Source organism: Rattus rattus, chromosome 2, assembly GCF_011064425.1.
Source record: "Rattus rattus isolate New Zealand chromosome 2, Rrattus_CSIRO_v1, whole genome shotgun sequence".
NCBI lineage: Eukaryota > Metazoa > Chordata > Mammalia > Rodentia > Muridae > Rattus > Rattus rattus.
In genome coordinates this window covers 29,595,770-29,711,297 of record NC_046155.1, presented here as the reverse complement: position 1 = coordinate 29,711,297, position 115,528 = coordinate 29,595,770, and the positions used below count along the sequence as shown (strand labels likewise).

The following is a 115,528-nucleotide window of genomic DNA, read 5'->3' as shown; positions in this document are numbered from 1 at the left end:
TACACATTATGTATTTTATCAGTCAAACCCAGCCCGATTCTACCCGAGAAGGGTCACCAGTGACAACCCAGAGCATCATACTTATTGATAAAAGACTTCCTTCAGACAGGAGGAAGGCAAAATATCAAACTGCCACTCCTATTGATATCACTCTGGTGGCTCCAGCCAGGACAACTTGCATGCAAAGACAAAACATCCAGATCTGAAAGTGCAGTTAAAATTCTACCTGGTTGCAGATGACATCATCATCCACATGGAAAATCACAGAATGCAGAGATGAAATGAAGCATTCCACGTAGAAGAATACCACGAAGAATGACAGAATAAAGGCAAGGAAGTTCAAGACATTGCTGAATGGAATCAGAGGGCTAAAATGAAGGAGACATCCATGGTCTGTGAAGCATGATACGAAGAAGGGCTGCCTTCTCCAAACAGACTTGTTTACACATTGCACACCATCTCTACAGAGCCCCATCTGGAGTGTATGCACACTGAAAAGTTGATCTGAAATCCACATGGAACCACAGGAGTCCTACAACAGCCACAGCAGCCTTGGGGTAAAGGGAGTACTTGTACCTCCAAAGCTTCCTAGGGAGCAAGAATCACCCAGGAAAAAGACCTCACATTTATAGTGTGTCTATTAAAAACAAAAAACGCATTATAGTGTTTTTGACAGTTCAGTTGGGAAAAAAAATCTTCATAAATTGTACTTAGAACATTTAATTCCATATGTAATAGAGTTAGTCCTTCAAATATACAAAAATTAACTCAAAAATGTGTCTAAATGTTTAAGCTACAAAACTCTCAAGCAGAGGTATAAATATTACAGCCTTGGGTTAAATAGTCGTTTCCTAACTGTGGCACAAAAGCACAGGCAACAAGGAGAATAAACTGAACTCCCATCACCATGAGAAGTGCTGCAGCCAGCACAGACGCACGCCTTTAACCCCAGCACTCGGGAGGCAGAGGCAGGTGCATCTTTGTGAGTTTGAGGCCAGCCTGGTCTACAGAGCTAGTGCCAGGACACCCAGGTTATTACGAAGAGAAACCCTGTCTTGAAAAACAAAACACAACAAACAACAAAACAAACAGAAAAGAAAAGCCGTCTATCAAAATTCCAAAAGATAGTATCGTGGAAGGGAAATCATAATGCTAATCATAAACTTGGATAAAGCTTAGCATCCAAAAAATAGATAAAATCACTGGCCAACCAAAGATAAAAAGATCTTTTAGTTTGGTCTAAAAACCAAAAAAAGATACACGTAAGCCACCTACATTAAGTGCAGGTATCAGAAGCTGGCCTTCATTTACAGCTAATGGAAACTAATGAAGGCACTCTAGCATGTAGAACTTGTTAGCTCCTCCAGGACAGTCCAGCCACTGGACTTCTAGAGAGAACTGAAAACATCCACACAGAAAAGTCTCATCCTTGAATCCCCTCCCTTATCCACAAGGACATGGTTTTCCTTGGATTGTGTGGTACATACACCTTTTAACCTATATATACACCTGAGCTAAGAGTTAGGAATCAGGCACAGTAAGAAACATGTGTAACAGTGTGCTGTAATAAATGCTGTTTAAAACTAAGAAACTGTTAATGTTTACATTTTATATTTGGTTCTTTTTGGATCTTATTTGACTGAGTAACTGAAATCATAGAAGGCAAGACGGGGTGAGGGAGAATTATTATGTGAATGTTTAGAGTTACAACCCTAAGGAAAAAACCCAAACTCTAACCTTTAAATGGACAGTAAACATACTCACAAAACAGCATTATTCTAAAGTAAATATATGAAAAATGTTCAAAACATGATGCCAAGTAATAAACATCCATATTCTAGGTGATCCACAAAGCATATAACGGACATGGGGAACTGTGCAAATAATTCTTAATTCTACCTACTAAAGATGACACCCAGTTTTCTTTACACTTCTGTTTGCATGGTGTCATGCTGTGCATAATTTTCTATCATTTCTTCACTATATTTCGAGCATGTACGTCTATGTGATGAATGGTCCCAATATTCTGTCATTAGGCACTTGGATATTTCCACTCTGTAGCTAAATATTTTAAATAAATTTGTTTGAGCTTCTAAGTATTTCATTGAGGAGAATATAAGAGGTAGGAATTATTTTGTGGCGTTTAATACATACCCATTTTTTGCTGTCAACCTGAGATAAGTAAACAAAAGTTTACTTTGTTTGTGTAATAGTTTTATTACCCTTTACCAAGGGGTGGGAATACACATTACAGAAGCAGCAGCAACTTTAATTACAAGCAAAAGTTGTTTGTATCTCCAAATGATCTGTTTTGGTATCAGCAAAAAATTTAACCATATATATTAGCTTTCAAATAGTTATGCTGAATATTTAAGTTCATTAAAGATATGGCTTTACAGGTGATATGTTTTAAACCAAACAATGCAGCAAAACACAATTTTTTAAAAAGTATACAACAACCAAAGAATAATTTTTATTAAGCTTGCCAAATTTCTTGCTTTGGTGTTTCCTAGTTCTACTCAGTACACACTATGTATTTTATCTGAGTCATTCCCAGCTCAAACCACAGGAGTCACATTAGCTAATCCAGACCCTGCTTTTAAGATTGTGAGGTGATAGTCCTATGACTGGGTATGGCAGCACACGGCTGTAAAAACCAGTTATGGGGGCAGCTAAGGAAGAGTTACAAATTGGTGTCCAGCTTGGGCAAGGCTCTGCCTCAAAAAAAAAAAAAAAAAGGGTGGGGGCTTGTGGAACACTTGGTTAGCATGAGAGGCCGTATGCTCGTCCTTATACTGCCCCCACCACCAGAGTTAGATGAACTCAGCAGCACCCATGTAAGACATCTGAAAACACCACTGCTGCTTATTATGGTAACACTGCTTTAATAACTGAATAGTCACACTAGAAATTGACTAGATACAGAAGAATTGCTGGCTCTTGTCCCTAATGGAATGGGACAGAAGAAATTTCAGCTTAGTTTTTGTTTTTTTTGCTGCACGGCATCTACTTACATAGGAAACTTTATTCTCTATTTTAAAATTCAGAACAAGGTGGTGATTTGATACAATGACTTAAATAAAAGTAGCACCAGAAGGACCAGGTACCAATAGCAACATATTTCACCCATTCAGGGATTTTATTATATAAAATTATTGCACTTCTAATGTAGAAAGGAAATAACAGTAATTACTAAATTCAATAATTTTAACTAGGTGGTGAAATTTGAAATAATTTCAAAATAATTCTGAGGTTTCCTCTAAAGGTACTGCCTAAGAGGATGCAGTCTATCTCTTTAGTTTAGAAGGCAGGAACAAAGGGCTGAATTCCATTTCTAAGCAACATCTGCATTATAAGAGAGGCTGTTTTACACGGTGGTACGAATTTGGTCCACTTCAAATACATTGTTGTTATAAAAATAAACAAGATTTTATAAAAAATAACATTGCATTCCTTGTTCAAATTGCACAGTACAAATAAGCTATCTAAATTAATACTGTTATTAATAATTAGAATTACATGTGGTAGGTATGTGTTTAGTCTGAAGCAACTGAATATGTAGTTCTGCTTTCATAATGTATGAAAACTAAAATTTAAGTCACATCTAGAAATACATAAAATATTTTTAAACTTTATAATAAAGAATTTACAAACTAATTTTTAGTAGCTGATAATACAGGATCCCACAGTCTATTTACATAAAAGCCCATTTTATTCAATTTACAAAAGCAATAAATAAGAAACTACATTAATTTGCACAAAACCTGTTCCCCTCATGATCAGTGGGATGACTACTACTTTACAGCTGGGCCAACAAACCTGTCTTCCTCTATGATGACTGCTCATTTTGGAAAGAAGAAAATCTTGTCTTTATTCCAAGAGTGAGTATAGTCATGCAGAATCCAGCGTAAACCTCACAGATTATAATACACACCTTAAAAATATGGACAGTGCCTTTGAGTATATGTACATGAATATTCACAAAAAGATACAGTTCTTTGATACAAAAATTTAGTGGTGTCAGCATAATTGATAAGAACCCCTCCCCCTCTGCCCACACTGATCTAGAAGGAATTAAGCTTGCTAAAACAGGCACATTAAGTCACAGGTAACTGGCTTCCATCAACCCAGGACTGCTGGTGAACAACGTACCAAAGTCACAAGGTGTCTGTCCACTGAGCCTTCCTTACAAGCGCAGGATTCGAAGGACCAAGTAAGGGTCCGGCTGACTCCACACCACACGGAAGCAGACAGTCGCTCAGGCACCTGACGAGCTGCAGCAAGCGCCTTAGCACTCATTTAAAGAAAGGTAACCCACCCACAGGACAAAACCAGTCAGACACGCTGAACCAGAAAATACATAAGCCATATAAGTGAAAAAATAAGCTCACTTGGGGCAAAGTAATCCCTACACTAACGATCCGTTATGAATAATTCCTACAATTACAAACTGAAGAAAATCAAATATTACATGTGCATGTGCGTCTATATACTGCTTATTACTTTCTACTGCAGCTTAAAAAGAGGCTTTGATACCACACTTCTTTTTTTAAATGGAGTCAAAGAGATTTAGAGGAAGAATTCATTAAATTATAACACTTTATGACAGAGTTCCGACCCAAGCTCTTTTACCTGTTCCACCACTCAGCAGGTCACACGTGCTCTGGTGCACGCCGCTGTGACTAATACTGCCTGCTCTGAAGTTGCTCACAGCTGTCAGGACACACAACAGTCATAAGCCCCATCCTGAAATGGCTCCTCTTCATCTGCTTGTGTCGTGTCCTCTTCTTTCCGGCTGACCATGCTGTTGTTACTCCCAGTCTCACTCTGAGGGATGCTCCCATGGCTGGAAGAGCCCCTGCTCTCCTCTGCCCGGGGGCTGGTCTGTTCAGGAGTCTTACCCACTGTTATTGGCTGGAAGGTGTCAGGCTGGACCAACTCTTCTGTTATCTCACTGAGCTTCTGCAGTTGTGGCTTAATGATGTTTAAAAATGGCTTATATCCAGGGCTGAGTAAAGGGGAAAAATCAGCTGTCATCTGCTGTAATTCAACACTTGAGAGAGGGGCTCGGGAGATACTGTTAGTCAATAAAGGGTCTGCTGTGCAGGTGTGTGGCCTTGAGCTCAATCCCTAGGACCCACATAAGAAGCCAGTGTGTGGTGCTGACAAGGCACAGAGAGGATTCTGGAGGCATGCAGGACAGGCAGTCAGCCTAGCCAAACCCGTGAGCCCCAGGTCCCAGTGAGAGACCCTGTCTTAACAACCAGGTGAATTCCACTCCTGTGGAATGACACCCGAAGCCAACTTTGGTCTTTTGAACATGTGCACAAGACAAATGCAAAGTATCCACATGCACAACTTGATTACTGTACAATAAGAAACAAGGAGCAATACTCTAAGGGATCATTGGAAAGTATCTCACTTAAATACATTTGGCAATTAAGGAAAACTGGATCTAAGGGAGGTAAAGAGCTTTAAATCCATACATGACTGCTGACAAAGACAGACCTCTCAACTCCCACCCACTACTTCTAATTTGTAAATGCTAGTAATTGTCATGGAGTCTTGAGATTGACATAGACTACATAACCTGTCGTTCACATAGACTTAACTACCAATTTAAGTTCCAGCCTCATGATCACTTGCACGGCATAAATCTTAGGCCAGCATTACGCCCTCACATTATAAAGTAACCCACACTATAAGCTATTCCAGGGCCCATTCACTGACTGGTTAAAGGAAAACTACTTTAAAACATAAAAATGAAAGCATGTTTTAGTTCCACAAATTTAAAAATGTCCAAAATGAGTGAATTTTGCTTTTTTGGGAAAGGCGTCATAGATAGCTCAGGAGGACCTTAGCTGCTGTTTAGATTAGGCTTACCTCAAACTAACAGAGACCTGCCTGCTTCTGCCAAGGGCTGGGGTTTAAGGGATGTGCTAGCATACCTTATAGTTATAATGTGAAAAGGCCGTCTTTCACCAAAGGATACCATGCTTATGGAAGCCAGCACTCACCAGTCTGTAGAGGCCCATCGGTCTACAGCGTGCAACCCTGCTTTTATGTTCTGTAACATCTCTCCATCCATCTCTGAAGACTGAGCAATCCCAAGAATCTGACTGACCACTGAGGATTCTCTGAGGATCAGGCCGATGACAACACACCAGTCCAGACAGCCTGCCTCCATGAAAATGTGCAGCAGATAACTAGACATAGAGAGCAACACAGTGATCTGTAGGAACCACGGCTGCTGACGGGCAAAAGGGCAGCATACTCAGAAGGGACCTACTGCTCTGTGTTTTCAAACTCGGGGACACTCACCGCAGCTGAACTTGAGATTTGTGGGGCCCTTTGCTTGCCAGCTCCATGGAGATGTGCTCCAGCTCAGACTGAGTCAAGCTGAGAGTGGAGAAGTTTTCGTCCACCATTGTCCAGTCTCCATCCACCATGGAGCTGCTTTCAGTCAAGTCTGTAGCTGAGCCGATGCTGCACTCATCCCCTGATGGAGAAGTGCAGAAGTTACGAGAAAGCTTCTCATTGCACAGATAAGCAGTTTCCCCTTCATTATAAATATTAATTATTTTTAAAACACTAGCTTCTTTTTAAGATTTCAAAGTAAAAAATTCACTCTACTGCTAAAATATCCACTACATGAATAACAGATTTTAAGAGCTAGCAGACCATTAAAAAAATGATGTGCCTTAAAATGGGAAAAATTCTAATTTTACAATTAAAAGTAACAGCAGTTAGAAGCCTTCCACGTGACAGAAGCTTCACCCAGCAGTGATGATGAAATGACAGCCCAATATTAAGTAAAGGCCTGGCCAATAAGAAAGCTGGAAGAAAGATATTCATCTGGACTTGTAATGCAAATCTGTAGTCTCAACCACTTGTGGCTGGACCAGGAGGACCTCAAGTCCCAGGCCAGCCTGGGAAATGGAGGGCACGCTTGCTTAGCATTCAGGAGGGCCTGGGTTCAAGCCCCAGTATTGGCTCCCCATCCTCCAGCAAAACAAAAACAGTAACAACCCCAACCCCAAATGCAGCCCAACCACTGTCAGAGACTTAGTGTTTTATAGCCCGAGAGCAACACAAATGGCTTTAAAACCTCTTTCATTTGTAGTTTAACCGTAACAGCAGAATTAGTATACTGTTCTTATAAATGGTCACATAAATATTCCAGGTTTTGAAAGCCAAGAGGTAAAATGAAGGGCATTATATATAACATAGAATTCTTTCATAAACTTTATTAATGAAATAAAAACTAGTGATAGAAACATGATAAATAAGATATGACAAAAGTCTACTTACTCTAAAATTAGAATTCCTTATAACATTTTAATGTTAGCTGGATTTCAAAGATAGTATTTCCTTATCAAAATTGATTGCAAAGGGCCAGCAAACAGCTCAGAGAGTAAAGGCGCTGCTGCCAAGCCTGACAGACAACCAGAGTTTGATCTTGGAAACTCACAAAAAGATGGGAGGTGAGCCCTAATCACACTAAGTCGTCCTCTGACTTTCACATGTGTATTCTTCCGCACACATCACAGACACACAGACATAGTAAATAAACATTTTAAAACTTGATTGCAAAGATTTATTTAGTGTTTACCTGTATTTCAAATATCTAAAATAAATAAAATAAATATGACTGGGCTTACCAGTCAAAGCCAATCTGTCCTTATTTACCTATGGAGGCAGATATTTAATGGCTAATTATTGAGGAAAGAGTGATGCTGTACTATGCTATGGGACATAATCATTTCCCAAAACAAAAGTCAAGAAGAGCCACAACGTGTCCCTTTACTAGGTATGTACCTCTATTAGATAATGGTGAGAGGAAAGCATCTTGCATCTGGGGTCCAGGAGGTGAGGCTATGTCTGCGTCACGATGGGTGGGGCCAATGCTGCTGAGCCAGCTCTGACTGCGTTGGATGGTAGAGATGCCGGCATCCATCTCAGGGGTAAGGAAAGGGTCAGCTGACTGAGGCTTCAACAGCTGCTCTCCCACTGCAGGTAAGTCCAGAGGTAAACCAGGTGGTTCATGGTGCTCTCGCTTATTCTCAGCACTATCTGCTCAAAGCCAACTGTCGCTCTACACTGTTTCTTTTATCCAAAACTAGGGATGTGAAATTCCAGAAGAGACTCTCAGAGCCTCCCCTAGTCTCTTACTGTAACCAGGCCACACTATTCTCTTGATCTGAGTAACTTGCTTTGACTCTTAAGATGACCTAAAGTTCCCAAACACCATAATAAAAAGGTTTTGTTTAAACAACTGGAAATCTTTATTAAAATATCTGAATTTTTTTCTCAGTTTGACTCTGTCTTCCCTGAGTTTAGTGTCAAGTGTCAAGTGATTGTTATCACCCTGGGTGAATTCTGTCAGGTAAGTCATAGCTTATTTAAGACGCCTGACTAACTCATTCTAAATTCTTGGCCACAGTAAGGGAAATGTGGGAGCTTCTACACTCAGTTCTCAACCTGTGTATAATTTCATAATAATTAGATTTCTAAGTTAAACTTAGAGCCCAAAAGACTTAATAGTTTCTACTTCATTTATACGTTTGGCCAAATGGGAGATACTCTAACTGATGTACAAAAAGTTGGCTTTCATCTGCTTAAATTTGTAATGAAAAGAGTTCCTTGAATGTCAACCAGTGATAACATGTCTAAATATCTAAATAAATAATTTTTGTAAAAACGTCTGAAGTCCACATTACCTGCTCGACATTTCCCATTTTTGAAAGGGGAACTAATGGAAGAGGCTGGGATAATGGGAAGAGGCCACAGGAAATCCTTGTGCAGTCTCTTCAGGGCTACTACAAAGTTGTCCACACGGGCGGCTCGAGTGCGTTCTTTGCAAAGCCAACTGATGAGTTCAAAGCCTAGCTGGGCTGCAAAGCAGCCCAGGTCCTTCAGGCGCACGTCTTCTAGGAGACGCCGAGCGTGTCGCCACAGCATCATGTCGATGTACATGTTCTCCGCACAGTCGCTGTCTTTGCTCCACCTGCAGGAACAAGAAGCCAGAGGTGACCGCAGCAAAGTGACCGCACGGAGAGCTGTACCTTCAGGCAGCATGGATGAAGCTGAGAAGGAGGCAAGACATTTGTTATCTAATTGTGTTTGACTTGGAAGAAAAGGCGTCAGGGCTTTTCCTTATCACAATCTCTTACACCTGCGGGACACCTAACTCCACCCACACCCCTTTAACTCTTGAAACAGGGTCTCTCTATGTAGTCCTGGAGTTCACTACATAGACCAGGCTAGCCTCAAACTCAGATACCCTTCTGCTCTGCCTCCCAGGTGCTGGATTAAAGGAATACACCACCATGCCAGGCACACAGGTAATCTCTTAAGACCAATTTGTAGAATTGAATATGGACGACATAAGAATCAGTAGGAGACAAAAGAAGCCAGAGAGGAAGAAGTGGTGTGTACCTGAAGTGGGAAGAAGAGAGAACAAACAAATGCATTTGTGACACCAATGAAAGAGGGCAAGATGAGATCCTCTCTACTTGCACTTTATAGATCTATGAAAAAAAACTTCATAAAATCAATGACGAGTACATACAGTCTATCATCTCTAATCGATATGAGCAAACGTGTAACCAGTAGGAACCGAGTAGCGGCTCTAAGTGAGAAGCAGGCCACCATGGAACAGGAGAGCCTGGCATCAGAAGCAGGACTTCTCAGATCTGGTCTCACTCCGCCTTCCATCGGCTGTGTGAACAAAATCAGTGTTTTTCCGAGCCTGTTTCTCACTTCCACAATGAGGAATGACCCTACAGAGTTGTCAGGATTAAGACCTAGAAATGCAAATTCTCCACAGAGTGGGTAGCACACAGTGAGCTCTTGGTAGGGTATTGACCACTATTTAACTTCAGACTGTGGCTCGAAATTGTTGATACTTCTCCTATGGCTATATTTTATTGGTGATTTTTGTTTGTGTGTTTGTGTATTTGTATCGAGGAAGAGTGTTAATGACTGTGACAGGAGAAAAAAGAAAATACAATAAAACATGTTAACTCTTGGTATGCTATATATTGCAGTAAAAATACAAATACATAAAAACAACAAACAAACAGGAAACAAACAAAACCAAATCAAAATAACCCAAAACACTTAGGGAAGAGAAAATACAAGAGCCAAGAACAGGTAACAGCAGAAGCAATACAGGAGTTTCCTCGCAAACCAGAGGCAATTCCAATGGTCTGTCGAGACCACTGAGTTTGCGTGTCACACGCCAGAGACAATTTCCATTTATGGCAGAAGTAGTCCTTGGTCTTCAAAACGTACCTTCCATTCAGCTCCCCCATTATCTAAGGTTTTATTTGAGTCCCCGGTTGTACTGGCTGGTTTTGTGTGTCATCTTGACGTAAGCTGGAGTTATCACAGAGAAAGGAGCCTCCCTTGAGATCCAGCTCTAAGGCATTTTCTCAACTAGTGATCAAGGGTGGGCGGGCCCAGCCCATTGTGGAAGCAAGCCAGTGAGTAATCTCTCTCCATGGCCTCTCCACCAGCTCCTGCTTCAGTTCCAGTCCTGACTTCCTTTGGTGGTGAACAGCAATGTGGAAGTGTAAGCTGAATAAACCCTTTCCTCCCTAACTTGCTTCTTGGTCATGATGTTTGTGCAGGAATAGAAACCCTAAGACACCTGTCACTGGAAGTAATTTACATTAATTACATTTAGAACAAGTGTACCCAAATCTACTTTAGTACAAAGATATAAAAACTACAGAGAACAGAAGTGAACTTAACAAGAAAGAAAAAGAAAAAAGAAACACAGAAGCCTTCTCTAAGCCTTTGACAAATGAAAAGATTTTGCAACTGAATTAAGTATTTTAAGACTCGCTTTATAAATGCCTTGAAATGTATGTAGTGTAACAAATGCTCTGAAAACAGTAATTGCTCTTCATCCTTTTACCTTTTCCCAGAAGGACCAGTTGGCATACTTAGAGTTTTCTGTAAGCCGAATTTACCAGGAGGAACATTTTCAGCTGACTGGGATAAACTGATGCTCCGATTCCTGAAGAACTCAAAGCCACCACTTGAACTGGGCTCCTGTGGTTACACAGCAGACAGTAGTTTTAGTCACAGATGCTCTGGCGGTGTATGCCCTAGAGAAGCTGTATAATTTTGTACTAACCTGAGATGTAGGTGTGGATGGAGGGGTCTCAGATTCTCCAGAACCAATGGCTTTAAGAAATCGAATCATGTGTCGACACAGGTCCCATTTGCCCTGTTCCAGTGCTGTGTTGAACAGGAGGGTGGCATGCTGCCTACTTACTGCGGGGACTTCCATATTCTAGAAAAACAACCAAACCAGATAGCATTCCATTTATATGATATAATCTTGGATGACAGAGCAATCCTTCTCTTGACACTTCTCTCAGTCTGAGGAATAAGCTGGCTGGGCAATTTAATAATAAAATTAAAAGGAGCATTTAAAAGTTCCAGATGTGCAAAAGTGAAACAGCTGCTCTGTTTGTATAGTTCACACTACAATTCACTGCACTCCGCTGCACGTTAGCTAACAATACACACGGACATTATTATTATTGCCGTTCTCTCTCTTTGACTGTAAAGTTACACCATTCCCATTACAGGATAAGGAAACGGAGTTATCTAAATTGTTGAAGATCGATAGAAAGCAAGATAAATCTAGGTTTTCCCTACGCCAAAAAAATTAGGTCTGTCTCCTCTAGCACTCTCTGCAAGTCTGACTGAAGTTGTTGCTTCAGGCAGGACCAAGCCCCATAGTTGCACATGGAGCATCCCCAGCTCCTTTACAACCTAGCACCTTGCCTGTTTTTGTGGAGAGCTCCTGATAGGCTGAGCATAGCCCCAGCTAGAGGAAAATCCCGCTCCACAGCCAGTGAGAGCTCCCAGGGCTTGAGGGCAGCAGACACTCTGCTGCGCTGACTTTGACTGCTTGTGACGACAATGTTTTCTCCCACTAGGAGCCAAGCGAGTCCCACCCTGAGGCCCACTTGCCTTGCTTAGACATCTCCTCTGCTCTCAGTTACTTGTCATGGAGCAAATGTGTTGACAAGAGATCTGCTTCAGTCTGAGATTTCAACTGGGCTTTTTGTATAAATGAAAACTATTGTGTGGTATTATTTAAGAACTTTTGGGTAGCCTTTCAGATTTGCAATAGTACCAAACTTTTGAGCCCCTTTATCAAATAATGAAACAAGTTTCCCAAGGTCTTATTAGAATCCTTTCAGGAATCTTACATTGTATGGAAATAGACCTATTATTGTAGGTAACTCAGACCCTTCTGTAATGCCCAGAGTACCATTCTTCTCACTGTTAATGTTTCTCACATTTCATTAGTCTGGTGTAGTATTTCTAATGGAACATACGCATCATATATAATATATATGAGAACATTTCAGCTGCTGGGATGGCTCAAGAGTTAGGTTCTTGCTATGCAGGCCAGATGACCTGGATTTAGAATCCATGTAAAACCTCTGTAGTCTCCACACTAAGGTGGGGGTGGAGACAGGAGAACCCGCAGAAGCATGAAACCCAGCTCTCCTGACTTCGGCAGTCGGGAAAAGCTGGAGAGACACTGTCTCAAAGGTCGAAGGCAAGAGTCAACACCTGAGAGTCCTGTGCCTTCCACAGGCTAAGGGCTGTGCTTATCTGAACTTATGTACACATACATCCCTATACCGTCAATCTTATTTAAAATTATATTCTGAAATCATTAATCTGTTTTAGGCCCTTTTAGGGACAAAAAACTAAAATATTTAGGAATGTCACTTTTAAAAAGGAAATCTCTGGTCACTTGGCAAGCCTGAGTTTTTCAGAATGAAAGACATACACGATAAGCTATGATCATTCCAAAATGGTCTAATTCCATAAACCTGATCATAAGGACACACCTTCTCCCTCCTACAGTTAAGACCACGAATTCTTATCCCCTCACAAGGACAAGCGTTACCTGTAGGATAATAAGGTAAGAGGCAGCTGTGTCCAAATCCTGAGCCATCAAACATTCCTCGAATAAGTCCTTGGGGTTCCCAACAGCTGCAAAAAGGTAATTCCACAGCGCATACTCAGTCTTCCGGGCGCAGTGCACGACTGTCTGAAGGAAAAGGGGGAACTCGGTGATAAACTTCGCCACGGTGGGAAGCAGTGGGTCGGGAATGGGCTCCCGTGAGGTAGCTTCTTCTTCCAGCACTTCATGGAGCATGAGCTCCAACACATGAGGGAAGTAAGGTAACGCAGCGCACGACTGAGCCAGAAGGAGGGCTTGCTCGCCAAGGTTCCTGACCAGGAGCTGGCGGAGGATATGGTGGAGGTAGATCTGAGAGGTTCTCTCCACAACGCAGAAGGGGAAGAGCACCTCCAGCTGCTCCCTAGCACTGTTCCGTGTATACAGAGAATCATAGAGCAGAGTGTCATTGACAGCACCAAGGACCAACGCGTCTTCAAACAGAACGGCGAGGGGGTAAATGTTGATGTGGAAAGGCAGCATGATCCGCTGGGACAAGAAGGAGTGGGGCTTGCGGTGATCCCTGGGGAAGAGAGGCAGCCAAACCTTCATCCCCGCACCACCACAGCTCAGCCAGAGGGCCTCCAGAAGGTGCCGCTTCTGTTTGTTTGCTCGACAGGTGGTCCAGACATTTTCCACTGACTGAGCTAGTACAACGGGAGGGCAGAACGGCAGCTGAGGGAGACACAGAATACAGGGATTTGGGTTCTCCGGTTAAATATGGAAGTTCTTAAGTACATAGGTACTGGCTTCACAGATGTTCAAAATAAATGTCTTTTTTATTTAAAGGGACATTTATTTAGAATTAGAGAGAGAATAGTAATCTTTCAAACTATATGCACTGAAATCTAAAATAAAAAAAAAAACCAAAAACCCCTATGATTACTAACCTCTATGTTTTTTTCCCAATAAATAAATGAAATTTACAAAACTGTACCTAAGCAGTAATAGTTAGAAAATGAGAAATTTTCTTATTTCAGGTTTTATCCTTCTTTCTTCTTAAACCCAGTTGTAAGATGAATTTTATGTATATTCTTAGTGTCTAAGTCACAACACACCACTTTCCCCTTAAATTCCTCTGTTCATAAGCCCTGACCTGGTAATCACGCCTCAGGGCCTGAAATGCCTTACAGCGTTACTCACGAGTTTCCTTTGGCTAGGGTTACTGTCCTTCTCCCGGATCTGAGGACCTGACCGGTCCCTCTGCATCATGATGAGCTGTCCTGCAAGGTTCAGCATTATGCTCTCTGCATCACGAGCCTGAAATTCCCGAAAGAAACTCATCAATACTAATTTATAGGCATGTTCTTGGCATTCCTCACCACCTGGTAAACTTATAGGTTAACAACCAACAGCATTTACTGGGGTTGCACTAAATATAGCCATCTTGCTAGGCTCTATGGGAAAACAAGTTTCCTGACAAGACAAAGTAACACACACACGCGCTCACACACACACACACGCACGCACACATTGGAGCTGACCTCAGTGATCCAGCTGCTGTCACTAGAGAAGGGTTAAAAGGAGGAGACAGCATGGAGGCTTGGAGGTCAGAAGTAGGAAAAGGTTGTACTTTAACCTAGGCATGAAATGTAAGCAAATACATGCAGCTATGACGGAGCGGCCCCGCTGGGAACCGTGAGAATCACCTGCCAGCTGGGCAGCAGCAGACCTTTGGGGAGAAAACTGTGACACAGAAACCATCTTGCACATCTCTCAAAGGACAGAGTCATTTTAAAAATCCATTTAGTCAGGATAAATTACTGTATTTTACTATGGAGATCTTAATCAGATGCCAGAGTAAAGAGCCTGTGATTGTCATTGTTAACCCACCACCCACTTGAACAAGGACATAGCAGGAGTTTGAGAAACACTGCTATCAGGTAAGTAATGGAGTTTCATCTGTACAGGGGAAGAGTATGTTGACTTAAAAAAAGCAAACAGAACTTACTGCCTACCTAGGCATGACAAAACAGGAAAAGCATGTTTGAATCAGAGGGCTTCATGGTACAAAATCTAAGTGAGGTATTGGAGAAACAGGGTCTGTTGCTGGAGTGGTGCCTCAGTGGTTAAGGGCATTTACTGCTTTTGCAGGGGACCTGAGTTCCGTTCCTAGCTGACTTCTAATTCAGCTCCAAGAGATCCAATTCCCTCTCTCTATTTCCCTCCTATTACATTTCAACTGTTTCACTGGTCCTTCACTAAGGGAAATACCTCTGTGTGAAGCCCTCTTAAACTGCTGCACTCCTTACTAACGATGCTACTGATCACCACTGGATCCAGCTTACACCAAGATTTTTCCTCTCTAAATCTGCCAAGGTAGACGTTATGCTATCTATTCTCTGATATCTAATCCAATCCTAAAATTTGTAGGCATTTTCCTTGAACTACAATGTTAATGAAACAATTTTTTATTTTTCTCTCAGTTCATATTTAATGTTAATATTACAATGGTGCTTTTTAATAGCTGATTTTAATGAGTGTACAAATAGGCTCAATGGCTTGTTCATGTAGCATAGCATATGGTGGTTCACATACGCACCGCTCACTTCTGTATTTGAACGTTTGGTCCCCGATTGGGTGCGCTGCTGGGTAAAGATTAGGAGATTTGGTCTTTAGATGAGGTGTGTCCCTGGGGTGGGAGGCGTGTCCCTGGGGTGGGAGGTGTGTCTCTGGGGTGGGAGGTGTGTCCCTGGGGTGGGAGGTGTGTCCCTGGGGTGGGAGGTGTGTCCCTGGGGTGGCTTTTAAGGTTTCAAATGGACAAGCCATTCTCAGTGTGCTCACTTGCTGCTTCACTTAGGTGCTTATCCAATCAATCTCTCTCTCTCTCTCTCTCTCTCTCTCTCTCTCTCTCTCTCTCTCTCTCTCTGCCTCCACTTATAGATCGAGATGTGAGCTCTCAGCAGCTGCTCCCGTGGCCTTTTGCTTTCGCTCCTCCACCATCACAGACTCAAGTCCTCCGGAACTGTCAGTTCACTTAAACCTTCTTTTATAAGTTGCCTTGGTCATGGTGCCTTATCATAGCAATAAAAAGGAAACCAAGACAAGCAGTAGCCACACTTTTCATACTGCAGCTTACCAACACTGCACTGGGTGATTCATACAGGTAACCTATGAGCTTCTTTCTTGTGGTATAATTAGACTAATTCTCCATCTCTATAATTTCTGAGAATGGAAGATGATTTCAGACATAATTCCATTTAGGCTCTATGTTTTTGGTAAGAAATCTTCATATGAACTTCCTACTATCGCACCTTGGGAAGAACACAACATTTGTTTCATACAACATTGATACTCTGATGACTACGGCTTCACTGTGATGTAAAGTTTCACGTTATAACAATCATGGCTGAATCAGTTATTTTCTTGGGACATAAAATGGTGATTCTGTAATTTTCACTTTTCTTTAAAATCTTGTAGCAGGAATTGTGTGAAACAGAACTTTATTTTACCAACCAAGGTGGCCGGTTACCATGACAGAGCTTACGGATGGAATGAATGGGAGCTGCGCTGTAAGGAAGAAAGCAAGTGATCAAGTTCAAAGAGGAGCCCGGAGCAGCGAAGGAGCTCACGAGCACGGCAGACGTGACGACGAGCACGGCAGACGCGACGTGGGGCTGCTGGCGTGCAGATGGCAATGTTACAGTGTAGGAGCCAAGAGAACCACAGTGATTTACAGAGTGGCTCTTATTGTTTATTTTCCCAATTAATAGGGAAAGGGGCAAGCTGTTCCCAGTCAGGATCCTTGTAATAACAGCTGATAACAATTTTAACTGCAGTGTAAAATGCAGTTTTCTATAATCTTATGAAAATGCTCAAGTTTAATGAAGTACCTAAATTATAAGAAAGCTGGGTAGAGCATGACAAATCTACATATTATAGACTTCCTCTTTCGCAATAGATCCCCAGTTACATATGGTTTGCAGCCTGCCCGGGAGCTGAAGCAGCAGCCTTGGAATAGGAAGAGACGGCAACCCAGGTGGTCCCAGTGCCATTGTACACCCAGTTACTACCCATCAACTGTGGGGTTATGCTCTCCCTAACTGCCAGGCGTCCTCTACACCCTACGTTCATTTTCCTTCCTTCCAGCCCTCTCCTCCTATGCTCAGGCCTCATACACCAGTGACAAAGTCAGTACGGCATCCTCTGTGGTGCCTCCCTTCATCAAGTTAGAATAAACACTGGTTTGAAATAAACGTCTAAAGCTACCAATATTGTCCACAAGACTTCTCTTTTCTTACAGCCTTAGCTCTAGACACGAAAAATTTTCAACCCTCTGATTGCATCATGTTGTCTCTTGTCTGAAAACCTTTGCATGACTGCCTGAATTTCTTTCTCTTTGTTGAGAACTCTCCTACTTCTGCTCCAGGCTTCAAATCAATTACTATAGAAAAGCTTTCTGATTGATTAAACAGACTACACCAGGTTCCTGGCCTATGCCCTAGGTCTATGTGTGCACTTCCTTGTTTAATGCTGACCAGCGCTGGTCTCCTTGGCCTGCCACTAAAGCTCAGCACCTTCATGCAAGGCACACTACAGACACTTAGCACGGATTGGTTGAACAAGTGAATGACACAAAGACTCATGAAGACATTAAGGACTGAGATGTAAATTACCACGAGCTCTGAAAATGCATCAGTACCTGTTGTGGCATTTTCAAGGTGATGCCATTCTCTGTACTCACTGACGTCAGTGTGACAGACACCACCAGGAAGGGATGAGGAATGTACCTCGACATGGAGACCTCCTGAAGAACCTGAACACTCGCTGTCGTATTCGAACTGTGGAAATAAACAAAAAAGTTCATAACTCAACGATGTTCAGATTTGTTTTTCCTTTGCAGTTGCTATATTACAGCACATTTATGTCTACACAGCAGACCCAAATGTCTTCTCCCCATTGTCCTCTTCTCCCTAATATCCTCCCATTAAGATTACTAATGTTGGGGCTGGAGAGAGGGCTCAAAGGTTAAGAAAAACCTGGGGAACGGGGGGTTGGAGACAACTGTGTGGTTGTGAGATGACAAAAGTTTAACTACTGAAGTAGTAATGTTTTATAAATTTATTTTTTTTAAGATTTTATTTTATTGTATGAGTACACTGTAGCTGCCTTCAGACACACCAGAAGAGGGCATCAGATCTCATTACAGATGGTTGTGAGCCACCATGTGGTTGCTGGGATTTGAACTCAGGACCTCAGGAAGAGCAGTCAGTGCTCTTAACCACTGAGCCATCTCTCCAGCCCAGTAGTAATGTTTTAATTTTTTATCTTTGCATTACTAATCCACCACAGCACTTCAGCACATACCTAATTCAGGTACTTATTAAAAAACATATACTTGAGCTGGAGGGATGGCTCAGCAGTTAAGAGCACTGACTGCTCTTCCAGAGGTCCTGAGTTCAAATCCCAGCAACCACATGGTGGCTCACAACCATCTGAAATGAGATCTGATGCCCTCTTCTGGTGTGTCTGAAGACAGCTACAGTGTACTCATACAAATAAACAAATCTTAAAATACACAAACACACACACACACACACACACACACACACACACACACACACTTTTAAGAACAAAGGACAACTCTTTGTGTGGCCTACATGCTGCAAGTTGACTGATGTCAATAGTAGGAGGTTTTGGTGCTGCAGACTACACTGTCCACTGTAGCAAGGAAGAGGTGGGCTTTCTGAGGGTAGTTCTCAGCTTCTCACAAGTACCTGAAGAGCAGACCAGTCATCAGCCACCAACTCGTAAGCTGTGGGAAAAGTATCTAAGACTCATCTCACCTAAAATCAGAGCTCTGCTCCCCTCAGCACAGGGAGGAAAGCTCAGACAGCCATGCAGGTCCGTGTGCTTTCCTTCAGAGCCACTACATCAACATCCCCAAAACTCCTTATAATGAAACGAAATATGCAGCAGACGGAAAAGGCTTTAGAAAACCTGAGACAGGAGTGAGAGAGACTCACCCATGTGATAACTTACCCATCAGATTTTCTTTCAATACTGTAGAGGCATATTGAACAGTCTGCTCTAAACACTACCACCATGTCCCGGAAGACACTAAGCAGTAATGTTTCTATTGGTGCTTTGGTGACATGAGCGAAGGCATTGTCCAGGTTTGATGTTCGTAGGTAGATTCTGAGCTGAAGAAGAAAATAAAGAACATAAAACTCAGACGGTCACCGTCACCGAGGGTGTTAAGTTCTCGGCCAGCCTATCTTCATCTGCAGACTCCTCCCCCATTCACTTTAAAGTAACAGGAGTCAAAAGAATTAACAACATTTTAGCACAATAATGAATGTTTATATTTTGGGAAGCTAACTCTTCATAAATAATCGAAGATAACTTGATCAAGATTGAATATAATATTATTAGACCATGGTTCAGATCTGTGTACACAAACCTGATTACTGAGACAACCACATCCTCAAAACCACCATATAAATCAATAAATAAAGCTATCCTTAAGAACATATCCTTAAGAAGTCATTCTTATGTATTCTTTACTTGTAATGTTTTATTATCAACCTTTAGATATTCTTTTCCACCTAAAAGGTTATTCTTTTTAGGTTTATTTGCTTCTGGGACAGGGTTAATATTTAGCTCAGAATGGAGCTGAATTCACAATCCTCCTGTCTCAGCTTTTTGGGGTGCTATAATGGTATCTTACAATTCAATTTGTCATTTTGAAAAAGAACAGGAAGAACCCAAACAGTAAGTGTACTATTGAAATATGCTAAATTATTGGAACAAAATGCTTTGTTCAGTTTTTAATGGCTTATTGTCTATTAAAATTAAATCATGCCTAGCTCTAAAATTAACTATTATTTCTGAGAAAAAAAAGTTACCTCTTCTTGGCGGTCACTTAAGTTGTAACAGGCAAGGACCATAAAGTCATTCCACCAGGCTAGGCCACCAGTCACAATCATATTTTGCTCCTTAAAAGAAATATGTAAGATGCACTAACCTTAATTATGTTACTCAAATTTTCAACAAATACAGTACTCTTAGAAAGCTCATATTATTTCTGCTTCATTCTCTCTCACCTAAACTATTTCTCCAGGACTTCTATTAACAATGTACCATATCCTGTTTAAAAAAAAAAATATTCCTAAAAGAAACAGCTGTGTCATTCAAAATATCGCAATACTATACACCATCACTAATCTCACACCTAAAACAACTTGATTTAAATTGTGGCTTTATTCCTCAGCAGATGAGTGCATGGATCCCAATCTTTTGGCAAATGATAGAACTAGTGTCCTAACTGGGTTGATAACACCAATGCATTTAAAAGTGCGTGCCTGGTACACAAAAGACACCTACTTTAATTTTTTTCATTCCTTCCCGTTTGACTCTCATAAAATCTAATTCATCTCCCTCTGACCCTCATCTCCTCCCCACCTCCTCCTGCTATCTGGATGCACATATCACACACAGAATGACCTCTTAATTTTGTGGACATTTAGTCTCCCCACATTAGATAACTCAGTCCTAAAGGTAATATTAAGCCCTAGGCTAAATAATTATTGCTACTAATCTTTTTTCCCAGGGTCTGAGGTCTGGAATCTTCTCTGATGGCTCTTCTACCTCATTCTTTGGGTGGCATCTCTCTGTCAAAGCTACTGGCTGACCAGCCTGGCTTCTCCACTCGATGCCTCATCTCCCTTCCAAGGACGGCAGTACAGTGACTTGCCATTTCCATCGCGCATCTACATGGCCTCTGGGGATCTGAGCTCAGGATCCCTGGCTTTTACATAAAACACTCTAATGGCTGACTCACCTCCTAACACCTATCAATGATCTTAACAAGAATGAAAAGCCAATTATCTCAATGCAAAATCCTTTATCAAATATCAACTATTTTATCAAAAGGGACTTATTATCAAATATCAGTTTCTCTTCCTACTTCTCTTTTCCTCCAAGAACCTGTAAATACAGCAAGTGCTTTATAGTTGAGCTCTCTCTCCAGCCTCAGTATAATTTTCTTTCTTTTTCTTTTTCATGCTTTGTATCTTGAAATTTATTTTTCTTAAAAAAAGAAAAAAAAAAAAGACTAACCTGAGTAATGTTTCCAAAAAGTTTCCATTTCTTGGTAAGTAAAGAATAATGCGCGAATCCAAACTTGCCAGCCACAGCGATATTTTGTCCAAGTTTATCAATAGCTGAAAACTGTTTAAAAAAAAATTAAAACCTCTTTCCTGCATATGATATAAAGTACTTAATAAAATATAAGGCAAAGAAACTACTAATACATATTTGCTAAGTGATTTAAATATAAGATGCTATACTAAAAGCCCCAATATTGATAGTCATATTTGACAAAAATAGAGGAGAATCCACTACTGTGTACTACACAGTAGATCAAGTATTGAAATTTCTGTTATGAATCCACAATGGCTCATCTCCCGGAGTGACTGACTATTACAACACCAACAAAAACAACAACTCACCCGTATAGGCCAATTGCTTTCTAGATAGGTGCTGGAAATCTATAGAAAATAACATATCAGTTTGGTAAGACTTATGGAGTGTATTTCAAATTAAAGCATAAACAGCACACAAGATGAGACCCTGCTCCCTGCATACGGTTCGGGCACTGTGCAGTACCTTTAGTGACAGCCCTTGGAACTGGCATCTGATTAGGAACCAACATTTCCATGTCCTATCTTAATCCTTCCACACTTCCCCACACAGCACTGCTTGTTTCTAATATCAAATCCAATATAAACTGACTAAGAAGCATGTGATGGTAAGCACAGACTGCAGCCAACAGCCTCTGTCTGCTGATGTAGACCATTCCCAAAGAAATGGCAGCTCAGCAAGCGCTTTGGTTTGTAATGGAAATCTTTATTATTTACTGTTGTGATAAAAAAAAAGCAATGCATATAAAATTAATCAATGTAAATACAAACAAAAATTTTGTTGCTTGAGACTAGCAACTGGCTTATTTTTTTACCCTATTTCTTAGAAGCACCCATGCACCTGTATGAATATGCTTAAACTACTATTTTTCTATTTGGCTGCTCAACTTTCCTGATCCACAAGAACCCTTAACATACTACAGATATTAGGCCTCCATCCTAAGCACCAATGTAAACACAGTCCCCGTGGTGTCTAGCTTACACCTTTGTTCATGCTATCATTTTACCAGCGCTACCATACACTCAATAACTGTAGGTTATTAATGTGGAGTAAGTTTTAGCTCTATACACTCCTGGTCTATTAATTAGCTTCCAGGAGCAGTTGGAAGTGGAATGTGAATTAACAGAAAAACAGAGCAACTGAAGAGTCTTCTGTTCCTGGAATAAGAAAAGCTTCAAATTTATTCATTTGACTCGAGAAAACTGGATATATGCAGAAAAGAAACCCAAATCAGAAAACCATATAAAGTATAATCAAATCTAATAAGTATAATCAAATCTAATAAAGCTGCATAAAGACAAAAAGAGAATCAGGTGAAAGCAATAAACCCAGAGCACTTGCATTACTCTCAATAAAATTTACTCCTAAAGGGTAAACCGCAGTTATCCCTTCAGTCAGCTTAAGAGTACAAGTGAATTAATAGCTCTCCATTACTTAGAAAAGAATGTAACGAGTGTACCAGAGTAAGCAGCATGCTGCCACTAGGTAAAATAATAAAACCCAAAGAATCCTGCCCTCCCCAAACTTTGATGATTCACTAAATTCTATGAAATGTGATGTGTGAGCGAGCATGTCCCTGCAAAACTGATTCCAACATAGACTCAGCAAGAGCTTATCAAATCTTCACACTCTGATGTACATCCCTTCCAAAACAAAACAAAACAACCCCCTCAAACCCAACCTATTGTTTAACCTTCAAAGTCAATGAAATACTATAAATTATAAATAATGTATCTTCAGGACCCAAACATGAGTTAAAATAATAGGCTTTTTAATTTTGTCTGAATATTTTATTACTAGAACAAAATATCCATTTTTCTCTAGGGTCACCTTCTTTGATCTATGTGTCATCTGAACTTTGTACTATACACTTAATGCTGTGTGTGCCAAGGAAGAGGGAGCTAGTGAGGAATGGAGAAAGGAGGCCATAAAGGTATGCATGAGCAGGGCCCAGGCACGAGCAGGGCCCAGGCATCAGGCACATCCCTGGGGTACTGAGCTGGGGTATAGGAAGGTCTTGCCCTTCACAGAAGGCTTCGCCAACCTCTCTTTCCTCAACGGGAACTAACTGCTTTCCTTCTTTTTTGTTCTCCTGTTAAACGCTGTCTCCAGACTAGACTAGTTTTCTCTAACTTGTGAGACTAAAGGACTTGCCCCAGCAGATTTGATCTTTGACAAATACCACATCTCCCATACCTGATAAAATTAGAGAGATGTGAGCAAATCACTTACAAGCAAAATAGCCTTGAAAATTGACTACTGGGCTTCCTAATGAAGTACCTGGTATTTACCTCTGGCATTTTGTAACAACTATTCTTTCCAGGTTAAGTATAAAGTCAATATCCTTAGAATACTAAATAAAGACCTTGTAGAAACCTATGTTTACATTATACAAAACACTGAGCTCAACAAAGAAAACAGCCACAAACTAAAAAGCTTTTCACCTTGTGTTCCAATGTGTTACTTTCTAAACTTGTAATTAAGAAAACTAAATTTGAAAAATAAACTGAGAAAGGTATCATCTCTATAACTAGCTACTCTTTAGTTTAGCTACAGACATGTAAGTAACAAAATCTTCTAATCCAGAAGGTAAGTTGTATAAAACAGAAGGGTTGAGCAAACTAAAGAAACAAACTGCAGTGGTCCAGATGATGGGCAGAAAGCACAGCAGAATCAGTGAGGCTCATTAGATGACCTCCATATAACGCAGTGAGCACACAAGACAGAAACCACACAACCAAACCAACTTTAATGGAGAATGTGGTCTTGCCCTACATAAGAGGGTAAGAGGGAAGGGGAACAAAACCATGCCCCCCATGCTTTTCCAGGGAGTCCTCGGGAAGGATGAAGGAAGCTTACAAGGTAAAGCTTCTGCACTATATAGCCAGTCCCCAGAAAGACCACTACCACTCTGCATTCAGTCGCCAGGCTCCAGTGTTAGCCAGCAAAAAGCAGGGCAACTAGTTAAAACAAAACAAAACAAAAGAAAACGAAACAAAACAAAAAAAACAAAAAAGCCACACGGGCAAATTCTAAGTTTTAGTACAAGGTCAATAGTAAATTATATGATTCAACATTAATAATCAGACTTTAAAGTACACTGGATTCTTTACTTCAGTGTAGACTGTTTTGAGGCTATGTAAGCTAGTACCCTGTGTGATGCTGGAAGAGTCATAGGAACTTCCTCACACACGAGCCTGTTGGAATTCTATGAAATTCGAAATTAAAATTCTATTTCAATGTAAATGTCTTAGGCACACAGCTGTGGCATTTTTAGCTTATATCTTTATTAGTTTTTAAGTGTTTATTTCTCATTTGGGTTTAAAAGGGTTCCAAAGCAGAATGAAGTTTTGGCATTTTTACTTTATTTTTGTGAACTACTTGTTTAACCTAATGGTAAATAAGTTAACCTCTTAACAAATATTTTACCCAAACAATTTTATCTTTATTTAAAAGTAAAAGAACAGAGATGAATAAAGAATTGAAGAGACCTAGGTAAATGCACACTTAAAACTTCATCTGGGAACATGACTCCTGCTGCTGCCTATCCTAACATCAGTTCCATGTGCTTGTTTAGTGGAAAGCTTCATAGACGGCTAAGGGGCACTGAATTACTGAGCTGGAAGGAAATTCAATTGTGTTATGCCTGAGGGATGTTTTAGTTCCAGACCTACCTTCTTCGATCCTCTGTTCTACTTGGCTCTCTGGTAACACAGACCTGGCTAGGCAGAACTGGCATTGATTCTAGGTCAGTGTAGAATGAATAGTATGGGGAAATGAAAATAGCAGAGAAATGGCTACAGGAGAGAAGGGAGCAGTGGAAAATTTTAGTCAAGGAAGTAGCTGATGCAGTTTTATCTTTAAAAATGTTACTAATTATAAAATGGAATGTACATAGTTTGATTCCACAAGGTTATTAATGTATGTTTAATACATTTTTCAGTGCATACTACGAGTCAATGTAGGAGCTATTCCTCCTTTAACCCTCACAGAATGACCAGTTTTCCATCTTTCATTTTCTTTACTCAAAATCAACTGAAAATAACATGAGAGCTGCAGCAAACTAGTAAGATATAAGCAGAGAGAAGGCAAGGAATTATGGAAATAGAACTGATTAAAAGAAGTTAGTGTGGTAGTGTACATGTATGGTCCCACCATTCAGGACCAAATACATAGCAAGACTCTCAAAAGAAAGGAAAGGAAAGGAATCAAAAGGAAAAAGACAATAAAAATAAATTGACTAAAAGAAACTAATCTAATAGCAGGCTCTGCCATTTTGGTATTAGGAGAAAGAAAATATTTAGAACTTTGAAACTAGGCATACAAATTTCTTAAAGAAATTTTGATTTACTTACTGTACCAAATTAATCTTAATTGGCATGCAAATTCAGAATTAATCCATCTCAAATGTCAAATCTGTCAAAGTTGCTAATTGAACCTGCTAATTTAAACGTGGTATCAGGATGAATCCATAATTTGGAAAAACATTAAATCATAATAAAATTATGAGCAATAGATTTCTCAAGTGTTCGGAGGTTTGCAATCTGGGTCAGGTGTAAGTGATTAACTGCTGAAGCTCTAAGTCAGCTGTGGTAGGTGCCAGTCAAGTCATCTCTTGCCATGCAGTGGATACACTTTGGACTGTCCAAGTCCACTGTGCTAGATTAAGTGAAACAGAGGTTCAACGTAAAGTTATCTTCACTGAGGGAAAAAGAAATAAACTTCTAGGATATACTCTATCAAGGAGAGAAAAAAAAGGCAAGGAAAAAACACCAAAGCATTGAGAGCTATAACGATGAAAATAATTAAAGACTGGTTCCAAGTGACTCATTCCTGATAAGTGAGTCAGTGGTAGTCAGTAAATGAACACTTACCTGTACAACATGCCAATGTCGATGTCCAAGTAAAGTGCTTAATCCTGGAGCCTCTAGACCTCCATCTGCAAATGGGCTCTTCCCGTGTCTGGGCATATGCTCAGTGCGTGCTGAGGAGTACTTCAGATTTTGGGTCTGTGAGGCTTCTCCACAGTTCAAGTATAAGCGATCTTCTCCCTGAAGTAACACCTGTTCTTGGTTACTCTTGATGGAGAAAGAAGGGCAAAGGGGAAAACAAAGAAAAACACTCAGTATTAGGTAGGGACCATGGAGTAACATGCCATTTTAGTTTTATTACTGAACGAGTACCATCAATCAATATTGATCACAGAAGATTCTCAAGATGTTCTCAAGATGAGAAGATTCTTACATTCAAATCAGACAGTGGTAGCCTATCCCTTTCCCATTTAGTCCAAAATAAATCAAGGGTGGTTTATATATATCTTTATGTATACGTGTGAGTGTGTGTGGTGCATGTATGTGTGTTTGTAGGTGTGCACGTGATGATCCAAGGTTGATGTCAGGTCTCTTCCTTAACAGTTCTTCTCTACCTTATGCACTGAAGCAAGATCTCTTGTTGAATCTGGACATTGTTACTCTGGCTAGGTAGACTAATTAGCTTGTTCTGGAATCCCCCACCCCTACCTCCTTCCTGCTGAAACTACAGATGGCTGCAATACCCACCTGGCTTTTACATGGGTTCTGGGAATTCCAAAATCCAGTCCTCACTTACCCACTCACTGAGCCATCTTCCTAGCCACAGAAGGAGGCTTTAAAATTATCTGGAATTGGGGCTGGCTGACATGGCTCAGTTGTTAAGAGCACCAGCTGCTCTTCCAAAGGTCCCAGCAACCACATGGTGGCTCACAACCATCTATAGGGAAATCTGATGCCCTCTTCAGGCAAGTGGATGTGTGTGTGTGTGTGTGTGTGTGTGTATGTATGTATGTATGTATGTATGTGTGTGTGTGTGTGTATATATATGTATATATATGTATCAGAACACTCATACATTAAATAAATAAAATAAAAATTTAAAAAATTATCTGGAACGAGGAAGGGCAGGAATATACTCTCTTTTTCTTTTTCTGTGGATCCATACTATAGTATAGACTTCTGAGATCTGAAGTATTTTCACATTAATTTTCAATGTATTCTAAAATGTAAATAACCTGTTACACCACTTATTGTTAAAAAGTCATTGATGATGGTACTGAGATATGTACCCATAGCATATATCTGTAGCATATTAGAATACATAATCACTGTGATCCTCTTCAGCCTTCCAAGTGTGTGGTATTACAAGTGTGTGCCATTATACTCTGGCCTCAGAGTTTTTGTTATTTGTGTGTGTGTGTGTGTGTGTGGGGGGTCCTTCCTCAATCACAGGGTCCAGAGCTTGTTGACTCTTGTTTGCACCTTCCCAGAGCCGAGATCACAGGCTCGCCCTAACATCATCAATCTTACCCTCAGGTTCTCAAGCTTGGTAAGCAAGCACTTTATTTACTACGCCCCAACCACCTAGAACATTATTTTTTAAGGTTTATTTTACTTTATATATGTAAGTACACTGTCACTGCCTTCAGACGCACCAGCAGAGGGCATCAGATCTCATTACAGATGATTGTGAGCCACCATGTGGTTGCTGGGAATTGAACTCAGGACCTCTGGAAGAGCAATCAGTGCTCTTAACTGCTGAACCATTTCTCTAGTCCCCACCTAGAATATTTTTAAGAAGTATCAAAGTAGAACATACTTTGGGAAAATCTAAATTAGTCAAGTTGTCTTACATATAAATATGGCTTCTTTCAAATTGCTTGTAGCATTATCTTTTATAAAAGAATAAAACACTAAACACAAATAAACCCTGCCCCTCCCCGCAAAAAAAAAAAACCCAAACCAAGTATAAAACATGTTCAGAAATAAGACTTTGTCATAAATTTATAGAAATATTTGAATCATAGAAAATACACAAAGAATAAAGTTAACAATTTAAAAAATATATTAAATCTGTGAGACATGGAAAATGGTCTAAAATTCTGCCATAATCAGCATTAAAAACAAAACAACATCCCCCACCCCCAGGTTTTAATTACTTACCATACAAGGGTTTACAGTGAGTACACTCTTGATAAACTGAAATAACAAAATGCTGGGCTCTTTAACTGCACTCCCGAGGTCAGTGTCAGTTTGAGTGTGCTGAGAACCAAATCCACTGATTACCCATAGGTGATAGCCTTCTGCACCCCAGCTCTTGAAGAGAGAGAAAAAAAGTCAAAGTAACACAAAGTTATTTTGATTTCTTTCCTAACCTCAGTGAATTACTGAAAAGAGTCAATATATGCAATAACCCACAGCACAGTTCTTGTCTTCTGAGTGCTGGAGCAACCATGACAGATGACAGAGACAAGAGCCACAACCAGGGAAGACAGCTGGCTCAGCAGGTCAAGGCGCCTGGGGTCAAAGTGCACACATTGCGGTCTGATCCCCAGAATCCATGGAGTGGTGGAGAGAACCAACTCCATAAAGTTGTCCTCTGGCATCTGCATGGAGGCCTGCTCACATATACACATATCATCCACACAGACACACAAAATAATTATTTAAACAAACAGAATCAATGATTCTTGTCATCTAGTACATCTTAACTATCTCCAGAGGGAACCACCATCACTGCCCTCCGCGTAGAATGGTAAAACACTATATAATTTCTCAGCTTCAAATTCAGGATCACAACCCTAAAATCCTTTTGTAACATCTCAATTTTATTTACCTGCTTCTTAGCTCAGTGAGAAAATGTCTACAACAGAGGCGACCTTTGTATACAGCAAAGAGCCCTGGGTTGTCAGCTGTGACACAAGTGTTTTCACTCCAGCTTGACCCTGTTACTGTGTTGGCCAAGGTACCTAGTTTCTCTAGATAGAGGTTTCTTCAGTTGAGAAATTTACAGTAAAAGATTGAAATATATTTTGCTAAGCCCAGTCAATATTAGCATTCTGTAACTAGATTCCACTGTGCAATTTCTGAAGCCAGCGACTTTGAGTCTGTAAGCCAGGGTCATGCACTGTTGAAGCTAAATCTCTGTGGAGGGTGGGGGCACAGGCCTGTAGTCCCAGCCCTGGGAGACAGAGGCAGAGGCAGTGAGGCCAGCCTGCTCTACAGAGTGAGTTCCAGGACAGCAGGACTACAGAGAAACCCTGTCTTGAAAAACCAAAAAGGGGGGAAAAAGCTAAATAATAGTTGTTTCGTGTGTATGTTTGTGTGCACAGGTATACATGGAAGCACTGCCCTCTCTTGAGTTCTTTGAGGTAGAGCCTCTCTGAACCTGGAACTAACTAACTGTTTGAATCTTTAGTTGGTGTCTGAAATACCAACTTAGCGGACCTGATAATAATGGTTAATACATGCAATTTAAAGGCACCGTCTAGTAGTTACAGAAATGTTATTAAACTAAAAACTTGTGTTTGTGTGTGTGTATGTATATGAGGTATGTGGGGGTCAAATGCGTGTGTGCATGAGCGTGTGTGTGTGTGTGTGTGTGTGTGTGTGTGTGTGTGTGTGTAAGCCAGAAGGCAGAAGGGGTCATTCCTCAGAAGCATATTTTTTTAAGACAGTCATTTCAAAGGCAAAGGCAAGAGGATTACTAGGGCGAGCCTGGCCTATCTACTTGAGGCCAGCCTTGGTTACAGTGCAAAGCCCCCCATCTTACATACCCAAGTAAATAAATCTCACCAAAATAAAGTACACGGGAAATATCTACCGAGACAAAACTGCTCTCTGATTTTGTGAGATCAATGTGAGAAACAGAAGAGGCCCTGAGGTTTGTAACTTGTAGAGGTTTACAAGCTGCACCTGTGTTTAAACAGAAAGTACTCACCATGGAGTTGATCTTAAGGGGATCTTTTTTGGTACCATCTGACCTGTAACTAAAACAGAACAGAAACTTGATGTCTTCCAACAGCGTATAATATACATACCACTTACCTTCAGCTAAAAAAAAAAAAAAAGCAAATTGATTTTGTGCTTTTAAAGCAAAAAAAATACAACACTAGTACATGAAATGGAAACACTTATGTATCAATATTTTATTTTATTTAAAGATTTATTTATTGTATTTATATGAGTACACTGTAGCTGTCTTCAGACACATCAGAACAGTACATTGAATCCCTGTTACAGATGGTTGTGAGACACCATGTGGTTGCTGGGATTTGAACTCAGGACCTCTGGAAGAACAGTCAGTGCTCTTAACCACTGAGCCATCTCTCCAGCCCACTATTTTTATTTTATTTTTATTTTTTTTTGGTTCTTTTTTTTCGGAGCTGGGGACCGAACCCAGGGCCTTGCGCTTCCTAGGCAAGCGCTCTACCACTGAGCTAAATCCCCAACCCCCCACTATTTTTATTTTAAAGCAGCAGTTTAGTTTAGTTTTTCATAGTACTATTTATGTAGCCCAAGCTGGTCTTAACATGAGGTCATATACATAACTGGGCTCACAAAAAGAAATTTATTTCCCCTAGTGTTTGGGATCAGTTATATAGTAAATGTCAGTTTTAGGAGGGTAAATGTTTGGAGAATCAATATATTCTCAATAAGGTAAATCTGAGCTTTCCAAAGTGTTTTGGTGTAAGAGTAAAATAAGGGTGGATGGGACTAGAGGTCATATTAAGTGAGATATACTAAACTCAGGCAGACAGAGAGAATATCCCATTGTCTCACCTATACAGAATCTATACATAGGCATGGCAGTGAGAGGGAACCATGAGCAAAGTGTGTCCTGAGGAAAACATGAGGAATCAGAGAGGGTATTGGGCTGAGGAATGACAGATAAAACACTGCATGTTCTCTACCATGTATGCAGTCTAGATTTACATACAAATGAAATGCAGCATGAAGACAGAGGAAGCTATTTGGTGAGAAGAAGGGAAAATCTGGGCAAAGTGCATTGATGTGCATGTGAAGTAATCCTAAGCTCTAATGCTTGCTACTATCTTGTACATTATTAAAAATTTTTAAGAGTAAAATAGGTTTTTTTTTTTAAATTTTAGATAAAGGTAGCTCTGTAACCTGCATTTCTGAATATATGGACTATCAGGGAAACAATGGGTTATTTATCTAAAGTCTCTCTCTTTTTTTCACTCACGCAAAGTCTCCTCCAAGTGTACAAATCAGCTGGGCTCCAAACACACTCCATAGAGAAAGACCTCCATATTCCCAGGTTACTATTACAGCACTGTTGTCAGGAGACCATCTAATCAATTTAACAGCTCCTGTTTTGTTCCAGATGTCTGTGAAAAGACAATGAGAAGGGTTAAAAAGATTGTTCAGAAATACTTCATACGTTTTTTTTATAAGCAGTATGTCCAAATCTGAACAAGTACAACAGCACACACTACTTGAATTCTAACTAGGATGAACCCTGTCTGTGGAGGTTCCTGAAAAATAAGGCCACCAGCAGCCTTGACCTGAACAACTTGGGAAACAGGTGAATTATGGGAAGTGAAGGCTGGCTTGTCCTGATTAGCTTGAATAACTACCACTGTGTAATCCTCAAAGCCTTCTGTTTTGTATGAACCAGCTTCTGTAACATGGGGTAAGGCTGCAGCAAACACTTTATGTAACGAGCATGATAAAAGTGAATGCGGGAAGCAGATATCTGTCTTTGTAGTCCATCAGATGATACCAACATAAATTTTCATATTAAAACCATTATGTTGAATGTCTCAAAATTCTGAGGGAAAGTACTTTTTCTCCGAATTTATTGTCAAACTCTGAGAATCTTTATCATTACTGGTGATTCCCACAGCATGTGACGGTCAGGAGGTAAAGGTCAGCTCACTCACCCACACCTGGAAATCTAGTAAGGACACCAGGTAACGCCAAGATTATAAAGGCTGCATTCATGATTCATCCAATATACAGAACAGAACAGAAACAAAAGCTCCGTGACAGTCCCCAACCACATGTGATTTGTAATTTGTAAAATTAATATAGTTTAAAAACAAAACAAAACAAAACAGAAATACCATTTGTACAGAGAATACAATGTAGAGACCTAGTAGTAACTCAAGTGATCTTATAATGCAACGCAAGTCCTGAAGCACCCACAAACCTCACTGTCAAGAAGCAGCGGCTCTTAGACTCAAAGTCTCTGGATATTAGGTTAGTGTAGACGCGGCATAAAACAACCACTCTTCCTATAGCTAAAAAATGCTTCTTATGCCAAGTCCAAGGACCTGAGCTTGATCCCTAGAACCCACGGTGGAGAGAACCAGCTCTCCAAAGTTGTCCTCTGCCCTGATAAGCATGCTGTGACATGTGTCTTCTCTCCTTCCTCAATAATAAATGAAATAAGAGAAAGGCTGGGTGATGGCTTAGATTATAAATTTGGTTCACAGAGCCCACATAAATGCCAGGGATGGTGCCATGTGCCTTCCATTCCAGTAATGGGAGCCAGAGGCAAGATCATCTCTGGGGTTTGTAGTTGAGCTGACGTGGGCCAGTTCCAGATTCTGTGAGGAATCCTGTCTCAAAGACCAAGCTAGAAAGTATCTGAGGAAGAACGTGATGCCAACCTCTGGCCTGCACACACAAACACACATATAACACACACATGAGAAGACTGTGATGTGGAGCAGAATGTACACAGGCCAGATAAAGTGAACAGGCTTTACACATACAAACAAAGGCCCAGCCAGAGACCGGTGTGCCTTCCGGTTTCCACCTGTGCCAGGAGCAGAAAGCCACATAGTCCACACCCCAGTTGCAGCTCGACTCCCCAGGTATTCTGACACATCCAGGACCACAGGTGAGACCCCAAATCTCGTCCCAATACTTGGCAGAACGGGGACCCCTGCAACCCCGGGACACAGATACCCTGCCCAGCCAGAGACGATTGCCTTCCAGTTTGCACCTGTGCCTGGAGCAGAGCCTCAGCTCTGGATCCCCACCCACTCAGCCCACATCCCAGCTGCAGCTCAAACCCTCAGGGGTTCTGACACATCAAGGATCACAGGATCAAGGGCTCACAGGAAGGACAGACTCAAGGCAGAGACAGAGAGGCCAGATAAGACCTCAGATAACCAGATGTCGAGAGGCAAGCGCAAGAACCTAAGCAACAGAAACCAATTTGACTTGGCAACATCAGAACCCAGTTCTCCCACCACAGCAAGTCCTGGATACCCCAACACACCAGAAAAGCAAGATTCAGATCTAAACTCTCATTTCATGAAGATAATAGAGAACTGTAAGAAGGATATAAACAACTCCCTTAAAGAAACACAGGAGAACACAAGTAAACAAGTAGAGGAAACACATAAATCCTTAAAGAAATACCGGAGAACACAATCAAACAGGTGAAGGAATTGAACAAAACCACCCAGGATCTAAAAATGGAAAAAGAAACATTAAAGAAAGTTCAAAGGGAGACAGCCCTGGAGATGGAAAACTTAGCAAAGAGATCAGGAGTCACAGATGCAATCACCGCCAACAGAATACAAGTGACAGAAGAGAGAATCTCAGAGGCAGAAGATACCATAGAAAACATCGACACAACAGTCGAGGAAAAGACAAAACGCAAAAAACTCCTATCTCAAACATTCCAGAAACCCAGGACACAGTGAGAAGATGGAACTAAGAGTAACAGGTATAAAAAAGAGTGAAGACTCCCAGCTCAAAGGGCCAGCAAACATCTTCAACAAAATCATAGAAGAAAACTTCCCCAACATAAGAAAGAGATGCCCATAGACATACAAAAAGGCTACAGAACACGAAACAGATGGGACCAGAAAAGAAATTCCTCTGTCACATAATAATCAAAACACCAAATGCACAGAACAAAGAAATAATATTAAGGGAAAAAGGTCAAGTAACATATAAAGATAGACCTATCACAATTACACCAGACTTCTCAGCAGCGACTATGAAAGCCATGGGCAGATCCTGGGCAGATGTCATTCAGACCCTAAGAGAACTAAAATGCCAGCCAGACTACTATACCCAGTAAAACTCCCAATTACCATAGATGGAGAAACCATGATATTCCAAGACAAAACCGAATTTAAACAATATCTTTCCACTAGTCAAGCCCTACAGAGGATAGCAGATGAAAATGTCCAAGACAAGGAGGGAAACTACACCCAAGAAAAAGCAAATTAGTCTTTGCTTTTTTTTTTTTTTTTCTTTTTTTGGTTCTTTTTTTTTAGCACAAGCATAGCCTCCATCAACAAAATAACAGGAAGCAACACTCATTGGTCCCTAATATCTCTCAACATTAATGGACTCAATTCTTCAATAAAAAGACATAGGTTAGCAGAATGGATATGTAAACAGGATCCAGCATTTTGCTGCATATAGGAACCTCAGTGACAAAGACAGACATTACCTCAAAATCTACTTTCAACCAAAAGTTATCAAAAAAAGATTGGGAAGGACACTATATACTCATTAAAAAAAAATCAAGATGAACTCTCAATTCTCAACAAATATGCCCCAAATGCAAGGGTACCTACATGTGTAAAAGAAATATTACTGAAGCTCAAAGCACACATTGAGCCTCACACAATAATATTAGGAAATTTCAGCACCCCACTCTCACCAATGGACAGATCATGGAAACAGAAACTAAATGGAGACATAGTTAAACTAACAGAAGTTATGAACCAAATGGATTTAACAGATATTTACAGAACATTTCACCCTAAAACAAAAGAATATACCTTCTTCTCAGTACCTCATGGTACCCTCTCAAAAATCGACCATATACTTGGACACAAAACCAAGCTCAACATATACAAGAATATTGAATTAATCCCATATATTCTATCGGACCACCATAGACTAAGGCTGGTCTTCAATAGCAACAGAAACAACAGAAAGCCCATCTACATGTGGAAGCTGAACAACGCTCTACTCAATGATAACTTGGTCAGGGAAGAAATAAAGAAAGAAATTAAAGACATTTTAGAATTCAATGAAAATAAAGGGACAACATATCCAAACTTATGGGACACAATGAAAGCAGTGCTAAGAGCAAAACTCATAGCCCTGGGTGCCCCCATACTGAAATTGGAGAGATCATACATTAGCAGCTTAACAGCTCATCTGAAAGCTCTAGAACAAAAAGAAGCAAATACACCCGAGAGGAGTGGAAAGCAGGAAATAATCAAACTCAGAGCTGAAATCAACCAAGTAGAAACAAAAAGGACTATACAAAAAAATCAACAAAACCAGGAGCTGGTTCTTTGAGAAAATCAACAAGATAGATAAACCCTTAGCTAAACTAACCAGAGGGCACAGAGAGTGTGTCCAAATTAACAAAATCAGGAATGAAAAGGGAGACATAATTACAGAAACTGAGGAAATTAGAAAGAAAAAAATCACCAGATCCTACTACAAAAACCTATACTCAAGAAAACTGGAAAATCTGGATGAAATGGATGATTTTCTGGACACAGACCAGGTACCAAAGTTAAATCAGAATCAGTTAAACCATCTGATAAAGATAAAAATGGCCATCTTGCCAAAAGCAATTTATGGACTCAATGCAATCCCCATCAAAATTCCAACTCGATTCTTCAAAGAGTTAGAAAGTGCAATTCTCAAATTCATTTGAATAACAAAAAACCCAAGATAGTGAAAACTATGCTCAACAATAAATGAACTTCTGAGGGAATCACCATCCCTGACCTCAAGCAGTATTACAGAGGAATAGTGATAAAACCCGTATGGTATTGGTACAGAGACAGGCAAGTACATCAGTGGAATAGAATTGAAGACCCAGAAATGAACCCACACACCTATGGTCACTTGATCTTTGACAAAGGAGCTAAAACTATCCAGTGGAAAAAAGATAGCATTTTAACAGATGGTGCTGGTTCAACTAGATGTCAGCATGTAGAAGAATGCAAATTGATCCATTCTTATCTCCTTGTACAAAGCTCAAGTTCAAGTGGATCAAAGGCCTCCACATCATCAAACCAGATACACTCAAACTAATAGGAAAGAAAATGGGGAAGAGCCTGGAATCCTTGGGCACGGGGGGGGGGTAACTTCCTAAACAGAACACACCAATGGCTTATGCTTTAAGATCAACAAATGGAACCTCATAAAATTGAAAAGATTCTATAAGGCAAAGGGTACTGTTAATAGGACAAAATGACAACCCACAGATTGGGAAAAGATATGTACTAACCCTACATCCATCTGATAGAGGGCAAATATCCAAAATATACAAAGAACTCAAGAAGGCAGACTGCAGAGAGCCACACGATCCTAGTAAAAAGTGGGGTACATTTTGGTCATCCTTCTTCTTGAGCTTCATGTGGTCTGTAGACTGCATCTTGGGTAATTCGAGCTTTTGGGCTAATATCAGTGAGTGCAAAATGCAGATGCTTCACTCCTTCTTAAAAGGGGGAACAAAAATATCTGTAGGAGGGGATATGGAGACAAAGTTTAGCAGAGACTGAAGGAACGGCCATTCAGAGCCTGCCCCACATGTGGCCCATACATATACAGCCACCAAAACTAGATAAGATTGATGAAGCTAAAAAATGCATGAGGAAAGGGACTGGATATACATGTCTCCTGAGAGACACAGCCAGAGCATGTCTAATACAGAGGCGAATGCTAGCAGCAAACCACTGAACTGAGAACGGGACCCCCTTGGGGGAAATTAGAGAAAGGATTGAAAGAGCTGAAGGGGCTTGCAACCCCATAGGAACAACAATGCCAAGCAACCAGAGCTTCCAGGGACTAAGCCACTACCCAAAGACCCAAGGACTGACCCAGAGCTCCAACTGCATGTGTAGCAGAGGATGGCCTTGTTGGGCACCAGTGGAAAGAGAAGCCTTTGGTCCTGCCAAAGTTAAACCCCCAGCACAGGGAAATGTCGGGGAGGGGGTGGTAAGAGGGGGTGGATGAGGGAGAACACACTTACGGGGGAGAGGGAGGGAATAGGGGACTTATGGACAGGAAACTGAGAAAGGGAATAACATTTGAAATATAAATAAAGAAATATATCCAAAAAAAAAAAAAAATGGAATACAGAGCTAAATAAAGAATTCTCAACTGAGGAATTTCAAATGGCTGAGAAACACTTAAAGAAATGTCCAACATCTGTAGTCATGAGGGAAATGCAAATACAAACAACCCCGAGATTCCATCTCACACCAGTGAGAATGGCTAAGATCAAAACCATAGGTGACAGCAGATGCTGGCAAGGATGTGGAGAAAGAGGAACACTCCTCTATTGTTGGTGGGATTGCAAGCTGGTACAACCACTCTGGAAATCAATCTGGAGGTTCCTCAGAAAATTGGAAACAGTTCTACCTGAAGACCCAGCTATACCACTCCTGGGCATATACCCAAAAAAATATTCCAACATGTAACAAGGACATATGCTCCACTATGTTCATAGTAGCCATATTTATAATAGCCAGAAGTTGGGAAGAACCCAGATGTCCCTCAAAGGAGGGATGGATACAGAAAATGTGGTACATCTACACAATGGAGTACTACTCAGCTATTAAAAACAATGACTTCATGAAATTTGCAGGCAAATGGATGGAACTAGAAAATATCATCCTGAGTGAGGTAACCCCAATACAGAAAAACACACTTGGTATGCACTCACTGGTAAGTGGGTATTAGCCTAAAAGCTCACAATGCCCAGGATACAACCCACAAACAATATGAAGGTTGGAAAGAAGGAAGACCAGGGTGTGGATGCTTCAGTCCTGCATTGCAGTGATGCAGGGAGGAGGTGGGGAGGAGGATCTGGGAGGAAGAGAGGGGAGGAGATAAGGGGGCAGCATCAGGAACTGGAGGGGACATGAGAGAGGTACAGAGGGTCAGGAAATCGAACAAAAAGAATACGTGGCAGGGAGGATGAGGAACTGGGGTTAGCCACTGAAGAGTCCCAGGCTCCAAGGACCCAACGGGAATGGCTTTAGTCAAAATGCGCAGAGAAGGGGGAGACAGAACCTTAGAGACCACCTAAAGTAGATAGGCACAGCCACTGGTTGAGGGATGGGGCCACCCACCTGTCTCAAAGTTTTTAACTCAGAAATGTTCCTGTCCAAAGGAAGAACAGGGACAGAAAACGGAACAGAGACTGAAGGAAGGGCTATCCATGGCTGCCCTACCCGAGGATCCCTCATGTCTGCAGACACCAAACCTGACTCTTGCTGTGGTCAAGAGATGCTTGCTGACAGGAACCTGGTGTGGCTATTCCTTGGGAGATCTGGCCAGCAACTGACCAGTGCAGATGTGGATGCTTGGAGCCAGCCATCAGATGAAGCCCAGGGAACCTGGTGAGGGAGCTAGTGGAAGGACTGGGGTAGAGAAGGGGGATTGCAACCCCATTGGAAGAACAATGTCAGCTGGCTGGACCACCCAGAGCTCCTAGACACTAGAACACCGACCAAGGAGTGTACCTGGAGGGATCTATGGCTCCAGATACCAATGTAGCAGAGGATGGCCTTGCCTGACATCAATGGGAGGGGGGACCCTTGGGCCCAGGGAGGTTTGATGCCCCAGCACAGGGAGATGCTAGAGTAGTGGTGCGGGAGAGGGTGGGTGGGTGAACACCCTCATACAGGCAAAGGGGAGTGGGAAGGAGGGAGGGCAGATGTGGGATGGGGGGTTTGGTGGGGGACTAACCAGGAAGTGGGATATCATTTGAGATGTAAATGAATGGAATGATTAATTAAAAAAAAGAAAAAGAAATAAAAACACAATAACTGAAGAAAAAAATTAGTAAATCTAGAGTCAGAAAAATAAATAAACAAGTAAACAAATAAATAAGTTATAGAATTCAGTCTAGAGAAATTTTTAAAATTTGAAGCCAGGATAAGAAATGCAACAAAAAAAAAAAAATTCAAGTATCTAAAAAAAAAGCATTGAGAAAGACAATACCCAGAAACAATGACTAGAGAGAAATTTCCAGTGTCATCTTCACATCCTGCAGGTCTCACTCTCCAGCAGTACTGAGAAACAACAAAAGCCATGATAGGCAAGCAGTCTTCCAACTGAGCAGTACCCTCAACCAGGCAATACTGAGGAAAGTAATGAATACATAGGGTATCTATCTCTTCTCATGCATAATTTATAAATACCATATCACTACAGGCCTTTAAGTGTAGGGAGAAACAGTACACAGAGCTGGAGAGGTGGCCGTACTGGAACTGAAGCTCACAGACCGAGAGATGTTACAGGTACTCACCAGGATACTGCTTTGCTGTAAGCTCTAGTTTATGAGACAGCAGCATGGCTCCAGTAGTGTTGTCTATTGTATAGACTTGCACAGAACCACTGTGAAAATAACGACAATCTTAGTGAAAAATGACCAAAATAAACAGAAAAGGCACTATCATAGGAATCTATGTTCCCATTGTTCTGTGAGTAATTCGTCATCTCATCAGTCTAAACAAATGCATGGGCTCAAGTCTGGCCATTACCTTTCTAAATATTCTAGAAATTCCTCACACTTCCCAGATAACACATACATTGTCCATTCTACTATATCCATTACAAAACAATCTGAACACATAGCAACAAGAAGGAAAACATGGTATATCCATACAGTATCATAGCTATAACACTGAAAGAAAACTTTAGCAATACGCATTAAGCTGGGTGGCAAAAGTGTGTGTCCACACATAGGCACCCTCCTCTTCTGCTTGTTTAGAAGACAAACATAATAGGGAACACAGGAAAAATATACTCATGACCACACATTTTTAAATAAAATATGAACAAATCAAATCATGAACATAAAACTTCCCCTCCCCCACCATTTTTTTTTTTTTTTTCCCTCCTACATTTCTTTTTAAAGGGATTTACTAGACTGGTCTAGACTTCACTATGTAGCCCAGGCTATAATCCTCAAATTCACAATCTTATTGCCTCAGCCTCACGAAGCTAGGACTATAGACATGTGTCATAATGTTCATGCTTCAATTTTATTTCAAAACTCTCCATCACATGAGTTATAGCAACCAACCCTCCAAACCCCAAACAAAACAAACATAGAACAAACCAACCAAACAGAAAAACCCAACTGATTTTACGTGTAAGCTTTATGAATATTCACTAATTAAAATTACATACTCATGTAAGGTCCTTGCCACACAAGCATACGGACCTACCTGAGTTCAATTCCCAGAACCCATATGAAAAGGTAGGTTCAATGCTGCACACTGTAATCACATGCTGGGGAGCTGGGGACAGGCGGATCTCTGGGGCTAGCCAGTCTCCTCTAACTAGTGAATGCCAGACAAGTGGGAGACACTGTTTCAAAGGGAAGATGGTGTTTCTGAAGAAGGTGTCCTTCTCAGATATATTAAGGAATTAACAATAACTACTGATGCCTTAAGGATTAACAGTAAAGACCCTAAGTTTTAATGTATTTACTCTTTATTATTGGTATCTCAACTTTCTGCATCTCACTTTTACAAATTCAAATGTTCAGTGTCTGAAATCTGTTCTTTACTTAAGATGAATGATAATTATGACAGGCATACTCAAGCCCCTAAGTATGTTAAGATATCTTAAGTTTAAGTTAGAATGAGTTACCAATTACCTTGCACAACCAAAGGCCATCAGTCGGTATTTGTTATTTACTGCAACACAAGTCCCATCAACAACATCTTGTGGCCAAACTCCATGAAGCTGCTACATTAAGAAAAAGAGTTAAAGCTTAAAAAGTGTTTCCCCTAAACTTATTGAGGATTCAATAATTATCATTCAAAAAAAAAAAGATTCAGTTTAACAAGGTATCATTTGGTTTTACCTGTATAAGAAATCTCTCACAAAGCCTATCATCTAAATGGTTTCCCTCAAGAAGCATAAAACAGTAAAGACAAAGGAGAAATGGAAAACATTCGCATTAGAAGCTGAGAAATAGTAAAGAAAGCTTAGAAATAGCTCACTCTCCACTGTTGGGCATACAAAACACCTGGGAATTTGGAGTCTCTCAAAGAATGGTAGAGCTGTGCCAAAGTCTGGTTCCTTGCTGAGCACATGCCCAGTGTGAGCAGCAGAGACCAATGTCCACTCCAATGGAAAGCTAAACATTTTCCCTCTGTGTGAACAGTAAAGAAATGAACCTTCTAGTTTTTAAGTCTTCCAAAGCTCAAATATCAGAATACTGGGGTAGTCAGGACTATGTACCCTCTGGAAAGGACTACAGGACTCTTTATAAGGAACACTGGAGACAGAAAGGGGAGAGAAAGGAGAAGAGTAAGAGAAGTGAGGAGGGAAGGAACCAAAGAATGGACAGGAACCCTTAAATAAATTATCAGTCAACAAACACTGTGGTGAACTTCATATAACAAAATCTACCAAAACAGAAAATAATAATTTTTATTTTGGGCCTCTGTACAATACAAAAGCAACAGCTATTAAAGGATATACAATTAAGAGATGAAATAGAAGAAAGGCACTCCTTTGGATGATGAAAATGATTACGATGAAGAAGAAAACCCAGGAAATACATCTTAGTTAAAGGCCTATCATAAGCCACCAATCTGGAGAAGTCTGTCTGGAGCAGGCTAGAAAGCTCTAACAGAAAATTCTTAAAGACTGAACACCTAATGATTTAAAGAATGGAGAGAATAAGGCACCTGTCAGTCAGTTTGGGGTTACAAGGTAAGTACATGAAGAATACACTAACGCAGGGCTAGGTGATAGCTCACTGGGTAAAGTGCTTGCTCTGCAAGCATCAGGACCTGAGTCTGATCCCCAGAACCTAAGTAAAGGCCAAGTTTGGTTTTATGTACTTGTAATTCCAGTAATGAAGGTGAGGACAGGTGGGTCTCTAAGTCTAGATGGTCAGCTAGTTAGTCTACTTCAAGCTCTAAGCCAATGAGATATCCTGTTTCTAAAATCAAGGTTGACAATGACTGAGGAATGGTAGCCTAGGCTGTCCTCTGGTCTACACACACACCCCTGCACATACACCCCCCCCCACATACACACCACACATACAAACACACACACACACACACACACACACACACCCTGCACATACACATGTATGCATAAGCAAAGGCACACATGCATACACACAGAGTAACTAAACACAAAGAGCCAAACAATTATTAACTCCCAGTGGAAATAAAAATCTACAGAAAAGGAAAAACTAGTCATTAGCACATTACATAGTTTCATATTAAGAGAATTTGCAAGCTGACTAATATATAAACAATGGATAGTAATCTCATTAAAATAGTAACATTATTGAAAAGTTATGAACATGTTGTAGTTGGAGAAGATTGAAGCAAATGGTCATTTTCCACAGGATAAAGTCAATAACCTTACAACTGCCTATAAAGTTTGAATAACTATATTTGAACTAAGAAAACATGAGAGTTAAAAATAAAGCAAAATTAATGTATGTAAAATAAAATAACTCAAAATGTACAATCCATACCTCTGCAGTAAATCTACTCGATACTGGTGTAATAAATCCAACTTTACCATCATTAAACACAACAGCAAATCCATCAAGTGTGGCACAATATTCCATATCTTTAATGTGCACATCTGCAAAGCCGAGGAATGAACCTACTGATGAAAAACACATGAATAGAATAGGGTTATAATAAGCTATTATTTCACATGTCTGGGTAGTACTACCATATTCCCAATATTAAACAACTGGGTCTACCTCATGTACAAAGTATAACTACCTCTAGATGACTGAAGGTCTACTGAAAAGGGTACTGTAGAGAGATTGATGGCTTTTCTTCCATTTGTCATTCCTTCCCAATGAATAAGATGAAGAAGTCCATCAGAAGTTGCAACAAGGAGATCTTCCAGCACAGACTGCAAACTGGAGGGAAGCAAGCACCTCAAGTCGATTACCTTGCAGGACAGCATACTGGGATAGCAATGAGTATAAATAAAACAGCTCTCAAAAACTGCTTCTGCAAGCCAGGTATTGGGGTGCACACCTTTAATTCTAGCAGTCAGGAGGCGGAGGCAGGTGGACACACACACACACACACACACACACACACACACAGAGGTGGGGGGGGAGGGAGGGAGGGAGGGGAGGAGGGAGGAGGGAGAGAGAGAGAGAGAGAGAGAGAGAGAGAGAGAGAGAGAGAGAGAGAAGGAGAGAAACTTCTGTAATCAATGCTGAACATCAGTAAGGTAGGAGGACTTAAAACTCTTTAAGTCAGCCACACTCTAAGTTCCAGGCTGGTCAGGAATTTGAAAATGAGACTGTGTCCCCTAAAACAAGACAAAACAGACAGAAGGAAAATGCTTTAGCAAATCAGATCATCATATCCTTACAGAACACTACCTTTCTATAACTCTAGTATAATCTCTAATCTGTTAGAAAGTAGAACTATTGCGGTAACAAATTAAAGAGAGACGGAGTGTGGGTGTGGTGTGACTGAGGAAGAATGAGAGGAAAGAGTAGATGTGCCGACCAGAAGACGGCAAGCTGAAAGCACAGACGTAGTAGAACCATCCTCTACCACTGTCTGAAAGGTCTCAAAAAGAGAAATTCTTACCTGTACAATCTCAGAGCCACATGTAGTGACTATATACCTGAAAATCAATACGCTCATAACCTCTACATTATGACAACAAAGCTGTAACAACTGACCAGACAGACAGATGGAAAAATGGGAACCAGAAGAAAAAGACAAGCCCATCAATACAAACAGACTATTACACAATCCCAATGTTGGATTAGCAGATAATCACTTAAAATAATCGTGATATAAATGAAAAAAATCTATATGAAGGCTAAGAAGACAGATGAGTTGGTGATTCCTGCCTCTCCCGGGTGTGGAAGAACAACCTGAGTAAAGTCAGGGTTGTGCAGGTGCCAGTCTGTTCCTCTGCCAGGCTCTCTCCCTGGGAAAGGTCAGATTCTGTTCCCAGTACCCACATAAAAAGTGGTAGCATGTATCCGTGGTCCTGGTGCTGGAGGGCTGGGGAGCACGCATAGGCGTCCCTCCCAAGTCTGCTGACCAGCCAGTCTAAGCAAACGCTGGCCACCAGGCTTAGTGAGTGATCCATCTCAAATCATCTGATGGAGCCAGGTGGTGGTGATGCACACCTTTGATCCCAGCACTTGGGGGGTAGAGGCAGGCGAATCTCTCTGAATTTGAGGCCACCCTGAGCTACAGAGTAAGTTCCAGATCAGCCAAGGCTACACAGAGAAATCCTCTCGTGAGAAACCATTAAAAACAGAAAGAATACGGCGAAGAGCATCAGATGTCACCCACACCTCCCCGCCCCAGGAGAATCTACACAAGATACTCCAGCTACCCCAACTAAGACTAAGAAACGTGTTGAACAATGGCTGGTGTCCATTGTTAAATGAATATTTCTTCATTATTCAAAATGTTCAAAAATGGGCCTTGTCCCAAGCTACCCAACTGCCATTCTCAATTAATTTTAGTACAAATGTCAAGCCCAAAAAGTTAGGTCTTTTCACGCTGCACTGATTCCTACAATATTCTGAATATCCTTAGTTTTAAGTACATATAAAAGCTACATGAACACATTTTAGGTATGTTGTAAATTAACTACTCCATCATTGGCCCCACAGATTATATAACAGGTTTCACATTTCTCAAACAGGTATTTTTCAGTTTAGGATGCTGACTGAGCTCTGAAGGATTTATTACTATGGTAAGGAAGGGATATCATGCATGCATCACATCCTGCCACACACCACTTGAAGTAGACAGTGTTTCTGATTAACCAATTATTAAAACTCGTAATTACAAATGTTTATCTTTCAAATATGCTCTGTATTCAAGCAATAAAAAAGATGGGTACTTAGCAATAATCTTTACTTTTTATTTGATTGAAAATAAAAGGTGACAGTACTTTTGCTCCTATAAGCAACATGATAATCATTATTCCTAATGTTAATTCATTACATTGGATAGTAGAAATAACTGATTATATAGTCTTTCAGAGTCTTCTCTCTCATTTACAAGTGTATTTCCAAGAAGTGTGTATTTGATGAGCTAACAGTGTTATTTAAATGAATTCTTCCTTTGCAGGTCTGAGAGGAACTGACTGCTGACCTAAGTCTGCGCAGGCAGGCAGACAGGGGAAAGCCACTGTCTCGGGTCCTATTGCTTCTGTGAATGTCACGGCCAAAGAGCACGCTGTGGGGGAAAGGGTTGATTTGGCTCACACGTCCACATCACTGTTCATCATCAAAAGGACAGGACAGGACAGGACAGGAACTCAAACTGGGCAGGAACCTGGAGGCAGGAGTTCGTGCAGAGGTCATAGTGGGGGCCCCTAACCGGCTTCTCCTTATGGCTTGTTCATAGAACCAGGGCAACCAGCCCGAGGGTAGCACCACCCACAATGAGCTGGACCCCACCCCATCAATCACTAAGAAAAATGCCTTACAGACTGTCTACAACCCAATCTTATGGAAGCAGCTTCTTAATTACAGTCTCCCTTCTCACATGGCTTTACCTTGTGTCAGGTTGACACAACTATCCAGCAAAGTCACACGAGTTGAAGCAATTCATCCCTTCCCTTTGGTGGTGCTAGAATCTGAACACTGGGTCATGAGCATGGTGAAGACATGCTCCACTACTGAGCACACTTCCAGTACCAGAAATCCTTTTTGTAAAGGCTCTCTCTCTCTCTCTCTCTCTCTCTCTCTCTCTCTCTCTCTCTCTCGCTCTCGCTCTCGCTCTCTCTCTCGCTCTTGCTCTCTCTCTCTCCATGTGTTACATGGCTCTACCACCAGGTGGGGCATTAAACCAAGTTGTAGTGTTCTACCTTGTTCTGTGCCCACATACATTCAAAATTCCTTCTGCATCAAATAAGTCTTTTAAAGTTTTACTTTAATAGTATGTGTGTGTGTGTGTGTGTGTGTGTGTGTGTGTGTGTGTGTGTGTGTGTGTGCGTGCGTGCGTACCCTGGTACATGTTTGAAAGTCAGAGGCCAACCTTGGGAATCAATCTCTATTCCCACTAAGTCATTAGGCGTGGAAGCAAGCACTTTTGCCTAGAGCCACTTTGCCGGCCTATGGTTCAGTATGTTTGAAAGGTACCTAATAGAAAACAATCTTTCCCCAAATCTGTCCCACTAGCTTATGCATTCTAGAACAACAAACCTCTAATACCTCTTAAGACCAAGCATTCTTATTATGTACACCTTGCTTTTTAACCAATAGTGTGTCTGGGAAGTCTCTTAAGGATGGAGCCTCAGTGTTTTCATAGCTGTACAGTGTCACCAAAACACGCATGCAGAGGACAGGACGGTAATAGCTAACAGGTCAACCACCACGAAGCAACTTAGATAATGAAGTTAAACTGAAAGGATCTTTGAGTATAAATAGATTTCTGTGTGTTAGTATTTCTTACCGCCTTGTCATGTAACCTGTATTCACACTGGCATCAGAAAGCTTAGTATTCTTTCAAGTGTACATGTACTTCCAAGAAACATATGGAGGCCATACAAAGAGACAGCTCCCGCTTTTCCTCTACATACATGATTTTATTGAATCTCTTTAGTATGTTATCATACCATAAAATCAAGCAACTAATTTATAAATTTTGAAATACAAAAAATTATCTTGTTTGTCATGTGATTTAAACAACTACATGGTCTTTTGTGGTCAGAAAATCTCAAACATAACTAATATACTGTACCTCATGATGGGTGCTTGCAAATCCAGTATTTTCTTCATTTCTAAATTCAATGCTGGGGCACAATGTTCTTCCTTAAAATGAGGTATCCCCTTCATTTGTGGACTTCCTCTAAGAGAAATAACACAAGGTTAAGACAAAGATATCTAATCTTTCCCCAATTTGTACCTAATATGCACTCAAACAAACATAACCAAGCTTACAGACTAGGTGCTCATTCTACAGATTCAAAATTGAAAATCAAACTTGAATTCTATCACAGTAGATTCATTTATACACCAACAAGATATATGTAAGCTTGACTAATTTAACTTGTGTTGGGGGCTGAGAGTAAAACGCAGAGGAAGGGAGGGAGAGGGAGGGAGAGGGAGGAGAGAAGGGAATTATGTTGGCCTTTCAGGAGAACTGACTCGAGTGCTTCCCTAGCAAGGAAATTACAGAAGCAATGTGCTGTTCCGTAAGTGGTGGTATATGGTCCAAAGTGTTCTTTCACTTCACCTACTCCACGCTTTATCCTTGATTCCTCTTCTATGGGTATTTATCAGGTCTAATGTCAGATTCAGGGATGTACTTGGTTATTTCATAACTGACTTGGTACTGATAACAAAATGGCATATGTACTTAAATCCATGGTGATTAATGGCTGCACAAGAATAGGCAGGCCAATGTCAGGAAAGTGAGCACACACCTCCTAAAAAAGTCTACAGAACTGTCTTGAATTCCTCACCTCTGCATAGCATGGGTATATGCCATCACCAGACTACTATTCTTCCTCATTGCCTGTGTTGGGATTTAATAGTTATGTATCTGTCTCAGGGTTCTATTGCTATGATAAAGACCATGGCCTACAGCAACTTGCTTATACTTCCACATCACAATCTATCACTGAAGAAAGACAGGGCAAGAACCCAGGACAAGAACTAAGGCAGAGGCCATGGAGGAAATGCTGCTTATTGGCTTTCTCATGCCTTCCTCAGCCTACTTCCTTATGTACCAGGCACAACAGGCTGAACTCTTTCACATCAATCATTAAGCAAGAAAGCACTCTATACAGATTTGCCTAGAGGCCGTCTTTGGAGGCATTTTTTCAACCGAGAGCCCCCTTCCAAGCTGACTCTAGGCTGTGTCAAACTGACATAAGCCTAACCAATGTGTGCCTTTTATGGCGGCTCTCAATCTTGTCAACAACTGTCCTACTGACATCATTTCTCTTTCTAATCATCTACAATCCTGCAACTCAATTTCTTAATACTTTTACTATAGTTAAGTGTGTAGAGTTAAAGGGACCAATAGTTTTTGAGGTTTCTAGTGTTTGTGAAAATCACTTTGCTGCTCAGAAACCTGTTTTGCTTACTTTCTGTTTGTGGGTTTCTTTTCTTTTCTCCCCCAGCCCCAAAATAAGCATAATGGTAGCTAACTGTCATCTTGTTACTGCAGTAACCAGGAGTATTTGAGTCTCTCTCTGTCTGACAGGCTAAGCTCAATTGATACTCAACCATTAAGGTTGTTTGGTTAATGTCCCAACAATTTTTAAAAAGAAAACGAGAATCTAGTTTACCAGAGTCCCATTTGAAGTGGTACTCATGCACTCTGTGGTCACTGTCCGAGTTCAAGTCTCCAAGTCTAAGTGCTTTTAAAGCTAATTTTACTTTTCAAAGTAGTACTTAAAATTCAAATAGTGTTGAAAGACTCATGAAAAAGGAAAAAAGAATGTAGCCTCTGGAGATTCGGATAACAAACAAGCCAACCTTGCAGAAAGTCCTGAGTTAAATAAAATGAAAACACCTGAAAGGATGGTCACTTTAAAGCTACGCACTTCAGGGAGGGAGATGGCGGTAACCTGAGTGAGGGCTGAATGCTCTATTTGTCTCTTGTATGTAAGGAAAACCATGTCAAATATGCTGAAAGCAATTATTTACCTTTGTATCTTAAAGGCTTTGCCCTTCCCCTGAGTGAGTGACTGAGTGAGTGGGCGAGAAAATGAGTGAGAGAGAGAGAGAGAGAGAGAGAGAGAGAGAGAGAAAGAGAGAGAGAGAGAGAGGGAGAAAGAGAGAGAGAGAGAGGTGTGCTCGGGTGACTCACTATGTAACCCAGGACAGCTTCAAATCCGTGATTGTTCTGTCTCTACCTCTCAAAATGCTGATATTACAATTTTATGTTACTGTGACTGTGTATATAAATTAAAATTTGGTCATTTTTTAACCATTAACAGTTTCTATGTCCTTTCTTCTGATGATATAATATTCTGAAAATATCTCTAACATTCTAGAAGACTAGGATTTCTCCTGGACCTCACAGTCAAAGTTAACAATATATCTTGACGTCACTAAGAGTGCTAGCCTATTGTTTACTCGGCCTGTTTATTTACCGTGCTGTTAAAAGAACAGCTGAACAACCAACCTTACTCATCTTGGATTTCCTGTGTATAACGTGTATAAGTTAAACGACTGCACAGCTACATTCTTACACTGGGCACTGCTCCATGCCCTTGACCCAGATGCTGCAGGTGTATCTTTGCTGAAAGCAACTTCTTAAAACTTACCATAAAGGTTGAAAGCAACCATTTATGGTTACTGGCTGATAAACAATGATGTTTGCTATCTGGTCAGTAGGGATCAGTTGGAGTCAGCGACTTAATGCTTTTAAAACTCTGTTAAAGATTTCCGTAAAGTATCCCATTCCTTTCTCCATGTGATATTTTCTATGCTATTCAATAAACAGAGAGCAAAGTCCTTTATTATGGACAGGCACACCACCCACAGACAGACAGATACCACACACTCATACACACAGCTCACACATCAGACAGGCACACACTGGGACACATACCCACAGACATAGGGACAAACAGGTTTAAAAGAGATTCCCAAGACAGCCTTCAAGCAGGCATAGTCTCAGGCTCATAAAATGATCAGACAGCGGAAGATGAAGTAGAAAATTCAACTCTGGACTTGCTCTTGTTACATGACTCCAAGGAGAAGTGCTTTTTATTTCTTTCCTTAATGCAGTACTGATTCATTATTGGATTCAACTTGGATTTCATCCCCAATGCATTATATTCTGCACACCTTCCCTTCCACTGAAAGCTTCTTCTTCCCAACAAGTCCCTTCCTGCTCTGATCCAATCCGCCAGCCGAGCTGTAGGTGCTTGCCTGCACAGAGTGGGAATTATTTATTGGAATAATAAACATATCGATCAATGGACACCTCTAAAGAAAATGGTGACTCTTCTTCCAGAGCAAGACGGTTTTTAAACATGCTTGCTTGTGTGTGTGTGTGTGTGTGTGTGTGTGTGTGTGTGTGTGTGTGTGTAAGTGTGTGCTGGGAACAGAGTGTGGGGCCTTGTGCATGTTAGGGAAGTGATCTAATACTGAGCAATGGAGTGCTCACTCTCAGGGGCAGTTCTACTCAGATTTTATCTCTGTCCCTCCCCCATCAATATCAGAGCCTCTACTCCTTTTTTCTTTACTTTTTAGTCAGTTCTAAACTTTCAAAATAATAGACCTTCTATAAGCACATGAACCTACATTACTGTACTGAGCACCTGAACTGTTAATCTTTGTGTAGGTCTGGAATAGTAACATTTTGTTTTTTTTGAAAATCTTAATGGTGTTTGTATTAGCCTGTAATCTTTTTCTTAAACTTTTGTTACACTAGATAATGAATTTCCTACACTATTTTCTGTTTTTCTTTCTTATTTGTGCCTTTTGTTCTATACCATACACGTTTCCTCAACTATTTCAATTTCAAAGATTTCTGTGGAATTTACGTCTTCTGTAGTTTTCTGTCTAAAGTGGCCAACTGCCATTTCTGTCATATGGTTTTTGTCTTCTGCCATGTCCTTTACGCCACCCACACATAATTTTCTATTGTCAAGTCTCCTACACTGGAAAGTGTTCTAAGTTAGCTATCAATCCTTGGTTCTTTATGTTTAAACGTTAATGCTGAAGAGTTAACAGGAACGAGCTTGTATGTGTACCCGTGGGGGCGTGCTGTGGGGGCTGCCAATTGGCAGGCTCCAGCATCATGGGCACCTGTCTTTTTTTGTAGTGCTCTGCAAATACTACTAGCTCTTTAATAACTTTCCTAGCATGGTTTGATTTCTCTAGTAAGGAGGCCTCGATTTTAAGTAGGAAAGACAGAAGCCAAAGTACAGAGCAGGACTTGCTGAACTATCACTGTCTCCCTCAGCTTTAGCTTGTCACCCATCCCACCCCATGCTCCTCGGTGCCTATAATCCCTCAGTTCAATGGTATAATACAGCTCCTGTAGCTTACAAAGTGAAAAGGAAGGCATCTTTACCCCTTATTTAGGTTTGCCCGGGAACCCACGGCCCTTACTTCACTGTGTGTACTCTGGGGTCAGTAGTCGGTCTAATTTCTCAGCCTTTTGGATTGCAGATAAAATAGGTGATTTCTGACAGTATTTTCGGGCAGTCTGGTTAATCTTTCCAAGACATTTACTTTTTTATTTTTCAGTTCAAAGATTGGTCAGAGACATCTCTACCTTTCATTAAAGACAGAAATATTTCAAATTGTTGTTGAGTTGATTGTCCAGTGCCTTTCAAGATTACCCACCTAAAAATGGAAACTCTGTTTTTCTTTATATTAAATTCTTTGTACTCACTAGAGATGAAGGCTAACATTTGTTTCTCAATGACTTCTAAATTATAAAATCTTCATAGAAACATTTCCACTCTACCTTCCAAGCACACAAACACATAATAAAAATTTTTAAAATTACAGTGACAAAAATTAACTTTCTAATGAAAACTTTATTGTTTATAGCTGCAATAATTTAATACATTTTCATAACAGATGGTTGGAAGACAGTCATGGAAGTTAAAGCTGAAAGAATAAAATGAAGCCAGTTTAAGAAGTATACCTTGATGGTATGAAAACAATAATACTAATCAATTATATGTATAAAATGTGTTCAGAAATGTTTTATAGCTCTCTTCCTCCTGCTCCTGTTTCCTCTTGCTCTCCCCTACCCCTTTGTCCCTTCTCTCCCCATTCCCTTCCCTGCTAACTAAAAAAAAAAAAAGTTTTATATATAGTACCTTAACCATTTGTAATCTTTTTTAAAAAAAGAACTATTTATTTATTTTATGTATATCTGTACATTGGAGCTGTTTTCAGACACACCAGGAGAGGGCATCAGATCCCATTACAGATGTGGTCGCTGAGAACTGAGCTCAGGACCTCTGGAAGAGCAGTCAGTGCTCTTAACCACTGAGCCCCATCTCTCCAGCCCCCCATTTATAATCTTTTGAAGACAAACTTTATTATCTCTACTTTTCCAGAGGAAAAATATAACGCAAGAAACAATGAGAACATTGTTAATGGCCACAGAACTAATAAAAGCTGACATTTGAACTGTGGTTTCAATCCTATGTTCTAAGCAACTAAACAAACATTAATTTTAAGATGACTGCTGAAGAGGTGGTAAAAACAGAGGCCCTGGAGACTAGAGGTTAATTAAGAGACCAATTTTCACTTCTGAGCATGCTTCTTGCCTACTTACAGAACGCTAGTATGACTTACTTTAGTATAACAATTAAGAATTTGTGCTACAAGCTGGAGAGATAGCTCAGCAATTAAGAGGACTGGCTTCTCTGAGTTCAATTCCCAGCAACCACATGGTGATTCATAACCATCTGTAATGGGATCTGGTGCCCTCTCCCCTGTGCACAGTGCCAAATAGTACTGTGTAGCTGCTGGTGGAGAAGCGGCATCAATGTTACACCCAGCTGTGGACTGAACGCTCACAGTTCATATCTAAACGTCAAGGCAGATGTGCCCACTGGGGCAAGAGTGGTACAACAGTTATGGAATAACCAACCAGTTCTGACTGGATTTGAGACCCATTCCCTAGGAGAGAACTCTCATGCGTGGTACTCTAAACTCAGTCAAAGAATACACTGGAAGTTTCCAGGCCCCTGGGGGCTGTTTGAGCTACTGTTTAGCTAAACAGACATGTTATGTTCATCAAATTACTTTCTAAGCATGTGCATTTATTCCCATAGGATAGTGCCTTACTAGCCTTGGCAAAAGACCCCCCACCCTTCCCCCGGATTACGGATACTACAGAATTTGTAAATTGCTCAAAGTTCTGAGAGTGACTGTTGAGTGCTGAGCCCTACACAGGACATCTCTGTCAACTCTCTCTGACTCAATGAGCATCGCAGACCAAGGCACAGAAAGGATGCAGACGGGAGAAGTGCTATCGAAAGCTGTCTGTCAGACGTGACATGGCTGTTGCACTCATGAGCTCACAGCAGCTGGGACCGACCCAAGATTAGACATACCATTCTGTCACAGCTAGGAGCAGGGTTCCTGATTAACTACTGTAGCTGGGAAGAGGGGGCTATTTTCTTCAACAGTGTAATGATTGATAAGTTGCCCTTTCTCTGTGCATAACCCAAATCTGTGCTTGGGCAAGCAACTCTAATTAAACTGAATGGGTCATAAAAGGCAGTGGAGGGGAGAAAGTCAAATAAAAGGGGATCTAATTGGGAATGAGAGCTGAACAAGAGAGGGTAAAGAAGCAGTAAATATGATTAAAATACACTATATATGTGTATGAGACTGCCAAAAACAATTTAATTTAAAGACTTGTGGGAACGACCTCATGCGTACCAACACTGTGTAAGAAGAGGCAAGGAAGAAAACTTCTGCAGAAAGAATATTTGAGAAAGCAATAGAAATTTTTCTACATTTGATTAATTTGATTAATATATAAATATAAAGTTCCAAGAAACTGAACTTCAAGTAAAATAAATATGAAAAGGCTGAAACAGAGGTATATAATTCTCAAACTGTCAAAGAGAGTTCTGAAAGCACTAAGACAAGTGTCTCTCTCACATATAAAGAATTCTCAACATAACTGACTTTTCCTTATCTGATTTAGGGTGGCCAGAAAGCACTAGAACAACATACTTTACAGCTGAAAGAATAAAATGTTGACAGACGGGGTTGGGGATTTAGCTCAGTGGTAGAGCGCTTGCCTAGCAAGCGGAAGGCCCTGGGTTCGGTCCCCAGCTCCGGAAAAAAAAAAAAGAAAAAAAAATGTTGACAGACAACAAAACACCTAGGCAAAGTATTCTTAAAAACTAGAAGGAGAAATTAAGAGGTTTAGGGATCTAAAAAAAATTAAGGAAATCGGTCATAAACAGGACACACTAACCACTAAATGAAACCTTTTGGGACGAATGAAGACAGGAAACAGTAACTCAAAGTCATATAAAAAAAAAGTTTGAAAAAGGATCACTATAAAGGAAACATTAAAGCTGGAAATATGCTTCTGCTTCAGAAAAGTGCTTATTCCTGTATGATTTGAAAGACAGGTATATAAAACAATACTTATAATCTATGTCAATAATCATATAATATGTAAACATATCTCTGTGACAACAACATCATAAAAAGGGGACAAATAAAAATACCTGGTCTGGTATCACTGATGTCCAACTGTTACTAATCCAGTAAGCAGTTACATGTGCAAGATATTAACTGCTCAGGACAACCACTGAGAAAGTAACTACAATGTACGAAGGAAACAACTCACTAGTGAATCAAAATTCACAATGAACGTTTCTAGATAACTTCTGTAAGGTTTATTATTTTTCAAAGTGGAGCTCACTATAACTCTCATATTCAATTAACAAGAATTCCCTTTTATTTTGAGCACACATGAATCGTCTTAAGGGTCCAGTGGGGGCGCTGTAACAATCTAAAAGACAACCTAGACAACAATGCTGGGAACAACTTTGTAGAGTTTAACTCTTATTTTTCTCATTTTATACACATAAATAATTATTAAAGAAAGGCAGAAAGTAATTTAAGAGTGCCCTTTCCATGTCAAAGAAGAACCTAAACTGTAAACCAGTTGATAGGAAATACAATACTTCCCTCCTTCAAGACACATATAATGAAGGCAAAAAAATGAAACTAATCTCACTTGAAAATTTTGGCATTCATGTCAACAAAGAACACTGAAAAAGTATGGGGGGAGTGGGGTGTAGCTATATTACTGCTCAAGTTTGTAACTGTCTTCAGGAGTAAGTTCTCTAAGACTCAAATTACACTGTGGTGGTTTGAATATGCTTGGTCCACAGGGAGCAGTACTGTTAGGAGGTATGGCCTTGTTGGAGGAAGTGTGTCATTGTGAGGCTGGGCTAAGAGACCCTCTTCCTAGCTGCCTGGAGGACAGTCTTTTCCTGATTGTCTTCAGACCAAGATGTAGAACTCTTGGCTCCTTCTCCAACACTGTGTCTGCCTGGGCGCTGTGTCTGCCTGGGCACAGCCATGCTTCCTACCATGATGATAACAGATTGAACCTCTGAACCTCTAAGTCAGCCCCAATTAAATGTTGTCCTTATAAGAGTTGCCTTGCTCAGGGTGTCTGTCTCTTCTCAGCAATGGAAACCCTAACTAAGGCATACATTATTTTCAAATGTACCACAAAAGTATATAGAAATTTTAAATGAAGAAACTACGATCACTTTTAATGTCACTCAAACACACCCTGGAGGGTTACACCAGTGATACTGTTAACTGCTACAACACAAATTCAATAGGCTTCTGTCTGAACAAATTCTCACAGCAGGGATCTTAAATACTATTAAATATCATTTAAAGAACATAGTAACAACTGGGGTTGGGGATTTAGCTCAGTGGCAGAGTGCTTGTCTAGTAAGCACAAGGCCCCAGGTTTGGTCCTCAGCTTCTGAAAAAAAAAAAAAAAAGGTGGGGGGCCTGGGGAAATGGCTCAGTGGTTAAGAGCACTGACTGCTCTTCCAGAGGTCCTGAGTTCAAATCCCAGCAACCGCATGGTGGCTCACAACCATCTGTAATGAGATCGGATGCCCTCTTCTGGTGTGTCTGAAGACAGTTATAGTGTACTTATATATAAAATAAATAAATAAATGTTTAAAAAAAAAAAAACCTCTCCTCTCCTCACAAGCACTCATGAAATGCTAGTGTGACTTCTCAGGACGTTCATTCTTTTATTTTTTTCATTCATTTATTTTTAAATTACATTTTTTTGTGGTGCTGAGGGATCCTAAGGCCTTGTGCATGTATGCAAGTGCTCTACCACTGCTATGCCCCTGAACTCCAGACCCTGACATAACTTTACTTATTAGTATTAGAGACCTCCTCAGTACCATTTAATAACAAATGCCTTATAAATTATGCTAACTGGGCATTTATAGTAATAAACATGAATCCCAAATTTAAGATCAGTCAAGAATGTGCTAGTTTGACCTAGGGAGTTCTGGCTGTCTTACAAGCTCTGGGACTGAAAGGCTTTGCCTGTCCAACCCCAGCTCTGAAGTTCAGAATGTTCTCTTTCTCTACATCATACATTTCATCATTTGTAGACAATTCCATTGGTTTCTTTTCTATGGCAAAGGACTTATTGGGGACTGAATACAGGGCCTTATGCATGCTAAGCCATTCTTCATTACTAAGCTATACTACCATAATTATTTATCAACATGCCCATAATTAATGAGAATATTTCTGATGATTATATATTTATATATTTAAATATTTGCACAACATTTAAATGTGCTTAAATAAATATACTCCAGTGGAAAATAACTGAAAATTGCTCAAACTGACTGATGATCCTATAGGTAGTCACTTTTATTATTTTAATAGAGTAAATGGTTCCAATTTATTCAGCCAGAAAACAAATGCAAAAACAGGACAAAATACATGAAACAACTATAGACACCCAAGGGCAGTCAGAAGAATTTCAAGGCCAGCTTGGGCTACAAAGTGAGAACTTGTCACAACCAGAAAGAAACAAAGTTTTCCAGCAAAAGTCACTTTCCAGACTACCATATACAATGGGGAAACCCAATGCTCAGGAAAACAGATTTATGGAGCAGAATAACAGAAATGTTAGAGTTACCCTGAAAAGGAGTTCTAGAAACCTTCATTCCTCTTACAACACTGGTTATTAAGCCATTCTTACATGTAACCCCAAAGCCAGACAAAGAATAAACTATTAAGGTTTTGGATATCCTGGAGGAAGCTTGTTCTGAGGAGCTACACCTTAGAGACAAGTTTAAAGCAAAGGCTAAATCCACCCTTACCAAAATAGGACAGACAGACTGCAGATCTGTCAGGATATTTTCCAAGGAACCTGCCACCCATACCAAACTTTATCGTTCTTTAACATAAAATCAGAAAACTATTCAAATGGAAAACACAAAGACCAGATATAATAGCATGCTGATTACTATACTGGACTATACATGTATAGTAATAATATGTAGATCATACTAAGGATGATGTCAGTATCCAAACTAAAGTTACTAGACATGTGATATGACCCAGGATTTCTACACATGGGTTTTAATTTACTGAAGAGATATAGGACAAATGGAGAGTAGAGATGGATTATAATCTAAAAAACCAAAATTCACATTTTAAAATTATACTTCTCATAGTCTAGTCTAGTTTTTCAAATAAAATGTATCACTGATTGCTGGAATGTGTAAAGTGTACTATGGGAATGTACAGAGAATTAGTGACTTCCTGAGTACAAAGGACAAAAGTACTGCTCTCAACTCAAGAGCCAGGCCAGACAGCATGCTCACATTGTACTAATGGGCTCTCCAGTGAGTGGCAGGAGGCAATGGTATGGTTTAAACAAGATGAAGTTGAAGCTTAACCACTGAACCACTTAAATTGGTTTAATCACAGAAAGGTAAGCTTGGCACTCACAAAAGGATCAGCTATAGACTTCGCCTACTTATATACGGCAAAGTTAAAGGTGGAGAGAACATGGAGCACAGAAACAAAACAAAGCAACCTCCCCGCAACCACTAGAAAACACTATGCTTAAGGACTATAACTGAGAATGCCAACTTAACCTCACCGACAAATTCATGGAACAGATAGCATTAGTTCCACCTATCAGATGAATAAAATGGAGCTAAAAAATAAAAGCAACATAACTAATCCTAAAACCTACGGAAAACCACAAGACATTTTATATAGGGGAAAGGCAAGAAAATTATATATTTAAATCACGTAGAGGTAAATTATAAGAAAATATAATAATCCAGAAAAAAAGTTTCAAGTTGTAAACTTAGAAAGTCTGTTAGGATTCGGAGGCAATGGATAGCATGGCCGAAGTGGATTGTATAGATGGGTGGACTACGGTGTGCACGAAAAGGGAGAGTGCATCAATTCTAGTACATGCTAGTTCTCTGGGGAGGAGAGAACTAACTGGTTTTATACTTTTCCAGGATTAAGTTACTTAAAAAAAAATCACAACATAGTATTTCATTTTTATAGTTAACTACTCAAAAACATCCCTTCTGACTAATTACAAATTCTTTGTTAGGACCTACAACTTCCAATATTTTCTCATTTATTGCAAAATGTCATTCCCCTAAGTATTTTATTCCCCACAAACTCTTTAAGATCCTTTTGCATGCCATCTTCTCAGTGAGGATTCAATTTCAAGCTGTAGTTCCCCTCCTCATTCCCTAACCCTGCTTTATTTGCCTGCATAACACACAATGTGTTATGATTACCAAGCTGCCCCAGGCCCCACCCCACTGTTACACCCCTAGAAGCTACAACACCTCCTAGAGACTTTTATTTTTAAAAAGGGAAAAATTACAAGTGAGCACACAGTCCTACTGACTTAAGCTGCTAGCAGAAGTAGTGATCGTAACACCAGCAGCATGCAGATTCCAGGAGCTGGTCAGATCTTCTAATAATTCTATCAGTCTCTGCATTCAGATGGCACCATTGGGATGCGGCTATGACAAGAGGAGTTTCTGAATTATGTAATAATAATTTAACCATCCTAATAATAAACAGTGTATTCATAAATGGTACAAATACAGTGTATTCATAAATGGATGTATGATGTACACAAAGTTCAGTTAGAAGTCACAAATGTAACTCTACAGAATAGATACATGCTAAAATCAAACTATACATAGAAGTTTTGAGATGCTCAAAGAGAAACTTTTTTTTTTTTTTTTTTGTCAAATGCTTTTTCAGCATCTAGTGAAATGACCATGTGGTTCTTTTTTCTTTTTTTTTTTTTATTAACTTGAGTATTTCTTATATACATTTTGAGTGTTATTCCTTTCCCGGTTTCGGGCAAACATCCCCCCTACCCCATTGGGTGTCCCCTTCCTTATGGGTGTTCCCCTCCCCACCCTCCCCCCATTGCCGCCCTCCCCCAACAGCCCTAGTTCACTGGGGTTCAGTCTTAGCAGGACCCAGGGCTTCCCCTTCCACTGGTGCTCTTACTAGGATATTCATTGCTACCTATGAGGTCAGAGTCCAGGGTCAGTCCATGTATAGTCTTTAGGTAGTGGCTTAGTCCTGGAAGCTCTGGTTGCTTGGCATTGTTGTACATATGGGGTCTCAAGCCCCTTCAAGCTCTTCCAGTTCTTTCTCTGATTCCTTCAGCGGGGGTCCTATTCTCAGTTCAGTGGTTTGCTGCTGGCATTCGCCTCTGTGTTTGCTGTATTCTGGCTGTGTCTCTCAGGAGAGATCTACATCCGGCTCCTGTCGGCCTGCACTTCTTTGCTTCATCCATTTTGTCTAATTGGATGGCTGTATATGTATGGGCCACATGTGGGACAGGCTCTGAATGGGTGTTCCTTCTGCCTCTGTTCTAAACTTTGCCTCCCTATTCCCTAGCAAGGGTATTCTTGTTCCCCTTTTAAAGAAGGAGTGATGCATTCGCATTTTGATCATCCGTCCTGAGTTTCATGTGTTCTGTGCATCTAGGGTAATTCAAGCATTTGGGCTAATAGCCACTTATCAATAAGTGCATACCATGTGTGTTTTTTCTGTGATTGGGTTAGCTCACTCAGGATGATATTTTCCAGTTCACCATTTGCCTCTGAATTTCATAAAGTCATTGTTTTTGATAGCTGAGTAATATTCCATTGTGTAGATGTACCACATTTTCTGTATCCATTCCTCTGTTGAAGGGCATCTGGGTTCTTTCCAGCTTCTGGCTATTATAAATAAGGCTGCGATGAACATAGTGGAGCACGTGTCTTTTTTATATGTTGGGGCATCTTTTGGGTATATGCCCAAGAGAGGTATAGCTGGATCCTCAGGCAGTTCAATGTCCAATTTTCTGAGGAACCTCCAGACTGATTTCCAGAATGGTTGTTCCAGTCTGCAATCCCACCAACAATGGAGGAGTGTTCCTCTTTCTCCGCATCCTCACCAGCATCTGCTGTCACCTGAGTTTTGATCTTAGCCATTCTCACTGGTGTGAGGTGAAATCTCAGGTTGTTTTTTGATTTGCATTTCCCTTATGACTAAAGATGTTGAACATTTCTTTAGGTGTTTCTCAGCCATTCGGCATTCCTCAGCTGTGAATTCTTTGTTTAGCTCTGAACCCCATTTTTTAATAGGGTTATTTGTCTCCCTGCGGTCTAACTTTTTGAGTTCTTTGTATATTTTGGATATAAGGCCTCTATCTGTTGTAGGATTGGTAAAGATCTTTTCCCAATCTGTTGGTTGCCGTTTTGTCCTAACCACAGTGTCCTTTGCCTTACAGAAGCTTTGCAGTTTTATGAGATCCCATTTGTCGATTCTTGATCTTAGAGCATAAGCCATTGGTGTTTTGTTCAGGAAATTTTTTCCAGTGTCCATGTGTTCCAGATGCTTCCCTAGTTTTTCTTCTATTAGTTTGAGTGTATCTGGTTTGATGTGGAGGTCCTTGATCCACTTGGACTTAAGCTTTGTAGAGGGTGATAAGCATGGATCGATCTGCATTCTTCTGCATGCTGACCTCCAGTTGAACCAGCACCATTTGCTGAAAATGCTATCTTTTTTCCATTGGATGGTTTTGGCTCCTTTGTCAAAAATCAAGTGCCCATAGGTGTGTGGGTTCATTTCTGGGTCTTCAATTCTGTTCCATTGGTCTATCTGTCTGTCTCTGTACCAATACCATGCAGTTTTATCACTATTGCTCTGTAATACTGCTTGAGTTCAGGGATAGTGATTCCCCTGAAGTCCTTTTTTTATTGTTGAGGATAGTTTTAGCTATCCTGGGTTTTTTGTTATTCAGATGAATTTGCAAATTGTTCTGTCTAACTCTTTGAAGAATTGGATTGGTATTTTGATGGGGATTGCATTGAATCTGTAGATCGCTTTTGGTAAAATGGCCATTTTTACTATATTAATCCTGCCAATCCATGAGCATGGGAGATCTTTCCATCTTCTGAGGTCTTCTTCAATTTCTTTCTTCAGTGTCTTGAAGTTCTTATTGTACAGATCTTTTACTTGCTTGGTTAAAGTCACACCGAGGTACTTTATATTATTTGGGTCTATTATGAAGGGTGTCGTTTCCTAATTTCTTTCTCAGCTTGTTTCAAAGAGAAACATTTTTAAGACCACTATCATCTATTCCCCAAATAACAAGATATCTATTAGAAGGAAGAAAAATTAGTTAAAATCTTCTCTCTCAAAACCTAACATCCATGACTTATTATCAATAATAAGAAAAGGTATAAAAATGTGCCATCAAAACGTTTTCAATTATGGATAGTAGTCCCATAAAATTAAAACAGGGTGGAAAATCCCCATAGGTTAGTGATATTGCAGCCATTGTTAACAGGAAGCACAACACACATGAAGTGCTCTAAGGACTCATTTCTCAGATGTGTCCTTGTTTCACAATGATATATGACTGTAAATGGATCTTGATGAAATTCTGGTGTACATAACTAATTCTGGTCTCTTTTGTCCTCATGTGATATGAGTTAGTGGATACTTCTGGCCACAATGTAGATTTCTTCTGCAAAAAACCAGCTGAAATTTTGGAGATAAAGGGTTGATAAGAACAATTGTTAATCTCTTTCCAACTAGTACTAACTCACTGACAGTGAACTGGTAAGAAGTTTCACATATCTGATGAAATGTGTTAGAAAGAGATAGGTAAAGCAAAATAAGGTTAGAACGTTAATAGCGATTGTTAATAGTTTAATTGCTGAAGTTATTTTCATTATGAAGAATAAGAATTACAAGAAATTTCAAAATCTCCTACACTCATATTTAAGCACAGTTAATTAAATGAATTCAAATATAATTATTTCTGATTTATCTGTGGCAAATCTGAAGATGTAAAGCACAACACTAAAGCTGTTACCAGTCTGCATACTGGCCTGGGTAAAGGTGAAGAGATATTTTAAAGTAAGATGGACTTTATAAAGATACAAAAGATTAAACAGAATATCAAAGGATAAATAACATTGGAGATGGAAGGAGTTTTTTTAATAAGATGGCCACAGTTGTTGCAAACTGACTCCCTGCGTGTACACAAATGCTAGAAACACTAGGTGGAAGCTATTAAGCACGCCGACATCTAAGCTATGTGCTCAGCTGGAGCGTAATGGAAACGATAAACAGTCTGAGGTTAAGATGCTGTCATGTAATACAGGAAAGCTGAGATGCTCCAGAAACAAAGTTCATGTGAGGAACTCCTGGGATATAGAGAAGTGAAACAAGAGACAGTGCTATGTCTACAACTGACTGTCGACCTCTACCTTCAAGATGATCACCAACCCTTTGCATTCGCTTTTTCTATTCCTTACTCCTCAGATAAGCCTTAAGTAGATTGCTGTATGAGGCACAAACAAGGTTGAAGCAGTGTGGTGTCAGAGGCTAAGTAGTACACGCTGGGGACTATGCCATCTCTGACCCGGCTCTCGCCTATGACGGCATCAGCTTGGATGACGGGGGTTTTGTGTGCAGCAGTCTGTATGACAGACATCTTCAATTAAGTGTTTACAATGGCACGCGTGACAATACTGACAAAACCATTTCCCCTGCTCTTTCCTCTAACTCTTATATGATCACAACTTTTCAGGTTTTAAACGTGAACTCGTACAGTTAGAAGAAAATTACTTTTGATACCATTTTACAAACGGTTTCGTCAGAAAACTTACTAAAATAAGCAACTCTGGAAAGTACTGGCATACACAAATGCACATCAGACTGGCCTTAGTCAACCAAACTGTATTTGTACCAGTAATTCATAGAGTAGTTACTACAAGTTATATTCTGGCAAATAAAAAGATTATATGTGTATTTTTTCCTAGGGCTTTTTTTTTGAGCTTATTTTAAAAACATTTGTTGAGAAACTCATACAAGATGACTAAATTTACATCACTCCTGCTCCTCCCTCCCCTTCCGTCTCCTCCCATGTCTCACCCACACCAAAACCATAGCCACAGCTTCTCAATCATTATGGCTTAGTGCACATGCACCCTATCGTGTATGTGCACGTGAGCAGGGGTAGGCACTGGGACTGGAATCCTCTGCTGGAGCCTGCTCTTGTAGGGAACTGATTCCCCCTTCTCAGCACCCCCTGACCTTTCTTCGCTAGGGCAGGATCTTATGGGATTCCCCATGCCAGCTGGTACTGTCCTTGTGCCAGTCTTGTTCCTCAGCTAGAGTGCTGAGAGTTTCTGGGTGCATTCCCCTGTCATAGCTAACAGCAGACATCCTGGCTGTCCATGGTGATTTTTTCTGATTCTTACACACATTTTAATGTTATCATTAAATTATTTTTTTTACAAGTGTGTTTTACCTATGTGAAAATACTGATTATGGAAAGGTGAATACCACACAAAGTGCTGTGCTTGGTTAGCTTTATATCCAGCTGCTATGCTAGACTCATTTGGGAAGAGGGACCCTCTGCTGTGGAGATGCCCTTACCAGTCTGCCCTGTAGACAAGCCTGTCAGGCATTTTCATGGTTGGTTACTGATGAGGGAGGTACAGTTTATCATGACATGCAACCTGTACACAGGCAGTCCTGGATGGTATAAGAAAGCAGGCTGAGTAAGCCATGATGAGCAAGCCAGTAAACAGCATTGTTCTTACGGCTTCTGCTTCAGTTCCTGCCCCTAATCCCCTTCCTGATAGACTATAATTAGGACACGAAAACTGAAATAAACCATTTCCTCTCCGAGTAGCTTTTAGTTATGGTGTTGTATCACAGAAACACAAACCCTAACTAATATAATTATCTTTTTTCCATTGAAAGGTTAATCAATTGGCTAGCTATATTTCTCTCAAAAAAAAAAAAAGAAAGAAAGAAAAGAAAAGAAAAAAGAAAAAAAAAAACCCAAAACAAAAAACCAAATCAAAACAAAAAACTCCAAAAAACAAAAGTCCTACAAATCAGGGAGTAACCAAACACATAAACAACATATTAAAAGCTGAGATTGAAAATTTTTAATGCAAAACAAAACAAAGCACCAAATCCTTGGGTTCATTTAAGAGAGCCAGCTCCATCCATGCTAACCCAGGAGTCGCGCTCTTGACTCCAGGTCTAACAACCGCACTTGGTACATTAACTCCAAGTTGGCTTTCTCCAGTTTCTCATTCATGAATACAGATCATATTTCAGCTTACTCTATTACATAAAACTTTTCTTAAGTTATTTTATTTACAATGTGAACTCTGAAAAGTTCAGTGATGTTAACTGGACAATAAGCTAGGCAGAAACTGCTTTATAGGAAAGAAAAGTCCAAAATGTCACCATCTTGTGTGTCAAAATGTGTGTTGGTCAGAGGAGCCAAGTTGCCTAAGCTGACTAGCCAACAAGCTCCAGCAAGCTCCAGCAAGCTCCAGCAAGTTCTGCCTGTTTCCACTTCCCCAGCCCAGGATGACAAGCACGTGCCACCATGCCTGGCGTAACTTTTATGTGGGTTATGGGGACTGACCTTAGGTCTTCCGTGACTGAGCCACCTTTCTGGCCTAAAACTGCAGTATCTGCTCACATTAGAAGAAATTCATCTATAGGTGTGGAATAATGTGCAAACTAAATGTGAAGTCAGGACATTATGCTAATCGACTATTGGTGTGCTACGGTGTTAGTCTAGTATAAACAATTATAAACAGCTCAGTACAACTGCAAATTGGGACAATCCTTAGAGTATTACAGTGTCAGGCACGTTTACTTCATACCACTGGTTTTCTTTGCATAACTGGGCCTAGTCATCTTCAATAAGGTCATTTTAATATATACATATATTAATATGTAATTTAATATATTATATAATGTATAAATATATATATTTTAGAATATATTTTGACATTGTTTAATATTATATATTAATATATAGATATATCACCTATTAATATATTATATATTATAATATATATATTTAAGGCTCCTTGAATCTTTTCAGCAGTTTCCTCTGGATCATATTGGCAGCAATCTCTCATGTAACATCAAGTAAACTTCTGACATATAGGTAGATTGCCCCCAGAAGAAAAGATGTATTTTATAACTATATGTTGTTTTATTTAAAAGTTTATTTAAATGCTCTGGAGGAGATGTGCAAACTGCAATGGTAGTTTAAAGATAAGGAGCAAAGTCCATGTTCCCCCGAAGTTGAGCTGGGAGGCAGCAACTGTGTGTCTTCCCTATGTGTGTATAAGGAACAGGCAGAGGAGCCTGGCATGGACCAAGTCTTGTCCCCCCTTCATGGTATCCCTCAGCTCTCCCTTCTAACAAAGACTAGAGAGTATCTGACGGAGCATGTCAGTAGCAAGTCTGAAGCCAAAGATCCACAACACTCAGTGTTCCTTGACTTAACTACATATTTCTTAAATTTAAAAAATGACTGCTCAAAGACTAGTAATTTCTGAAGCACCGTTTTAGAAATGCTGGCAACTTAACGACTTTAGATAACCCCAAAGTACAATGTTTTTTAAAAAATATTAAGCATGCAAGCCATGTATTAAAAGAATAAAAGTCAATAGACTTACTTGGGATACACTGGTTCATAAAGGTATTTATCCCCTCTTGAAGATGTAATATGAAAAAACAAGATGTAGCCATTTGCTGTCTGAAAGAGAATTTTATTAATCATGAATTAGAATGCTGTAACTGTCATCTAAGGCTTTAATTTTACAGGACTAGTCTCTTTATATATGTAAATTGACTTTTAATATAAGCCATTTAAAAAAGTGTTCAACAAATGTTAAAAATATTTTATAAACTATGTAGCTGAAATCAACAGTTTGTAGAACACTGTGGACATGAACATTCTAAAACAACTGGACAGGCGAGTACTGTGGAAAACACACGGCACTCTTTGAATGCTACAAACGTGTGGCAAATAAGTGTGGTTGTAAGTTTGAAAAGCTTACAACCAAGTAGTCAAAGCATAAATTGTCTAATTGTACCCCCAAACTATCGTTTATCAAAACAGCATAATTTATATAGTTAAAAATAAAAAAAATTAATCCCTTACTATAAGACATACTGTGAGATACTAGGAAAAATAGTAAGAGCAAATCTTGACAATTCAAAATATAAACATCAGCTAACTAAAGTCAATCTCTAATTTCCAAGATAAGAATATTGGAAGTTCAAATACGAACATCTAAATTTCTAAAGTAACTAAATATTATAAAAATAGAAAATGTATTTTTAAAAAAATGTAGTTTTGGGTGACTGAAGCAGGTTTCTGCCCATCCTGGGCACCCCTAAGAGATTCTAGCTCAAAAATAAAACTAAACAACAACAAAAATACAAACAATACAAAAACAGTGTTGTATTATATGACCATGGTATACATCCGATTTACAAAGCTCAAACAACCACCTTACATTTATATAAATATGTTAAAAACTATGTCTCATTGCTCTTAGAGGAATTTTTCAGTATTAAATCAAGCAATAAAGTGGCAGTTCTTCCTCTAAACTTCTTTACCAGAGCACTGAATTTCTATCAACTCAGAGGCAAGTGAAGATGAATCCAAAGTAGAAACGATCCAAACCAAAGAAATCATCCAGGGTTTCCTATTTCTCTCCAGTACTAGCTTCCTGTTTTTCAGTTAAGGGAATGAAAGGAAACGGATATCCCAGGACAGCCATGGTTTGCTTTTAACTATATCGTATCTTTCTGTAATATAATCTCAACAACTAGTTTAACTTACTAGGATATTAAAGAAGAAAATAAAGATTGTTCAGGAAAGATTATCTTTCATTTTTTCACGGCAATTTTACATTCTTGTGGTAGGAAAACAAAAGGCTAATGGCTTCTAATCAAACCACAGCAAAAGTCATAAATACATCCTACCCTATACAGAATCATATCTTGTAAACCTTTACTGCCACCTCATTGGGCAGGAAAGGCAAAAAGAATGGTCAGTTCTTAAGATGGTAACGTTAACATATAAATACTGTCTGTAAAAATCAGTCACTCAAAGGTCAAAATATTCAACACTTCAGACACTCAAATGCTAATACAATACACAGCAAAGTAATAAACCATACACAGGACTATAATGTCAATGAGAATAAAGCATCACTTTGTACTAGCATTTCATCTAATATGATACTGAAAACACAAATATTTACTATTTGATAATTTGTATCAATCATTTTAATAAGTATTTCAGACTTTTGTGAATAACAAACAACATACTTTTAAATCTCAATGACATCTACTACTGATATTTCATAAACAGTTCTACCTTTGAACAAATTTTAAAGTCTTAGTAATATATGCTGTCCCTTTAATAGTCACTAAATCTGTTACTGTGCACTATTATAATGACCTTTCTCTCCATGACTCTCAAATTATATAAAGAAAGCATGTAACCATTGCTTAATCTTTTCAGATATCAGTCTTAATTGCCTCTGATAACATCCATATATACAACCATTCAAAATTCACTGTTCTCTTCAAATAACTACGAAATAGCAGACTGAAATATCTAAATTCTTCATATAGATCTGTAAATTCTATTTTCACTTTCAAAGTCTTTATTATACATGTTTAGAATAAGAAAACACATAAATCACAAATTATACTGTTCTCCCAAGATAATATGTACTAATTGTGCATACAGACATCAAAAAACAAATGGAAAGTGGTATGATAACAAGCTTGCTGAAATAAGGGTGATAAACATTTATCAAAAATTATTATTCCTCGTTAGGCATGGTGACACACAGCTTTAATCTCAACAATGGGGAGACAGAATCAAGCAGATCTCCGTGTGGCTGAGACCAACCTAGTCTGCATGGAAGGTTCTGAGGCCCTGGCTCAAGAGAATGAGTGTATCCTAAGCCAGCAAGATGGCTCGCCGGTTAAATGTACTTGCTGCCAAACCTAATAACCTGAATTTGGTCCCTAGGCTCTCATGGTGGAAGGAGAAAACAGACTCCTGCCATTTGTTCTCTGGTCTCCACACATGCTCTGTAAGCACATCCCCACCATGCTCTACAGTTCAAGGAAATTTCCACACAGGCTATCTCCACTGATTACATGCTACCTGTAATATACAGGGACTCCATGAATGTTGAACAAGAAAATGAATATATCTCGATTTCTCTTAGATCTATAAAAGTTGCAATAAGTTAAATAATTTAATGCTAATACTTCAATGTAATCTAATTTATAAGTTTCCATTATATGAAATATTTTTTTCTTTGGTGTGTGTGTGTGTGTGTGTGTGTGTGTGTGTGTGTAAAATTTATTCACTTTACATCCCGATCTCCCCCCATATGAAATATTTTTAATCAGTATTGATCTTAGGATGTGTGTGACCTTCAATTATAAATTTTTGTTTAAAAGAGCAATGTGTTGCTACATATTCAAATGCTAAATTTTGGACTGTAAGATCTAGTGGCTCCAAGACAAGCAGACCTTCATGTAAACCAGCTTTTGTTGTATAAAAGCTGCCCTGTAAGTTACCCAGGACTGGTTAATAAAGATGCCTACAGTCTATAGCTGGGCAGAAGAGAGGTAGGCAGAACTGGGAGTTCCCAGGCTTGGGAATCTCAGGCAGGGTCCACGAGAAGAGATGGACATGAGGAGAGAAGAAAAACATGGGAGAAGGAAGACCTCACCATGGTGTAGGTGAGTGCATAGCCATGAGGAGTAGGAGTGGCCCAGGCGGAATATGGCAAGTGATTCCTCAGGGTTGACAGGGAAGTAGACAAACTAGCTTATGAGATTATCTGCCCAGTTCTAATGCTTTAAGGTTTATCCTAAATATAAAGGTTTTGTGTCTTTTATTTGGGACCTAAATTATCTAAGGTGAGGAAGATACCACCAAATATTATTTACTACAACAGATCAACGTTTTTCATATTGTTACCAACTTTAATCAATGTTATACTTTTTTAATCCAACTTACAAGTTAAAAAAATATTAAGGTCCAGAGATAAACTGAGGAGAAAACGTTGATTCTGACTTTATTTCAAATTAAAGTATGTAATTCCCACCATCTATCTCTTTCCTTCCATACGTGAGGTGCGCATTGCTGCAAACCTCACAGCTAACGGTGCAGAGTCTTAAGACACTGTACCTTTGCCTGCCCTCCATTCCAGACTAAAACTGAGCAGCTAAGATTTTATTTCTAAGATAAATCCCAACTGACCCAGGACAAAAGAATTTGAATTTTTATATCAAAATAAGTCTAATGGTTGTTCAAAAAAGTCAAGAAGGAAAAGTAAGCGAAAGCCAATTAAACACTGGGTAAAATTTCCTTGAAACCTCTATAGGGAAAATGTTCCCCATGTGTTTATAAAACTGACTCCAACACTCACACAACCTACTTAACACATACTCTAGAGAGTATTTTACCACTGGAGCCTTCTTTTTTATTCATATATTTCAACTACAATTAGTAACAGTTACCTCAAACTTTCCTTAAGATTAGAGAGGGTTACATCATGGAAGACTGCACAAAAATTCTAAAAGAAAAAAACTCACCTATCAAACTTGACAAGATTGAGCTAAAATAATGACATCAAACTCTCAATCTAAGTGGAACACTTATACCACACAGGAAAGAGCTTGATGGAGTTGGTCAGTTCTATCCATTTTAGCTATCCACATTTGGTCAACTCTTGTCCTAAGTGTCTGACTGGGGTAAGGGTGGGCAATATTTGTTCACCATAACTTGACACTTCTGATTACCAAGGAGGGGTGGAGTGTATTTCCAGGTGCTGAGGTGGTTTCTGGGCAAGTTTATCACTGAGTACCTCCTTATAAGATTTAAAGTCTTAGGTAACTGGCTACCAAGAGAAGAGAAGCTACAGTGAATGCACACACAGGAAGAAATGATTGGGGAAGGTGGTTCCCAATCTTCCTAGTACAGTTCCTCATGTTGTGGTGACCCCCAACCATAAAATTATTTTTATTGCTACTTCATAACTACAATTTTCCTACTGTTATGAATTGCAATGTAAATATATTTCCAATGGTGTTAGGTGACTCCTGTGAGAGAGTGGCTCTGCCTCTGGGACCCAGAGGTAGAGGAGAAACAATGTTATAATAGGAAGCTTTAGTGAAAATAAAACCAAACCCAACCTTGGAAAGCTGGGAGAACTTTTTTTTAAGAGTTACAATAATATTCACTAAAATTTAAAACCCATACAAAGAAACTGTAAAGTAATTCACAACCACAGGAAATAAAGGATATGTTAAACAAACAAACAAACAAACAAAATCATCACTGAGCAAGTCCAGGTATTGAAATTCTTTATTTATTTTGGATTTTTGAAGTAGGGTTTCTCTGTGTAGCCAATCAAAACCATTCAATCAACAAGCGTAGATATGATCACTGAGCTACAGAGGTCATGGACCTATCATTGTTGCTGTGGTTGAAGTGTGGTGAGGTCACCAGGTCAGGAGACACCTGCCATAGAACAGAGAGTTTGCCTTTTACAGTTTGGGGAGGAAGTTATACAAACATGCCACACCAAAGGAAGGATCAGAGTCTTCCAGGAAGTAGAGAAGAAAGGGGGAAACCTGCCTTGGTTTACATGGTGGCCTACTTAGTTTTACATCATCTTGTCACAGGCTTGCGTACTCTGTGAAGAGGACTGTCAATTGAAAAAAAAAAAAGCCTCCTTAAGCCTGAGCTGAAGGTAAGTTAATAGCACATCTTAGCTAGTGGTTGATGTGGGGAGGCTCCCTGAAGGCAGTGCTAGCCCTGGGCAGGGGATCCTGGTTGCTTTAAGAAAGCAGGCTGAACAAGCCATAAGGAGCAAGTCAGTAAGCAGCACTCCTCCTCGGCTCCTGTTTCAGTTCCTGCGGCAACTTCTCTTGGTGATCAAACAAAGCCTTTCCTCTGTCTTTTGGCTATGGTGTTTTATCACCACAGCAATAAAAAGCCCAAATCACATGGGAAGAAATGAGTGAAGCCATTGGCAGGTAAGGATGATCTTTATTTGGTACGTGGCTCTCAGAGAAACAGAGGAAAAGGCGATTTTTCCAGTGAAAACAAAGATCTAAGATGTCAAGAGTTTCCAAATTACAAAAAAATTAAAAGCTATGATCAGAACAGAAGAATTTTTATAATTGTCACAGTCTGATACACATCCACTTCAGTAAGAATATAATTCTTTTTAAGGGGCTAAAAGTTTGGTTAATTGGGCTTTAATGCTATTATTCCTAGTGATCAAACTGAATGCAAAGCTTTATTAATGTTTGCCAGTAATGATAATTTACACATTCACATCTAAAAGATCTCTTCATATGAGCTCCCCCACCCCACAGTCTTGCTCTTGCTAAATATTTAGCCCTGGCTGGATTGGACCCTGCTATGTAGCCCAGGTTTATTTTGAACTTGCAATAATTGAGCCTTAGCCCCTCAAGTGCTGGGATTATAGGTGTGTGTAATCCAATGAACAGTAGAAGCTTCTCTTTTGCACAACGAAAAAAATTTTTTACAAAAAAATTTTTGTATAAAAGCTGCCCTGTAAGCTACCAGGTTTTTACATTTGTATCAAGGTTGTAAGAATGCTGTTTGAATTGTGGTATGAACTCAGAAAATTGATTTCCTGAGAATTCCATGTGGGGTACAGATTTTCTTCCTGACCTCTGAAAGTATTAGAAGCATTGAAAGCAGTCTGACACTACATATGATTCAAACAATGTTGCTAGTGTCACTGAAATTACTTCACAATGCATCAGTTTCCTACATGGGGCTGTTCACATGTCAGTTTCAGACTGAATTCAACTGTTTCTCAAATCTATAGCAAAAGCTGTTTTACATGCAGGGTATAACTTAGTGGTAGAGTTGGCATGTGTGTTGCCCCAGGTTTAATAATCCCAGCACACACAAAAACCAGCTATTTCCCAAAGTCATCCATTCCCTGTTAAGGAGAAGGTAACTCTTTGTATTCAAAACAATGTTAACTTCAGCCAAAGCTAAAAAAGTTTACAACAAAACTTTACCACCACTAAGCCATCAAACAGCTGTCGGGCAACACTAGTCTAAACATTGAGCTCTTATCTGTGACGAAAACTAAAAGCAACCAACATGGGCTTAAAAGTCTGAGTTTCACAATCCTCAGAATCTGTCCAACTATGTCCTTTCTGTTTCATATGTTATTTTTGCTTTCAATTAATGCCCTTCTTAGTGGAATCTACTTAAGTTTGTTCTGAACTAATAATTAGTTTTCTTAACTTCTTTGAGTATTTTATAAATCTGGAGATACTCTATACAGGCTGTGCACACAGAGTAATTCTCAGCTTTTCACACTCAGCACTGGCACTTCAAATAAACTATAACAGCAGTACTATACAATTTGATAATTCATCAAGAATTGAACAACTGGGACTGGAGAGGTGGCTCAGAGGTTAAGGGCAGGGTCTGTGAGGTCTGCAACTCTGCTACAAGAAGTACAGAACTACTTGATACTTTTGGTCATCTGGAACATTTTCAGATGACCAGCCCAGTCAACATGACATTCCACAGACTAGAAAGGGGCTGGCTCAGAAGATTACAAAGAGAGGGACACAAGTGTTGTTTGGGGACAGCGGAAGGGATAAAGTTAACAAAAAAAGAAAACAGTGGCTGCAAGGGGACAGAGTAGGGTAGCACAGGCCACAGAAATCAGTATAGCTTTATATCACAAAGATACTATGTGTGTGAAAGACTAACATGAACTCATCTTAGAAAATCCCATTTAAATGCAACTTTAGGATTCCTTAAACAAAAACAGCAATGTGAAAGGTCTACTTACTGACACTGCTATCATGGTACTGTCCGGCCTCCATTCAGCTTGTGTGTAAGATCCAAACTGAGCAGATGATTTAGCTGGTTCCTTGTATGTTACAATTAACACACTGGGCTGGAAGAAAATAAGTATATTTGAAGTTATTAGTATATCACAGAAACATACAAGCTATTATTTATAGAATGTACTGGAAATATTTTAAGCTGTTGCAAATGTCAAACCATCCACCTTCAATAGCTCACATAAGTTACCAAAGAAAAGCAAGATGTTATGCATGCATCCACTGAATGAGCTAGATTTGTGACTTTCCAAAATAGAACCATGTCTAACTATGTTCATAGGTGAATTAAGCCAAATATTTAAAAAAGAAATTATGTCAGTTCTCTATAACCTTCCCTAAGACAGAGAGACAAGGGATTGGGATCTTTCCTAATTCATTTTGTGAGTCCAACAGTAACCTACCCAAACCAGACAAAACTACTACAGAAAAACCAAAAATTAGCAGACTAGAGCCTCTCAAGAATTTAGATGCAAAGTTCCTCAATAAAATATCAGCAAACTGAATCTAACAAGGAACCATGTACCACGGCCAAGTGGATTATATCATAGTCATTCAAGACTAATTCAACATTCAAAAGTCAAATAAACTAAAGAAAAATTATATCAATAAAGGCCCCCAAAAAGCATCTTTTTATTGGTTATTTCATTTATTTACATTTCAAATGTTATCCCCCTTCTAATTTTCCCATCCACAATCCCCCTATCTATTCTCCCTCTCCCCTGCCTTTATGAGGGTGCTCCCCGACCTGCCCACCCACTCCCACCTTAGAGCCCTAGCATTCCCCTGCACTGGGTCATTGATGTCCCACAGGACCAAGGGGTTCCTCTCCCCCTGATGACAGATTAGGTCATTCTCTGCTACACATCTAGCTGGAGTCATAGGTCCGCCCATGTGTACTCATTGGTTGGTGGTTTAGTTCCTGGGAGTTTTGGGGGGTCTGGTTGGTTGATAGTGTTGTTCTTCCTATGGGGTTGCAAACCCCTTCAGCTCCTTCAATCTTTGCCCTAACTTCTCCATTGGGGTTCCTGCTTGTTTGGCTGTTTGCATCCTCATCTGTATTGGTCAGGCTCTGGTAGAGCCTCTCATGAGACAGCTGTACCAGGCTGCTGTCAGCAAGCACTTCTTGGCATCAACAGTAGTGACTGCATTTGGTGTCAGCAGATGGGATGGATCCCTAGGTGGGGCAGTATCTAGATGGCCTTTCCTTCAGACTCTTCTCCAAACTCTGTCTCTGCATTTCTTCTTGACAGGAGCAATTCTGGATTAATATTTGTGAGGTGGGTGGGTGCCTATCAACTGGATATCAACTGGATATAGTCTCTACAGTTTCTATCTCCCCTTTGTTGGGTATTTTGGCTAATGTCCTTCATATTGGGTCCTGGGAACCTCTTAGATCCCTAGCATCTGGGACCTTTTAGTGGTTTTCACTAGTTTCCCTTCTCCCACTGCTACACTACTTTCAAATTCCTGACCCTTTGTACTTCTCCATCTTCTCCCATATCTGAACTGCCCCTCCTTTTTTCCTTCCTTCTCCTCTCTTTCTCCCAGACCTCTCTCAATCTACCTCTGGAGATTATTTTCCTCCCCCTTTTGAGTAGGACTGTAGCATCCACACTTTGGTATCGTGGTATTCCAAACTTTTTTTCAGCTAATATCCACTTATCAGGGAGTATATGACATGTGTGTTCTTTTCTGACCGGATTACCTCACTTAGGATGATATTTATAAGTTCCATCCATTTGCCTGCAAATTTCATAAAATCAATGTTTTTAATAGCTGAGTAGTATTCCATTGTGTAAATGTACCACATTTTCTGTATCCATTCCTCTGTTGAGGGACATTTTAGATTGTTTCCAGCTCTAGCTATTATAAATAAGGCTGCTATGAACACAGTTAAGCATGTATCCTTATTATACATTAGAGTATCTTTTGGCTTTTGCCCAGGAGGGGTATATATAGCTGGGTCCTTAGGTAGAACTAAGGAACCAATTTTCTAAGGAACCTCCAGATTGATTTCCAGAGTGGTTGTACCAGCTTGCAATCCCACCAACAATGGAGGAGTGTTCCTCTTTCTCCACATCCTGGCCAGCATCTGAGTTTTTGACCTTAGCCATTCTGACTGGTGTGAGATAGAATCTGAGTTGTTTTGATTTGCATTTCCCTGATGACTAAAGATGTTGAACATTTCTTTAGGTGCTTCTCAGCCATTCGATATTCCTCAGTTGAGAATTCTTTGTTGAGTTCTATACCCCATATTTTAATAAAGTTGGTTATTTGGTTCTCTAGAGTTTGACTTCTTGAGTTCTTTGTATATTTTGGATGTTACCCTTCTATCAGATGTAGAGTTGGTAAAGAGCTTTTCCCATTCTGTGGATTGATGTTTTGTCCTATTGACAGTGTCCTTTGCAATTTGCAATTTTATGAGGTACCATTTGTCAATTGTTGACCTTAGAGCATAAGCCATTGATGTGCGGTTAAAGAAATTTCCCCCTGTGACAATGTATTCGATTCTTTCCTACGTTCTCTTCTATTAGTTTCACTGTGTCTGTTATTTTGTGAAGTCCTTGATCCACTAGGAGTTGAGCTTTGTACAAGGATGAGCTTTGTTCTACGTGCCAGTTGAACATTTGTTGAAAATGCAGACATTGTTCCACTGGATGGTTTTGGCTTTTTTGTCAAAGATCAAGCGACCATAGGTGTATGGGTTCATTTCTGGGTCTTCAATTCTATCCATTGACCTACCTACCTCTCTTTGTACCGATACTATGAGGTTTTTATCACTATAGCTCTGAAGTACAGCTTGAGTTCCAGGATGGTGATTCCTCCAGGAGTTCTTTTATTGTTGACAATAGTTTTTGCTCCTAGGTTTTTTTGTTATTCCAGATATATTTGAGAATTGCTCTTTCTATCTCTGTGTAGAATTGAGTTGGAACTTTGAAGGGGATTGTGTTGAATCTGTAGATTGCTTATGGTAAGATGGCTATTTTTACTATGTTAATCCTGCCGATTCATAAGCATGGAAGATCTTTCCATCTTCTGAGGTCTTCTTAGATGTCTTTCTTCAGAGACTCAAAGTACTAATTATACAGATCTTTCACTTGCTTGGTTAGAGTCACACCAAGATATTTTATATTATTTGTGAGTATTATAAATGATGTTGAATCCCTAATTTATTTCTCAGCCCATTTATCCTTTAAGTAGAGGAAGGCCATTGATTTGTTCGAGTTAACTTTATATTCAGCCACTTTGCTGAAGTTGTTTATCACCTGGAGGAGTTCTCTAGTGGATTTTTGGGGTCACTTATGTATACTGTCACATCACCTGCAAACAGTGATATCTTCAGTTCCTCCTTTCCAATTTGTATCCCTATGATCTGCATCTGTTGCCTAGTTGCTCTGGCTAGAACTTTTGAGCACTATATTGAATATATAAGGGGAAAGTGGGCAGGCTTTTCTTGTCCCTGATTTTAGTGAGATTGCTTCCAATTTCTCTCCATTTAGTTTTACATTGTATCAAACAGTATCCAAATTAACAAAATCAGAAATGAAAAGGGAGACATAACAACAGAAACTGAGGAAATCCAAATAATCATCAGATCCTACTACAAAAGCCTATACTCAAGAAAACTGGAAAATCTGAATGAAATGGACAATTTTCTAGACAGATACAAGGTACCAAAGTTAAATCAGAATCAGATAAACTAACTAAACAGTCCCATAACTACTAAAGAAATAGAAGCAGTCATTAAAAGTCTCCCAACCAAAAACAAAAAACAAAAAAACAAAAAAACAAAACAAACAAACAAAAAAAAAACCAAAAAAATAAAACTCAGGACCAGAGGAGTTTAGTGCTGAATCTATCAGACTTTTGTAGACAACCTAATACCAATACTCTGCAAACTATTCCACAAAACAGAAACAGAAGGAATGCTATCCAATTCATTCTATGAAACCACAATTATACTTATACTTAACCCACACAAAGACCGAACAAAGAAAGAGAACTTCAGACCAATTTTGCTTATATCAATTACAAAATACTTAATAAAGATTCTTGCAAACAGAATCCAAGAACACATCAAAAAAAACCACATGATTATCTCATTAGATGCTGAGAAAGCATTTCACAAAATTCAACACCCCTTCATGTTAAAAGTCTTGGAAAGATCAGAAATTCAATACTTACACATAATAAAAGCAAATAATATACAGTAAACCAGTAGCCCACATCAAACTAAATGGAGAGAAACTTGAATCAATCCCATTAAAATCAGGTACTAGACAAGGCTGCCCACTCTCTTCCTACTTATTCAATATAGTAGTCAAAGTCCTAGCCAGAGCAATCAGACAACAAAGGGAGGTCAAAAAGATACAAATTGAAAAGGAAGAAGTCAAAATATCACTATTTGCAGATGATATGATAGTATAATTAAGTGACCCCAAAAATTCCACCAGAGAACTCCTAAACCTGATAAACAACTTTAGCAAAGTGGCTGATATAAAATTAATACAAACAAATCAGTAGCCTTCTTCTACTCAAAGGATAAACAGGCTGAGAAAGAAATTAGGGAAATGACACCCTTCACAATAGCCCCAAATAATATTACATATTGTGGTGTGACTCTAATCAAGCAAGTGAAAGATCTATATGACAAGAACTTCAAGTCTCTGAAGAAAGATCTCAGAAGATGGAAAAATCTCCCATGGTCATGGATTGGTAGGATTAATATAGTAAAAATGGTCATCTTGCCTAAAGCAATCTACAGATTCAATGCAATTCCCATCAAAATTCCCACTCAATTCTTCAGAGTTAGAAAGAACAATTTGCAAATTCATTTGGAATAACAAAAAACCCAGGATAGTGAAAACTATTCTCAACAATAAAAACACTTCTGGGGGAATCACCATCCCTAACTTCCAGCTATATTACAGAGCAATAGTGATAAAAACTGTATGGTATTGGTACAGAGACAGGCAGGTAGATCAATGGAATAGAATAGAAGACCCAGAAATGAACCCACACACCTATGGTCACTTGATCTTTGACAAAGGAGCTAAAACCACCCAGTGGAAAACAGACAGCTTTTTCAACAAATGGCGCTGGTTCAACTGGTGGTCAGCATGTAGAAGAATGCAAATTGATCCATTCTTTTTTCCTTTTGCAAAGCTCAAGTCCAAGTGACTCAAGGACCTCCACATAAGACCAGATACACTGAAACTAATAGAAAAGTGGGGAAGAGCCTCAAGCACATGGGCACTGGGGAAAACTTCCTGAATAGAACATGCTATAAGATCAAGAATCAACACATGGGACCATCTGTTGTTGTAAAAATATAAAAAAAAAAAATTTTAAAAAGTAGGGTTGTCTTTAATCTCACTAGGATCAGCACCTCAGTGCGTCGATATCTGCTGGATTTCTTGCCAGAAGCACACATTCCAATTCCGTGGCAGCCCAGACTAGCTGCCCCACACTCCATTACACTCCATCTACACATGAAAGAGCACACAACACAATAACCTTAGATCTAATTGATAAGATATAATTGCTCACCTAAACATACAAAGCCCAGTACCATCCATCCCTTAAGAACATTCATAACAACCTGTAAACACACAGAGTGGAATCTTAACGTCACCCGCCATGGCTTCTCACCCTCTCCCTGTCTCTCTTCCTTTCCGTTCCAGTCTCCTCCTCTTCCTTCTCCTCCAATGACAGGCCTCTTTCTATTCTGTACCTGCCCCTCACCTATATTTTATAAATTCAATGGGGAGAAGGTTCTGGTGAAGTCACCTGAGTCCTGAGTATGTGACTAGACAGCTGTCCTTGGGACAGTGGAATTAGCATCAAAACACTGATAACTCCAAGGCAAACCACAACAGGGACCCTGTTTTCAGTCCAATGTTTGGCTGTGAGCATCTCCCTCTGTATTGGTCAGGCTCTGGCAGAGCTTCTCAGAAGACAGCTATATCAGGCTCCTGTCAGCATGCACTTCTTGGAATCTGAAATATTGTCTGGGTTTGGTGTCTGCATATGGATTGGATCCCCCAGGTGAGGCAGTCTCTGCTCCGTACTTTGTCCAAAAGTTATCTCGATTCTAAACTTTTGCCTTGAGAGTTATATTTTACAGAGTGTGTCTACTTGGATTCCTGGTCTCAAGGACTTTCAGCTGGGTCCAGTCAGGACACATTGGCTACAGCATTTGCTTCATTCTTCCTACTCTCTACCCCCTAAGGATCTCAATGCCCATGTACAGCTTGAAGAAGTTATGAAGGAGTTGTCACCCCAATTCCCTGGACTTTTGGGGGGCTGAAAGCAGTTATTCTAAAGTTGTTTTTATGAGGAATTTAAAGTTGGTTGTAATTTAACAGGGAGTAATTAGCTAGATTGAGTTGTACAGTCATAATCTCATTTGGTAACTAAGATAAAATCATATCTTTGCTTTGGTATAGAATTTGTCAAAAAAAGTTTAAAAGTACAAGGTTTAGAGCCAGTCCTTCTAATGATGTCATTACAAACTTCTGAGTTGATTACACATGTGAGTTAAGGGCCAAATAACAAATTCATGGCTCTGACTTTGTGAGACTACTTTCAAGATAATATTAAGATATAAAGACAAAAGTCCAAGTTACTTTATATAGATAGATGGTTTTCAAAAATGTTAGAAATCCACAAAATTTGAGATTTTTTTTTTTTTTGGTTCTTTTTTTCAGAGCTGGGGACCGAACCCAGGGCCTTGCGCTTCCTAGGCAAGCGCTCTACCACTGAGCTAAATCCCCAACCGCCAAAATTTGAGATTTAAAGTTATTTATCTTTTGTTGAGACATATCTGCTCCTAACAGTTCCCCTTTGGTGGATTTAATAAAGAATTTGAATATCTCTACTTCCAGGTGATGCAATACTTTGTGGCTAGGCGGCCACTGGACAAAACTGCCTGTTTCATCTGCAAAGACAAATTATACAAAATAGTTGACTGATAAACCCTGCCAAGACAGGGTGATCAGCCCTTAAAAAACTACATTTCAACAGTATGTCAGTTGATTTTGGGCCAGAAGGCTAAAGACTTACACTCACATGTTGCTAACAGAGGACTGTGCTAGTGGAGATTTGTCTCTACAACCTCTCAGTTCTGGAAGCCGTATTAGTCTTCCTATGTGTATAGATATTTGGTCATTCAAAGATTTCTGACGTGGTTGAAGACTGGTAGTCTTATAGACAAACCAAGCTATTTAACATTTAAAAAGGTAATAAATTTGAAAGGGTGGTTTTTCAGATGGTATATGATCTCAAACCAAGATATAAGTCAGGTAGAGAATTATAGTCTTTTAGGACAGATGACAAGGTGCTTTAGTTAATGGACAAAATTGATAGACTGGGTGTTGAATATATCATATGTTTTATAAATTATAGAATGGTAATAATTGTACTCAATTTATATATAAGTGAAAAGGCCTTTTAACTGGACAAAAAGGGGGAAATGTTGTGGTTTGAGTTATCTGTATTTTGATGCTAATTCCACTGCCACAAGGACAGCTGTCTAGTCACATACTCAGGACTCAGTGACTTCACCAGAACCCTCTTCCTATTGAATTTGTAAAATACAGGTGAGGTGCAGGTACAAGATAGAAAGAGGCCTGTCATTGGATGAGAAGGAAGAGGAGGAGACTGGAACGGAAAGGAAGGGAGATAGGAGGGAGAGGGTGAGAAGCCATGGCGGGTGACGTTAAGATTCCACTCTGTGTGTTTACAGGTTGTTATGAATGTTCTTAAGGGATGGATGGTACTGGGCTTTGTATGTTTAGGTGGGCAATTATATCTTATCAATTAGATCTAAGGTTATTGTGTTGTGTGCTCTTTCATGTGTAGATGGAGTGTAATGGAGTGTGGGGCAGCTAGTCTGGGCTGCCACGGAATTGGAATGTGTGCTTCTGGCAAGAAATCCAGCAGATATCTTGGGGCACTGTTGTGCTGATCCTAGTGGGATAAAAGACAACCCTACTTTTTTTATTTTTTATATTTTTACAACAACAAGTCCCCAATGGAGGAGTTAGAGAAAGGACTGAGGTAGCCGAGGTAGTTTGCAATCCCATAGGAAGAACAACAATATCAACCAACCAGACACCCCTGAGCTCCCAAGGACTAAATCAGCAACTAAAGAGTACAGAGGGAGCAACCCATGGCTCCAGCTGCATATGTAGCAGAGGATGGCTTTGTTGGGTATCAATGGGAGGAGAGGCCCTTGGTCTTATGAAGGCTCAATGCCCCAGTGTAGGATAATGCTAGTGCAGTGAGGTGGGAGTGGATGGGTGAGTGGGGGAGCACCCTCATAGAAGCAGGGGAAGGGGGGATGGGATAGTTGGTTTCTGGAGGGGAAACTGGGAATAACATTTAAGACGTAAATTAAAAAATATCCAATAAAAGTAAAAAATCAGTTAAAAAAGAAATATTATACACTAATGAAAGATATCAAAGAATAAATAAATAGTTCATATTAATGGATAGGGAGGGTCAATACTGCAGAGATATCAATTCTTCCTTGTTAAATGTACAAAGACACTGCAATCCTAGCCCAAATCCCAGTAGCTATTTGGGGGCTGCCCACAAATGAGCTGTACACTTTAGATGAAGAGTTTGTAGACAAAGAACGATGAAGATTGCTGGAGTGCTAACGCTAAGTTCAGACTTACCACTGTAAAGCCACAGTGAACGTGCAGAAAGAAATGGACAAGTTGATCACACAGAAACTGCACAGAGAGCCTAGAGACAGACTCACACAGTCAACTCATCATTGTCAATGAGCAAAGGAAACACAGTGCTAGAATAAATGGAAATCAAGCATCTTCAATAAATGGTGCTGGTCTAACTGGCTGTCTGCATGCATAAAAATAAAAATAGATCCATATTTGTCACCTTGCACAAAACTCAAGTCCAAGTGGATCAAGGACCTCAACATAAAAAAACAGATACACTCAATCTAATAAAGAGAAATTGGGAAAGAGTCTTGAACTCATTAGCACGGGGGAAATTTTTCTTTTTTCTTTTTTTTTTTTTAATTTTCTTTTTTTCCGGAGCTGGGGCCCGAACCCAGGGCCTTGCACTTGCTAGTCAAGCGTTCTACCACTGACTGAGCTAAATCCCCAACCCTGGGGGGTGGGGGAAATTTTTCTAACCACAACTCCAATGGTTCATGCTCTAAGATCAAAAATTGATAAATAGGACCTCATAAAACTGGAAAGCTTCTGTAAGGCAAAGGACATAGTCAATAAGACAAAGTAGCATCCTACAGATTGGGAAAAAAATCTTCACTAACCTCACATCTGATAGAGGGCTAAAATTCAAAATATATAAAGAACCAAGAAGCTAACCACAAAAACCCCCAATCAAAAAACGGGGTACAGAACTAAACAGAGTTCACAACAGAGGAATCTTGAGTGGCTGAGAAGCACTTAAAGAAATGTTCAAAGTTCTTAGTCATCAGGGAAATGCACATCAAAACAACCCTAAGAGTCCACCTTACTTACACCAATCAGAATGGCTAAGATCAAAACCTCTGGTGACAACACATGTTGTCAAGGACATGGAGAAAGAGGAACACTCCTCTTGCTGGTGGGATTACAAACTGGTATAACCACTCTAGAAATCAACTTGGGAGGTTCCTCAGAAAATTGGAAATAGACCTACTAAGGATCCAGAAATACCACTTTTGGGAATATACCCAAAAGATGCCCCACCATGACACAGGGGTATGTCTTCTACTGTGTTCATAGCAGCCTTATTTGTGATAGCCAGAAGCTAGAAACAACCCAGATGTCCCACGACAGAAGAATGGATATAGAAAGTATGGTTCATTTACCCAATGGAATACTACTCAGCTATTAAGAATGAGGACATCCTGAGTTTTGCAGGCAAATGGATGGAACTAGAAAATATCCTGAGTGAGATAACTCAGACCCAAAAGGACATGCATAGTATGTTCTCAGTAATAAGTGAATATTAGCCCCCACCCCGAAAAAAATTACAGAATACCCAAGGTACAGTCCACAGAATTCAAAAAGGTCAATAAGTTGAAGGGCCCAAGTAAAGATGCCTCAGTTCCACTTAGGAGGGAGAAAAAAGCAACCACAAATGGAGGGGGGGAGGGAATTGGGAGGGAAAGGGGACTGGGGAGAGAGAGAAGAAAACATTATCTGGTATTGGGTCGGAGAAAAGGACTGAAGCCCTAAGGGCCAGTAGAAAGAATGGCAACCTCGGGAAGAGCCTCCAGAATGTACCAGAGAGCTGGGAGGTGAGAGACTCTCAGGACTCAAAGGGAGGGCCTTTAGATGAAATGTCCAACAATGGGGAGAGGGAACTTGTTGAGCCCACCTCCAGCAGAAAGACAGGGCATCAAGTGATGGATGGGGTTGCTATTCCACAGCCAAAGCTCTGACCCATAATTCTTCCTGTCTGAAAGAAATGCAGGGATGGAAATGGAGAAGAACCTGAGAAAAGAAGGTCCTGCGACAGGCTCGAAGTGGGATCCAGTTCAAGGGGGAGCCCTAACACCTGACCAACGAGGCTATGGGGTGTTCACAAAAGGGGACCTCCAAAAGCAACTGAAGCATCTGCCCAACAAGCAGCTCAAAGAGTCAGATGCAGATGTGTGCACCCAACCAATGCTGCTGACCCCTCTGGTTGAATTAGGGGAAAGCTGGAGGAAGCTGAGGAGGAGGGCAACCCTGTAGGGAGGACCAGCAGTCTCAACTAACCTGAACCCCTGAGATCTTTCAGACACTGGATCACCAACCAGGCAGCAAACACCAGCTGAGATGAGGCCTCCAACACATACATATACAGCCGAGGACTCTCAGGTCTTGGTTCAGTCAGAGAAGATGTGCCTAACCCTCAAGAGACTGGAAGCCCCAGGAAGTTTAGAGGTCTGGTGGGGTGGTGACATCCTCATGGAGGGGGGGGGCAAGGAGGAGGTATGGGATGTGGAACAGTCAGGGGGGTAGGGGGTGGACCAGGAGGGAAATAATAAAATCTGGAGTGTAAAAATGAATGAATGAATGAATGAATAAATAAATAAATAAATAAATAATGCAAATCAATTCACAAAAGTTTATCAAGATTCATTCCTTATTACAATTCTCAAGAATTCAAAATAAACCAAAATCCTATGTGTAAAGTGTGAAATTCCTGGAATACAGCACAGTAAAAATCTAGATGACCTCAGATACAGCAATGACTTCCTCCAAAGGTCAATATCTACAGCAAATGTTTCATAATTCATTAAAATTACAAACTGTTTTGTGAAAATGCTATTAAGAAAGAATGAGGACAGAAGGCACAGAGTAGGGACATGTTTACAAACAGTTAATAACAAACTACTATAAAAAAAATACACAAACATAAAATTCAGTAACAAAACAACCCAATTAAAAATTGGGCAAAAGATCTCAACAATCATCAAGCAAGAAATACACATGGAAAACAATCTTCCCACAAGATAGTCATCATCCTTTGTCCTTAGAGAAAAGTAAATTAAAACAATGAGATAGTTACCTTAAATACCTATTAGAATGGTTAACATTCAGAAGATTGATACCAGATGCTAGCAAGGATACACTAGAACAACAGGAATTCACATTCTTTGCTATTGAAAGTGCAAATGATCTAACCCCTTTACACAACTGGCACTTTCTTACAAAACCAAACACACCTTATGCATATAAGGTAGCATTTACTCATTAGTTGTCCAAGTGAGCTAAAAACGTGTACACATAAAAGACAGTTTAAAGACATGAGTATGGTGTCTCCCAGCACTTAGGAGGCTGTGGTGAGAGGATGGTGAACTTAAGGTCAGCCTGGGTCAGTGAGTTTGAGACTAGCTTGAGCCACACAGTGAGAAAGGCCCTGTATAAATGGCAACAACAACAAAAGTAGAACGCGAACACTATAGTAGTTTCATAAACACTGCCAACACTTGGAAGTAATCACGGCATCCCTTCAGAAATTGATTAACTACAGCAGATCCAGACATCAAGACATGAAAAAACATGGAGAAGCCTTAAATACATTATTACTAGAAAAGATAAATACTATACAGTTCCAATTATATAATACTTGGAAAAGGATGGATTTTTTTGGTTTTGTTTGTGGGTTTTATTGTTGTTGATTTTAAATAGGGATCATGAGGGCTGGGAGAAGGAAATAAGTAGATACATAAACCACTGAGGATTACCTACTGCAGCAAACATTTTGTCTGTTATGGTCTGGGTCATAATGTTCCCCAAAGACCTAGGTGTTTTAGGCTTGGTTCCCAGAGCCTGATGCTACTGGGGAGTAGGAGAAAGTAGGGCTGGCTTAAGGAATGCAATTAGTCACTGGGGCATGCCCTTGAAAAAAGATATTAGGACAATAGTCTGTCCTTTCTGCCTTTCCTTCCCCTTCTGGGCTGCCACAAGGGGAGTGGCTTCCTCTGCCATGTAGTCCTGTGTGATTTCTCCACCGACCCCAAAGCAACAGGCCTTCCCAACAAGGACTCAAATCTCCAAACCCATAGAACGCAGGATGGCAAGCAGGAACACTAAGGTAATGTGGACTTTCTATAATAATCACTGGTGTGTGTATGTGCTGGGGTGGGGTGTGTGTGTGTGTGTGTGTGTGTGTGTCACTGGTTGCACCAAATGTGATATGAAGGGAAGTTATTGAGGGAGGCCCTGGCAATATTTGAGGATTCTCTGCTCTTGCTGCCTAATTTTGTCAAAAACCTAAATCTGCTTTTATAAATAAATTTAGTTTTAAAATAAAAAGCACAAAGATTTCAGTCAATACCTATTAAAGGTTACAAGATAGAACATAATAAAAACTACCAAAATTGTAACTTTATAAAGTTTTTAAACTACTCTGGAAAAACATGATACATGTAAGTAGGAATCCAGGGAGACAGTGTAGCACACAATCACATTCTAAACAATATAATAATAATGCATTTGGGCAGCTCTTCAATTCTCATTTTCATATTCATATCACTGGTAGCATGAAGGCTCCAAGCAATACAATAATGGAAAACACAGACGAGACAGACTTCAGTGTAACATTTGAAGGAATATGGGTAAGTAGTACCCAAAGAAGGAACATAGAGAAATGGCCTGACTGATACATTGATTATAGGGATTTTCTTTTAAAAAAAAAAAAAAAAATGTTTAAGCAAAAGAGCCCTTTGCTATGTAATATTGACTATCAGAAGATCTCAAATGCAACAGTGATTTTTCAGCCTTAACACTATAAATACCAAAATTTTTTGATATCTGTGGTTTCCAAATATTTCCAGTCACATAAGATTCACGGAAACTTGGCCAAATAATAATAAATCGTGCCGATAGTCTAAAGTACTGATTAAATAAGAGGAAGGTTTAGGTAAGAGCTCACACTATCAAAAACGGAAAAAGTAAAAATATACAAAATTCTTTTCCATGAAATAACCAGGTAATGGCAAAGAAATATAATTAGACTAACCTTCCCTTAGACAACAAGGAAATCTAAGAAATAATATTTAACACCCCCTCCAAAGCAACCTAATGTGGGCAAAAGTGAGAAAGTACCCTTGCTCGAAAGCAGCACCTTAAGCAGCCAGAATCTAAGGCTTGTACTGTGTTCAAGACACCCTGGCTAGTAAAAAATGAGATAGTTTTAAAAATAAAGCATAAGTGTAAAATTTATAACAAAAGCAGAAGTCCAAGGAAGAAGCTCAATACAGAAAACCCTAAAGATTCCACAACTAAAAATAAGTACACAAGTCAGTATGGTTACAAGATAAAAAAAAAATGCACAAAACCATTGTTTCTTTTGTTTGTTTTGTAATGAATGAGTTTATTAAATATATAGCAAATAAAGTTAAAAGAATAAATGGCAAGTAGTAGATAGAATCAGTGGACAGACAGCAAAAAACAAACAAAACAAACAAAAAACCATTGTTTCCTTACACTAAAAACAAACTGAAAGAAAACCTAAGAAAGCAATCCTGTTTATAGACAGCATCCGAGAGTAAAATAGTATATAAATGTAAGTGACCAGATTACACTGAAACGTAAGACCCTAAGCATGGCACAAATGGAAAGATATCCCATGTTTATGGACGACGAATTGACATTGTTTAAAGGCATATACTATCCATACAATCCCTATTAAAATTCCAATGATATGTTTCATAGAAATTTACAGAGCAATCTTAAAATTCATAGAGAACCCAAAGACCAAATAGTGTGAAAGCAATCAAAAGAAAAACAATGCTTCATTCACACTACCTGGTTTCACAGTATAGTGTATAGCTACAACAATCAAGACAGCACTATATCCAGACAGAAGCAAGGCATGGAGACCAATGGAACAGAAGAGAACCCCTACAGAGAAACCAAGCACCCCATCCTAACAATCCCATGCACTGTCACCTCACCCTTGATAAAGACTCTAAGACTGAACAAAAGGGAAAGCACCTTTTCAACAAATGGTGCCAGGAAAACTAGCTATCCAAATGGAAAAGATCAAACACTCATCCACAAAGGTCAAGTCGGGGCAAACTGGAGGCTTAAACACAGGGCCTGAAACAACCAATATCCTGATGAAAATGGAGGGAAAGCCCCCTGATACTAGTCTTGGTAAAACGCTTTGGATGGCACCAAAAGCAAAGAACCAAAGCACAAATAAACAGTGGGAGTACATGAATCTACAAAGCTCCCAACCAGCAAGGCAAACAGCTGATGAACTGAGAAGTCAACCTGTGCAAAGGGAGAAAGCACGCACCAAGTGCAGGTGCAAGGCACTCAGCAATTCATAAAGTCAACAGCAAGAAGAAAAACACATAGATCAGCGATGCCTGACCTGACATCCCCCCACCCCCAACAAAATTCAGTAAAAACAGCCAGTAGGCCAATAGGTACTCAGTATTGCTAATTAGCAGGGAAATGCACATCAAAGCTGTAAGACGGCTTCTGTACCTGTTAGGATGGTTATCACCAAGAAGTCAAGTGTTGGTGAGGATTTAGAAAAAGGAACTTCTGGAAACTGGTGAGACTGTGACTGACACAGCAACTACAGAAAACCATATGGGGTATCCTTTACAATTTTTTTTAAAGAACCAGATAGTTTCATAATCCTATTTTTTTAGTACCTGTCTGTGTGCACACTTAAGCACAGATATGGTATCACTCCAAACATGTACAATAGAAGGAATTGAAATCAGTATTTTAAAGTTATCTGTATGCCTATGTCATTACCTCAGTCACCACAATGTGGAAACGACATAAGTGATTGTCCACAGGGAACTGATAAAGGAAATGTGGTGTGGATACAATGGGATATTAAAGGGAATCCTGTGATATATATATACACACACTTGAAATTTGATCATCATCATCATCATCATTATACAATAGTAATATGTATGTTGGGCGGGGACCATGCATGTGCTATAATATGTGTGTGTAGGTCAGAGAGGCCCAAGAGACTTTTTAATATGTATGAGTGTGTGCCTACATGTATGTATATATGGGCACCCTATGCCCATAGAGATCAAAAGAGAGCATCGTCAGCACATTTACTGAGCCTGGGTCCCCTCCAAGAGCTTATAACCACCAGGCTATTTCTATAGCCAGAGGTAGATCTTAAGTGTTTCCATCACACATAAAAGAACTATGTGAGGTGGTGGCCATGCTTACTAGCCTGATTACAGCAATCACTACACATGTATATAAAACATTTTACCATATCTCATAAGTATTACAATTTTTGTCATATATATATACTTCAATAAAGCTAGGAGGAAAAAAACCCCAAAATAGTACTTCATCAATATATGAACCCTTCCAGTTATGGCAGGTAACAATGACTCACAGAGAAAGAGGTATTGCAACAGAAGCTGAAGGATAGGTAATATACTAATAATCAGACATGAGGCAAGAGAACATTCCAGGACAGGAGTGGCTCGCATATCAAAGTAAGAAGTTTGAACTTTATTCCTTAACAAAAAGTGAACCCTAGAAGACTTTCAGACATGTGGATTTATAAGGAAGGTCTCTGAAGGCAGTAACAGAATAGAGCTGAAATGTGACTGTTAGAAAAGAGGAGATAGAAATTAAACAGCCCTCCTGAGGAATGCAGCTAATTACGTACTTACGGCTTGGTTCTTGAGACATCTCCTTTACTGTGCTTTCCATGTACACATTAACAGGGATTTTTCACTATTAGCACGCATAAACAGAAATACAAGTTTCCGCTCAGGGATACTCAAATACATTATATATGAGATAGTGGTGATTTGCCAACTTAACTTTTTATTAGCAACCCACAGTGGTAACTCAAAAGACTTTCATTCTCTGGGTGTGATGGTGAGTTCCAGTTCAGCCAGTGATGCATAGTGAAACTCTGTCTCAGAAAAAACTAACAACAGAAGGCTTTCACGAATCACATTAACATACTTCATGGGGCAAAATATTTTCTCTATATAGTAGGCATCATCACTGCTTTCATGTGCTGCTATTTATGCTATCCTTTCCAACTACTATTCAAAAACTTCTGAAAGTAATTTAAATGTTTTGAAATCAGTGACCTGAAAATTTAGATGAGTACATATCTAATTCAGAATGGAAACATCCTAAGTATTTTAAGGTTCACATATATAGTCGTTCATAGTTACAGTTAAGGAGTCTACTAAAAGAGCATCCACGGTCCTCGTTATACTACAAAACGCAGTTCACCTCTAACAATGCTCATCTCAGGGAGCAGCTATAACCCCAAAGCTGACAATACTCTTCCTACAATACTCTTGTAGAAATATACTGTCCCATCCATGAAGCCCCACCTCTATCGCCTCATCCTAACATATATTCTAAATCTTTCTTTCTTTTGTTTTTCACTTACCTCGTCCTTCCAGCCCTCCTTCCTTTTCTTTGACAAGGTCTTAGCTAGCCCAGGCTGACCTCAAATTCACAGCATTTCCTGCCTCATCCTCCCAATCTCAAGTGCTTGGATGACAGGAGGGAGCCACCAAGCCACATTCTAAATATTTAAAAACAAACAAACAAACAAACAAACAAACAAAAACAGACACTTAGGGCTTCAAAAAGTATAGGTAACACTATTATAGACTTCGGTAGGTTTTTAAATTATTTACTTGTTTGTTGTTTGTTTGTTTAGTGGGTTTATGTGTGGGTGTGCAGGCACACATGCATGGCGCAAGCATGAGGGTGAGAACGACCTGCAGGAGTGACTCTCTCCTATTACTACGTGACTAGGGACAGAGCGCTCTTCCCACTGAGCCATGGGTTCAGGCCTGGCTGGCCCCTGGCCTAGGTTTCAGAACCCTGAATTAGAGTAACAGTGTCCAAAGGGCAAACCTCTACTACAACATCACACTGAAAACCAAGCAATAAACCCAATTTAGTGATGAAATGTGCTATTTTAATTATCAAAAAGTGAAGTGGATATCTATAGAAATGTTTGTTTATAAACAAACCAAACAGCACTAACATGTGTCTTTCAAATTTGGCTAAAAAATTACTCTGGACAGATATGACTCTAAAACACTGGAATGCCAAATAACAATTTAGTACATAATAAAGGTAGCTAGCTATAAGTGGTTCATAAAAGTTTACTAGAAGACCCATAAAATGTACTGTTATTTTTAGAGATTTTAGTCTGTTCCCATAGTCTCATGGGTAACCAAAATTTCACATATAGCAACTTTTTCAGACAAGCAAATAACCAGTTGAGACTAAACAAACATTTCTTTCAAAGTCAGTTTTCTCGCTCTCTTTTTTTAAAGATTTATTTATTTGTTTATTTTATGTGAGCACACTGTATCTATCTTCAGACACACCAGAAGAGGACATCAGATCCCATTACAGATGGTTGTGAGCCACCATGTGGTTGCTGGGAATTGAACTCAGGACCCTGGGAAGAGCAGTCAGTGCTCAGCCATCTCTCCAGCCCCCGGTTTTCTCTTTTAAAACTACTTTTTTCTTATGCATCTTTACTTTACTGAGTACTAACAAAATTTCAAACAAGCAAAATCTAATTATTCTTCTCTTTTTTAGTCAGTCTCTCTGCCTTCAAATGTCCTAAAGTGACATTTTACTTCAACTCTGTAGATCCCTTTAGAACTTAACAGTTTAAAAAATAAAATAGGGGCTGGAGAGATGGCTCAGTGATTAAGAGCACTGACTGCTCTTCCTAGAGGTCCTGAGTTCAATTCCCAGCAACCACATGGTGGCTCACAACCATCTGTAATGGGATCTGATGCCCTCTTCTGGTGTGCATGAAGACAGCAACAGTGTACTCACATAAAATAAATAAAATCTTTAAAAAAAAAATAAAATAAATGAATAAAATCAACACTCATATTCTCAATTAAGATATTTTAAACCAATCCATTCCAAATTATGGGTTTAAGTGATAGCCTCTTTGATTTACCTAGAGATAGTTTTGCTTTTGTAACCTAAACACTGCGTTGTAAAGTTTGGAAATGAGAAAATTAAATTGAATGTTCTCACAGGGTAAGAAAAGCTACAAGCATATATCTCAAGAGAAGATTTGGCAGGTAGAGCCTGGCACTGTTCCCCACTCACCTAGTCACATAATCAGACCTTAGAATCTGCTCATTTAAGCCTGATTTTCTAAGTAGCAAGGCTTGTGCTCAGAGTTTCAGGTTAACCAGCATGTAAATCTAGAGTGCCCTTAGGCTCCCTACGGTAGTCTAGAAATTCACATCACTTCATGCCTCTGAACCCATATATTCCCTGAAATCTACCCTCTGAAAAAGTTTTATTTCCCTATGTGTGATGTGTTGTTTTGTATGTATGTAAAATTCTAAGTTCTACACACTAGAGATCAGTAGTAACCAAAATACTTTCGTGAAACTCAGGAGTGTAGAGAGGGAGTTTGAAGGAAATGAGTAGGGGATGCTCAAATTCCATAACACTGCATCTAACACACACCACAATGTCCCTAAGACAACTGAGACTCATCTTAATGTTCCTTTCAGGGGGAGGTGAGGGGAAAGAAAGTGATCTGGCCTACCATGCCAAACTTACATAAATCAGATTTGTATCTTTTGAGGTTAAAATAATTAAAATGTTAGGTTTTACAAAGTGTTAGATTCAAACAAAACTACTAAAATTAGAAAACAATGTAAAATTCAACTTCTAACTATGCTCTTCCAAACAACCATTAACTTTAAATAGTTACACTAAATAAAAGTTGTTCAACTGCCACATATGTTGAAAATGGATCTCACTTAGATACCAACTTGTATATATAACGCACATATTTAAATTTTTTTCTCCCCCTCTCTATATTTAAATTTTTAATTAAGCACAGATCTGAGTATCATATTGCTGATGCTGTAACTGTTTAGTAGCCTGCGGTTTTCTGATACCTTTCTGAAAATTAATTGGATCAGCCAAAACCTAGTGACAAATAGTCTGATTTACAGCCTAACTAGGTAACAGTAAAAGAGAAACCTAAATTACTTAAATTCTAGCATCGGTTTTACCACAGCTGTGTGTGAGGACAGTCAAGGACATTATCAGCACTCCGTGGTAATAAGCAGAGATCTAAAGGGTTTAACCGAACCAAAACCAGTGTTTCATATTATCTAGCAAGGGCAAGGTCAACCAACCTCTAGTCTCTTTTCAAGAAGACCATCACACTGACATCGATTAGTACTGTCTCTTTGAATGGGGAGGGGGCAATCTTAAACTCAGACTTCTGTAATTTTTACAGACAGATATTCAGGCGCAACAAAGACCGGACGGGGGCTAGCCCACTCACCCCTCACTTCTCAAGTTAATTCTCTTATCTACTCAAAACTCAAGACACCGGAGAAAAAAAAAAGAAAACACGCCAGGACTGAAAGCAAAGAATTCTGACCCCATGCTCTCCCCAAGCCTTATTATTTCCAGGTGCTGCGCAGACAGATGTGAGCTCCTCGGCTCTCCACTATCCCAGCAGCTCTCCAGAGTCCAAGAGCAGCCAAGAAAAGGTCTGGAGTCCGTGATGTATGGGGGAAGACCTGGAGCTAAGTTACCAGACATCTACACTCAAACCCAACAAGTCTTAAGTTTTTAGAAATCAGTTCACACACAACAGGACTGTAAATTCTGACACTGGGTAAAGACCAACAGGCTTTCCGGAACTCCACTAAACAACGACCTTTAAAGCAGGGGGGAGCTGGGACGCCACAGCTGCCGGGAGTGCTGGGGGACGTTCCAACAGATCGGCTCGGCGGCAATGGGGGCAGAGAGGCAGGCAGGTCTGGGCTCGGCCAGGGGAGCTCCGGGCCTGGCGCGCGGCTGTGGGTGCCACGCGGGGACAGGGGTGCTGTGGAGACTGCCCGCGCGTGGCTCCATCCCGAGGGCGAGGGTCGCTCGGGGAAAGGCAGGACCGGCGGAGGTGGTTCCGGCGTAGTTGGGACCGGACCACCGTCGCCCGGAGGGAGTCCCGACTGGCCTGGGTCGCTCGGGGAAAGTCGGAAGCGGTCAGGGGTCGCTCGGCCGTAGACGCGCCAGTTCCAGGGTCACTTGGGGGCAATCAGGACGGTTCCGGGGTCGCCCGGGGTTAGTCGGGACCGGACGGTGGTCGTTCGGAGGGAGTCAGGACGGGGCCAGGGTCGCTCGGGGAAGAGTGGGGACTAGATCCGGGCCTCTCGGGGGAAGTCGGGACCGGACAGGGGCCGCTCGGGGGAAGTCGGGACGGCGGCGCCTACTTACTCGGCTGTACCAGATGCTGAGGCGGGCCGGGGCCAGCACGGCGAAGAACGCTCTCCGAGGGTCAGACTGGACATGGAGCGGCGCCTCGGCCGGGCTCCGCGGCGCGCAGAGCAGCCTCTTGGGCCAGCCGCTTAGGAAATACATGGTCCGCGCGCGGCCCCGACAGCCCCCGGCGGCCCCGGCCGCGTCTGTCACGCTCGGCGGCCCCGGGCCAGGCGCCCACCTCCCACACCGCCACCGGCGGAGTCGGCGGCGGCGACAGCGGCAACTCGGGGCATCTGCCCGGGGGCCGGGCCGGGCCGGGCCGACGCGATGCTGCGCGACGCAGTCTCGGACGCTGACCCGCCGAGGGTGGGGGAGGCGGGCGGCCAGTGGGCCCGCGGCGGGAGGAGCCCAGGCCGGCCCGCCCCGCTCGCTGCTCGCGTCAGCACGCCGCACGGCGCGGGGAGGCTCCTGAGGCTCCGCCCGGCTCCCTGAGACCGCCCCGCGTCAGAACGCAGGCCGCTGGGCTCGATGTGACTGCTCGGTCTGCCTTGCTGGCGACCTGGACCGTGGAGCTGGAGACCGGGATGAGGCGACAGGCTCGGTCAGTGATGGCCGGAGCGGCCGGGCCCACTTGCACTTCCCCTGGATTGGCGCGACCTCCCGGGCTGAAAGGGGCGGGCCGAGCGGAGCGCGCGTCACGTGACACCCGGGCTGAGCTTGGAGCTGGGTCTCTGCGACTCCAAGGCTGGGGTTCGAGTCTGTACCGACAGATCTTTTGTGTGCTGCGGTTTAAAGTGAGAGCTGTTGATGTCCCTGGCCTCACAGAGCTTACATTCTAGGCAGGCTCTTTAATTCAGTCACTAAACTGCGTAGCCCAAAAGTGCTTTAGTCTTGTCTTCAGGAGTTCTACGTCTAGTACAGTATACATTTATAATTCAGTTTGCATCTGTCTGCCTGTCTAGCAGTTATTAATGCTAGACGAAGCCAGATGGTGCCTTTTGCAGCCCCAGGAAACTGTTCTGGGAAAAAAAAATGGGCTTAGTTTTTGAGTTGGAGCCGACTGGAGAGAGAGAGAGCGCGTGCGCGCGCGTGAGTTGCTCAACTTTTGGACCTGGAACCTTAAAAATAGCTACAGCTTTTTGTTACTTTTTCAATGTTTAAAAGGAACAGCAACAAACAGTAACAATCCGGATTTGTATAACAATGTAACTTTCCGTAATTGTTTTAACACTTGCTTTTCCTAGAAGTTGACTAAAGATAATGCCACACTGCTCACCAGCCTTTTGTGCCCAAAGGGTCTCCTAGAGGCTGTCCTGGTGTGTCCCATAGGCCAACACAGCATCCCTGGAATGTCTTAAGCAGGGCAGACCTGGACAGTACTTTTTAGATGAAAAAATACTATTTTTTCTATCTATCAAACTTTTTTTTAAAGATTTGTTTATTGTATGTATACGAGTACACTGTAGCTGTCTTCAGACACACCAGAAGAAGGCATCAAATCCCATTACAGATGGTTGTGAGCCACCATGTGGTTGCTGGGAATTGAACTCAGGACCTCTGGAAGAGCAGCCAGTGCTCTTAACCACTGCGCCATCTTTCCAGCCCTTAACTTTTTTCTTATAAGGAATATTCTTGATCAGGGTTCGTGGAAACACATGTGTCTATAAACTGTATTGGAGGATAGGTCGATAAAATTTCCATAAAGACTAGTGCCACTATATGGTGTGTGCATGGAGAGAGAGACGGATATCCAGACCCCACTACATTATTTTCTAGGGAGACACGTTTTCGCCTTAAAATATACCTCATAAGCCAGGCACTATGGAAACCTATTGTATTGGCTATCCTTGGTAGTCAGCTTTTCACTACATCTGGAATTAAAATGGAAGTGGCTGGGTACACGTGTGAGGGATTTTTTTTTATTAAGGCATTCGAAGTTGGAAGACCCACTTCTAATCTGGATCTTCTGAGGTAGGACTCTAGGCTACAGCTTCTGTTGGCAGCCTGTATACAGGAAGATAGGAGTTTTTGCTCTCTTCCTGTTTGTTCTTGCTCTCACTGGCACATCTGTTCCTTCGATGAAATTAGAGCCTCCTTCTTTTGGGACTCTGGTGTATACTGAAGACCAGCTGAGACATCCAGCCTTATGGACTGAACAACTACTGATTCTTAGATCTTGCCTTGTTAGACAGCAAGTGTTGAACTAGCTGGATCACAGCCTGTAAGGCATTCTAGTGAATCTCAGATAGATGGATATAGATGGATATAGATAGATGGATGGATGGATGGATGGATGGATGGATGGACAGATATAGTTTCATTCTATAAGTTCTGTTCTTCTAGAGAACTCTAATACTCCTGCAATCCCTGTACTTGAAAGAAGGACACAAGAATTATAAATTCCAAGCCAGCCTGACCTAATGGGTAAATAAACACACTCTTTTTTTTTTTCCCCCCTTTGGAGCTGGGGACCGAACCCAGAGCCTTGTGCTTGCTAGTCAAGTGCTCTACCACTGAGCTAAATTCCCAACCCCCAATAAACACACTCTTACACACGTGATACACCACAGAAGAAAAATATAGATTTCCTCCAAAAAATAGAGCTGTCTTTACTTAGGATGGCATATTTTATAAAAATAAAATTATGTTGGAAAATGTCTTATAAATAAAAGTATGTTAACTGTATTATGAAGTAATAGAAATGGTTTACACATATTTTATGAAATATTCTATGCTTATGAAAAAAACACGTTTTAACAAAAAGAAAAAATATAACAAAATATTGATGTTTTCAAAATCCCTTTAAGTGTAGGCATTTGATATATTTCCTTTGGGCTTTTTTTGTATCTCTCCAAATTATGTTTAAGGAATTCATGTTACTTGCATAATAAGACTATTTATAAATAGTAACCTCGTTAATGGTTGAAATGTTCCACTTGACTTGCTTCAAGTAGGGCTGTGCACCACTGGCAAATCAAAGATAGCAATACAGTAATGTGGAGTTTCAGGCACTGGCTCAAGAGTAACGAGAGAAGGATTAGTAGAAAATAATTAGTGACCGGATTAAAAGTAGGCTCTGTGTATTCGCATGTAGTCTCAGGCTTTTGAGACAAATCCACAGATAGATTTTGTTTTTGTTTTTCTTTGTTTGTTTTGTTTTTTGGTTCTTTTTTTGGAGTTGGGGACCGAACCCAGGGCCTTGCGCTTGCTAGGCAAGCGCTCTACCACTGAGCTAAATTCCCAACCCCTAGATTTTGGTTTTAAGCATCCCACTTGTACTGTCTGGGGACCCCCATAAGAGCCTCTGATGCTAAGCACTGATGGGGTTTGTGGCTCTTCATTATGCCTTAGCATCTGTTTTACTACACTGTACCACGTGCACTTGCTTCTGGGGTGGACTCACTACTTGTACTTTCTGCAGACTGGTAACTGAGGTGCGTTTTGCTTTAAAACAACATGGAAGTGATCAGGGTACATGAGAAAGTAAGTAATAGACACGAAACAGGATTGCTCTGAGGTTACTCAAGCTGGATGATGAATTCTTGGGAATTCATTATGTTATTCTCTCTCCACTTTATCTTTCAATTTTTGCCAGAGATTTAATTGAAAATATTACAGCATAGGGGAAAGATTCGGATTCGACCTGGAGCTCTGAAATTAATTCCAGCTGTAGACTGAGTGATTCGTGGTCTGGACAGACTCCCAAAGGCCAAAAGCTTCCCTGATCACTGCTCCAGTTGGCAGCATGAACCTGGGAGAATGGAGCCCAAAAAAGAAGCAGACGAAAGTCTCGTGCAATAGCCAACTTTATTCAGAGAATCAGGTAGTTTATACTCTGAGGGTTAGGAAGACTCACATGAGTAAGGTGTTCATCACAAGGACAAGACACGTATGGCAAAAAACATTTTTTTCCATAGAGTCATAGGAATAACAGTGGAAGTAAACACTCCTGTCTGCTACACCTGGGAGGAACATGAAAACACGTTCCAAGGACAATTCTGTGTTGTGAAAAAAACAAAACAAAACAAAACAAAACAGGTCACGGACTCTTGTTTTCTCACAGGCACTAGGCACTCACATTCTCGAACTGTGTTCTAGCACCTCCACCTTTTCATTTTTTAATACCACGTTATGCAGAGTGGTTCTGATTTGAGATGTAGATAGACCTAAATGTCATTTGATGCCTGAGTGTCCTATAAGCAAGCAGGTTTTGTTAGAACAGTGAAAGCATTGTGTGTGATTCTCTGCCACCAAGAACAGAGATCCAAACTATGCCCAGTACATTGCATTATTATATCGATCAGAATAGAGACTAGCTTGAAATGAGACACATAGGATTAGTAGTTCTAGTATCTTGTAGAACATAAGCCCATATCTGCCTTTAATAGGATACACGTTACGATGTCCCGTGCAAATGGGAAGTTATTTAAATCTCAAGGAAAAATTAAACCATCCCTTCATCGATGGATGAATGAGTCTATTATGGTCCCAAGGTCCAGGCATAAACACCAGTCATTAGTAAAGTAACTTCTCCCCTGGCACATAGGATCTTAACTTGGCCCCAGGTGGGCAGGCTTGATCTCTGATGGTATGGTTGATATCTCCTTTTGCCCTTTAGCTGGGAATTTGCTATCTTTCTGATGGCTGCGCCGTCTCCTCACCCCTTACTGTCCAACTTGATGGCCCAGGGCTGGAGGAATTGAAGAGGAACCCATAATGTTTCAGTAGGATCCATCTGCAGTGACAGACACATACCCCTCCCCAGTTTCTTCTGTAGAAGTAAAAATAGGACAGGTTAATGCACCAGCTCATTTCTGCAGTGAAAGCAGGGAGGTTAGCATGTGCACAAAAATGAGTTTACTGCTGGAGACAATACTATAACATAAGCAGAATCTGAAATTATATTTAGGGGGCTATGAATTAACCAAAATAGATGAATCAGAACAGCCAGTTCCACCTGTTGGGCTGAAAAAAGTATTAATAACTTGATGACTATCTGGACCATGAGTCCCTCCTATTCCGTTAGATGAGCATCAATAAAAATAAGTATGGGAGAAGGTTGGACCATTTTTGTGGTCACAAATTCAATTCCTATGAGGAAAAATTGCATAGTTTTCCAGCCGGAGAATGACTTCCTCTCCTTCCACAGTAATCTTCAAATGAACTTTGAAAACCCATAGGGTTCTGTAATACTTTTTAAAAGTGGATTGTTAAGGATAATGTATTGCAGTAAAGATCAAACCTATATAATAACATCAGGTCCTCCCCAGATTTACTGAGTAAGAAGTGTCAGGTAAGCAGTTAGTAACCAGTCATGGCCTTCTGGTGTAAATATCTATGTTCCAAAGGTTTGTTGTCTTGTGGTATACTACCCGTGGGAGACAATTTAGAACATAAGTAAGCGCAAAGTCAGTCAAGGATCCATTGGATACACAAATGCTTCTTTTAGTCTGGATTCAAATAGCTGTAGTTCTTTTCTTGCCTCTTAAGATAGGCAAGGACCGTTCAACACCATCTCTCCTAGAGTTTTAAGTAGATTGTTTAGTGCAGATAAGCACTTTGATTTTGCTGGAATTGCACTGGAAACACCAAGCATATCTTAGGAGGCCAGGGAGGAAGTGATAAACAAGTCTCTTTTCCCTGCCAGGCCCTACTGTGCCTATGTAAAGTTAGCTTTCTCATAGGCTCTTATCAAAAAGTGGAGAGAATTCAGTATTAGACTGAATATAAAATTCTTCATCTCATGTTTCAGTGTCTTGTTCAAGCAATGGAAGGTAAGTATTTCTGTGCTCCAGAGAAAACGGTGGCAGGCATAGGTGGTGTCATTTCTACTTTTGACCTTGCCTGCACAGGGAAAAACCTCCTGTGTTGCCTTTTTTTTTTTTTTAAATCAATTTTAAGGTTTGACCATCAAGTTTATATTCATTCAAAGAATTAGCCATGACTTTGTTGTGATTAATATCCCCATCTTACTGAAGACAGTAATAACAGTAACAAATCAATGCCCAACTGTCTTAGTTAGGGTTTTACTGCTATGAACAGACACCATGACCAAGGCAAACTTTTTTTTTTTTTTTTTTTTTTTTTTTTTTTAACGAGTATTTTTATATACATTTCAAGTGTTATTCCCTTTCCCGGTTTCCGGGCAAACATCCCCCTCCCCCCTCCCCTTCCGTATGGGTGTTCCCCTCCCCACCCTCCCCCCATTGCCGCCCTCCCCCCAAAAGTCTAGTTCACTGGGGGTTCAGTCTTTAACAGGACCCAGGGCTTCCCTTCCACTGGTGCTCTTACTAGGATATTCATTGCTACCTATGAGGTCAGAGTCCAGGGTCAGTCCATGTATAGTCTTTTAGGTAGTGGCTTAGTCCCTGGAAGCTCTGGTTGCTTGGCATTGTTGTACATATGGGGTCTCGAGCCCTTCAAGCTCTTCCAGTTCTTTTCTGATTCCTTCAACAGGGTCCTATTCTCAGTTCAGTGGTTTGCTGCTGGCATTCGCCTCTGTATTTGCTGTATTCTGGCTGTGTCTCTCAGGAGCCATCTACATCCGCCCTGTTGGTCTGCACTTCTTTGCTTCATCCATCTTGTCTAATTGGGTGGCTGTGTATGTATGGGCCACATGTGGGGCAGGCTCTGAATGGGTGTTCCTTCAGTCTCTGTTTTAATCTTTGCCTCCCTTCCTGCCAAGGGGGTATTCTTGTTCCCTTTTAAAGAAGGAGGAAGCATTCACATTTTGATCATCCGTCTTGAGTTTCATTTGTTCTAGGGATCTAGGGTAATTCAAGCATTTGGGCTAATAGCCACTTATCAGTGAGTGCATACCATGTATGTCTTTCTGTGATTGGGTTAGCTCACTCAGGATGATATTTTCCAGTTCCAACCATTTGCCTACGAATTTCATAAAGTCGTTGTTTTTGATAGCTGAGTAATATTCCATTGTGTAGATGAACCACATTTTCTGTATCCATTCCTCTGTTGAAGGGCATCTGGGAACTTTTCAGCTTCTGGCTATTATAAATAAGGCTGCGATAAACATCGTGGAGCACGTGTCTTTTTTATATGTTGGGGCATCTTTTTGGTATATGCCCAAGAGAGGTATAGCTGGATCCTCAGGCAGTTCAATGTCCAATTTTCTGAGGAACCTCCAGACTGATTTCCAGAATGGTTGTACCAGTCTGCAATCCCACCAACAATGGAGGAGTGTTCCTCTTTCTCCACATCCTCGCCAGCATCTGCTGTCACCTGAGTTTTTGATCTTAGCCATTCTCACTGGTGTGAGGTGAAATCTCAGGGTTGTTTTGATTTGCATTTCCCTTATGACTAAAGATGTTGAACATTTCTTTTAGGTGTTTCTCAGCCATTCGCATTCCTCAGCTGTGAATTCTTTTGTTTAGCTCTGAACCCCATTTTTAATAGGGTTATTTGTTTCCCTGCGGTCTAACTTCTTGAGTTCTTTGTATATTTTGGATATAAGGTCTCTATCTGTTGTAGGATTGGTAAAGATCTTTTCCCAATCTGTTGATTGCCGTTTTGTCCTAACCACAGTGTCCTTTGCCTTACAGAAGCTTTGCAGTTTTATGAGATCCCATTTGTCGATTCTTGATCTTAGAGCGTAAGCCATTGGTGTTTTGTTCAGGAAATTTTTTCCAGTGCCCATGTGTTCCAGATGCTTCCCTAGTTTTTCTTCTATTAGTTTGAGTGTGTCTGGTTCGATGTGGAGGTCCTTGATCCACTTTGACTTCAGCTTTGTACAGGGTGATAAGCATGGATCGATCTGCATTCTTCTACATGTTGACCTCCAGTTGAACCAGCACCATTTGCTGAAAAAGCTATCTTTTTTCCATTGGATGGTTTTGGCTCCTTTGTCAAAAATCAAGTGCCCATAGGTGTGTGGGTTCATTTCTGGGTCTTTAATTCTATTCCATTGGTCTATCTGTCTGTCTCTGTACTAATACCATGCAGTTTTTATCACTATTGCTCTGTAATACTGCTTGAGTTCAGGGATAGTGATTCCCCCTGAAGTCCTTTTATTGTTGAGGATAGCTTTAGCTATCCTGGGTTTTTTGTTATTCCAGATGAATTTGCAAATTGTTCTGTCTAACTCTTTGAAGAATTGGATTGGTATTTTGATGGGGATTGCATTGAATCTGTAGATTGCTTTGACCAAGGCCACTCTTATAAAGGACAACATTTAATTGGGGCTGGCTTACATGTTCAGAGGTTCAATCTATTATCATCATGGCAGGAACATGGAAGCATCCAGGTAGGCAGGATACAGGCAGAGCTGAGAGCTCTACATCTTCACCTGGCGGCTGCTAGTGGAAGATTAACTTCCAGGCAGCTAGGGTGTGGGTCTTAAAGCCCACGCCCACAGTGACACACCTACTCCAATAAGGCCACATCTAATAGTGCCACTCCCTAGGCCAAGCATATACAAATCATCACACCAACTGCCCCAAAATTGAATGGGGACCTTTTCCCTTTGTTATTGTTGCCTCTTCAATATTCATTCGGACTCAGTTCCTTCTTGTGGGAACCAGAGACTATAATCGTGTTCCTCCTTCCTTTAGAAACGATGCACAACCTTGACACAAGGCAGGGCCTTCCCTGGCTTCTGCTCCATTATTCTCCGTCACCTGCTTCTGTAAGGGTCCCCACTCTCTTATAGCTGACCTCAGGTCCCTGATTTCTGGAACTACATAGTTACTGCTTCTAGAGGCAATGGGGCTTAAGAGAATGGAGCTGATAAGTGGGGCAGACTAAAGCCTCACGCGATAGCCAACTTTATTCAGAGCATCAGGCAACATATACTCCGAGAAGTGTGTTGGGAAGACACACACTGAGTAAGATGTTCAATTACAAGGACAAGCCACACATGGCAAAACCATCTTATTCCACAGAGGCGTACGAGTAACAACATCGGAAGTAACTCACTCCTATCTGCTATGCCTGGGAGGAGCATGGAAACACATTACAAGAACAATCTTGTGTTTTGAAGAAACTGAGGTCACATAACTCTTGTTCTCTTGGAGTTTTCTCACAAGCACTTAGAATTCTCACAGGACAGGACTGAGTTCCAACACTTCCCAATAGCCTTGTGTTGGCATCTATCTCAGTGTGGGCTTGAAAGATAGCTCAGTAGCTGGGAGCACTTGCTGTTCTTCAAGGACCCAAGTCCAATTCCCAGCATCTACAAGGTGGTTCACAGTCATCTAACTCCATCCATTTCCAGGGAATCAAACGCCATTATCTGGCCATCATGGGCACAAACATGCTTGTGGTACACAGACATCCCAGCAGGGGAAACACTCATACACATGAACAGAAGACTGCTTTGGTGACTGACCAGGGAAGGGGCACCGGGAGGATAATGCTCCCCCGTCAGCTGGTCTCTAGTCTGCTTCCTTAGATATGCAGCACAATCTTGCCATGTCAGAAAGCTGCTTGCTGGGTCCAAGGGTGATTTCTTCACATGTACTCTTGTCTGGTGCAAGTCACGTACCCAGTGATCACCTGGGCTTCTCCCCCAGGGTGCAAATGTAGGGAATACTGGCAGATTCACTGTAAAAGTGAAACTATCAGTATCAAACAGTAGACCTGGAACCGACTTATATATAGTTGCTACTTTGTCCCCATTACTACTCACGAATCACAGTTAAATATTACTTGGCATCACTAGTGTATCATAAAGGCAGAGAAGCATATTAATAAGTCTTAGTGAGGCTTATAATTAATTAAGCTTATATTTAATAAGCAAATGAGATTTTGGGGAAGGGATATTAGCACAAAGTAGAAGATAAGTTTAAAAAAAAAAAAGCTATTGTTTATCCTAAGCAAGTGAAAGAGAAAGTTAATTCCCCCTTTCCTCACTTTTGGTCATTTGCTTACTTGTGACAGGGTCTTATGTAGCCTAGGCCAACCCCAGACTGACTCTATTCCTGCTTCCACCTCCCAAATGCTATGACTACCGGATCCAGCCAACTACACCCAGCTTTATCTCTAGGAAAGAAAAAACTGGCTGGTAACAGATTTAAGTTAGCCAACAGCAACAGTCAGTCTGTTTGGTCATGTCTCAACCAACTTTCCAGTCTAAAAAATGTTGGACTTGAGTGCCATGTGTATTCTTTATTAAAAAAAAGAATAAAAGGGTGCATTTTTAACCCTTGTTTTAGACACTGTTCTGTTGCTGTGCAGAGACACCATGGGCAAGGCAATTTATAAAAGAAAACATTTAATTTGGGGCTTGCTTACAATTTCAGAGGTGAGTCCATGATCATCATGGTGGGATGCATGGCAGCAGGCAGACATGGCACTAGGAGCTGTATACTTCCGCATTGAGAACACAACTGCAATCATGAGGCAGAGAGCAAACTGGAGTGGTGTGGGCTTTGAGATACCAAAAGTGACACACCTCTTTCAACAAGGCCACACCTGCTACAAGGCCATACCTCCTGACCAATCCTTCCCAAGTAGTTCCACTAACTGGGGACCAAGCATTCAAACATATAATCCTATGGGGAACATTCTCATTCAAACCACAACATCCCTATAACAGAAGAGTTCATCATAAATCTTTAGATACCCCCTCTCTCAATCTTCTCTCTGCCTATTTATTTAGCTAAAAGTTTGCTTCTGTTCTGTTATCCCTGTATTGCTTGAGGTAAATATATCTACTTGTAACAAGCCATTCCAGATTATTATGGGTTGGCTTCTGTCCTGCTCTTACCAATTATTTATATATTTTCTAGGAGTGAAATGTGAGGAAACTGGTCTTTGAGGATTGCAGAGACATTCTTGTCTCAGGTGTGTACCTTTAATTCGGGGACTAGGGTGCTTGGCTTTTGCAGTCACCAAAGCCTCCATGAGTCAGTGACTCAGCGTCCTTTGTCTTGAGAACTCAGATTGAATTTCACAGGGTGAATTTTGAAAAGGGGAGGTGTGTTATTATACAGAGAAAACTTAAAGAGAATTATTGTGCCGAGGAAGTGGGCAGAGTTCCTATAGGTAGAATGGGTCCCAAGAGAACATTGGCTGCTAAGAGGCTTTGTCTAGAGGTTAATATGGCTTGCCACAGAGGAAGTAAATTGGCTTTTGAAATGACAGGGCTGAGATGGAGGGAGGTGACCTGGTTAGCCTAGCTTACCTAATCATACATCCCACGAGGTGTCTATGTGCCTCTCAATCCCAGTAACTGGATTAAGGTTCTTATAAACACCTCCAAGGACCAGTGAAGTATCAGCTTGGGCACAGCTTCCAGGCAGCTACACTCATTAGGTTGTTGTACCAAAGGAGAACAAACAAAGGTCAAAGAACACAGACCCGTGTGTATGGCCAGGGCACTCTGCCCTCTGGCCAGGCCAGAGCTGTCAATGGAGCCAAGGATCCTTTTGGCTGCAGCAGTAGGGATTGTTTGCAAAGTCCCTTTGCCTTAACTGCCTAGCAAGCTTCTTTTTCTCAGCCTCATCACTAGGTTTAACATGATTATTCAGAAATTATAAGTTCCAAGGAGTACGATTCTAGAAATATACAGTTCTCATAAAAAAACAGACCAACTCATAACATTAATTATACATCATGTCTTATTGTTGCGGTAAAAATAAGAAAGGGCAGAACCAGTTCCCGCGTGTACCCTGGCAGTTATGGCCATGCTCTCTCACTAGTTCTAGCTCCATCCGGCCATTGGAACTTGCGCTGATTTATCTCAGTGGCTCCATGCTGTGCCCAAGTACTTTCTGACCTGCTGTCCGAGAGCCATTCCAACACAGCACCCTGTCAGGCTGCCCCACCCTCACTCCCGGCTCTCTTGGCTGGTTTCCACCAAGCCAGGCATCCCAATTCCGTGGGGAGCCTGGTGCCTTTGGCTACCATACACTCTCTTGAACTCAATTAAGTTTCCACATGAAAGAACACATCACACAATATCCTCTAATCCGATCGATAAGATATAATTTTCCCATCTGGACAACACAAAATGCCTTACACCCATCCCTTAATAGTCATAATAACCTGTAACACGTGCAGAGAGGAATCTTAACATCCGCCGCCATGTTCTCTCAGTTCCCTCTTCCTCACTCGAGTCTCTAAAACTTTTCTCCTGCCCTTCCTTCTCATCCAGGCCTTGTTCTATCCTGTACCTGCCTTCATCCACATAATGACATCAACCTACATTTTATAACATCGAAACTGTTGTAAAGCGACTATTGTGTTCTTTTATCATTACCACCTTAGTTACTTACAGTTTTATTATTAATAATCTAAAAACTACTTAAGAAAGTGGACAGAGTGCTGCATACCTGTAATTCAGCAAGAAGATCCGAAGTTCCAGGCCAGCCTGTGCTGTGTAGCAAGATCCTGTCTCCAAAATAATAATGATAGCAATAAATCAATAAATATACAGCCTTATATTTTAAGTTTACAACTTGGTAGTGCAAGTGTGTTTACACTGTGAAACACCTCCAGAACCTTTTCATCTTACAGAAACAAAAACCCACACTTGCAGAACAAAAGTCTCGTTTTCCTCCTCCCCAAGACTTTAGCAAACATCATTCTATTTTCTGTTTCCATGAATTCGTCTAAGATACTTCACATAAACAGAATCCCACGATAGCTTGTTGCACTTAAGATAGTGTCCCAGCCATGTAGCCTGTGAGGAGTTACTTTTGTTGTTGTTGTTGTTCTAAAGACCTAATACTATCCCATCCGGTGTGTATGTCGAGTGTTATTAACATATCCTCCATCCCTAGGTGTTTGCATTCCGTCCACCTCTGGTTACTGTGAGGAACGCCATGCACAAGTATCTGAGATTCTGATTTATATCCTCTGCTCATATACCCGGATCATGGGATAGTTCTACTTTTTTTTTTTTTTTTTTTTTTAGGAATTACCATTCTGTTTTTCATAATGTCGCACTGTTTTACTATCCCATCAGCAGTGCTGGGGGAGGAGAGGTTGCAATTTTCCATTTTCATCAGCATGGTTTGCTTTTAGTTGTGTGTGTGTGTGTGTGTGTGTGTGTGTGTGTGTACTCATGCAGGTGTGTATCTGTCATGTAGTTCTCTGTGCGTTTGTGTGTGTATGTGTATGTGTGTTTGTGTCTGTCCTATATGTGTATGTGTGCATGTGTAGTGTGTGTGTGTCTGTGTGTCCTATATGTGTATATGTGCATGTGTGATGTATGTGTCTGTCTGTCTGTCCTATCTGTGTCTGTGTGTGTGTCCTATATGTGTAGTGTGTGTGTCTGTGTATGTGTGCATGTGTCTGTCCTATAAGTGTCTGTGTGCATGTGTAGTGTGTGTGTCTGTCCTATATGTGTCTGTGTGCATGTGTAGTGTGTGTGCCTATGTGTGTATCCTATAAGTGCCTGTGTGCATGTGTAGTGTGTGTGTCTATGTATGTATCCTATAAATGCCTGTGTGCATGTGTAGTGTGTGTGTCTCTGTGTGTATCCTATAAGTGCCTGTGTGCATGTGTAGTGTGTTTGTGCGTGTGTGTGTCTGTCTGTCCTATATATGTGTGTGTCTGCCTATATGTGTCTGTGTGCATGTATACTGTGTGTGTCTGTCTGTCTGTCCTATCTGTGTCTGTGTGCATGTGTAGGTAGAGGCCAGAGTCAGGGTATGCTCTGTTACTCTTATTTGCTGGCACAGTCTCTCAGTGGACCTGGACCTCACCATCGCACCACACCCAGCCTCCACGTGGTGGGCGGGGTTAGAGGGCAGGTCCTCACACTGCTCAGCAGGTACTTTACCCCTGAGCCATCTTCCTAGCCGCCACATTTGGTCTTAATAGTGGTCTTCCTACAGGTATTAAAAACTAACCATCCTTGTGGGTTTTACTTGTGTTTCTTTGATGGTCACTGATGTTGGGTATCTTTTCATGTGCTTGTTGACCACTTCAAAGACATGTTATTACAGGTACAGGGTAAACAATGCTTTATTAAAAAGAAAAAAAGCCACCACTGTTGTCCTACAAGACTATGGTAGAGCCGAGAAGTTCCTATCACAGAGTGACATGGTAATATACTATACTGTGTATATATATACATATACATATACATATACATATACATATACATATACATATACATAGTGTTTACTTGTATGTCTGTGAGGTTGCTGTAAACAAACGCGCTCCCAGTTGTTCCTATAAGTACAGGCCATATATTATGTACCAAGCATGGTCTTGGTAATTATAGCAACAATGTTCCTTATTTATTATTGGCAGTGCGTTCCTCTTTTATCAGAGCATATCCCTCCTGCTTATTAAAAAGATCCTATAAAACAGTATGCTGTATTCTCCCAGCACCAGCCTCCCATGTCTTCTCTTTACCATGTCTTTTAATCTTATCAAAAAGCCACATGCACAGAGTGACCTGTACCATCTAGGTTTAGGTAAGCACACGCTATAGTGTTCCCACAGCAATGTGAACCAAGGCTATCACCTTTCATGGGCTGTGACACCAGGAGACCTGCACAAAATGCCACAGGTCAAGAGTTAATCTCTGAGTTCTGGAAGATGCAAGTTTAGAGGCTCATCAAGTTGTCATCTTCTCTCGCTTTCCACCTTTTCTTCCGAGTCAGGGTCTCACTGTGTAGCCCCCTGGCTAGCCTGGAGCGTGGTATGTAAACCAGGCTGACTCCGATTCACAGAGATCTCCCAGCCTGCCGTCAGTGCAGTGGCATTAAAAGATAGTTACTCTTTTATAATCAAAGAGTTGAAAGGACCTTACGAATTTGACTTCTGAGAGCAGTCTTGAGTGTTAGAATCAATTTCCATGCACTTTAGACATAAAAGGATCATTTATAAAACCGAGTGATCAGCGTAAGTGGAACAGGTCTCTACAACTGAAGGAAGTACATTTAATTATAAGTGCTAAAAAGGGAGTGTGACCTAATGGTTGACAATGTCCCCCAAAGGCACGGTTATCGTTTATTTAAAGAGACAGCTATGAAAAATATAATCGTATCACTACAAAGCATTACTATGACCTTTAATTTTATATTTGGAGTATCTTCTATTGTGATTTTACATCAGAAGGATAGTAAATATTACTTAAAGGTGGTTTCCATCTCCTGTCAAGGGGATCACGATCAATGAGTGGTCACAGGTCAGCAGCATCTGCATCACCTGTAGGTAGTATGTTTATGTGCTGGCTCCCCGGCTAAATTGCAGACTTCCTGAATTAGAATGTTTGGGTAGTGTGAACGGAGACTTAGGATTTTAAACAAATATCCTAGGTGATCTCCTGCATATCAATATCGCTGATAGGTAGTTCATCAGGAGTAAAAAGGGGACAGGTCCCCTTTATTTTCTCTTTGTGCACTACGCTCTATGCCCAGCCTCCCAGTTCTCCCTGTTAGCTGAAAACCGAGTTAGAAAACCAAGTGCACCAGGATTCTGAGAGGTGGAAACATGACTTTCTACTCCATACCTGGAACTTTCCTGATTTCCCAATGAGAGCCTTGTCTGGAAGATGCATCAGTCCTGCCAGATGAGGCAGAGGCTGGGGTGGCTGCGGTGGCTGGAGCGGATACGGTGGATGCGGTGGACATGGTGGACACGGTGGACACGGTGGATGTGGTAGGCGGGGTGGGCGCGGTGGACGCGGTGGACGCGGTGGCTGGAGCGGATGCGGTGGATGTGGTGGATGCGGTGGACGCGGTGGATGCGGTGGATGCGGTGGACACGGCGGACGCGGTGGATGTGGTAGGCGCGGTGGGCGCAGTGGATGTGGTAGGTGGGGTGGGCGCGGTGGACGCGGTGGCTGGAGCGGATGCGGTGGACGCGGTGGACGCAGTGGATGCCTGGCCGATGCTGACCACTCAGATCTGTTCCTCTTTCCGACTGTGAGGGTGGTAATAGTACCCAGGTTGTTACTCTTTTCAAACACTAAAAACCGAGAGCTAGAATAATCTGTGCTTTCAACAGTACATTTGGAGACAGTAGTGCGCTCTTGAGGTACAAAATCACAGCTGTCTTTTGGGTTAGTCACAAAAATCCTTGTGTCTTATGCTTGGTCTAGAGGCACAAATATTAACGGCTAGCATTTATTCCTGAACTAAATATTAAGTCCCACTGTGTGCTCTTTAATTTTTATCCTCTTTATAATAGGAGATAAATGCTATAGCCCATTTTGCAGATAAGGAAACTGAGGCTTAAAACAGATCAGGGTTTACATACAGAGGAAGTTTAAAACCTGAATACAGGGTCCAAACTTTTAATAATTTAACGAACTGGTTTTTTTTTTGCTAAGCATGCATAATAATTTACATCAACTTGACTTACTAGTTCTATTCAATTCTTAAAAATTGTTTTTCTCTTTATTCTTCCAACAAGGAAATGAATGAAACCATATTTTTTACATTCACTTGGAAAATATGATTTTTTTTTTGTATCTCAAACACAGCAAAAGATTTTGAGACTTATTGAAGATAAGCAATTTCTCTGGAACTTTCTGTGGCGAGCATCCGTGAATATGGAAGGAGAAGAGGGAAGAGCATAATCAACACCCAGACACGACACTGAAAGCGATGCATGAAATCAAGGAACTAAACCATCAGCAGTAGGCACTTTTTAACTGTAGCTCCTGGGAATTGTTTAGCATAGGATACATCGTAGGAGTGTCCCCTATGGTAGACACAGCCTGAAGGTGCCAGTGCAGTCTATGACAAGCTCTCCCTTTCTGCTCCACTTTCCTACGAGTTGATCTGGTCTGGTCTTGTGCCACCATTGGCTTTTACTTCCAGACCAGAAGATCCTCACTGGGGGACCGGGAGGGCGGAAGGAGAGACGTCCTACCCATTCCCAACTCCGTGCAAATACAGTGTTTCAAGTCTCCTCAGGAGTCTCCTGTAGCAAAGGAGACAACCAAGCAAGGATGGCAGGACTCCTTCTAAGGTCTTACATTTACTATGGAGGGGAAAACACGCGTTCAGACCCACCATGTATGAATTAGAAAGGGAATTGGCCATTGCTGATATATACCTTGTCATTAAGTCCATGTCCCTTAGTGATCAAGCAGAGTTCACCCTTTCATGATTGCTTAAAATCACCATGTAGTTACCCAGTTTTCTCTCAGGGAAAACACTGCATCAAATGTGTCAAGCATACAGGGAATCTTCAAGACCCCAGGAATGGGTGTCGAGGGATGGAGGCGCTGAGGACTTTCTCAAAGCAGCCTGTTATGCTCACGCACGCAGTTCCCTCTCGGGGTTAATGTAGATAGTCAGAAAAATTTAAAACTCGTGCTCCTGCTATGGCTAACTGATGCTCAATCACTCTGGACTGACACCAGTCATTGGTTCCAGGGTCCCTTGGGGAAGCTTTATCTCTCCACACACCCATGCTCATAGCTGGAGCTCTAGTTAACACATAAACCCATGAGGGAAGGAGGTGCAACTGGAAATGCCCGAGAAGGCATGCGGAAGGTACCAAGTCGACCAAATACCACACTGGAATCTGACACCAAGTACACTGAGACCCATTATCAAAAGCCAAGGACCATGAAATCTGGAGAATCAAAGGCTCTAGGGACATAGCGGTTTGTTCTAAGCCTAAGTTCTTGGACAGACTGCACAGTGGTAGAGCAACTGCCTAGCCTGTGGGAGGTCCTGTGTTTGATTCCCCAGCCTGATAAACAAAACAAAACAAAAAACAAAACAAAAAAACCCAAAGAGCAACAGCAGCACCAAAAAGCCAGTTCTTAGTCTAAGGTGCAAAGTTTCATAAGTAATTTTTGTGGGAATTAAGCAATGTAAATCATGTAAAAGCACGCAGAACTGTTAATGGCACCATGTAAATCCCCCAGACGGCTAATATTCATATTAACAGGCCACGTCGCAAGAGATATAGGACACAGTGCCCAGCAGGGGATGGAATCCTGCTGCTGACACAGTATTTACGCTGGCATCAGGGACCAGAACTGACAGCATCCGTGCATCTTGGTCCACATAAGTTGTCTGAAATATGTGGCTAGAAGAAGCACGTGAATTATCAGCAGGACAGTGGCCCCGTGCTGCACGACTCTACAGGTGCCTAGCTCTTCCAGGGATGGAATAGCTCCAATCGCTGGGCCCACTTAGCCTCTCCACTCAAACCGTTTTTAATGTTTTATATTCGTGAGGAAAAGGAAAGGAAACGAAGACGCCATGCTTCATCCTCTGTAACAGGCCAACATGGGACATAACCACCCGTCCAACCAGCAAGTCTGTTTAGAATTCTTCAGTTGACATGCAGTAGCGGGGGGTTGGGGATTTAGTTCAGTGGTAGAGCGCTTGTCTAGCAAGCGCAAGGCCCTGGGTTCGGTCCCCAGCCCCAAAAAAAAAAAAAAAAGAAAAGAAAAAAGAAATGCGTAGCGGAACCAATCACTTAAAGTTGTTTTTTGTTTGTTTTTGTTTTGTTTTGGTGGCAAGTAATGTTTGCTGTGAAAAAAATTGCAAATTTGAACAATAGCTTTTTAATTTTTTTTTTTTACGAAACTAAATTTCTCTCACTGACATGCATTAGTACAAAGCATTTTTACTGAAAGTCAACATCACAGAAAAGTGTGAAATAGGAACTTTTATTCATGCTTTTAGAGAGTGAAGTTACCTCAAACTCCATATTGTGACATTGATTAAAACACTGTATTTTATTCACTCTTTGACATTTTCTTGGGTATGTACAATGTATTTTGATTATACCCACCTCTACTGCCTCCTTCAGGTCTTTTCATGAACCCCCAGTGTGTTTACCTCCTAACTCCACACCTCCTTTTTCTTTTTAGTGTAAGAACCCACTGAGCACACTTACTGCCGCCCATATGCTCGTGGATATGGGGCCATCAACAGAGGCATGGCCAACCTACCAGTGACCACGTCCCAAAGAAGAGTGGCATTCTCTCCATCATCCATAGACTACCAACAAGGCTTCCAATGGGGTTGGGGCTCAGAAGCCCCCTCATGCTAGCATTTTGACTTGCTCAATCTTGTGTGGGCCTTGACAAGTGTTTTAAGTTCATGAGTGCCAGAGCCCAGTTATAGCCCAAGAAAACCTTTCACAGCCCCAACGCCTCCCCCCACACCTCCCAGCCCCCAGCTCTCGTTCTTTCTGCTCCCTCTTTCTTGGCATTCGCTAAGCCTTGGACGGGCGAGCTGGCGAGCTGGAGGTCAGTGTTCCGTTCGTGGCTGACCACTCAGAGTCAGTTATTCTCAGCTCTTTGACCAGGCTTGACTGTCTGAGTTGATTACTGCCCACTGCAAAAAGAAGTTTCTCTCACCAAGGCTGAGAGTGGCCCTAATCCATGGGTGTAAACATGAATACTTAGAACATGACCATTTAGCTTAAGAAGGAGGAAGACCAAAGTGTGGATGCTTCAATCCTACATAGAACAGGGAACAGAATAATCACAGTCAGTAGAGGGAGGGAGGAACCGGGGAGGGAGAGAGGAGGGGAGAGGGGAAGTGGGGGGGCAGGATCCGGTATGGGAAGGGACAGGAGAGAAGTAAAGAGAGTCAGGATATTGAGTAGAAATATTGGGGAACTGGGGCTAGCCACTAGAAAGTCCCAGATGCCAGGGAAGAGAGAGGCCTCCAGGACCCAATGGGAATGACATTAGCTGAACTACCCAGCAAAGGGGAGAGAGAACCTGTAGAGACCACCTCCACTAGATTGGCATGGCCGCCAGTTGAGGGATGGGGCCACCCACCCATCTCAAAATTTTTAACTCATGATTGTTTCTGTCTAAAGGAAAGACAGAGACAAAAACTGGAGCAGAGACTGAAGGAAAGACCCTCCAGAGACCACCCGACCTAGGGAACATGACCATTTAGAAAACAATTCGATTTAATTTCTAAGGCCTATGCCCTCCCCAGGTGTGGACATGGGCTTGGGCATGGGCTTTTCATCAGGTTCACAGTACCAGACATGAAGTCCCTCCTGTGAAGCAGGTCTCGGCTCAGTTTCGAAGGTCATTGATTATCCACCGCGTTAGTTACTATTCCGTTGCTATCATAAAGCACATGACCAAGGCAATTTACAGAAGGAAGAGTTTATTTGGGCTTACGGTTCCAGAGGAAAAAGAGCCTACCATCGTAGGGGGGTGTAGCAGCGGGCGGGCACAGCAGACTAAACAGGAAGCTGAGAGGGCGCGGGGTGGGGATGGGGTGGAGAACCGGAAGTGGGATCAAGTTAAAACCTCTCAAACCCTTTCCCGAGTGACGTACTTCCTCCAGCAAGGCCACGTCTCCTAAGCCTTCCCAGAGAGCACCCCCGAGTGGGCATAAAGTGTATATGCCTGAGTTTATATAGGAGGGAAGATAATAAAATATAGTTAAAAGGTAAGTAGAGAGGGAGACTACTGGAACCGAAGGTTAAGCACGAAGGGGCTGGAGCTGTGGGGAAATGTCTAAGCACGGGAAGGGTTAACCAAAATGAAGGGTGTCTGAAAAAGATGTATGGAAACCTATGATCTTCAAGTCCCAGTAAAAAATGTAATTAGAAGGGACGGTAGAACACATGCGACATAAAAGAACAGGGAGGGAATACTGGGGGTTAAAGGGTTAAGTGTGGATGGAGGCAGGGGGATGGGAAAGAGGGAGTGGGTAGGATTTGAGCTAACCAAAACTTAGGACATATGAAAAAGATTTATGGAAAAACCACAAGTACGTATGCCGTATGCTAATTTAACTTTTTTTTTTTTTTTTTTTTTTTTTTTAAGAAACAGTCTAAAGAGGTACTCTGCATCAGTGGACAAAGCTGCTCCCAAAAGACATGGGTTATTAAATAAAAATCGCAGTGCCAAGCATGAATAAGTTAACAGTCACAGAGCTCCAAAATAACACAGGCTCTTGCCATTGTTCCCGGTGGCCCCGCAGAACTAGATGGTCAGACCGTATTCGTGAAGACTCCACACGCTTTGTTTGCAGCGTTTGTCTTTCGGGGCATGGGTGACCTCACTTTTTCCCCTGGTTCCATCCATTTAGCTGGCATTTTTTTTTCTTTTTTTTCTTTTTTTCGGAGCTGGGGATCGAACCCAGGGCCTTGCGCTTGCTAGGCAAGCGCTCTACCGCTGAGCTAAATCCCCAACCCCTAGCTGGCATTTTTTACTATTCCATTTTTCTTTGCAGCTGAATATTTCCTAGCGCAAATGCGCCCCACGTCCCTTATCTGTTCATCAGCTGGTGGACACCTATTTGATCCTACGTCTTTATTACCATGAACAGAGCGCTAATGAACCTGGATGTAAGCGTGTCTCTGAGCTAGGATGTCAAGTCCTTTGGATAAATGCCCAGAAGGGACATGGCAGGGTCATGGGGTCATTCTACTTATAGCCTTAAGAGGAACTCCCAGCCTGGTTTCTAACGTGGCTGCACAGTTTACACGCCCACCAACAGCACAAACGGGCTCCCAATTCTGCACGCTGACACCAACATTTGTTGTCATTTGTTTTCTTGATCATAGTCATGTACTGGGCTAAAATGGAGTCTTAAAGTAGCTTAAATCTGCACTTCCCTGATAGCACTTTCAAATGTTTGGTACCTGTGATTCTTTTGAGAAATTTCTGTTCAGCTCTGCATCCCATTTTAAAACTTGGGCTCTCTGGTTTTTGATGTTCAAGGGTTTTGGGTTTTGTTGTTTGTTTGTTTTTGTTTTTGTTTTTTGTTTTTTTTTTTTTTGCTTTTTTTTTTTTTTGTGTATTCTAGACATCAACACTAATCCTTTCTGGGTGTGTGGGCTTTCTTTTTACTTGGCTGATTATTTCCTTTGATGTACTGAAGCTTTATACTTTGGGGGGTCTGTTTCTCAGTTGCTGGCCTTAAATTCTGTTATAAACAGGGTTGAATCCAGAAAGTCATTTCTTAGCCAGGTGCTGGTGGCACACACTTTTAAACACAGCAATTGGGAGGCAGAAGCAGGTGGATCTCTAGGAGTTTGAGGTGAACTTGGTCTACAGAAGAAGTTCCAGGAGAGCCAAGGCTATGCAGAGAAAACCTGTCTTGAAAAACAGAACAAAACAAACAAACCAAAGTTATTCCTTGTGCCTGCAGGGGCACTACCTGGGTTTTCTTTGAGCAGT

General features: G+C 40.7%; 1 protein-coding gene across 2 annotated transcripts; it reads right to left on the bottom strand.

The window, feature by feature from the left end:
• Nucleotides 1-3,104: 3,104 nt before the first annotated feature.
• Ric1 (RIC1 homolog, RAB6A GEF complex partner 1) lies at nt 3,105-93,853 on the bottom strand. Of its 2 annotated transcripts, XM_032891780.1 has the most exons (26): nt 93,493-93,853; nt 72,694-72,801; nt 65,467-65,546; nt 46,677-46,784; nt 42,714-42,856; nt 42,455-42,591; nt 40,604-40,695; nt 39,245-39,333; nt 31,166-31,310; nt 29,900-29,948; nt 28,123-28,275; nt 26,023-26,226; nt 21,457-21,495; nt 21,065-21,175; nt 19,852-19,941; nt 18,986-19,146; nt 17,646-17,784; nt 14,147-14,263; nt 12,950-13,678; nt 11,147-11,305; nt 10,925-11,061; nt 8,721-9,007; nt 7,819-8,010; nt 6,322-6,499; nt 6,018-6,206; nt 3,105-5,008 (listed from the first exon to the last, which is right to left on the bottom strand). In XM_032891780.1, the coding sequence occupies exons 1-26, from the start codon at nt 93,634-93,636 to the stop codon at nt 4,717-4,719; spliced, it is 4,272 nt and encodes a 1,423-aa protein (XP_032747671.1). In that variant the 5' UTR covers nt 93,637-93,853; the 3' UTR covers nt 3,105-4,716. The 2 variants fall into 2 exon arrangements, with proteins under 2 accessions (XP_032747671.1, XP_032747670.1); XM_032891779.1 differs by lacking the exons at nt 3,105-5,008; nt 6,018-6,206; nt 6,322-6,499 and having other exon boundaries at nt 7,000-8,010; nt 42,455-42,588.
• Nucleotides 93,854-115,528: the final 21,675 nt, after the last annotated feature.

Excerpts from the sequence above, each read along its gene's own strand:
- Ric1 (XM_032891780.1), bottom strand. The coding sequence starts at position 93,636 with ATGTATTTCCTAAGCGGCTGGCCCAAGAGGCTGCTCTGCGCGCCGCGG. Across the intron at positions 21,496-26,022 it reads GACATTGGCATGTTGTACAG|ATTTCCAGCACCTATCTAGA; the intron begins GTAAGTGTTCAT and ends TATTTTCTATAG. Across the intron at positions 6,500-7,818 it reads CTCACCATTATCTAATAGAG|GGGATGAGTGCAGCATCGGC; the intron begins GTACATACCTAG and ends CTTCTCCATCAG.